Raw genomic sequence first — 144179 nt, 5'->3', positions numbered from 1 at the left:
AGCGAGATCGTATGGTGGCGACTTGCGTTCTGGTGGTAGCTCATGTGAGCACGATAAGTGATCTACAAGCGGCATTTTGCATAATTGTTGGCAGCAAAATTAAGATGCCGTCAAGAAATTAGATTGGGCTGTGCCGATAAAATCTTAATGTGGTTAATTTTATGGGGCCACTGATGCTGTCGGGTATCTGCATAGAGAGCGAACAGCAGAACTATCGACCGCATTGATGTTGATGATCATGATCATGATGATGCCGCTGACGATGATGGTGATGGTGGTGGTATTGATTGATCGGGTTTCTCCGATGCGCACGGTTACCGTTTGAATGCGATAGGTCCAGGTCATAAAACCATTCATCACCTTGTAAACTAACAAGGTAAAAGTTTTACGTGATATTTCAATCTGATGGAGAAAATGTTGTTTGGCTTGAAGAGGTAAACGCGAATCGGTTAATGGTTGGTTCGACGTGCCCTGCTATACAATTTATCTTAATCTATCCTATTGGCCAATTCAGTAGATTTAACGAGCTAGTTAATATGTGTTAATAAAATACGATAAGTTTATGATTTCGAAAGCATTGACTTGTTATATTCTGATTTTAGTATTAATACTGGTCAATTATTGGGGTTACATTCAACAGGCTTTAAAACGCCTCACGAAATTGCAGAAAAAAAATCAGGAATTTATTCACGATTGGTTTGTAGACATTTCCTAGTTAAAGTAATGCGTATCATACACTGTAAGCCGGGTGGGTTGAACTATAGGGCGCCACTGGTAGGGAAGTCTATTATTTGTATGCAAAACCAGTTTAGCATAATTTGTGATAGCCACTAAAACACCAACCGACACAAGTGACAATTGAGTAATAACATTATGGAATAAAGTAACGCCCACCGCCGTTTCGCAATGCCCTCCGAAGGATGTGCCTCCATCCAGTACGGCCAGTCACAGTCGTCAGCGCACCTGGCCACCCGCCAGGCTGTAACGTGCCTCGAGGCCAGACGCGACGCTTTTATGTGTGTCACTGAATGCGTGAGTTCTCCCCGTTAGTGTACACACCGTGGCACAATTTACGATGGCTGGTATGCAGATGCAGACGCTCGCACACGGTGGCTTGTCTGCTGGGCGCATTTCAACCGGGACGACTGCCCCCGAGTGTGAGTACCAACAATTTCAAATTACTGCCTATCAAACATCCTTCATTGCGCGAACTCACGGAGGTCGTTCTTTGATGTACCCCGGGAAACAGCAGGGCATTCTTTATTTAAATTATCTCCCCAAGACACACTGGCTGGCTGCATCGGATGCGGTACCCGTGCACGGGTACTCATCTAGTGTGAGGAAGCGAGCTGCAAAATGTTTTAAAATTGCGCATAAAATATGATAAATTATAATTTCATTTACAGGCGAGACGATATGCAAAAACAAAATCAGCGCGCGTGCTGTCTCGGCGTGGATCATCATCTAGATAACTTGACCGGTTAGCGGATCCAAAAGGTTGAATGTATCATCATCATCGGACGCTTCTGGATGGCACAGATAACGATCATGCTAATGCAAATGAATACTCTCGGGGCTATGCTGCTACGGTTCCGTAAGCGACATCGAGCCATGTTGGTAATGATAAATATCCAGTCTCTAGAGACTTTTTTCAGTGTTTTACAGATTCGTATGATGGTCAATACATGTTTGTCAGGAACTAAAACTAGCGATGTAAAACATCTAGCCAAACCCATTTCGGTTATTGAACTAATATTTTTAGCAGGGCATCGTTCTTGAGTTATGGCCGAAAAATAAACATTTAACGATGGCACATGGCCGATTCTTACATTTTTGGCCGTAACTCAGGAACAAAACATAACCACTAACGTGCCCCACCTTATTTATAAAATGTATTTCAAAACGAAAAGAAATTTAAATACTTTTTATTTTATTTCCTATCTTTTTAAGCCCATTTTAAACTGCAATTTCGAGCCCAATTTTAACTCTAATTTGATGCCCAATTTCGGTTCTAATTTCAAATAAATTCTCGTGTCTAATATCATGTACAATTCCAAGTTCAATTTTCAGCCCAATTTATGTCCATTTTCAAGTTCCAATTTATGTGCGATTTCAAATCCAATTGCAAGATTAATTTTATATCAGTTTCAAGCAAATTTCAATTTTCAAGCCCATTTTAAGGCCAATTTTATTTTTAATTTAAGGTACAATTTCCCACCCAATTTCAAGTCCGTTTCCAAATCTGTTTCAAATTCTATTTCAATTTCAAGTATGATTTAAGACCGATTTCATATCTAAATTCCAACCCGTTTCCAGTACCAAATCCGTTAAATTATTATCAAATTAAAGCAAAGCTTCCAGCTGAAATTAATCTAAATTGAAGTCCAACTTCAGTCTAATGTACAGTAGTGTTTCATGCTTAATTTTACGACCAAATTCAAATCCAATATTAAGTCTAATGTAAAGCCAATTTCAAGTAAAATTTCAAAGTCCGACTTCGTGTTTAATTTCATGCTGAATTTCAAGTCGAGTTTAAAGGTCAATTACAAGTCCAATAAAATTTTTAATTTTTAAACTCTGTCTTTTGACTTTTAAATATATAATTTTAATTGGACTTCTAATTTGTTTTGGCATTTTAGGTTAATTTTTTGAATTTTGATTTTTGACTATAGATTTTGATTTTTTTGTTTCTGCTTTTCAGAAATAAAATTGCTTATGACTCTTGGCTTTTGATGTTTCACCTTTCGCCTTTCGGGTTTTAATTTTTGAATTCCTATTTGATTTGTGCAATTTAATTTTTGAATTTTGACATACATCTTACTTTTTTAGCTATGATTTTTGACGTTTGAGTTAAATTCTAAATGGACTTTTTACTTCTGACTTTTCAGCATTTAATTTTTAATTTTGAACTTTTGACTTTTAAATTTGGCTTTCAATCTTCGACTCCTTGACTGTAACTGTCTATTGTTTTTTGACTTTTTACTCACTTCAAAATTCAGCTTTTCAACCTTCGATTTTAACTTTAATTCTAATTTCAGTTAAGTTTTTAGTCCTATTTTAAGTCCAACTACATGTCCCATTTCACGTTCTATTTCATCTCGAATTCTTAAGGCCTAGACACAATGCATACGCATTTTACTACGTTGCGACAATTTGACAGTTTTTCCATGGGTTTTCTGTCAAATTTCCGCAACGTAGTAAAATCCGTATGCATTGTGTCTGGGCCTTTAGTTTATGTCTAATGCGTCGATTTTCAGTTGAATTTTTAGTCATATAAGATAACTCATTCAAGTTCTCAGGAAGATCATAGCAAGCTACGGCCAGAGGCAGACGTGTAAAAATTTTCGCGTCTGCATTTTTATCGTATTTTACAATTTAACTGTATTATATTTAAGTGTGATTAATAATAAACTGGTCCTAAAGGTGAAAATTGAAGATGACTGCAGCTTTTTGTGTAATTTATAAGTGATGATGCTGTTCTGAAGAGTCGTTGTGAGGTGCGTCTGCTTGAAGGAATTCCGTGCTTTGGATCGCTACAGCAAGTAGTGTCTGTCAACTCATACGGTGGAATAACTATAGTATCGTATACGATTGAGTACCAGCATTACAATGTGAAGTAGGACCGATACAGCTAGTAATAGGCTAAGTATTTTTTTATCATTTTTGACGTCAAGTATGGGACTTCGATACATAGGCGGGATGGGATTCAGAGCCGCGTTTGTATCAAAACGCTATATCTCGAGAACGGGACGGAACACCTCGTGGTTTTGAGTGATTCTTATGTAAAAAAGTCTGAGGAACAGGATGGTGTTGAAATTTTTAAGATCAAATTGTACTAATTGAGAGAAAAATACAAATTTAGTTTTCAGATCGAAAATAAAACTACTTGGCAGCACTGCCGCAAAAAACTAATATTTTTGTCGGATTCCTCAGATGATTTCCCACGAAAATATAGAACAAAGTTTTCTAAATTGAATATTTACGAAGATATAAGCAAAAGAAAATAAGCGAATTTGACGAAAATGATGCTTTTTCTAATAAAAGGGGGGGTTCCCAAAAATCGAGGAAAAGTCCAATCGGCACCAAACTTGGGATTTTTGCTTCTTGACCCAAAACGAACAATCTGGCCGAGTTTGGTGAAAATCCGAGAAGGTCGATTACAGGTGACTCGGACACTTGACGTGGAATGACCCATATCTGTTAAGGTACTATTACACTTGCATACAAATATGACTAGTTTGCCATATAATTTTGTCATATAGGTGTAATAGCCAAATAAATATGGCATAATTATGGCGACATACATATGGCCGCGGCCCGTCATACAGTCTTATGTCATATATACAGAGATGCCAACATTTTTTCTCAGAACTCAGTATGCAAAGGAGATAAAAATCAGGATATTTCAGGATTTTTTTTAGGAAAGCCATATGTCCAAATTTTCATACTAAAAATTCTCTCACATTGCTGCTTATGCATTGACTACCCAAGTAACAATTTCAGGCTGATCAAACGCTTTTATAACTGATTTTATTCAACCTGTGGCTGATCTATGGTTTAGGTTTAGAAATGAAAACCTTTTTTCAGCTCTTAAACATCTAAATCTGGTGATTTTATCAAGCTTCAGGCTAATTAATAGCTGCTTTCGAAGCTGCAATGAAGCTTAGTAGATACTTTTTTGCGCTTTTAAATAGCCAATTTGCGCAATGCTGTCAATTCTATTTTTAGAACGAGAAATTGTTTTACAATCTGCTTTTCCAGTCGCTTAATCAACGCTTCATCAACCTTTATGCAGCCAAAAAAAATCTATCTTTAAATTTAAAAAATGAAACGCGGCCCTTTTTTTATTTGCTGTAAGTAAACATGTTTCGAACGCGATATTTTTAATTTCGAATAACTTTAATTCGTATAAGTAAGCTAGCTTTAAAAATGCATGTCTTTTTTCCGGGAATTGAACCCGCCATCTTTTGATCCATAAGCACTCACCGTATGATCCGCCCTATTTGCATCTGCAGAACAGACAGTGAGAATATCTGTACACCTGAAGCATAGCCCGCCTAGCGTGAAGCAGTCGATAATGTCGATAACGGATAAGCTTTTGCTGTCAGCCGAATTGCGAAATTCTATGATCTGACAGTAAGTGTGCTGTGAGCCGAAAAAAAAACTTGGTAGAAGTTTGTAAAGCCACTTTAACACCTTTAAGCAGTCCTAAAGTAGTTTGAAAGCTGTGAGCCTAATGAAAGCTTCCACTCTACATTTTAACACCTTTAAGCAGCCGTAAAACGGTTTGATGTTTATGGCTGTTGAGAAGCAGATTGTTTAGCAGAAAAATCCGCTATTAAGCTTTTTTATCAGCTTTTGGGAGCGAACTGGTTTGAAAAACTTAAAGTAGCTTAAAAATCGCTTATTTAAACACCATTTGAGTGCTTACTTTATGCAGCTTTGATCGCCTTAAACCAACCCGTAAACAGCCATTGCTCTTGCAATTCAGCTACCGTTGTTACTCGGGTATCTACCACAGTCGCAATTACACGAAATTTGGAATGAAAATGGACGTCCTTGACCTTTCGTTACTCGCGCCAACATCGATTCATAGACAAGGTAAAACAGAACGAAATTCACTTGAATACTAACACCACATGGCGAAAAACTTATGAAACCTTGTCTACCGATCGAAAGCTATTGGTCTGCAGGTGAACCTGGCTGAACAGTGATTTTCTGTATTGCCACAGTTCCGAGATATAGCGAGTTTAAGTTAACGTTCCACAGGTGTTGTACAAAATTTCAACATCGCGAGTAATCGTGGGGTAAGACGGCATTGACGTGTCTAGTTTCATCTTCGCAGGGTTCAATTTCAGCAGAGTAAGCGCTAAACGAAAGTGACCACAAAGTAATGAGCTATAGAAAAATAGAGATAGCCTCTTCTAGTGCATAACGCTGGAGAGTAGAAAAATGAGGGTTATATTTCTACAGGTTTAGTTCAAATATATAAAAATCAGGAGAAATCAGGATTTTTTTTCCAAAATCAGGATAAAAGAGCGACTTGTCAGGATATCAGGAAATAGACCAAAAAATCTGGATAACCCTGAAAAATCAGGAACATTGGCATCTCTGCATATATATGTCGCGGTGTAATAGCCATATTTATATGGCAATGAACAAATGACACCATATATATGATCAAGATTTGTCATACTATTCGGCGCCAGATGTCACAGTGTAATATCAAAATAAAGCCCTAGTCATATGCATTTGAATATATGGTGCCAGGCAGCCATATAAAAATTGCTGGTTTTTATATGCTACCCGTTTGTCATATTCAACGCGCGTATTTTATCTTCATAGCATGTTTATCTTCATAGCGACTCGTTTCATTGAATATATTTGTTAAAATATCTCGCAAATTCTTGTAATTCTGTTCTAAGAACATAAAGCTTGCAATGAAATTTTTATGTGGCTTGTTTGTTGTTGTTTAATTTGTAGCGAACCGATTACAAAAATGAGTGCAAAATTTTGTGACCCGTTTTAACATAGTGTTTTCAAATAAATGTTGCTCTTGAAGGATACGTTCTACTTTCTTTGTGTAACTTTAGTATTTTTTCTAGGATCTGAACATCGGATTGCAACAATTTGCTTTTGAATGTGTAAAAAGAGCAGTCAGATTTCATTTCAAAATTTTATCATGATTTTGAAAACTTTGCTTTTCCAGTGATTTTGACGTGACGTCATAAGTAATTTTCAAGATACGATTTTTTGAAAAAAAAATCTCATTCTTTTGAAGTCTCTTGACCAAAAAACTATGATGAATGAAAAATCGTGACAAAAATGGTTTATTTTGCAGCATATTGAGTTGGAAAATACCGGGGACTATAGCCCCCCTAGAAATGTGCGCTAGTTCCGCTAATGCCTTCCGGTCGAACACGGCAAGGAAGGGAATGTCCCGGTGAGTAGCGTCGCAGCTTGAAATCCATAAAGAACTACCGGTCTAATGAGGGCTATGTACATTGTCAGCTTCGTACCGCGGTGTATTACGTGTATTATTTTGAGCCTCACCCTTGTTAATGGCCACCCTATTCCCCCTTTCAGAAATCCAGCCGCTTATACAACTGCTATCGTTCCAAATTGCAAGAGAAACGCAACCCTTTACTCATTTAAACCTCCCCCCCTCCCCTTGTAAAAGACCATCTCCTTCTTTTGACAATACCCCTGCGTTGATTTTTTTATTTCAAAAATCATGTATTTGACGAACGACGTTTGATGAAGAATCGTCCAGACGTTCCGGAGTAATGGCAGAACATACATTCATATTCACGTTCCCCGTCCCCCCCTGTCGACTCATTTCCTGCCAGCCCCTCCTGTTCTGTCAACTATTTATGCATTGGTTTGCTCTATGAAAATTCCTATAAGGGAAACGAAACAAAAGTTTTTTTCATATATCCTTCTTCGGAGGACTCACTGTTTTCTCACAGCTACTTGCCAACTACAATCGGTCTAAAAGCAGGAGAAACTCAATTCTTTTTACTTATTTGAACCTCTCCTCCTTGTTGGAGATCACCTTCCTTTTGTCAACTTCCCTTCCCAGATTCTTTTGCTTCAAGAAGCATATGTACAAAGTTTGATGAGGGTTTTCGGAGTAATGCCTCTCCTCTCCTGTTAAGGACGTCCCCCTTGTAACTTATTATAACGGTAGTTTTTACAATTTACGAAGGTAGAAGAAATTAATGAAACAAAGAGTCAATAGGATCTAGAAGATTGAGACCAGGCGTGAAGGGGAAAGTGCGGAAGATGACGGGGTAAGGAAGGGTCTTTTGAAGTAACGCTTAAGAAGTTTTGTACTGTAACCTAATATCCAAGCTAGGGGATTCATGGATCGAACCAATACAACAGGATTCGAACCCACTACTCCTACCAAGATCACCCGTGGATAAAAGATTTCGGTACACAACTTCTTAAGCGTTGCTTCAATTGACGCTATCTTACCCCCTCATCTTCCGCTTTTTCCCCTTCACACCTGGTCTCAATCTGTTAGATCCTATCGACTCTTTGTTTCATCACTTTTTTCTACGGAATACCTACGAATGGCCCAATCCCGAATGGCCGAACTTCATATTTGGCCGAAAATATATACGGCCTTCAACCTGCACAAACGTTGGGTACATGCTGCCCTTACTCACTGCCGCTCGTTCGGACTTAACTAAGAGATAATCCCTACTAGTCAGTAAACCTACGAAAATGCATGTGCCTAAATAGTAGTGGTTTCTGTGGAGGGGGGGGGGGGGGGGGTTGCCTACCGTCTACAATTCCGTATGCAGTTTCGTGCAACTTCATTCCAGGTATCAACATAATCAAAGGCAAAAACGATACGTAATATTGAAGGTGAAATTGCAATGGAATTGAGAAAGTAGCTACCTGTTGCAATCTCATTAGCAACAAATAAATGCCATTCAAAAACAAATTCCACACAACATTATAAAGCCGACAAATGTCTTTCATCTCGTAATTGATCCTCTCACCCGGGTGTGACTGATTTGTACTTTCACACTTCATAGGTACTCCCCTTTCATTCTGCTGGCATTTGATCTAATTATGGCGATAATTTGAATCTCTGGTGAAATAACTTCCCTAATTAGAACTGTGATAGTATGTAACAAAGGTCCCTTTCGCCATTAGGTGGATTAAGTTGCTTTTTTAAACGAATACAATTGAACTGCATTGATGTTATTGTTTTTAATTTTACTACACAACACCTGAGCGGAGTATGACCTAAACTTCATTCAGCAATTTTTCAGTTTTACTGCTGATAGTCTAACATAAAACGACAATGAATGGGCAAATCAAACCTATAATTTACTCTCCTCATGCATATACAGCGGAATCGAACTAATTCGCCGACTACCTACCATAAGCATCAAAAGCCGATCGTTTGATCTTGAAATCGTAAAACATTATAATGATCAAAACTGCTTTCAGGTGTACGCAACGGGTCTTGTGTTACTTGGCGTTCAGAATACAAGTTGGTAGTCGGTAATTTGGGGCGATAACTATTTAAAAATTATTGCTCTAAAGATCTATAATTGAGATATAAAATAAAAAAATTTAACTAGACCTCCCGAAGTTCCGACAGCTTCGTCCATTTACATGGAGAAAACGATTTCACAACCTAGCAATCACTTCCAACACCATAAAAGCTAAACCTCAAAAGGGGATCAACCGCGTTGCTGGCTGAGCCGGGTAGGCCAACCAACAACGATTTGAAACTTATCACACCGCCCGTCAGCTCCTTTTCGGTAGCATGAAAAATGCAGCACAATCCGCGTGTCGAACGTAGGTATCGCCTGAATAGTCGCGGGTTTCTTTTCATTTCGGCTGTCATACGGCATCAATCGGATCAATGAAGCAAGCCTGACAGCGGGATGCTTCTGTGGTAAAAGTATAGATTTTTAATGTACCGCCCTCGATCCCTCCGATGCGATCGCTTCGACTCGGTTGACTTTACACGCTTTCCTTTCTGCTGCAGCTGCTGAATTGGTAGTAACAGTAGGTACTAAGGCCTAACGCACGGAACAACGCGAACAGTCAACCCCCGAAGCGATAGTTATTTTTACCAATTTTGGCTCTATATAGGCCTTACCGAATATACCGAACAATAGCGCACCTAAAATATTTGAAAAGTACCTTTGGCTCGGACCGCGAATATGAAGCAATCAACAGGGGAACAAACAGGTAGGTTAAATAATTTTACTGGCCCTTTCGCTTTGGGGGAACGATGGCAATATGGCCAACAATGGCCCGGGCCGAACAAAAGACCTGAACGAAGTGCAATAACCAAGCGATGAACCGGCCCGAGGCTGTGCAGTGTTGGATTATACATTGAACGCAATTTACGTGTTAAAACAAAATTCCACAAGTTTTTCTAATTTTTGTCATAATAAGAATAAGACAGAGATAAGCTGATTGATTTATTTAGACATAAAGATTATTTACAAATTTGTTTGCACAGTCGACGCGCAAACTTTCCAAATGATATTTGCACACATTTTGTATGAAAATATGTTTATCTTACGATGCTTGGATCAACAATTATCAATTTTTGAAAGAAGCGCGGGGAATTCGGAAAATTTTCCCTAGAGTATTTTGGCAAAATAGAGTACCTATAACTTTTATGAATATCGAATTTTTTGAAACGAGTAACAACGCTTCAATGAACTATTTTTCCCACAAATCGGCTTCGCAAAGCCTTTGAGAATATTTTATTTGATTTTTAGGACTTAACGATCCATAACTCTGGGTGGCTTCGGCACAGGTCCCCCCAAACATGGCGTCTATCAGACGTAAATTGGTGTAAAAATTATTCATCACCGGCAAGCTCCGCGGTTTCGCCACGCCCCAACCGCTATTAGCGTGTGTAGTCTGCAGTCTCTTTAGGTCGTGTGTTGAAAGCTTTTGACAGATACATTAACATTTATGAGACCACCAACCAACAAAACCAGGCAGCCAGCAGTATACCTACCACTCTGGGAGTCGATTGAGAAAAATGTTCTCTGCTGGTAGCGCGACAGTGCGGTGTAATGTCGCTCGTCTGACGACCATGCCTCTAGTGCGGATAGTAATAGAGTGGTTACAAATCGCGCATGGCACATGTAAATATATATTGGCAGAGGAAATTGTTAATTTCCCCATCATTAGCGGTAATTGCCACATCACTTAGTGCAGTTTCATGACTATCAATGGGCACCTCCGAATTATTACCATTCTTCCGCGCCATTATTTAGAAAGTATGCATTTTGATCAGTAAACTGTATTCTGTAGTCGTAAAGATCAAATGCACCAAACGATCGGCGATCCGCCTTCATGATTTATAGCACACCTCTCTCTCAGCCTCTCAACCTACAGTATCTTTGCATCAGAATGGATTCGTCCTTTCCGAAGCTATGTGTCGATATCGAAACCGAGCATTGGCACAGCATTGCGTAACCATGAAAAATAATCCAATTTTAATCAACTATAAAAATAAATTCACATCCATCGCAGCCTCAGCCGCAGCCGCAGCCGCAGCCGCCGCCGTCACAGTAGATATACAATGTTTCCCCTGGAGGTTCACGACTGGGGAGATTTCGCGATGGTGATTAGGAGGCCGGATTAGAACGACCGAGAGTGTTTAAATATGGAGGTACCCGAAGTGCAACTCTAGTTGGCTTTTTTCATGCGGGCCACCAACGAAAGATTAATGGAGAGCGGTTCGATTTCTTCGTATACGTTTAAATTGCAGATATAACAGCTGATATCGGTGCACCATGAATTGCGTCCCTGGAGGATAATTAGTTTGTTGACTCCGCATTTAGATCAAACAATGTAGAAATTACGGGCAGTGCTAATTTGCACTTTGCTAACCGGATGAAATAACACTACTGGCAACGCCTGGCACTGGGTGGGGGGTTGCTGGCTCGATGGCCAATAAACCAGACGCAGACAGCGGCGGACACCGTTATCGGTGGTGGTGGAAACCTTGTTGCCACGCTAAAGTTCAATGCTATGAATTAACCGTACTGTCTGTGGTGGAAGCAGGCTAAAGCGCAAAAAATGATTGAGTTTTCATCTGGGATAGAGAATATTATCCAATCTTGACGCTGTTGTGTTCCAGGTAATCTTTTCTAACGGTTATCTTTTTATGGGTTACAATTCATAACTTCCAGAGAAGTAAACCCAAGGTAGCTCATGGATGATACGTAAAGTTTGCTTTGATAGCGATATAAAGGTCAGGAAAATGAAAATGAACCACAATTATGCTTGAGTTCGCTAAAATGTGTTTCAGCGATTAACGCTGCGATAAGATTGAATATCCTAAACACGGCCAAAATGGGTGATAAATTCAACAGAATATTACCGAAAATATGTTTCGATCGACTCTGGCGAATGACTGAGAACGACTGAAAAAAGAATGCTGACTTTAAATAATCTTCCAGTCGACCTAAATTTATAAGATTAGAAAAGTTTTTTTTGACGTAAATGCCCAAGACCGCCTTTCGGTTGCTCTCTTTCAGCGTCCACATTTGCCAGTTCATTTAAAATACCGCAACCAGCTGCTTTGGTAATGTTTACTGGCAAGTTGTCAAAAAAAAATTTTTCAATTCAGGACCATAAAATACGGGATCTTTTTTTCCTGTATGGACTCATCATCTCTGCGACCAGCATCGTTGATCTATTGTGATATCGCCCGGATGTTTGCTGTATGACATGCACTGCATTTCTTTGCTATAATCGCTATTGAGTGAGCGATATGCTTATTGAATTTTATGCGTGTTTGTGTGTAGGTAATTGGGTTTTGCCCTTCCGTCAATGCTTTCTCTACTTTACCCACCTCGTTCCACACGACAGCATTGTGCTCAATTATAGCCATCCCTGTGTGTAAGGGTCATTTTTGCCCTGTCAATATGCTTTATCGGGATAATATAGAATTCCGCATGAAGGAAGAGTGATGAAGGGCCTGAGAATAAACCCATGCTAAAGTCACTTTGACATCGAATGACCTGGTTCTGCTAAGATTTGAACCCACGATCATTCGCTCGACCAAGCAAACTCGGTAACCTTGCGGCTACAGAGCCCCCTATACGGGATCTTGGTAGTTTTATAGCGTTTTACCGTAGCATCATTAACGCAGCAGCACCTTGCGACAAAATCGACCTCCTTGGTTGCACATTCAGCTAAAAGCATCCTCACTATGTCTATGCTCTATGGAAATCGCCCTATGCCCTTTATAATGACTTGAAAGTAGCATTTGATCGCGTCGACCATAAAGTCCTTTTAGCCAACGTTGGGACGAATTGCGTTTCGTCCGATTCGGATCCGTCTCGTGGGATTCGTTCGTTTTATCTAGTTTTATCTCTTATCTTCGCAAAAATAAAATTGCCGTTAATCTGGGTCCTGCTTAATAAAGGTGGTTTCAAAACAGTTCGGAAATACCTCCAGGAAGCATTTTAGGGTCTTTGTTGTTTTCCTAAGAATATCATTACCCAGACCACAAAAAATTCTGTCGGAATCGTATGATTGTACCGCCGCTTCAGTTGTTCGGTTTGTTCGGCTACCGCTGGCCTGTTCGGCTCCAGCGAAATCAAGTAAAAATTCTAAAACCACTTGGTTTTATTTGAATTTTATAAAGGTTTTATTGCGGTATTAATCATTACCTCTGGTTACATCATGATGTTGCGCAATACGAACGTTATACTACTCAAAGACTTGCTGTAGCTTACTATAAAGCCATAATAAAACTGTTAATAAAGCAAATTTATTGTGGTTGCTTATATTACCACGACAAAACTGGTTGGGTGCGACATATCGCTTATAAACTTACTATAAGTGGAGTATAGCATTATAATATAGCGCACCAATCAAAGTCTACTGCAGCAAGAGGTAGATTGTCAAACTGCGATAAAACTGTTAGTTTTATGGTGCTATTAATATAGTAACGCCCTTAGCAAATGGATGTGTTGCTGGTATTATAAAGAATATTAGGCCATTACAAATATTTAAAAAAAAAAATTGTCCCTCCGGTGTTGGGCCACTAAAGGGAGGGGGACGAAAAAAAACAAAGAGAATTTTTTAATCGAGCAAAAAAAAATATGAATTTCAGGCATTTTTACTTAAAATCGTGAAAATTTTACGTGAAAATCAAATCTTTTCTTGCTTTAAATATACACATTATTATTTTCCATGCAAAAATCTACGAAAAAAGACAAAAACGAAAGAAAATTTTTTTTGGTCGATTTTCGGAAATTCCACTATTTGAATTCCTATTTCTATTTCGTGCTAGAAGCGTTAAGTCAACTCGTACACTCATTTTTCGAGTTTTTCATGCTATAGAACTCACAGACAATTGATTTTATAAAAAAAATTTAACTTGTATCCTACAAATTATTTTTTTGCCCCCCGATTTTTCAAGCCAATTTCCAAGGAGGGAGAGGTATTGACAAAAACTTTAAAAATAATTTGCAATGGCCTTATTATTCAACATCAAATCATTTTTTAAGCGAGGCCTTAGTGCCATTTTCTAGCATTTTGTGGTCGCTAAACAACAAAACAACAAACATCATTCTAATATGCACGATAAAATTTAATGCGCATATGCTACGGCTACTACTAGAAATTTATAATATATTCTTTCGGATATTGTATTATAATCGCTGTAAGTCAAATCGATGAAAATGATCCGACAGTAAAACTGCCTGTTTTGCTCACGGCTTTATACAGCAGTCCCCCGAATAAGACGATGGGTGGTGGCGTACACCCACAGCCATTTCTTAGGTACCTATTAATCAATATAGTTGCTTTTTTGTACATTGTTTATTGCTGTTTTTAGCAGCATAATAAACCTACTTGAGCTTACGGTATCATTCTACAAGAGGTTATGAAGAGTTGCCCTCTGAGACGGGGCTACCCCATATGGCATAAAGACATTTGGCATAATGCTGTTTGGCATAACGCCATTTGGCATAAATCAAATTTGGCATAACGGTCTTTTGGCATAATGGTAATTTGGCATAATGGTCATTTGGCATAATGGCATAACAACTTTTTGGTATAATTGATAATTTAGTCAGATTTTGTTGTTTGGTGCTTAATCTTTATGTGTGCAACAATTTACCGGGTGCCTTTTCAGTTTTAAATTTTTAAGTTTTAATTCTATTTGGAAGATACGTTACGGAAATTTTGTGACATCGTAAAACTTGTTGGTTTTAGGCAATAGAATCTGTTCCTGTGGAATCATTGATAGTCAGTTGGGTACCCAAGGCAAAGTTAGAATTGCTTTAACTGATCCTTTTTGACATTTTGAAAGGACATGGTCACCATAGTACTGATTGATCATTCCGAAACTAATTCTTAACGAATAATCTATGCTTGTAGTGCTAAGCATTATTTCGAATCCTAAACTATAATCTGTGATTCTGTAGAAAACAGTTTCGCAATGACCATTCAAAACTCTTCGAAATGATAAAAAATCACATGTCGAACCAATCTTATTTGGATTTTTGCTTAATTCTGGCTTTAGTTTTCAGAAGGTCGCATTAAGGAAGGGCGCTTCATAGCTGTGTTATGACAATTGTTAAAGTTCGGTTTTGGGTAGTCGGATACGCTTGTCGCCCTGCAAAAGCTGTTTTTTGTTGTTGGTAAACCTACTGAAACGAATAAACCTAGACAAAAATGATTTCTGCAAAGGTTCGCTCGTTCGCCGACAAACACTCACAAATCTTATGACATTAAACTCGATACGTATAACACCGGTGGAAACCCCAGCGACAAGTATTAATTGATAAATAATCTTTGCTATAGAAAGAAATCTCGCATAACTTTTCGAAAAGAACTAAGAGTATCTTAGTTAAAAAAAAAAATGTACCGGTGCGTTACATATACCTATACAGCCTGAATTCGTTGAAACGATAGAACAACCCAAACAACGAGCTTTTTTATGAGCGAATCATTGCTGTATTTGAAAGTCTTATTTACACTTCATATAGCACATAGTCACCATCCACCATACACTAAATACAAAGTCAAGTTTTTAGTATATGTCCAGCCAGCAGGACAAAGCTTTTAGTCATTATAAAAAAATAATTTTTTTTTGTTATTTTTCAACGAAATCTTGACAACAAATATAACAAATAACACGAAAGAAAAAATAAAAGCTTTCTAAATATGTCATTCATCGTGCACAAAAATTTATTCACCGTTATGTCTATGTCTTACTGATAATATTTTTGGAAATAAGATTTGATTTGATTTGATTCTTGATTTGGAATAAACGTGATTTATGAATATTTCTGTGCAGGTAACCATTATTCAAGATCATTTTCCGTTGCTTATTAACGAGGACCACTCGTTAGTGACGGTAGCCACGAGGGTACTATTTTGCAGAAAACCAATTCGTAATTGGCCTAAAGCGGAACATACTGTTTCGCGAAAAGTACTGTTTGGTGGAAATTCATTTTGCGAAAAGTACCATTTTGCAGGGAAAATTAACGCGAAATGTACCATTTGGCGTAAAACTATTATGCAGAAAATTCCTTTCTTTGGAAACTATATTTCACAGTAGTTAAGCCCACTGCTAATTACGCCCACAACTAATAAAGCCCGTGGACTTCGATCGCCTCAAAAAGAAAGTGTGATCCGTCCTTACTCGCTGTCGCTCGTTCGGACCCAACTAAAGGAAAGAACTAGAGGTCAGTAAACCTAGGAAAACAAATAAACCTAGACAGATGTGATTTCTGTGGGCGGTGCTGCCCCCCCCCCCCCGCAGTGGCCGGTGCTTCCGGCGGCGGGTCACCGGCGAACACTCGCCGTTGGCTACGGCCGGCTCGCCCTGAATCATCTAGGAAAGCGACCATTAGTTTATAAAATAGGCATTATGCCAAATGGCCCTTTATGATTATGCCAATTGGCGTTTTGCCAAATAGCATTATGCCAAATGACTTTATGCCAAATGGGCGGCCCCCCTCTGAGACATGAGGTAGTTCTGTAGTGGTCACCAGAAGGTTTTAGTAGAACTCAAAGTTTTATTAGCGGTTTTCTGAAATTAGGCATGAAACTCACTAGAAGAACGTAACAAAACTTGAATCTTGGAAGCTGCTTGGAAGGTGACCCTGGAATGTGTGATTGTTAGTAACTTTTGTGAGTAATTTTGTATTTGTCTGTTATGTACAACGTTGTTTATTCTTTACGCATTGACTGGGTTTTCAAACCACTTTGAATTTTCCATAATATGGTGCTTAAACAAGGTGACTTCCCAGTTCAGTTATTTATCATTCAGGCACCTAGATGCTTCGACCCTCTTAGACTGACCGAGCAGGGTACGGTCGGCCGTTAACGACAAGGTCGTCAGAGTACATATATAGCAGTCAGTATGGCACCGAATATCACCCTTCTCTTCCCTTCTTCAGTGTAACAACATGCTCCCGGACAGACTCGGGAAACCATCACAAAAAAATAAAATTAGTTCAAGTTCAACTAACCTGCTAGCCGTAATAAGATCTTGCAACTCAAAGCACTAAACATTGCATTCTATAGGTTCTATTACTTTTTGTTTTTGAAGCATAAATTACACTAAATATTGAGATTTCTGCCCAATTAAAATTCATCACTATATTTTCACTTTTTCGCCGTCGATTTTCCATTAATTTTTATCGGCCGTTCCATTCGTCGCATCACTCGCGATCACTTAAATTGAGGCACAGAAAACTTTAATTTTCCACCCGAACAGTTATTTAGTAAGGTATTATAATGATTTTGTCCAAACTGTTCACTTAAATTGATAGGAAAAACTTCACTTCGTTTCGATTGCAATTCCGAATGCGCTACCGTCGTTGTTGTACGTTGTCAAGGGAACGGACGTTTATATGGAGTGATGCCAACGTAAACATTTGAGCATCAAATTGACCAATTATTTTCGCTATTATAAAAAATGAGATTAGAAAATTGCGAAATAAGGTGAGCACGATCCTAAGGAAGTAAAAGTGCCAGAAGGAGAACAGAGATCAGGAGGATCTAAAACAGAGGTGCCCAAGCATAGGCCTGGTGCGGGCCAAATCAGATCGCCCATGAATGCCGCAGGCCGCAACCATTTCTGACCATTCATGTGCATAACAAAGTTTGAAATATGCGACACCAGAAACCATTTTAGGAATCACTGCAAGATTTACATTTGAAAGCATTCAGATCCACAACATGCACGAAGCATTACGACTAAACTAAGTGACCCCTATGTCATTAAAAAAAATTCTCCTAAGTCCATCATCTTTCAAATTAGTCCGCGGGCCGCACGAACCATCTCGGAGGGCCGCATGCGGCCCGCGGGCCGGAGTTTGGTCATCACTGATCTAAAACAACTATACCGGACTTATGACACGTGCAAATTGTATCAGAAGTTGAATCAATCGTGATGGATACATAACGAGGCCTGATACGAGTAGGAAGGAAGAGAAACCTTACCAAAAACGACCTTAAGGCAGTCGAAAGGCGGATGCAATTCTTTGATAAGCATCTCATACGCGATAGAACAGAAGTAGAAGGAACGGGTGTTAACCTGGTAGTGTCCCCAAACGATAAGAGCGTCCCGGATCCCGATCTCGAGGCAAAAATAAGACAAGGGAAGATTAGTAAACCCAACGGAAAGTACTGAATCTCGGCAGAACTCTACAAAAATGGTAAGGAACCACTAGCAACGGCACTTCCGTGGATATTTTCCATGTTTGAGGAAGGGGAGAAACTACTGGAAGACTGGAAGAAGGTGCGGTTCTGTGGTAATTACCGCGACATTACGTTAATCAACGCCGCCTATAAGGTGCTCTCGCAAATTTTGGTACGTCATCTACCCCCAATAGCAAAACATTTCATACGGCAGTATCAGACGGGCTTTACGAACGTGCAACCGCGAATCAAATGTTCACACTCCGACAAATCCTCCAGAATTCTCGAAGTACAACGTGCCCGCGCATCTTACTTTCGTGGATTTCAGGGCAGCATATGATACAATCGAACACGAATAAAACTGATATTTCTCTGCTTTGCGAAAACTATCCATTTCATTGCAAGCAATAGTAAGACAAATGCATTTGTTAAAATTTCTTGTAGCAATAAAATCTTTCTCTTGATACTAGCAGTAATAGAATTGACGAGCGATTTCTGACAAATTAGATCAACCTCATATTTTGTTTTTGTTATATTTACCTCTTGTTATTTGAGTTCGAAAACAGACACTGATGAAGCCTGCAAGTCTTAGGCGAAATACGTATCGTTATCTTTAATTTCAGGTTTCGTGTTCCACTATGACGCTCCAAAAACTTCAATTAGAAGGACTGTTAAATGATATTTGTTTCACCCTTCGGTACGTCATTACTGTCGATAAACAGTTTTTATGCTGTTTGAATTAGGATCAACCCATGCGGTGCTCAACCGCTAGTAGTATTGTCTCTAGAAGCGGTTTCAGTCATTTACACAACAGTTTAGAGGTGCAGCCACGCTCTGCGGTATTTGTTTGCGATATAGATCCAGTACCTACTTTAAAGGCCTCGCCGATAAACGCTGCTGCTGCTGCTGGTGCCAGCAGCGGTAGGGGGAAACATTTGATCCTAAAAATTAAATTAATTGACCTTCTTCTGTGGAGCAGACTGCGAGGCAACGAGCTTCGGCTTAGCCTCTCAAGCAACTTGTGTAGGAGGGCCAGTTTGCCGAAAGCCTCGTAAGAAATTGCAGCGATATGAGCTGGCGGAAGGTTTAGTCACGATCTGAGCCCGCCTGCGAGGGTGCTGTACTGATGGTGCTGGAGTTTCGGTTCGGGCCGCTAATAACGTGAAGCTGTCGGGCGGATGCCTCAGCTACATTGTAGTGGAATGGAATCTAGTGACTATTTTAATATTTGTTTGAAACTTACCGATTTATGGGTTGTTAACATGTGATGCAGCGCTTGGTGTTTGAAATTACCTCTATTATGCGGACTGCAGTATATTTGATTCACTCTGTCATAAAATTGTTGAAATAATGGTCTACGACCTATTGGAATGCCAACACTACCCACTGGACTGCTGGGCATGTTCATTTAAGTTTGAACAGTGTTGTGGCTAACATCGGTAGAAGCAAGCACACACATTCCACGCGGAGCTAATTTATATGCTAACAAATCGCCAAACAACATAATAATTAAGCTCTAAAACAAGCACCACCGTGCTACACACTACGTGCTTGCTGCCACGGTACTTTGCTACAATCGTTGCCAAGTTTGTATCAAATTAGACCAACTGACTATTTGCAGATAGTTGTCGAACATTAGCATATTGTTGTTGCTGTAAAATATCCCATTTTGTGTAATAAACATGTTGTTGTCTTGCCGTTTGAAGTAGATCGTTTCGGCAGATTGCCAGTCTTTAGTTCGGCCAAAATGTTTCAGCAAACGCAGTTGACAGTAGTCAGATGTCCAGTTTAATCTGACGATCGTTTTCAAATCCTGTAGTGGTTGACTGAATAACAGTTGACAGCCAGTTCATGTCATGCAGCTTAATATCAACAGATGATGGTTATGTTTCGCAAGTAAATTATATACCCTGCTTAAATTTTGATGTCTTTTATGTACTTCTAGATAATACGACTCGGGCGTCTTAAATTTTCTAAAAGCTCAGGACAGTAATTCTATTATGTAATAATATTAATAACTTTTAAATTACCTTCTAAAGCTGTAAGTAAGTACCAACGGATATTTTATTTTCGCATTAAGAAACAATGTTGCCTTTGCCGTTGTTGGTGGTCGCCCATAAATTGGTTCAGCAGGAATTATAATACCTACCACGACTCGGCGGGGTCAAAAGGGACAAACGGCTTTTCAGAAATATATTATGTTCACACTTTAGTTACCTTTTTCCTCTCTTCAAGTACCTACCTCCACCCGGCATTTGCATCGCTATTCCATTTATCAAAACTATGGCGGCTACCGAGCTGGCAAACCTATCCCATAGTAACTGAACTCAAAACGATAAACAGACATTCTTGCTGTTCCGCTGAAAACTGCGGCCTGATGCCGCATTCCGGGCAGCGCGAGTCAAACCGCCCCGGCGCGGCGCGGTCGGCAGAAGTAATGATCCCGGACCGGTATAAATTCCGCTGACAACTGTCCATAGCAGATAAGCAACGGTCGTCTTATCCTGTTAGCCTGTGCCAGCCAGTTGACAATATCGCGTGTATCGACTTCGTTGATCGACACACGGGCACAAAAAAACATTCAATTTAATTAAGAAATAAATCTCCTTACAATCAAGGCAAAACGACAAGAGGTGAAGCAGAAAAGAAAACAACAAGAGCAAATCCTAACAACTAGGCGAACGAACGTAATCTCCGCGGTATCCGTAAATGTTCGCGAAATAATCGCGTGCCCGGTCGCGTGTTCGTCCGCGCGACGCGCTTGAAGCATAAGTCAATATGTCAATTTGGTCAATAAGTCTAGAGAAAGGAAAAACGGGACGCAACCGGCAGACGAAGTGGTCACCAGAATGGTATCGCGGGTCGGGAAAAGACATCGCTGTAAACAACTTAATTTTCTTTATTAGACACACAGCCAGTTGTCTCGGTTCGGTTGCATCCGAGACGCATCATTACGGGCCAGAGTTTTTCGCATTGGTCTTCTCGGTAGCAATTCATGCGGAGGTAGGTTATACCTAAGTACACGCTACTAGCTGCTAATCGTTGCAACAAGACAAAGTTGACAGTTGTACAAGGGTGAGGAAAAGTTTAGGTTTATCATTAACATTTTAATTTAATTGATGTTTCTGTCAATTGATTTCGGTCATGAACAAGGTGGATGACACATTTTATAAAAAGTAATTTGAGATTTCTAAGATTTTTTATAACGGTAGTCTGTTTTACAATCGACGGAAGAGATGGTAGAAGGAAGTAATGAAATAAAGGTGTTGATAGTATCCAAACAGAACGTGACGACGCGTGAAGGAGAAAGAGCGAAAATAAGGTAGGGGGCGGTGGGGGGTGTTTGAAGCAACGCTTGAGATTTGAAACAAGAATTTGAACCCACTTCCCCTCCCAGACACTGTAGGTGCGCTACCCACTGACTGGAAAGATGACCCCAGATTGGTCCCAGAATACTTCCTTGGGGCACGCCTGCCTGATTAGAGAAAATTAGCGAACAGATATTATTTAGAGATATCTGGAATAATCTGCCAAACAGATACAAAAAATAGCAAAACCTTCAGCTTAAACGTCTTTCTAAGACTTGACCCTTCTTTATCGACAGACTTCACAGCCGGCTGTTAGATTGCAGGTTAGTTACGGGGCTAGTGCAGAACATTTTGCTCCGCTAAATCGTTTTCCGGGAAATAATATTTGCCGCCGAATGGTTATCCACGAAATAACACTTTCCGGAATAGTACTTTCCGCGGAAATGTTTTCTGTGAAATGGAATTCCACGAAATGGTACTCCGCGATATGGTCTTCGGCTGGTCGCAGTGGTTCAAGTTCGCCAACAAGGAAAAAATTGGTCTTCGGCGAAATGTTATACAACCAACACATTCCATTTGCCAGTGTTTTTTACATTGCTGTTTATGCTTTGTAGTAGTTCTTTCAACTTCAAATTAGTTTTATTTGAATCACAGTATGTGAAGATTACAATAACGATTACAATAACATATAGCTCAAAAATGTTGTTTTACAGTATGTGAAGATTACACGTACGATTACAATAACATATAGCTCAAAAATGTTGTTTTACATAAAAAATTAACCTGAAATTTGAATGAATGAAATAAAAATTTGAATTTCGGCCATTCGTGATTCGGCCATTTCTGTTTCTGCCTTTCGGTACCAGCCCCTAAACTACTGTCGCCCGTTATATTAGGTAGTTTAATATCTAGTTTTGTTTTATTCTCGCAATTCTAACGTTCCCGTATTCGTACCACACACTCCTATGCGACAATATTATTTTTGTATGACTGCTCTTTGCTTCTACTGCCGAGAAAATAGACAATTATCTACTCGGTCGGTGCATCAGAAACAAGCAGTGCGTTGCCGGTTGTCGCTCCGACAGGTCTCATGATTAACTACCACCGTTCGCTGGATGCAATTTGAGTAAATCCGAAATGAGTGCTAAAGCCATATTCATGGCACAACATCTAGAAAATTGTGATATGTAGTACTATGTAATTGCAACGCTTCGTGATTTTTCGAATTATTGTGAAAAAATCAGGAACAGAACATGTTTAGAGAAAAATACATAACATAACTCATTTTTTGATGGGGGCTCCTGGAAACAGTCATCCTTTAATTCGTTAAGTATTGCCAACGGGTCTACAAACGAATTCCTCTTCTGTGGTATTTCGTTGAAAAAAATTATGTAATTGAGCAGTTATTTTCAGTACCTTCAGTCAACAGTTGAACAGCAATGAAGGCTTCTTGAGTTGTTTGTTTTTAATTGACCATGTAAAAATACCGAAATTGCATTTCCGGCTGATTATTTTTATGTAAAACCACATCTTAAGGCTAAATTATAATCATGAGATCTTCACATGTTGTGATTCAAATAAAACTAATATAAAGTTCAAAGAACTACTACAAAACATAAATAGCATTAAAAACACTGGCCAATGAAAATTATCAGCAGTTTTCTTGACTAATATTTATTCACCGAAAAGAATCAAGCAATCTCAAATCATAATATTGCGGTGATTTAACGTTCTAACTATTTATACAGGTTGTTAGGTAGCTTAGTGCAGATATTTCAGGGGTTGATAGAGGATCATATTTGACGAAAAAAATCTTTCCATGCATATAGTCAAATCAGAGTTATTGAACCTTTTTACCTTTGTTATACTATAACAAAGGTTTAAAAATTGGTCGAAAAACATGAAATTGTTCCGAGGCCCGGAGGGCCAAGTCACATATACCAATCGATAGGGTTCGACGATTTGAGCAATGTCTGTGTGTGTGTGTGTGTGTATGTATGTAATGATTTTTTCTATCGCCTATTTCTCAGAGATGGCTAAACCGAATCGTTCGCTATTACTTTTGTTTGAAAGGTATTAATGTCTAGTAGATCACTATTGAGTTGTTTCGTGACACGACGTTTCGTTTAAAAGTTATGAGCAAAAATGTGAAAAATACGTGACACAGGTTTCTCCAGAACTACATGGCCGATTTCAACGATCTTAGTATCAAATGAAAGCCCGTATTTAAGCTTAATTGTTCAGGAATTTTTAATTGAAAACAAACAAGTAGTTTAAAAGTTATGCTTAAAAAACCTGTTTTGACAAGGTAATAATTATCTCCTGTTTCTCAGAGATGGCCAGACCGAGTTATGCGCTAATAGTCTCATTTGAAAGATAATATATCCTAATAGATCACTATTGAATGATTTTTTGATTGGACGTTTAATTTGAAAGTTATAAGCAACCGTATACACCACACCAAAATTAACAATAATTTATAATGATTTTAACCAAGATAATTTACCTAATTTCAATTATTTTAATATCAAACGAGAGGTTTTGACACTACGAATATATATGCAAAATTTCATAAGAATTGGTTCTACCGGTCAAAAGATATTAACCCTCGAACACTCGCGCCAACTTTTGTAACACGGTTACTTGCGCGCTCAATAACCCCAAACCAAAGAAAACGTGCGCACTAGAGTTTTGACTGGGAAAACTTGGTTTTTGGTTTATCGAACCTTTAGAAGAGTTTCTTGAAATTAAAAGCTCTATCGTCTGGTGGAATCTAAATTTTGATTAATTTCCCCAAAAGTGAAATAAAAAAAATTATTTTTCTTCAGTGTCAATATAACACATTAATGTGTTCTGCAAAGTTATAGAGCATATTATTACAAGAAATTTTGCTAAAGGCAATAACCTTCTATCTCTACAGCTAAGATAGAAAAATCTTATTTATAGTATACGAATTTGTAAAACCAGTTTTTATATTTTCGCTCTTTTTGTAATTGTTATATGACTTTCTCATGTATTACAAAGTTGTACAAATGATAAAAATACACAACTTTGCTGAAAATAGTATACCTCTATGTTTGCTTGTTTAGAAACTGTAGAACTTTGATTATAAAAAATACCTTAATTTTGACTACGAATTACTCGACTACCAGCAGACGGATACATTTTAAACATTTTACATTTGCTGATGGTTTTGCTGCATACAGACACCATTTTTCCATATGAAGAAACGAGAGAAAATTCCAGTTGGGGTCAATTGCGGTACATCTCGCATACTGATTGCTTCGTTTCTGTGATGGCGGTTTATGCTGATCTATTTTCCCAACAATTTAAAGTATTAATGCATTGAATAATTATAACATTTTGCTCAGAATAAGTTTATTGAAGAATATACGTTAGTTAAACAACGATTTGTAACTTTATAACAATATGGCGTTGAAAAACCTGCACGTGTTGTACAAAATACTACAGCATGAGTAACAGAAGGTTAATAAGAATTGATGAAAATTATTCAAGAAAACTCTATTGATCAAATCAATATAGAATGGCATTACAGGAAATTATGCATAGTTCAAAAACTTATAAACTAGACCTTTACTAGGCAATGTATATGTTAAAGAATAAGATTTCCTCTTACAACTTACTTTTATTTGCACTTACTCATATTAATAACAACTTACTTATCCTTACTCAGCAATTTCATGAAAAAAGGATTTATCAAAATTTAAAAGTGTTCCTATTCTGTTCAAATTTTGTAAACTTATTCAATTTTCAAAATTTTTATGTAAACCAACGCATTACGCAACGTTAACCAATAGATGAATTATGTTCCGAAGACGTGTCGATTTCTATCTCAAAAAGCAAGTAAGACCGTATAACAAAGGTTCCTTTCACCACTAGGTGGATTAAATCGGGTTTTAATTTTCGGTTCTGCTTACTTTAAATTAGTTCTGCTACAAAAACTGTACCAGCTAGCTCAATTCTGTCACTTTCATTCGAAAGCTGAAAAAATTTTGTTCTGAAAATTGCTTTTAAACCTCCTACTTCATGAGATTTAGTAACTTAAAGAAGCAAAAAGCTCAGAAATAGGGGTTTCTCAAGATATTTCTATCGAAGTTTTCCTAAAAATGTGCGATAAAACTGATTGCTGTTATTCACTAGTTTAAAGCTCTGGTACCGTTCTACAAATCGTTCTTTGATGTAAAACGTCTACCTCTTTTAGTTTCGTTGCAATTTCATTTTAAATGTGTGGTTTTTGGTGTTGAATTAGTAACTGAAAACTGCTCGAACTCATACATCACGCATAGCACACTAGATCAACGCGTGCGACGGACACGGTTAGACGCATATGGAAAACAGTTTCGAAACTGACTTCCCGAGTCTCTCTGGGACGTTTCTGAAAACGTTTGCAGTATTAATATGTATTCTCCGGAAGCACTCGCGAACATTCAGCTCTGTTATGGCTTGGAGGGAAGGCTCAGCCTTATCAGCAAGTGGCGTCAGCGATTGACCGTAAAATTTTGCGAATCGTAGGAAATAATTTCAAGATCAATACACGCACAAGACAAATTGCGGCACAGTTCCTTGTCACCATGGAGGTGTGTAACGTGCTGAACCGAGTAAAAATGCATCCTTTCCACACTACAGGTTCAAGAGCTGCTGCCAGCGAATAAACCTAAGCGGCTTGAGTTTTGCAAGATCATGCTAGTAAAAGTGGAGGCGAACCTTCAATTCATGAAAAACATTGTTGTTGTTTTCATACGTGTCAGACTATGTTCATCGTACGCAGTAATCTAGTGTGCTATGCATGATGTATGAATTCCCGCACTTTTCAAATACTAATTCAACGATACGTTTAAAATGAAATTGCGTCGAAACTAAAAGAGATAGGCGTTTTACGTTAAATAACGAATTGGAGAACGGTACCAGAGCTTTAAATTGGTGAATAACAGCAATCAGTTTTACCACACATTTTTAGGAGAAATTTGTTAAAAACGCCTTGAGAAACACTAATTTCATAGCTTTTTGCTTCTAAAAAGTTACTAAATCTCATGAAGTAGGAGGTTTAAGACCAATTTTCAATAAAAAAAATTCCCAGCTTTCGAATGAAAGTAACCAAATTGAGCTAGCTACCATAGTTGTTATACCAGAGCTAATTTAAGGCAAACAGCGCCGAAAACTAAAAATGTTCAATAACTATATAACAGTTGAGATTTGATCATATGCGTAGGAGGATTTTTTTCGTCGAATATGGTCCCCTATCACCCCCTGAAATATCTGCACTAAGCTACCTAACACCCTGTATATTGCAGATCATAAGAATCGGGCTCAACTATTACATATTTAATATTGAGCTCACACACTCAAGCCACGGTTTATTGGCTTTTGTACCAAATATTGTTCAACAGAAGTTGAGATAGTTCCCTTCAATGTGAAAGTTAGACAAAGCAATCTTTCCAAGGGCTGTTGATCCATCAGTTTGCTTCTTGCCCTCTCCAAGCTATATAACACCCTCTGCCATGCATGTTGCGGAGTAACGTAAATTTATAGGGTTTTATACTGTGGGATCTTCACATTTGTACGGTTTCATACTCAACACTCGAAACAACACTCAAGTGCCGTGATGCATTTTAAACGACCTCCCGGCTCGTTGCCATTTATCTATGACTGAATCTGAAACGTCAAGAACACTGGGTGGGAAATCATTTCATACAAAATCAATGCGACGGCCATTGTTGTTTGGGGTACAATACTGAGGGATCTATCATAATGAAGGTAATGTTAAACTCTGTAGACCAAGATAGAGATGTCGAGGATGTGCTTTTTAAAAAAAGGTGAAACGGTGGCGAGTGGTCTGAAAATGTTTTGTCCCAAACTGAAAGACTACTTTAGCAACGCGTTTGCTTTTTTATTGGAAATGATCAATAGATTTCGTTCGAATATCTGGACGGGACAACATCAGGAATGGGTGTTTGACCCCCTTTTGAAGACCCTGGTTAGGGACCAGAATAGCTATTACAGCCAGAACGGGGTGGAATTTGATGGAGCTGTAGTCCCCATTCGAATCTCGACTGGGAAAGGCTGTTAGAGTCAATAGGATCGTAGCATCTGGCCCTGCAATTGTCCTGCACTCTAACAGCTGGCTGCGAAGTCTGTCGTATAAAAACAGAAGGTCAAGTTTCGATAACGGAATGTAGCACCTGGCTTTGCTTTTGCTTTTTGTTGTCCCCATTTCTCACCACCAACTTCGGACTATCCAAAGATTGTTCGGCACCTATGTTTACGTCAACGATACGCCGGAACTCGACCCAGTTGGTCCAGTGCGTGGTAGTTAGGCCAAAATTAACGGAGCACCATTTCGACAGAATCAGTCGGTTTGAACACCAGGAAGTGAACGAACGACAACTTCTTGAAGAACTCAAGGATTGCGGTCAACCCAGATGAGCTCCTTGACTTTTAGGTTGAAGCTCGCTAACGCTTGCATCTCGCACAAATGACCATATTTCTTCCTCCTACGTAGGTTCGTACGACTCTCAAGAGCCGAAAATCTAAAAAGTGGATGCTAACCTCCGGTTTCCGTGATGACTAGGGATGAGCGAAAAATTCACGAGCCGTTCAATTGAACTGGTTCACTAGAAAAAAGTTCAAACTAACGGCTCTTAAAAAAAGAACCACGGTTTTTCAAACTTACCCGAAGGTGACACGAAGTTTTGTTGGTGAATCCCAATTTACCGATCTGTCAGCTTGGGTTTATTTCTAACTCCCGTCGTAGTAAGTAAAGCCGTTCTAATTTTCATCATTTGTTGGATGGATTTAATGAATACTCCAAAAGTTCTTGTGCTGATCTGACTGAAACAAACTTGCCTTCCGATCCGTGAACTTTGAAATCACTGAAAAGCGAATATTAAAGCATATTATTGAAATTACGCAACTTACTTTATCTCTTAAATTCGTCGTACTGTTTTAAAATCCGTCCATCAAAATTTTTCATCGTCCGAACTAAAAATCACAACGATGTTTACGAAGCTAACGCGCATGTATTTGTGTAGGACGGCATGACAAATGTTATTCTGCAAAATTTCTGCAGGTCAGGCAAGTTTTCCTGGCTGTAGAATAACGACAATGCCTTGCGTGAGTTATTTTCATTTATGAATGACGGAAATTGAAACGATTAGTCGATAGGACTTCTTTAATGATAAAAAGCATTTAAATAGATCTCAGCACACTTTGATTAATCGCTTATGATAGACAACAAACTAAAATATTAGGAAATAACTAATTTTGCATTGTGTGTCATAAAAGTTCTGATATTTTTAATAATTTGTGTTGGATAGGACGGGAATAGGCAATTACGACGAAGCAGCAACATATCCTACGTATTGTACGCAACAAAAGCAATCCAAATCATGTCACACTGTGTCGGCAGTGGCAGTGTTTGGTAGTTACCAAAGTACCGTTGGTAACTTTAGTACGCCAGACTTTAGGTCAAAGCAAGCTAGCTTTAAGCTTTTTCTTAAAGTTTTTGCTGTTTGTCCCTTTTGTTGAAGTTGCTGATAAAGTATTGTATTTAACCAGCCAACTTGCGACAAAGACATATTTTATTGTATACTTGCACCACCAACAACAAGCGCCTGTGAGAGCGGGTGTGTATCAAAATATATTCTCACCGACAGTTGTCCTTCTCACTGCTGTGAAGGGACATTCATTTGTCCTATTATTTTGTTATCTTGATACATTCTGGTTGCTACGTATGTAGCAACGCTCTTCGTTTTTGTCGGTTATTTTTGTGTATGAACAATAATATTTTGATTTCCTAATAATAATGGATAGATAGTATACTAGAATTTATGTTCGAGGACACCCTAGTTTCCGCATCGTGTTACCATATCAATCAAACTCAACCACATAACGCTTAAAGACTGGTAGGATCGAGTATATTAGGATAAGCGCAACAGGCAAGCTTATAGGTTAATCGCAGCGATATACTGTAATCCCACAATTTAGGAGAAAAGCTTTCTGGAATTTTGTCAACCATTTCATCCGCAATAGTAATACTAAATTAAATGTTCCGCATATCGAAAATTGATAACAATCAACGAATTCCACAGCAATCACACTTGATACCGACCCAAAGGTCTCTCGTCTGCTCCTCCGGCTCACGACCGACTGTGGACGGCCGGATAAAGCTAATACCCAGTGGCACTAGGCAGCATCGATATAAATTGATCTTATCTGCCGATTGATTGATGATGCTCGTAAAAGGCAGATCAAGGTGGCTACTTATATTACATTTGTCGTGTGTACAGTAAGCCATCCATCGTCATCGCAATCGCCGTCGTATTCGTCCGCGTCGCGTCGCGTCGTCGTTGTCTTTCGCGCAGTTTTACAATCCTTCACTCAATCGTGGAAACCCTCATCGAACGCCGCGGTGCACAGCTCGGGAGAAATGGTAATGAATGACTGTATTTAAATCATTTCCTTTTCTGTATTTCGAAACTGGCCACCCACGAATAGCGCATACGAGAGCCGGTCGCTTTGATGACTTGATTAACGAGCTCGAATCGGCCATTACGTAAGAGCGTCATTTCACTGCACGAAGAATAATGTCTACGAGAACATAAAAAAATTATTATTATTGAAGCAAGCAGATCAGAACACGGTAACTAATTGCCTTTTGGCTTTGACTGAAATTAAATGTAGCAACATTTCTCAAACACTTCCAAGCAATTATATTTCTACAACTTGAACCGTTTGTTGAATGTCAACTAATTAGCATCCATAATATATTCGGACAGTAAAACTACAGTTGGTTTGCATATCTACAGCGAATAGAGATGCCGCGAGCAATGCAGCACCGCTCAACTGCATACACGCGCCAATCGACAATTAATGGCAAACCCCTGAAAAACAATTGAACACAAATCTCTAATAGCAAACTTAGCGCTTATTGTAACGCTTTTTGCCACAACTCGGATATTTGTTCAATTTTTATATTCTGCCCCTGAGGCAGACCTCACCTTTTGCCGCGTCCTACTACCGCTGACTGCCCTGACCGCTGCTGACAGTGCTTCCCGAGAGCTGCCATTTATAAATATCCAATGGGAGGCCGTACCGGGGAAAACGGGTTGAACATTGTTGGTAGTCGATAAAATCTGTCTGACTTGGTTTTTACTTTTTTTTTCCGATTCGCGTACCCCAAAGGCCGTCCGACCCATGATGAGGGAGTCCAGCACGAACAACCAAATGGCGTTAGATGCAATTTATTTCACGCTAATTGTTTTGACATCCATGACACCGCACTGCAGAGCGTAGTTCCTCTGAGAGACGTTAACCTAGGTGTATGGCAAATTGAGAATTCTACTGAACAATGCAATGGTTTTCATCACGCTTTTACATATTTAGAAGATGTTAAGAACGAACGTCCCCGTAGATCGTACGATAAACATAAACCAGCTAGCCTTCCGGAAGGTATAATTATCATAAACTCAAATTACGGGTCGTTATCATATGCTTATCGAGAAATGGTAGTCAGTGGTCGACCATTGCGCAGCCAATCTGCGGTGTTACCTATACAACATTGAAATGAGTTTGAAGCTTCCTGCCTACCAGTCGCCGTGATTAAGACATTATTGACTAATTAACGGACCATTAGGAATGAAAACTAGTTCCAATAAGCATACGATCCTAGCTAGCGATCGTACAGTTTCGATCAGTTCGGTTCGAAAAGAATAAATTATACCAATTCAGGGCGATAATATTCTATTTGTTTACAATTTGTATTTGAACTGATGGTTTACTAGGAAATTATGCAAATATTATTGCTTTTTTATGACAGTTAAATTAGACGACCGAAGCGACTGTGAATATGACCAACTGATTTTGTTTTTGCTGCATTTACCTACACGCATTTCCCCATATTTTTTTCTTGGCTTTATGACAAGAATTGCAGACTTACTATTAAATTGGCGAGTCGTTCCGATTTCCCGGCTCAAAGCGCGAAACGATGAGGTCAACTTGAGCTGCATTATAAGGTTCCGCAGCATCTTCATCGGGCGACCGGAACCTGGCTTCCGTTCGACGTTCTCGCCTTTGCCGCGTTTGGTTCTATCCGGCGAACACGAAGTGCATTACCGACTTCTTCGCTCTGGGGTGCACCTGGCAGTACGAACAAAGCATTGAGCGTAGTTGCTTGGCTTTTTTCGCCATGGCTGCTTGAAATCAACTGATTACGTTCTCAAATTTATTCTGTCCACAACAGGGTTACTACGATTAGCGATGCATTAGCGATCGCATAACCAATTATGCACCTGTTTGCTCTCTGGAAATCCCTATAATGGAAGGGGAACGAGGATCGGTGGAATCCCCTCTTTTCTCACAGTCACTTGCACAACTGCAATCGATCTAAATGCAAGAAAAACGCAACCCTTTTTATTTATTAAGACCTCTCCCCCATATTTGCGTCCACCTCCCTTTTGTCAACTTCCTTGCGCTGATTCTTTTATGTCAAGGAAAATGGTGCCAAGTTTGATGAAGAACGCCCCAGATGTTTCGGAGTCATGCCGGAACATAGATTCATATTTACGTTCCAAATTCCCCCTGATGTCGGGAACCTCGCAGTCAACACCCCCTAGGGGATGGAATTATTAAGTGCGTTACCTGTATCCGGTTGATTGCAGCCAAAATATTCAAATTAACTTTTTTCAATTTTTTCCCGATGGATTTTTTTAAAATTATCATTTTCTGAATCGTGAAGACCTATACTAATACGCTGTGAAAATTTTTTTTATGTACATCAAAGTTGCATAATCGCACACTTCAGACATAGCGTGCCCCTTCTGTCGCGTTGGCTATTATGCATCTGTTTACTCTCTGAAAATCCCTATAAAAGTAGGGTCAATTTTCAGCTTGAATGCGTCGTTGGATCTCCTTACTCGTATTATTGTCGGCGGTGAAGAGAGATCCCAGATGTACGAACTCATCAACCACTTCCAGTTCATCGCCGTCAATAGTCACTGTCCGTGGGAGGCAAACGTTGCTTTCTCTGGAGTCTCTTCCTACCATATATTTGATTTTCGACGCATTAATTTGTAACCCTATTCTACTAGCCTCCGTTTTCAGTCTAGCGTAGATTGCCTCCGCCGGCGCCGTCCCAAGGTTTCTAATAATGATGTCGAGGTCAGCTGCGAAGGCTAGGAGTTGGCTACTCTTGCTGAAGATCGTTCGTCTCGTTTCGATGCCCGCTCGCTGGATCACACCTTCAATAACGATATTGAATAACATACAAGGAAGTTCATCCCCTTGCCGCAACCCTCTGCGCGATTCGAAAGGACTCGAGAGTGTCCCCGAAACGCACACGTAGGACCTCACTCGCTCCAGAATAGCTTTGATCAACCGCGTCAGTTTATCCGGAAAACCGTACTGGGGCATTATCTACCATTGCTGTTCGCGGTCAACTGTATCATATGCTGCCCTGAAATCCATGGAAATATGATGCGTTCGCCCGTTGTACATTCGACATTTCTGGAGGATTTGTCGGAGAGTAAAAATTTGATCCATAGTAGCACGGGCCCCCATAAAGCCCGCCTGAAACTTCCCTACAATTTAATTGTTATTGGGAATAGACGACGCAGCAAAGTCTGGGAGAGCACCTTGTAGGCGGCGTTGACCGATGTGACCAACATGATGTAGCCGGTCGCCCTCTTTATAAATGGGACAGATTACACCTTCCATCCACCCCTCTGGTAGTTTCTCCTCCTACCGAATCCTAGAAATTATCCAATAAAGTGTCGTTTCTAACGGTTTTTGGTAATTTTTGTAGAACTCTGCCGCGAGTCGGTCCTTTCCGGCGGCTCTATTATTCTTCAGCTGACGAGTTTCTCGCCGGGTCACTTCGAAATCGGAAAACCGGCACGCTGCTTTCGTTTGTAGGCACTCCGAGGTTAACTGCCGTTGAGTCTCCTTCTGCTATATCGCCGTTGAGGTGCTCATCGAAATGAAATTTTCGTTTGTTATTAGGTCCCCTTCCCCGTCCCTACACATGGCAGGTTTAGGTGTCGAGGTGATACGAGGTGAACCATTCTCGTAAAAATTACGCGTGTCATTAGCCCGGAATAGTTGTTCCTGCTCCTCACGATCTCTGTCCTCCTTCTGGCGCTTTTTCCTCCTCAGGATCGTGGTCAACTCATTTTGCGCTCGTCGATACTTGGCCAGATTCTCTGTAAGATTTCTGTAATTTGTGTCATTTTAGTAAAATTTTTATGTTAATTGTTATGACGTGTTTGCATTGATTTTTGCATTTTTTCGGGACAATTGCATATCATTTTTATATTGTGTTATTTTTATGATCCTTTGCGCCATTTTTATCTTTTTTGTCTCATTTTTTATATATTTTATGCTCTTTTTTATAATGCTTTGTATATTTTTTTTGTAATTTTTTGTTGTTTTTATATTATTTTTGGACCATATTTGTATCTCTTTGTTTGATTTTCGTACCATATTTGTAAAAAAATGCTATTTTGGAATCATTGCTATTTTATTTTGTTTTTGTCATTTTCATACCATTGCACCGTGGTTTGATTGCTCGGAATCGTGAACTTTTTTAATAACTCTTTTCATAATTTTTTTTTAAGATAGCGTCTTCAGAAGTATTTCTGTATATCAATAGACGCTACTACTGGGGATTAGTATTAGTTCGAAACTCAAACACAGGTGGCGCTGCAAAATTTACCTTTCTAATTTGATGATATAAAGCTATAGTATGTTCTAGAAAGTTTTAGATAATCTTATTATGAAGCTTTTCACTGAAAACATTATTCTTCTAAGTATCACAGATTTTGAGATATTAGGCGTCTTTCATGACGGACCCCCGTAAATCGGAATTTTCACTGTAGCTTCAAAACTATGTTATTTAGGGAAAAATAATGTTCTGCAAACACTTTTTCAGAGGAAAGTGAACAGATATCTTCTATACAGAGCGAGTTAATGAACGATTTAGGTAAAAATTAGCCATCTTTCGTACTGCTGTACAATAGAAAGTTGGAAAAATTGGCGACCGAGATATAATTAAAGTGAAAGTACATTCAAAACTGATCTTTTAATATGCTAAGTCATTTGTCTCTTTAAGTAATTTCATCATTTGATTTGCATTTCCAAAAAGTGTTACTCAGTCTTTTAGAGACATATATATCATAATGTACTATATCCCATCGCCCTGGTAACAGCAAGGTACGATGCTAATCTAACAAGCCAGTCGTCGAATGTACTAATCTCGGCTGTGTGGTACTGCTAGAGTTTAATAGGATCCTTACATTAGCCCTGTAAGTCCTGTACTCTAATAACCGGCTACGAAGCCTGCCGATAAAGAAGGGTAATGGGCCAAAGACGGTTATACCCAAAACTTTGCTCTACTTGCATCGCAAGAGACTAGTAAGAAAAGCAAAAAAAATCCTTCCACAATTCAAAAAGCTTTCGTTTGTCGATTGCAGCTGAAATATCATGTTTATATTGTAACTTTATCTATACCTATAAAGAAGGATTTCTGTCTGTCTGTCTGTCTGTCCTGTGTTCCTTATAGAATCAAAAACTACTGAACCAATCGGCGTGAATATTTGCATGTAGAGGTTTTTGGGGCCAGGAAAGGTTTTAGTGATGGTTAGAGACCCCTCCCCCCACTAAGAGAGGGGGCTCCCATACAAATGAAACACAAATTTCTGCATAACTCGAGAACTAATCAAGCAAATAGAACCAAATTTGGCATGTGGGTGTTTTCGGTGACAAGAATTTATTCTAGGGTAATTTGAGACCCCTCCCCTCTTTATAAGGGGAATTATAACTCCTCTCCCCTTTAAGAGGGGGGGGTTTCCATACAAATTTCCTCATAACTCGAGAACTAATCAAGCAAATGGAACCAAATTTGGCATGTGTGTGTTTTTGAAGACAAAATTTTTTTCTATGATGAATTGGGACCCCTCCCCACTTTAAGAGGGGGGGGGCTCCTATACAAACGAAATACAAATTTCCTTATAACTCGAGAGCTAATCAAGCAAATGGAACCAAATTTGGCATGTAGGTGTTTTTGGAGGCAAGAATGTTTTCTATGATGAATAAGAACCTCTCCCCACTTTAGGAGGGGGGGCTCCTATACAAATGAAATACAAATTTCCTCATAACTCGAGAACTAATCAAGCAAATAGAACCAAATTTGGCATGTGGGTGTTTTCGGTGACAAGAATTTATTCTATGGTAATTTGAGACCCCTCCCTCTTTATAAGGGAAATTGTAACTCCTCTCCCCTTTAAGAGGGGGGGCTTCCATACAAATTTCCTCATAACTCGAGAACTAATCAAGCAAATGGAACCAACTTTGGCATGTGAAGGTTTTCGAGGGCAAGAAAATTTTCTACGGTGAATTAGGACCCCTCCCCACTCTAAGAGGGGGGGCTCCTGTACAAATGAAATACAAATTTCCTCCTAACTCGAGAACTAATCAAGCAAATAGAACAACATTTGGCATGTGGGTGTTTTTTTTGGTGACAAGAATTTATTCTTTGGTAAATTGAGACCCCTCCCTCTTTATAAGGGGAATTGTAACTCCTCTCCCCTTTAAGAGGGGGGGCTTCCATACAAATTTCCTCATAACTCGAGAACTAATCAAGCAAATGCAACCAAATTTGGCATGTGAAGGTTTTCGAGAGCAAGAAAATTTTCTATGGTAAATTAGGACCCCTCCCCACTTTAAGAGGAGGGGCTCCTGTACAAATGAAATACAAATTTCCTCATAACTCGAGAACTAATCAAGCGAATTGAACCAAATTTGGCATGTGTGTGTTTTTGGAGACAATTTTTTTTTCAATGATGAATTGGGACCCTCCCCACTTTAGGAGGGGTCCTATACAAACGAAATACAAATTTCCTCATAACTCGAGAACTAATCCAGCAAATGGAACCAAATTTGGCGTGTAGGTGTTTTTGGAGGCAAGAATTTTTTCTGTGATGAATTAGGACCTCTTCCCACATTAGGAGGGGGGCTCCAATACAAATGAAATACAAATTTCCCCATAACTCGAGAACTAATCAAGCAAATAGAACCAAATTCGGCATGTGGAGGTTTTTGGAGGCAAAAATATTTTCTACGGTGAATTAGGATCCTTCCACACTTCAAGAGGGGGGGGGGCTTCTACTCAAAAGAAATACAAATTTCCTCATAATTCGAGAACTAATCAAGCAAATGGAACCATATTTGGCATGTGGGTGTGTTTGGAGGCAACCATTTTTCCCATGATGATTTAGGACTTCTTACCTTTTTAGGAGGGGGGGGGGGCTCCCATTCAAACGAAATACAAATTTGCTCATAACTTTAGAACTAATCAAGCAAATGGAACCAAATTTGGCATGTGAGAGTTTTAGATGGCAGAATTTTTTTTCTGTGGTGTATTACGACCCCTTCCCCTTTTAAGAGGGGAGCTCCCATACAAATGAAATTCAAATTTCCTTATAACTTGAGAACTAATCAAGCAAATGGAACCAAATTTGGCATGTAGGAGATTTTGGAGTCTTGAATTTATTTTATGATAGTTAGAGACCTCTCACCCCTGTGGTAGGGGGATATGGACTCTCATACAAATAAAACAGAAATTTTTGCGAAACTCAAAAACTAATCGAACTCGAGAAATTCGAGACTCTTCCATAAAACATTAGTCAATACAAGACCACAAAAACTATCTATAGTAACACTAGATCATTCAGGACGAGACGGTTGCGAGTGTTGCCGGTGACCCGCCGTCGGAAGCGCCGCCCACTGGGTGCTTGCAAAACTCGAGATTGTGACAAAGATCATCCGAGATTCATGATTTATGTACAACACAGGTTAATTTGTGGCAATACGAAGTTTGTCGGGTCAGCTAGTTATAGATAAAGAAGGATTTCTGTCTGTCTGTCTGTCTGTCTGTCCGCATGTTCCTTATAGAATCGAAAACTACTGAACCAATCGGCATGAAAATATGCATGTAGAGGGGCCAGGAAAGGTTTTAGTGATGGTTAGAAACCCCTCCCCCCACTAAGAGGGGGGGCTCCCATACAAATGACACACAAATTTCTGCATAACTCGACAACAAATCAAGCAAATAGAACAAAATTTGGCATGTGGGTGTTTTCGGTGACAAGAATTTATTCTATGGTAAATTGAGACCCCTCCCCTCTTTATAAGGGGAATTATAACTCCTCTCCTCTTTAAAAGGGGGGGCTTCCATACAAATTTCCTCATAACTCGAGAACTAATCAAGCAAATGGAACCAAATTTGGCATGTGAAGGTTTTCGAGGGCAGAATTTTTTTTCTGTGGTGTATTACGACCCCTTCCCCTTTTAAGAGGGGAGCTCCCATACAAATGAAATTCAAATTTCCTTATAACTTGAGAACTAATCAAGCAAATGGAACCAAATTTGGCATGTAGGAGATTTTGGAGTCTTGAATTTATTTTATGATAGTTAGAGACCTCTCACCCCTGTGGTAGGGGGATATGGACTCTCATACAAATAAAACAGAAATTTTTGCGAAACTCAAAAACTAATCGAACTCGAGAAATTCGAGACTCTTCCATAAAACATTAGTCAATACAAGACCACAAAAACTGATCTAGTAACACTAGATCATTCAGGACGAGACGGTCGCGAGTGTTGCCGGTGACCCGCCGTCGGAAGCGCCGCCCACTGGGGGGCTTGCAAAACTCGAGATTGTGACAAAGATCATCCGAGATTCATGATTTATGTACAACACAGGTTAATTTGTGGCAATACGAAGTTTGTCGGGTCAGCTAGTATAATATAAGAAACACATGTCTTTCTATGGAATAAACCGACATTTTTATTTCATCGATTTTAAATTAACTGAAGCGCCATGGTCGTCGCATTACACTAACCTGCATTATTGAAGGACATGCTTCTGGTTCTTGGATCTGTTATGAAACTGTAACAATTACCTTATTATTGTTTTCCAATGGTACAAAAACTCACGATTATGAATTAGAAAAACCAACCACACATAGTGAAACGATTTTTTTCATTACATAGCTTACTATGATGTAGTTTTTCACATATGCGCATTGTCACTTAGACGACTAGATGGTTTTTTTAAATGGAAATTAAATGATGAAGATACTTAAAGAGACAAATGACTTAGCATGTTTTAAGATCAGTTTTGAATGTACTTTCACTTTAATTATATCTTGGTCGCCAGTTTTTCCAAATTTTTATTGTATAGCAGTACGAAATATGGCTAATTTTTACCCAAATGGTTCAGTAACTCGCTCTGTATAGAATATACGTGTTCACTTTTTTCTGCAAAAGTGTGTGATTTTAATAGATGCAAATGTTTGTAGAACACTATTTTTCCCTAAATCACATAGTTTTGAAACTACAGTGAAAAACCCGATTTGTGGGTGTCCGTCAGGAAAGACGCTTAATATCTCAAAAACTGTGATACTAAGAGGAAAAATGTTTTCAGCAAAAAGCTTCATAATAGGATTATCTAAAACTTTCTAGAACATACTATAGCTCTATATCATCAAATTAGAAAGTTAAATTTTGCAACGCCACCTGTGTTTGAGTTCCGAACTAATACTAACCACCAGTTGTTGCGTCTATTGATATACAAAAATTCTTCCGAAGATGCCATATTGAAAAAAACACTATGAAAAGAGTTATTAAAAAAGTTCACGATTCCAGAGCAATCAAACCACTGTGCACTGTGCACTGTGCAATGTTCGCTCTTCACAAAAAACTCATTAAATCCCTTTTAGAAACTTGTTTTATTTAGTTAATTCTTTTCATTTACGAAACATGACAAAGATTTGAAGCTTTTAGCATCTATTAACCTTTTCAGTTCGCAGTAAAGCAAATATATACTCACATTAGAAACATTTAATCTCTCATGGACATGACTCTGCCTCCATCAATACAAACGAGCGCGTTGTAAATGGTCCAACTTGAAACTTTAAACCGTGTGAAATAGAGTTATTTCCCCGTAGAACTATTTGATTTATTAAATCGTGTCCGGTCGTGTCCCCGAGCGACAATCCAACATATTTACCCGGGGATTGTAAAGGCGAAACGAAACTAGTTTTGAGGCGCTCGTCTCACATATCCGCTTTACATCTGTCCGAGCGGTAATTGCGTGTTGAAGAATGAGTAATGCATTTCACAACCCGTAAGGTTCACCGGCTAAAACAAACGCGGCCTGCCGACTCCTGGCAGCAGGAAGGAGCCTCGGCCTCAGTCTCAGTTTCTGGATGTTTGATAGACGCCTGTTGTTGGCTCGGAAGTTTCCTCTCGATGAGTACAAAAGCTCCACCCGAACGCAGCTGCGAGGCGACCGGTGCAGTTTAGTCTCGGTTTTCTGCGAATTGTTCGTTCCGTGTGATGTAAACCCATTTATCGGGAATCTATTACAGGGTGAACAAGTAAACTGTACCTCGAACCGCAGAATATTGAACATCGAGCATCGCAAAAGGGAGGAGGCTCGTGCTGCTTGTTTTTAGCCTCCACCGCGGAGCCAATATCCTGACCGTACGCCGACACTAAATTCACATAGATCAAGTACTGATGGGACCACGAAAGATCACGTTTTCAATCTTCTGGTGCCTCCGAAATGGAGGCTAAACACAAAATATTGCCACGACTCTTCGCTTCTGAAGCAGCACGGTTGCCGCCTAGGCAGGAGCCTTACCTACCTACCTACCTTCCTGGAGGATCGATCCGCCAGGTGGAAGCGACGGGGAAGGCTTGGCTCTATTCAGTTTATACGAGGCACGCGCTTAGAAGCCATCAAGCAGTGTTGTACTTGTTGCAGCGTTTTTCGCTACTTAAATGCCAAAGCATTATTGGTTGCACGTGGATCTCGTATTGTGCGGATGTTAGCGTTTTCTTTATCTCTCACAAAACCCTGTAAGCGAATTGTAACTGAATAGAAATTCACACTCGTTTACCGATCTAGCTTTCCAGTAATTAACTAAGTTTATGCTGTCTGTTCTTATCAATACATTCAGAAAATAAAATACTTCATCAAATGCAACCCCGAACGGAGGAGTCTTAGATTCATGATTAGGATTTATGATTTTTTCCTGAAACTGGGACGAGCATAACGGAACATACCTAACGGAGGTTTGATTTCGATGGCAAAAAGTTTACGCTCTGCTCGTGCAGTCAATCAAACGGCGAGATCGTAAATTATTCTGGACATAATTTTATTACCCTTGTTGTCGATTAACTGCGAAAAACTATCGATACCTGCCCCCATTCGGAAGCTATAAATCTGCAAGTGTAATTAACTTTCAACCGCAAGACAGACAACAATATCTGCATAATTAATGATTATTAGTCTTAATTGATGCTGATAGCTTAAGACCCAACTATCCTGTAGAGTGGGTATAGCATGCCAGTCTACAATGCGATTCTAGTGTGGTATTTTACATCAACCGTTTGGAAAACAATCTTAAGTAAAACCCATTTTTATAAATCAGAAATAATTTTGCATTACAATGTTAATCTCACATGTCAATAAGTTATTGAACTGCAAACTCGATTAAAACATGGCCAAATACCGTTGGAAAAAATAATTCAATTTTGCCACTATTGTGCAAACGTTCGGATCGACGCTGAAACAGGCCCCGTTTGCGCTCGTATTGTGCGTCCTGCTGCGCGGTATTACATGAACCAAATCAATTTATCTCAATTTAACAGAATGTGTTGCCTGACTATAGCAGCAAAACTGCCGTGAAATTTAACGACCGAAACCGTTTGCGATCGCAACGAAGCCAAAGGATAGTCATTGGTGGGTTCGGTTGCATTCGTGGTTCACTACGGTTTCGGAGCGATATCGCCGCCGCCGCCCCGCCGGTACGTACCGCTTCGCAGCGTCCCCAGGAGGAGCGTGGTTAGAGGCCGATAGAAAATTGATTTAATTCATCATGTTTGGGCTGCTATCCCGGTGGTTTGCGTGCTTTGGATATCAAATTATATCTAATTTTTTTGTGTTCTGCTTTGAACGCATCTGATGGGTCATTTTGAAACGGTTTTCAAGCTTTTCAAACATGAGCAGCCATCAAGGCACAAGAAATTATCTGTTTGATTGGAGCTTGTCAATAAATGGCTGCCGTTGCGTCGTCTTACTAGACTAATAAAAATATTAACATAAGTGTAAACTACCTAGACCTACAAAATATTTGGAACATTCTATACGAAGTGGCCAAGAAAAATTTCAGTCGATCGCTTCAGATTTAAACCAAATTTGAATGATTATTAAGGCCATTACAAATATTTTATAAAGTTTTTGTCCTTCCGGTGTTGGGCCACTGAAGGGGGGCGAAAAAAAGCAAAGCGATTTTTTCAATCGAGCAAAAAACATAGGTTTTAAACATTTTTATTTAAAGTTTAAGCGTGAAAACCAAATCTATTCGCGCTTTTAATATATACGTTATTTTTCATGCAAAAATCTACGAAAAAAACTGTTTATGAGCACATGCACTTCAAAATCATCTTAGCATAAAACATAAACCATAAAACACACACACAACACTAACCGCATCGCGTATCGCATTGTACTTGAATATTATAGACTTCACTTGAAATGTAGTACAGTACTGTTCCGCTTTTGTAAGCTCCCGATGTTGTCTACCCCCGATTTTATCAGCTTTTTATCCCGATTTTGTCAGCCTATAAATTTTGTTTAACTTTTGTGCTATTAAACGTGATTTATAAAACTTTTCAGTCTGCTTGAAAGTATTCTGATTCTCTAGCGAGAGTTTTTGAATAAAATGATGCCTTCTTGCGAGTAATTCGGTGTCAAAATTAGGGTATTTTTATAGTAAAAGTTCTACAGTTCGGGGTCAGTCCCGGCGTAGCGGTTAGCATTCACGCCTCTCTCGCCGAGGAGCCGGGTTCAAATCCCAACCCCGCAGAAGTCACGAATGACCCAAGCTGTTAAAGTGACTATAATCTAACAAAAAAAAGGTTCTACAGTTCCTAAACAAGCAAAAATAGAGCTATACTATATTCAGCAATGTTGTGTATTTTTACTATTTGTGCAACTGTGTTTTTCATCGACTGGATTCAATTGTAACTGTTATTATTTGGCAAGGCAGTCTTCGGAGAACGACGTTTCGACACTTTGTTGGAGTCTTTTTCAAGGGGTAATATCATTCAGTCTTTCGTTCTGTTTTAGTAGTGTACATATTACGGTCATGGAGGGTAGTACATGAGTTTGAATATTTAAAAGATTTAAAAAGTTTTTCCTACTTTGTAGCTGTACTGCGGAACACAGGTGGGTCGAGCAGTCGAGTCGAACAGTTGAGTCGAACAGTCAAATCGAGCAGTCTAGTTGAGCAGTTAAGTCGAGCCATTCAGTCAAGTAAGTCCAGTCGAGCAGTTCAGTCAAGCCGTCGACTCGAGCAGTTGAGTCGAGCAAGCGAGTCGCGCAGTTCCCAGCTAGCACCAACTCGTATATCAATGCACGAAAACTATCGTAAATATCTCCTAACAAACTCGAAATCGTAACTAAAGCTGGATAAAGTTGGATCAAGTTGATTTTTTGTCGTACATAATGATAATGACTGACATACATACGATTTTCAGCACAAAATCATAAAGTAGTACGGAGCGATATGCCAATTTTGCGCATGAAATACGATTTATTTAGCATGTATATCCGTACGTAATGCTGATTTTTACCTTTTTTATACATATGAAAATGCTAGCTGGGTTGAATCGAGCAGTTTAACCAAGTAGTCTAGTCGAGCAGTTGAATCAAGTAGTTGAGTCGAGCAGTGGAGTCGAGTAGTTGAATCCAACAATCCAGTCGAACAGTTTAATCGAGCAGTTGAGTCGAATAGTCCAGTCGAGCAGTTGAATCGAGTAGTCTAGTCGAGCAGTCCAATCGGAGAGTTTAGTCAAGTAGTCTAGTCGAGCATTCGGGTCAAGGGTTCAGTCGAGCAGTTGAATTGAGTAGTCCAGTCGAGCAGCCGATTCGAGTAGTCCAGTCGAGCAGCTGAATCGAGCAGTTGAGTCGAGTAGTCTAGTCGAGCAGTTGAATTAAGCTATCCAGTCGTCAGTTGAGTCGAGCTGTCAGGTCGAGCAGTTAAATCGAGTAGTCAAGTAGAGCAGTTGAATCGAGCAATCGGGCTGAGCAGTTGAGTCGAGCAGCTGATTCGAATAGCCCAATCAAATAGTTGAGTCAAGCATTTGTGCCGAGCAGTCGATTCGAGTCGTGCAGTTGAGTCGAGTAGTCCAGTCGAGCAGTTGAATCAAGCAGTTAAATCGAGCAGTTGAGTCGAGCAGTCGGGTCGAGAAACTTAAATAAGTCGAACAGTTGAATCGAGCAGTCTAGTCGAGCAGTTGAATCAAGCGGTCGAATCAAGCAGTCGAATCGAGCAGTTGTGTCAAACAGTTCAATGAATCAGTTGAGTCGACTTGTCCAGTCGAGCAGTTTAGTCGAGTAGTCTAGTCGAGAAGTTGAATCGAGCTGACCAGTTGAGCAGTCGAATCGACCAGTTCAGTCGAGCAGTTGAGTCGAGCAGTCAAATCGAGCAGTTGAATCAAGCTGTCCAGTCAAGCAGTCGAATCGAACAGTCCAGTCGAGCAGTTCAATAGTGCTTTTAAGTCGAGCAGTTGGGTCAAGTAGCAAGTCGATCAGTCGGGTCGAGTAGTAAATCGAGCAAATGCGTCAAGCAGTCAAATCGAGTAGTTAAGCCGAATAGTCTACTCGAGCAGTTAAATCGAGCTCTTCAGTCAAGCCGATCTATCCAATCAAGCAATTGAGTCGAGCAATCAAATCGAGCAGTCTTATCGACCAGTCCAGTCGAGCAGTCTAATCAACCAGTTGAGCAATCGATCAGTCCAGCAGTCGACCAGCGAGGTGACTGAAAATAGAGCCCATTGCTACGAATGCATGACGTCCTGTCATTGGCCTGTTTTGATTTACCGATAAGCCTCTTACGACGTCCTGTCAGAGACCTGGTTTTGGCTACAGACAAGGGAACCGGAGGATAATTTCAGCAGGTTTCTAAATTCTGCCTATTTGCCTCTTCTTTCGCCAATAAAAATACTTTGCCGACATACAATTTTAATATGTTATAACTATTTTCTCAAGACTGTAAGTAATCTACTTTTTTTTTTCGAAGAACATCAAAACCACCTATTCTTCCACGAAAGCATGACGTCCTGTCAGGGGCCTGTTTTGATTTACCGATAAGCCTCTTACGACGTCCTGTCAGAGACCTGGTTTTGGCTACAGACAAGGGAACGGGAGGGTAACTTCAGCAAGTTTCTAAATTCTGCCTATTTGCCTCTTCTTTCGCCAATAAAAATACTTTGCCGACATACAATTTTAATATGTTATAACTATTTTCTCAAGACTGTAAGTAATCTACTTTTTTTTTCGAAGAACATCAAAACCACCTATTCTTCCACTAGAACTAGGCCATAGGCTGAAAAACTATATGCCATCGCTTAATGGGCTGAAAATACCCTCCCGTGCCTTATATAAATAAAAGATAGAAGATAGAAGATAGAAGATAGAAGATAGAAGATAGAAGATAGAAGATAGAAGATAGAAGATAGAAGATAGAAGATAGAAGATAGAAGATAGAAGATAGAAGATAGAAGATAGAAGATAGAAGATAGAAGATAGAAGATAGAAGATAGAAGATAGAAGATAGAAGATAGAAGATAGAAGATAGAAGATAGAAGATAGAAGATAGAAGATAGAAGATAGAAGATAGAAGATAGAAGATAGAAGATAGAAGATAGAAGATAGAAGATAGAAGATAGAAGATAGAAGATAGAAGATAGAAGATAGAAGATAGAAGATAGAAGATAGAAGATAGAAGATAGAAGATAGAAGATAGAAGATAGAAGATAGAAGATAGAAGATAGAAGATAGAAGATAGAAGATAGAAGATAGAAGATAGAAGATAGAAGATAGAAGATAGAAGATAGAAGATAGAAGATAGAAGATAGAAGATAGAAGATAGAAGATAGAAGATAGAAGATAGAAGATAGAAGATAGAAGATAGAAGATAGAAGATAGAAGATAGAAGAATAGAAGATAGAAGATAGAAGATGCCAAATCGCTTGAACGCTTCCTCATGCAAACTAACGGGGCTACTTTTTAATTTGAACAACTGGCCACCCTAAATATGCTGAAACTTGTATGAACTGGCCGCCCTGCTCTTTGTAATTGTTTTGATGGTTTGATTCAGTTGGCAGATGCAAGCAGCGAATATTTCGTTCTCCGATCGGATATCTACCATAATCGTTGGGAAAACAGAATGCATTGTCTGCATAAGGAAATGATGTCATGTTGAGAATGACATTTGAACAATTTTTAATTTGCACGTCGTGCAAACCAACGGGGTTCAAAATAAAATAAAAAAGTGTTCAAATTAAAAACGGTCAAACGAACGGGGGTCCATGGTATATGGCACCTCAAATTTAAATAAAACCAAATATTTATTTCAATAAAAATCTTCTAAACATGCTTATCATTAAATAAGAGCAAAGCTGGCGAAGAAATGATTTAAAAATAAATGATCTTTTCAGCATATTTTATTCAATTGAAGTAACAAGAACTACTCAGTCTCATTAAGTAATAAATATTGAACGATAATTAATAACACTAGTTAACAAAATAAAACAAAAAGCGTGAACTCTGTAAGCTAAATGTGCTTTTTCATGTAAAATTGGCCGCTGTGTGAGAGAGGGGTATTTGTTGCATGTGGACAAGTAATAGGGTGTATGCATCAACATGATATTCAAATACGCAAACATTACTGCTTTAGTAAAATGGTGCTAACTTCTACAATTTTCAACCAATTGTTATCACTAACCGCCTGATTTCTTTGTTTTTTATCGGCCTTTAAAGTCCACATAAAAAAGAATTTTGAAATCCGTTAATCTTGTCCAAAATCTCTGATGAAGTTGAAATTATTCCAAAAAAATGCGTTCTTTTTTGTTGTGAACAAATTCACAAATATCTACAGTACTATTATTTTTACAAAAAAGTGAAGTTCCACTAATCGATAGCAAATTGTCTCAAAATTAATATGAAAAAAAGAGATTTAAAACTGAAGCACCGCAGCCGGAGGTATTTGTATTTATGTACATGTACTTTCTTTGTTTAAGCAAAATTTGAACTTTTATGCATATCTCAAGAACTATCCTACTTTAAACTTTTCTGACCTCATTTTCGGATTCAGCGGCTAATTTTACATGAAAAATCACCTTCAGTTTACTGAGTTCATAAACGCTGTTAAAATCAATCCGGGGTTGTCAAATTACTCATCCTGGAGTTTTAGATATTGACCGAAAATTTATATTTCTAGATTAAACCACGTGATTGTAAGCATTTGAGTTTGATGTATAAAAGCTCGTAGGAAACCAAACAATTATTTTCTGGCATGATAACATTTGAATGTAGGTAGCTGGCATTGTTATTAAAGATTTTACCGATAAGTACTATGAATTTACGCTTCTGAATTGTGTCATTTTTCTGTACGCTAATATTTTATTCCGGAATCATCCAAGTGAATTGCGTTTCTTCGGCTGCACAGCCAGAAACCGTCCTAACCGTGAACCAAGGCATTACGTGTAAGTAATTACTCTCATTAACGTCACGACTGCTTTCCAGTTGCTGCCGATTGAACATATTTCCGCAGGAGATAAGTATAATTCTTTGGGTTCAGGTTGCATTTTCTTCGCGCTCCAGCGTGATTATGATTGATTGTTGCGTTCTGGACCGACTGAACACACCGACGGGTAGGCCGCAGGTCGGTCCCGGGCACGGTTGAAAATCAAGTTGTTTGGTTTCCTCTTGTTTCACATCCCTGGACCACGCTCTCTGATCTTACAGAAGCTGCAAACGAACCGATCGCGTTTGCTTCAGCAACGAAACCGTCAAGCACACGAATAATTAGTTAGTGTCAGTCAAAACGGCTGTCCCCGAGCGTTGGACCTCGGGGGTAAATATTTACGCTAGCTCGGTACGGCCAGGGCAATGCTAACCATGCGGTGGTAATCTGACCGCACCGCGGAAAGCCTTTTAAGATTTATAATCACTGCGTTAGGAGCTGAACCGGCCGGGGCTAGTGCTACTGGTATAAAAGGTAGGGATGTCCCAAGTACCATATATTATCTCCGCTATCATGAGAGCCGTTTGAATGTGAACCATCACTATGTATACTAAACTAACTATGAAAGGTGTGACTTGGCTATGGGAAAACCTAGTTTCCACTGATCTTAGGTCTATGCCAACAGATATCAAACGGATTGAAAACGAAATCAACATAAACATGCCTAGAAAATGCTGGAAGTGCAGCGATTGAAATCGGGTCTCGTATTTGCCACAATTAATCAGAATACGATAATCATCAGGTGCTTGTGATGGTTTAGCGGACACTACAGTATTGGGTATCATCGAACTCACCTCAAGTAAACCTGTACTGCTACTTCCAGTTAAGTAAAAGTGTTCCCAGGATTTCAATCCAGCCAATCACACGGCATTGCAAACGTGACCTGACTAGCTCACCAGTTGTGTAATTGAGTAATTAGAACAACAATTAACGAGTGCTATTGCACCATAATGTCAACAAACGCTAATTGTTGTCACGTAATAATAAAAAAACAACTGCTTATGGAAAATTACGCACACCGGCAGTCTGTGCACCTGCAACATATAAATTTGCAATTTCACTCGCGGATGCGAGACACGTTTCTACTCACAGGTAATGGCACCATGCTCGGAAGGAAGCAATTTCGTTTGCCAGTTCCTCCGCTGTACAACGAAGGCATCATGGTGTTGAAAAGCAGTGTCATCAGGTATTGCACTGCTCGAGCATATTGCAGGATGCATACATGCATACACTAAGCACAATTTTTCCGTGGTGTTTTCAACATATTGCCATGAAAAACTTTAAGCTTAAATCTTTAAGCATTAATTTTAAGAATATTAGTTTACCAATTTGTCAATCAAACGAATTTTTATGGTGACCATTTACGCGATGTTTTGAGTTGAACAAATTTTTACACGATTCGGTATATTAACATACAAACAATTTTCTATTTGTTAGAACGTAACTGAAACCATAAACTAAGCCATAAATACAATTGGTTCGCTTACCAATTACTTGACTGATTTATGCTCTAAATGTTCTGACACATTTAGAAACATAAAACGTGTTTACGAGTGATATCAAAACCAACTCCAGCAAATGCAACAAGCACCTTTGGAAATGGGTAAAAGTGTTTTCGTCGTAAAGTTTAATGCGTTCCTCCTTTCTCTACTAGTTCACCATGTTGCTTACTACTATTCAATTAGAAATATCCATTCTTGCTTGCTATAGAGTAATTTGTTTTTTAATTGTATATTCAAGTTCATTACTTTAAAACTAAAAATAGGTCATACAAAAATTTTACCAGTTCAACAGCAACCATGTTGAATTGCTGTGCTTCAACTTCAACCGTATAGGGTTATGACCTTGGTGACGAATGAGTTTATTTACACACCAATTAGGGAAAGTTATCCAAAAGTTCCAGTTAGTAATTGGTTACTTCTCTTTAATAACTGTAGGGGCCTTAGCTGTCGTAGCGAGAAACCTATGATAGCCAACTTTAATTGGGAAGGTGAAAATTTCGTTAAGATCAGGATATCGCAAAGCTTAAAAGTTGTCCACGATAAAATTGCAACGCACAAAATTAATTCGCAAAACTCGAGTTTTTATTCAATTGCCATCAAACTTTCAGGGCATTAAATGAAACAATTATACTTAGTTTTGCCGTTTTTATTTTATTAAATTTCGCCCTCGTATCCTAATGCCCGTACCTTAGCTTTAACCCCACCCATGAAATTTTGAACAACCTCAAAATCGACAAGTTTTGCATATTTTCCCACGCTTTCTCCATTTCTTCACCTGCTTTGACTACTTTAGAATGTTTCACATGCATCACCGGTTTGAGAAATCGACATTAATTGTCTTAAGGTACCAGTACACTGTTTGCTTTATCGTCAAATTTTCTTCCTGTCAGAATTTGGGCAAATTTTGGTATTTGACAGACATATTTGTCTTGCCCAGTACACTGTTTGTCAAATTTGATGTCAAAAATTCGATCTGAGACGATACCCGTGTTACAAAATCAAATAAATTTTGACATATTTTGTGGGGCCAGTACACTGTTTGCAAAACAGCATGAAATTCGTGAGATTATCAAATACATTCGGCCCGAAAATGTTTGCGCCAGCAGATTTCTGTGCAGATCAAACAGATCAAATACGCAAAAAAAAGTACGCTCGGTAAGTGAGGCTATTCATTTAACAGGAAGCTGAAAGCCATTTTAATTTTTTTAAACACGTTTTAATACAGGCATTATTATTAATTCAAAATAATTAATAAAAATTACTGCGGTATGAAAAAATGCAATTTATATACACTGAAGTCGCTTTTTACGCGATTTTCTACGCGACTATGTTCACGCGGTTTCGGAATTTACGCGGTTTTTTTCGCGGTTTTCGGAATTTGCGCGGTTTTCGGAATTTACGCGGTTTTTTTTACGTGGTTTTTTTTACGCGGTTTTCGGAATTTACGCGGTTTTCGGAATTTAGGCGGTTTTCGGAATTTACGCGGATGTGCTCAAAACGTCTATTTTTACACGTAGTGTCGAAATCCACAGTTTTTTTACGCGAAATTTTGTTTTTTTACGCGGTTTTTTCGCGGAATTTACGCGGTTTTTTCCCGCGGTTTTCGGAATTTACGCGGTTTTCAGAATTTACGCGGTTTTCGGAATTTACGCGGTTTTGATTTACGCGGGACGTATCCTTCGCGTAAAAAGCGACTTGAGTGTAAATTAAATTTCTACATTGAGTGATGTCCGGTAATTTCTCGATTAATCGATTACAGCATGGAATAATCGAATAATTTGTAATCGAATACTGCCGGCACGAGCAATTCATTAATCGAATAGTTTAAATAAGATTAAAAAAATGAGAATAATCCCCATTAATCGTTCATAATCGTAAGATTAATCGAATAATTTAACGAAATATTCGAATATTTATAGTCGAATACTACTAGCTAGTCCGGGTTCCGGTCCGGTCCGGTTAAAAGGCGGCACGAACTTTGTTATTCCGACTATAAAGACTAATGATCCGGTCCGATTTGGCTCTGTTCAGGTTCCGGAACCGGAACAGAGCCAAATCGGACCGGAATAAAGTCGGAATAAGAAAATTCGTGCCGATTTTTGCCGGACCGGAATCCGGACCTCAATTTTCGTTCCGATGTCGAACACTACTACTAGCACGAATACTGAACTAATCGACCAGTGCCTACTCGATCGATTAATCGGCAATCGAATAATTAAAAATTTCGGACATCACTAATATCAATACCAATGTCAGCCGTGTCGCTGATATTGGTATTGGAATATCAGCCGAATTGACCATTTTACGAACCATAACAACATTGCTGATATTGATTTTGCTTCACAGCTGCCAGAAATACAGATATTTGTGCATTCATAAATTTGGGACCCTACCGTTTTCTCCGGAGTATTTAATTTTCTCAATCTAATCTTTTAAATAACATAAATAGTTTATGGACTACTTTAAAATTCAGGAACATTAGTAGCGCCAGAAATCACAGCAACTGAAATAATTGATGGGTCCCAAATTTATGTATGCACAAATATCTCTATTTGTGGCAGCTCTGTTTTGCTTTCCCGTGGGGCATCTGCGGATTGTCAAAGTACCAGCACAGCACAGGGAAAGCGCAACATTTATATCAGCAAGTCAGCATGTCACTTTGTCACGTAAAATGCTCTTTACATAAAGGCATTGCTTGGTATATAATAAGTTCGGCACCAAATTTTCAAAAGGTCGTAAGCAGATGCCAGATATATCCAACAAACATTTCTGTTGAATAACAGTTAATCAAGCGCTTATTACCCGGTAATCTATACCCCTACTATTCGAGAAAAATGAATACTGCGGAAAAATAATGTCCCAAATTTATGTGCATTTTTCCGCAGTATTTCATTTTTGCAGTCTAATTTTTGCTATAATGTACATAGTTTATGAAGTACTAGTACGTATTATAGAGATTGCTGACATTTACCGCACGCACAGTTCGCCGCGTATACGTATACGCGGTTTGTTTGCATTTCCAAATTTTTTTTCGCTGCGAACAATTTTTCACGATGCACACAAACCACTGTATTAGTCGCGCATTAGCAATCCTGATACCGTCCGTTATTATGGCAGATGGTGTAAAAAGCTGGATAGCGCATCACTGTGCGATTACAGCGCACTACTTGCGACACACAAAACCAGAATAAAATTTAATGTCACACAGCTATCCACCTATTCGCGTGCGTAATGACGGCTAGTGGATACAACTTTCGGAAAACGTTAGCATGCTTTTGGCAGCTTTGTTCACGTTAAGTTAATATTTCCAGCCTTAATTGTCGTTGTAGAACTTTCAAGCATACGTGAGCGGAGTTCCCAAAAGCAAATAAACATTGTCGAAAAACGTACCCACTAGCCGCCATTAAGCGCGCGAAAAGGTGGATATGCATACAATTATTGTTCATATTTTCTAGTAAATTATCCATGTTAACAGAAACAGAATGTAGCCTTTCGATCCTGAAATGAACGTTTACATGCTGACTATTTACTAGATTTACTAGAATAATGTTTCACATATGTAGTATTATATACGTGGTAGTGCCTAATTTTAGAGGGTATTTAAGGTGAAATTAGTCGTCATCGATTCTGCCAATTTCAAAAGCAGTTTTTTTGTTAATGAAAATATGAAATTCTGTTAATGAAAATATATTCGCTGTGTTCAGATTGGCAAGAAGAAGGCAGTATTTATATTTTTACAACCAGACCCCAGCTATTGGGTCCAAAAACTGCTTTCGAAATTGGGCTCTCCGACGAAAAGTTAAGACTGCTATTTTCCCGTTAAACAAATCATGTTCGAAAAACAGGTCTATTAAGTGATCTCCTCATTATTCATAATCTTTTTAACTTTTCACTATTGATTTAATAATGTCCTGATTTATTCCAGTGTCATTTCCTTTCCAAAACTTCCTTTCTGCACGATTTTTTCCTGTACCAAATTCGATTCTGACAGCAGTTCAAATAATAAACATTGTGAGCTTTTTTGATAAGTTTCAAGCAAACAAACCGGCGAACAGCGCAAAATGTTACGAAAACAAATTTAATTTGATTGGCATATTACACTGTTTTACAAACCGCCAAATTTTATTGGAAAAGCTCGGCGACATTTTGAAAAATAAAATTTGTTCGAATATATGGTTGGGTCAGTACACGGGTTTTCAAATTTATTTGATGAAATAGATCAAATATTGGATGATTCAGCAAACAGTGTACTGGTACCTTTATGCCACTCCAGCACGGCCTTTGCGTAATGGCATGAAGCCAAATCCTACCAGCAGATCATAGGACAGTTGTGAGACTTCAGAACAGGAACAAGTCGCTTTTGAAGGCACTCTTTCAAATACACCGGTTCATTCATGATATCTATGGCTACGAAAGGCGCACTCCGTTGTCCTCATGAACAAATTGCTTGCCAAATCAAGAATTTATTGGCAAAGTTCGACATTTTCTGTTTTCGGAGGTTCTCTGGAACATCAAACTTATCCTTTGCAGTGAAATACTGGTTCCCCTGAATCTAGTATCGTCACCCATAGCGTAGCAAATGAGGATTCGTCAGTTTTTAATCGTAAAACTTCTGGGCACGATTTTTGAGGCCTTTCGAACCTTGAACATACGCAATTCAGCTCGAGTTTTGACTTTCTGCACGAAACTTCGGTTGGTCAGTTTCAGTGCTCAGATTCAGTTGGTTATACTACCTCTAGACATTGATGTAGCTAGAGGGGGTGCCGGTGGGACCAGGCCCCCTCCAGAATCCTTCACCAACTGGATTTTAAAAACCGGACAAATATTCAGGGCAATTCCCACTGCCTAGATGTTTTTTTTTTTCACTAGGCATCGCAACCGTGTAGTTGTTGTCGTCGTCAGTAGCTGTCAGTAGCCTAGTAGCCACCCCTGCTCATCCTGTTTCAAACAGTCGTCTCTATTCAACTCTATCTTGGACCACTTGTCGGCAATTGCTCCCGTGTCAGAAGTTGTAGTTCACTTTCAACCTGGTCGAGCTATCTTGTACGTGGAGCCACCTATTTCTGGCGCCGGTGCAGTTGTTGAAGAGTTGTTTTCATCGCACTGTCGTCCGGCATCCTTACGACATACCCGGCCCACCGTACCCTACTGACTTTCGCCGGATGACGATAAGAATCTCTCTAAATAGTGCCTGTACCTCGTGATTCATACGTCTCCACCACTCTCCGCTTTCAGTTTGTACTCTGCCAAATATCATCCGCAGTACGTTCCGCTCAAACGCGGCAAGGGCACGTATATCCTCCGTGAGCAGTGTCACGGTTTCAAATCCATAAAGAACTAGGGTAAATTGGCAACAGGACACCGCTTCTACACTCTTAAATGATTCTACCTGTAAATAGGTCGGATTTAGTTAAAGCTAGGTTGAAACTACTCAAAATGCCCTTAAAGTGTACAAACTCAAACTTTGGGTAAAAATTTCAACCAATTTTGGCTACTTGCTACCGATAATTGAATTATTCTCTATGACAAATAACGCAATTTTAAGTTCCTACTACCAATTTTTTGGTTGAAAAACTACTCAAAATCTGAGTTTGTACACTTTAAGGGCATTCTGAGTAGTTTCAACCTAACTTTAACTAAATCCGACCAATTTACAGGTAGAATCATTTAAGAGTGTAGTATATGATAATAAATAACAGAAGTTGGCGCCATGCGTGAGAGTATGCTTGAAACTATCAATGTTTCCCTGTTGAATACAACAGATGTCGTTACTTTGTAACGCATATTGCACATTTCGGAAACAGCTCAATTTTGCGGGACAGTAAAGTTACTCAACACAGCAACATTACTCTCTCATGCAACTCAGTTTCTTTTGTCTTTATCGCTAATCGTAATATAACGTTTGACACCTGAACCAGTAAATAGTTGGTAAACATTGTTTTTATTTATTCCTTTTTTTTTTCTTTTTTCTAACGACGTATAGCAGTCGGTTTTACTTTTCTGTTGGGGAAGAATAAATGGTTAATGCGAAGAATGTAGATTCAGGCAAACTGAAAATTCTTGATATTAGGCCAAAAATATAGACTTAGCGAAGGTGAGAGTCGAACTCACAGCTCCCAATCTCTAGTTGAGCGTGTTGTTTAACCAATTACACCACTAAGCCGTCTATGCCCAGCTAGCATTTTTATATGTATATAAAAGTTAAAAATCAGCATTTCGTACATATATACATGCTAATAAATCGTATTTGATGCGCAAAATTGGCATATCCGTGGTATTTTGGAGGCGATATACGTGATGAGGAAAAAACATACGCATTGCGTCGATATAAGTAATTATATACGACAATATCCGATTAAGCCCGACCCACTCCGTACTGCTATACGATTCTGTGCTGAATATCGGATGAATGTCAGCTGTTATCATTATATACGACTGAAAATCAACTTGGGCGGACTTTATTCATCTTTAGTTACGATTCCGAATTTGTTAAGAGTTATTTACGATAATTTTCGGTTATTGATGTACGATTTGGTGCTTGCTGGGTACTCTGTGGTCTTATATCAAGGTTTTGTTATGACGCATGCCTGATTCTATCATGCATTCGCACATTTATCCAGCGCGAATATATTTTTGTTGACTGTATTTGTTGCAACTGCACAGATTGATAGACATATAGCTATTCGGTTTGTGCTTAGCAACCATCAGTCGGTAACCGTTCGTGCCAGCAATTTGAAAATGTTCATAATTTTAATTTGAACGTGGTGAGCTCAGTTGAAGACGATGTCTCCCAAAACTATGATCAAATTTCTACTAATAACGTCTCACCTAATGAAGTATTTGAAACTGACTTGGATGAGGTTCGTTCAATTATCAAAAAATTCAAGAATATGAAAGCACCTGGGACCTGGTGATGATGGGATAATTTACATTTTAATCAAAAAAGCTCCCTGAAATCACTTATCAATTTTTAGTTAAAATATTTAATAACTGTTTTAATTGGCAAGTATTTTCCTAACTTATGAAAAACTGCTAAGATTGAACCTATTTTGAAGCCAGATAAAAATCCCGCGGAGGCTTCAAGCTATAGGCCAATTAGTTTACTTCCTTTCATAAGTAAATTATTTAAGAGAACAATTCTCAACAGAATAATGTCACACGTTACTGAACATTCAATTTTTGCAGATGAACAATTTGGTTTTCGACATTGGCATTCCACTACTCATCAATTGCTCAGAGTTATTAATATGATACGAGCTAATAAAGCCGACGGTTATTTTACTGGAGTTGCTCTTTTAGATATAGAAAAAGCATTCGACAGTGTTTGGCATAAAGGTTTAATCACAAAATTGCTCAATCTTAAACCCAATCCTGTATAACATATACACATTTAATCTTCCTGAATTACCGGCTGGCTGCACTAAGTCGTTATTCTGCGACGACACAAGCATTTCCGAAAAAGGAAAAAGTCTTCATGCCATATGAAGTCGACTGCAGAAAAGCTTGGATATTTTCTCCAAATACTTGCAAAAGTGGAAAATTTCTCCCAATGCTTCTAAAACTCAATTAATTATTTTTTCTCATTCATAAGCCTAGAGCTTCTTCCCTCAAGCCAACTGACAATCACATTATCAAGATGAATAGAGTTGCTTTGAGTTGGTCTTACCAAGTTAAATATTTGGGATTAATTTATGATTAAAAACTTACTTTTAAAGACCACATTGAAAGTATACACGCAAAATGTAATAACTATATGAGATGTTTATATCCTTTCATTAACAGAAATTCTAGACTTTGTCTGAAAAATAAACTATTGATTTACAAACAAATTTTTAGACCGGCATTGTAATACGCCGATCCGATTTGGTCAAGTTGTTGTATTACGAGGAAGAAGAGTCTTCAGAGGTTTCAAAATAAAATTTTGAAAATGATCCTCCTTGGTATAGTACATTAGAATTGCATAGACTTACTGGCGTTGAAACCCTGTGTTGAAAGCTATGTCAAACAAAATTATTTCTAGTTTCCAACAAAAATCGTTGCAATCCTCTATTGCGATGATTATATCTCTTTATAGATCATAAGTTAGCTAGGTTAGATATTAGGTTAAGATTTTATTTTTTTTTCCTTACATGTAGGTTTTAATCCCTACTGTTAAATATTTATGTCCGGGCACGCTAGTGCATATTTCTCAAACAAAGTATGAGAAAGTTTTGCTACCGGAAAGTCCGTAAACGGTTCAAAAGTATCCGGATTTTGATTCAATTCTCATAGAGGTGTCCGGATTTATGATCACGACGAGTTGTTTTGTTTCGCTTATTTTAATGACTTTTGTTTTACTGCAACATAAACCTTTAAATTTGACTGCAGTACAAATCGATTATCATTATGTTGCGAAATTCTCATTTACGGATTTTTCATTTTTGATTCTAACCTGTCAGGATATTAAAATTAGAACAGATTATATAATTTTTCCAACGTTTCAACTCTACATTGTTAGTCTTCTTCAGGGATTTCTAAAATATTTTATGTTATGGCCCTGTTACAATTTTGTTTTTCAATTATACTTAGTTTGAAACTAACTAATTTAGTAGTTTGAAACTATTGTCTATCGTAAAATTTGATTTTTAAAACAATTTTACTTTTTCTTAATTTTTGAGTTTTGATTTTATTTTTATTTTATTCTTTTACACATTGCTTAAACAATTGAAAGATAGGAACAGATATATTTTGTACCTATTCAGCTCCGTTTCAGAAGCCAAGCAATAATTGGCTGTTGTTGTAGATGTTGTGAGTACATGCAACACATTCTTTTGCTTGTGCTTTCGAAATCATCTCTTTTCTGTGGTTCATTGCGGCAAGCGAAGTTAAAAACTGTATGAGTTGACGTACGAATTAAAACTCTATAATTGCACGTAACAATTGCTGCAATCCGTTGTGATATCGTCGCGTGTTTCAATAAAATAATTTTCAAAATCGATACCATATACTGCGGGAAGCACAAAGTTAGCAAACGAAAACAAAGCCCTCTGCAGCTCTTTGTTATCCAGCGTACGGCAGAATGCCGAGCGCCGGGATGTTCGGTGCTACTGCTGATAACGCTAATGATGCGGCTGAAGAAGAAAGCGGTCAAATAATGACGAGTGGTCACAGTGCCACAGCGGATACCGAAATGCCTTGCGCTGTGTCACACACGCCACCTGCGTCTATTTGTCATATTTGCTGCAATCCCGTGATGAATTCGAATGAATGCCTTGAGTGTTTTGGTAAATGCAGACAGCAAGTGCATACAAGTTGTCTGGATATTCCTAAGGAAGAAATTGAAGTATTGCAGAAAAACAAAAATGCTGTGTACGTTTGCGATGTCTGCTTTGCACTGCACGGCTATGACGATAGAGCAATATTTGAAAAAACTATGAATGATGTGGTATCAAAGATGAATAAACTACAGTGCGTGCTCGATTTTGTGGAGAATTTCGAAACAAAAGTCAGAAAAATTGTAAGAGAAGAATGTACCAAAATTGTCTCTGCGAAATTAAAGAGTGATATTAGTGAGAATGTGACACCTGGTCGAGTTCTACGGTCCGCGAAGAAACGCAAATTAGTTGAACCCTCGGAAGCTGCCGGAGTTGGAAGCAACGGCAAAAATCTTGAGGCTGTGGAGGAAACTCCTAAGTCAAGTTTGGTGGGTTCATTCGCGGAAGTTGTGAAGATGAATAAAAGACAAGATCAGTGTGGGACAACAAAGGCAGTTAGAAATAACAAACCAAATCCTAAACTCGTGATAAAAGCTAGAAATCAAGACGATGTGTCGAGTATAAATAAGGTTTTGAAGGAAAAAGTGGATCGTAAATCTCTGGATATTCAAGATGTGAAAACGCGACAAGACGGGGCTGTAGTTATTGAATTACTTAACGAACGATCTGTAAATGAGCTGAAAGGCAGAGTAGTTAAGAGCATGGGCGACTTATATGATGTGCAAAAATCTGAACCACCAAAACCTACAGTGAAATTGCTGGGCATGAGTGAGAAAATGGAAGAACAAAAGTTAAGAGAAACATTATTGCAAGACAACCACTTTTTATGTGATATGAGCCATTTTAAATTGCGTAAGTGCTATGCTGCAACTAAAGAAACGGCTTGCAAGTATAATGCAATTTTTGAGGTGGACGCAGTGACATACCATAAAATAATGGAGAAGGGGAAACTACTGTGCAACTGGGAGAGCTGTCGAGCGCTCGATGGTCTGGATGTTTTGAGGTGCTTCAAATGTTGCGGTTTTAACCATAAAGCATCGGAATGCAAAGAAAACACTGAAACTTGTCCACGGTGTGCTGGTGCCCACTCGGTAAAACAGTGCGTGTCAACGTCTCTCAAGTGCGCAAATTGCCATAAGCATAAAAATGAAGATTCTGCTTGCGCTGACCACGCAGTATGGAGTGAAAAATGTCCCGTGTATCAGAGTCTGAAAAATAAGAAGAAAGCCACTATTGATTATGGTGCATAGCAACCAGCAGTGGAACAGGAATTAAATGCAACTTTTTACTCAGACGACATCAAATCGAGACGCACCGTAGAAAGCATTTTGGAAGCCTCCATGAACCTCAACCCAGTCGCGCCTTTTGCAGCCAGCGCTCATCATAGTCGTCTCGGTCCTGTGGTTGTTGGTGGAATGGAGGTCTTCCATCATGCTTGCACAGGCAAGTATAATTGTAGTAACAGTTTGTCTCTGTGTGACCCTTTACACTGCACTCAGGTTGCTACGCGCTCTACTCTCCAACGTCAACATGGCTCTGTTCAACTTCCAACGGCACAAACAGATAGCTACAACCTGCCAAATATTACAACTGGTTCCGCTTCACCATACTCGAGTGTGAACATCGAAGCTCCTTCGACATGCGCAGAATCCCTCAGTATTTACTATCAAAATGTGAGAGGATTAAGAACGAAGATCGTCGATTTCGCCGTCGCGGTAATAGACAACGAGTATGACGTCATCATCTTAACAGAAACCTGGCTTAACGACGAAATTACTTCGATGCAACTATTCGGTCACAGCTACAACGTATACAGGAAAGACCGCAACCCGGAAGCGACTGGTAGAACACGAGGAGGCGGTGTTCTCATTGCGATCAAGAACTCATTCCATTCATCACCGTGTCAGGTTCAGATTGACCATGAACTTGAGCATCTATGGGTTAACATTCACTGCATCGAGCGGTTCGTATGCTTAGGTGTAGCTTATATTCCTCCCGATATGTCGAGGAACCATTCCGTCGTCGAGAAGCTCAGTAGTTCTATCTCCTCTGTATCTTTATCACTTAATGTGCATGACATACATCTAATTTTCGGCGACTTCAATCTTCCGGACCTCCGCTGGCGTGCTACTTCTTCCGGTTTTGCCGATCTAGAGCCCACAGATTCAACATCTGTTAGTCATACCCTTATCGACAATATGTCAGTGCTCAACATGAAACAGCTTAACCTAAAGAGGAATTGCATGAATCGAATACTTGATTTGTGCTTTGTAGACGAAGATGCGGTAACATTGTGTAAGCTTGAAGAACCTCCTGAAGCGCTTATTTCGGTTGATCCTCTGCATCCACCGCTTTTAGCGCGTCTACACTGCTCGGCTCCCACACGCTTTATCGACCCGCTTGACGACCAAACATTGGACTTCGCACGTGCTGACATTGATAGTTTGAAAATGGCTCTTTCATGTGTTGACTGGTCACCAGTGCACTGTGCGGTAAATGTTGATGATGCTTTGCGATTTTTTAATGATACCCTCACACAACTCTTCTCGAGATTTGTTCCGAACCGTCGACCACGAGTGTCACCACCTTGGTCTAATAGTCGTCTTCGATATTTGAAGCAAAACCGTGCCAGAGCCCTAAGGAAATATTCTAATAATCGCAACTCGTTTACCAAACAAAGGTTCAAAATCGCAAGCTCCAGGTATAAATCTTATCTTCGAACGCTCTACGGTCGGTATATACTGCGTACAGAAAATGCATTAAAAAACCACCCCAAACGTTTTTGGTCGTTTGTCAATGAGAAACGGAAAGAACGTGGTCTGCCGTCAACCATGTTTTTGGACACTGACTCTTCGAGTTCTACCCAAGAAATCTGCAACCTGTTTGCCAAACGCTTCAGCAGTGTGTTCGACGACGTAATGCCTAGCCAACAACAAATTGAAGACGCGTTAAGAGATGTCTCCACTGGAACAATGCCAATGAGAAGCTGTGTATTTGATGATGCAGATATTATTGCTGGTTTTAGGAAAATGAAGCCTTCAACCTCGCCCGGACCTGACGGAATTCCTGCAATTATTTTAATAAAGTGCGCTGATGTTCTCTGCGCGCCTTTAAGAATAATTTTTAATCTGTCCCTTACACAAGCAGTTTTCCCAGAATGCTGGAAGAAATCAGTGATGTTCCCGGTGCTGAAAACGGGTGATAAATGCAATATTTTTAACTACCGTGGAGTAACCTCTTTATGTGCCGCATCTAAACTTTTTGAAATATTGGTAAACAAAGAACTTTTTAAAGCTGCAATGTCTTACATTTCCCCGGAACAACACGGATTCTTTCCTGGTAGATCTACCGTTACCAACCTAGTTCAGTTCTCATCACTGTGCCTCACCTCCATGGATGAAGGACTTCAAGTCGACGCGATATACACCGACCTTAAAGCAGCCTTTGATAGAGTCAACCACCGTATTCTGCTTGCCAAACTCAATCGTCTGGGTGTGTCATCAAACCTAGTTCACTGGTTCGAGTCGTATCTGACTAATCGCCGACTGTACGTCAAATTGGGATCAACGGAATCAGATGAATTTCATAATCCCTCAGGTGTCCCACAAGGCAGCAATTTAGGACCATTGTTGTTTATCATATTCTATAATGACGTCTGCCAAGTGTTACCGAGAGATTGCAAACTTTTGTATGCTGACGATCTAAAAATCTTCTGGACAATCGGTGCTCTCACAGACTGTCAATTGTTGCAGGAAAGGGTTGACAAGTTTTACGACTGGTGCCAACGCAATTTTATGACTATCAGCGCGACGAAATGTTCGGTAATCACGTTGACGATGAAAAAGAACCCAATTCTCTGCAGTTATAGAATAGGAAACGATGAAATACAAAGATCAAATGTTGTACGTGATCTCGGGGTTCTGATAGACTCTGAACTAAGCTTCCGAGAGCATTATAGTCATATCGTTGGTAAATCTCGACGGAACCTCGGGTTCATCTTCCGTATCTCAGCTGAATTCCGCGACCCATACTGCCTGCGTGCCTTGTACTTCAGCTTAGTTCGATCAGTGTTGGAAACAGCAGCTATCGTTTGGAGTCCATTCCGTCGCATTTGGATCCACAGAATTGAAAAAGTTCAAGCGAGATTCATCAGATACGCTTTAAGACTTCTTCCTTGGCGAAATCCAAATGAGCTACCGCCGTACGAAGCAAGATGTAGACTTCTGGGAAAGGATACCCTCCAAAAGCGTAGAAACGCTCAGAGGACGGTCTTTGTCGGCAAACTGTTGTTGGGGGATATCGACGCGCCTTGGATTCTCTCCAGAATAAACATAAATGTAGTACCACGACCCCTTCGACGCTGGGATTTCACGAGACTTCAGCAGTACAGAACGGATTATGCACAAAATGAGCCCATACGATCGATGTGTTTTTTATTTAACCAGTGTTACCATTTGTTTGACTTCAATGTTAGTACTAGCGTTTTTCGTGACCGTGTAACAAACTATTATGTTATATCCTAGTTTATAAGTGTTCATGTAGACTGTTTGTCCGATGAATGTATACAAAATAAATAACAAATAACAAATAAATAATTCACCAACATTTCCAGTTTTGTGGGATTAGCGCGCGGAAGCGTGCATAATCGTCAATGATAATTCATTTGCTTCACCTTCCCGCCTGAAAGGCACACGATCCTTTTGATATATATCCCATTAGCAACTCAACTGAATCGGGGAAATGTAGCAGTAGCTTCCAAAGCGCCATATCAGCCCCATTACCTCATCAGAAATGATTACTCTTTTTGCAATTTATGCACTATCTATGTCCGCAGACATTCGTAGATGGTGGTCCCTCCTAGAGCAGCGAGAAGTTACATGCGGTTGACCGTATCCCGGCTTTTACTCAACTCTTTTCCTTAGACTGAAATAGTTTAATTTATGACCGCACGGAATGCCCTCGTAAAGTGCGAATACCAGCATCGCCGTGACCACTTTCTTCCATTGTGCAATCAGCACGATCAAAGGGGGTCCATTTATCTCGGTTAGCACCTCAAGCGAAAATTTTAATTTGTTCTGGTGTCGCGCTCAATATCACTACTTAGGGGCTACGTGTTTGGGTGGGAATTGATATGAATAATGATTCCAACATGTGAGCAGCGCCAGTTTAAGTCGAGCATGGAATCAAATATATGTGACCTGCAATTAGCAAGAGGTTTGTGATAAAATCGTACAACTTCTAGATAGCCAATCATATGTTGATCCCGAGTTGCATGATCAAAGCAATTCCATAAATTAAACCATATGTAACGGGTCCGAATGAGCCACGGACGGACGGAACAAACATGTACCCACTCAATAATCCATAATTCGTGTTCACGAATTGCTGAGGTTCTATACGAAAAAAAATAACATCGGAATCAGAGCATTACTATTAGTCATGAAATAAAACTTTATTGTTCGTTAAATAAATCATTGTAAAGCTTACTTACAAATGAGATAACCGTCTAGCGCACCACTCCGCCGCCGCTAGGCTTGGTGGCTCCACGAGACCACACAGGTGGATGGTTTCCGCGGGACTTGTTCGGTCACCACTGAGCCGGCACTGAACCAACCATTCATTCAGTGCGCATCGTTTGAAGTTTGAGAAGAAGGCTTCTTCGCTGGACGGATAGGCAAATCTAGTGGAAAGCCTTCGCCCGGTGTCGGTAGACTCTATTGATACGGAACGTGTTGTGTACTGTATTTCGGTCGGCTTGTAGGTCGAGAGTTCTGATTGCATCAGATTGGAAATGATTTTCTCTGATTCAGCTGGTTAGGCACCAATATAGATGCAACTGTTTTCAATTTTCAATAGTTTAATATATTCCAACTTTAACTCTGACAATTGAAAAAGCCGTGAATAATTTTGCGTCTAAAAATCCAAACCGCCTACAGCAAAGCCATTAGCATGAAACTAACTGTAGTTCACACACTCAAATAGAGCAGCGAGCAAATTCAAACCCTGCTTAATCCGGCATGATTAATGCCCGCCGACAATGTTTAATGAAACTCGGTGTACATACGCAGTAAAGCATCGAGATAATTGAAACAGCTAAACAGGTCCGGTGTGACCCAAAAACCACAAAAGCTGGGCTTACAACGCAAGAACGGCAGGGAATATTGATTAATGCAATCAAAACTGTCGCACCCCAATCGAACCGCTATTCGATAATCTCGGAAACCAGAGCCCGGCTTAGCGCTGGCTGACTGCAGGCCGCCTGAAAACGTTGGACACGTAACGTGAGATTTAAATTTGCTACCTGCCGTTTCGGCAAATTATCGAATCGATAACTCAATTCCACACATGTGCGCACTTGGCGCGACTCCCGTATGGGCACATAAATCCAGTATCGAGATCAGAAGACAGGTTTGTACACCGGAGAACATTGTCCCGGGTCTGCCGACCGCCGACCAACCGGCCGGCCGATGACTGTTGACAGTTCTTATGAAAACATTACTTGCTCCCGTGCCGAGGCGCGTCGTCCGTCGCACGGCTGCCGGCTGGGTCGGGGAAAGCGGCTTGTTTCAAAATATTTCATACCAGCTCTCATAATGGCAACCTATAATGATTGCGATCAGAAGCGGATTACAGCAAAAAAAATGAGCGCAGACATCGCAAAACGATATCCCTGCACGTGCATTCATGCCCCGATTGGCTTTGTTGGAGGATGAAGTACTGCAAGTTGTTAAACTTAATGCAGGAAGAAAAATGAAACTTGATCGAGCAGGGGCAGAAAAGCTAGCCGAAACGGTAGAGATCAACCGGCCATGCTGGCCGATTTTTGATGCTGCATTAACAATCCTTAACGTAATGTAAAACTCCCCCCCCCCCCTTCACAACAAAAAAATTAAATATACATTCCAATCTTTGTATTTCAAGCAATGTAATTCTTCAAATAACAAAAATGGACTTCAGCAAATAAAAAAGTGTAGAGACGAGGGAGAGAATCTAATCACAAACGATCGCGAGGTGGTCGACTGGTGGAAGCAATTCTTCGATGAACGTCTCAATAGTGATATAACAGAAGAAGACGAAACCGAAGTTAACCTAGGAGTGCCTCCAACGATCTCGAAGAAATTTGACAAAAAATCAATCAACCGAAGAATACTACAGTTGCCGCAAAGGAGTGACCCACCGCAGAACCCTACAAAATGCCCTAGAACCGCTAGCAACGGCACTTCACTGGTTAATTACAAGGGTTTGAGAAAAGGAAAAACTACTGAAGGAGTGGATGGAAGGTGTGGTTCTATAAAAAGGGCGATCGAGTAGATTGCTGGCGCTGGTCAACGTCCACTACAAGGTGCTTTCCCGGATTCTGTTACGTCTTCCACCCACAATAGAATTCAGAATTCATGGGAAAGAAAAATTCAAGAAGCCTGCCTGATACTGGACTTTATGAGGGGCCGTGCTATTACGGATCACGTTTTTATTCTCCGCCAAATCCTCCAGAACTGTCGGGAGTAAAACGTGCCCACGCAACATATTTTATTGGATTTCAGGGCAGCATACGATACAGTCGAGCGCGATCAGCTATGGTAGATAATGCACGAGTAAGGTTTTCCGGACAAACTGACGCGGCTGATCAAAGCTGCTCTGGAGCGAGTGATGTGCTACATGCGCGTTTCGGGGACACTCTCGAGTCCTTTCGAATCGCGCAGAGGGTTACGGCAAGGGGATGAACTGTCCTGTATGTTATTCAATACCGCTCTCGAAGGTGTGATCCGGCGAGCGGGCATCGTAACGAGAAGAACCACCTTCAGCAAGAGTAGCCAATTCCTAGCCTTCGCAGACGACCTCGACATCATTACTAGAAACCTTGGGACGGCGGAGGCAATCTACGCACAAAGCTGACAATACACAGTGGTCAAATTATGAAAAAACGCGGACATTAACAATTGGGTAAAAAATGCGTAATTTTTCAAGGGAGGTTTAATAATAAAATATAGCGCATCTTTCTGCACTACTAGGGTGACCGTGAATTCACCTATTAGGGTGATACAAACTTTTGTTTTTTTAAATAATTGCAAACAAAAAAATTTTTCTCCAAAAAGTTGCACAACATACTAAAATAAGCAACTTTGCTGAATGCATTAACTATTTATCTCTTACCGGTTGCGAAATATAATGATGCGTTAAAAAGGAGCGCTTAAAAATCAATTATGCTCAATAACTTTGCACACAATTTTTTTTATTGCTTTTGAGTGTTCTACAAAGTTATTCAGTATGCTAAAATACACATTTTCACTGAAGGCTATTTGTCGCTAGGACGCATATTTAATAAGTTATAAAATAAATGAAAAAAAAATTTGCAATGTTCAAAAAAAAATTTTCCATTTCGGGCAGCTTCGCACAAACCAGACAACCATTAGGTGAGAGTATTATATTTTATCTATAAAAAAAATATTTCCATGTGTGCAAAGTTATTGAACTTAATTGATTTTTAAGTGCTCCTTTTTGGTACATCATTATATTTCGCAACCGGTAAGAGATAGATAGTTACTATTTTCAGCAAAATTGCTTATTTTAGTATGCTCTCAACTTTTTGAAGAAATTTTTTTTTCTTCTGAAGTTAATTAAAAAAAACAAAAGTTCGTAACTCCCTAATAGGTGAATTCACGGCCACCCCAATAGTGCAGAAAGGTGCACTATATTTTATTATTAAACTTCTCCAAAGACACTATGCCTCAAAAATAACTAATTTTTGCGTAACAGAAAACTATTGTGATTTTGGTTGTTTCATTAGGATGATACAAATTTTCGTTTATTTAAATGCGTTCAAAAAGGTATGGTGTCTTCAGCAAAGTTGTAGAACACATTAAAATAAGCAACTTTGTTAAATACTGTAACTCTCTATCTCTTTGGCTTAATGAGCTATGAAAAATTTTATCAAAAAATAATACATTTTTCAATGGATTTTTCTGAGATTCTTTTGCAGATCTCCTGATGGAAATACTTTTTTATAGATAAAATATAGTACTTTCACCTAATAGTTGTCTGGTTCGTGCGAAGCTGCCCGAAATTGAAAAAAAAATTTTGTATATTGCAATTTTTTTTTCATTTATTTTATAACTTGTTAAATATGTAAATATGTGTTCTAGCGATAAACAGTCTTCAGTGAAAATGTGTATTTTAGCATATTAAATAACTTTGTAGAACACTCGAAAGCAGTAAAAAAATCGTGTGCAAAGTTATTGAGCATAATTGATTTTTAAGCACTCCTTTTTAACACAGCGTTATATGTCGCAACCGGTAAGAGATAAATAGTTAATGCATTCAGCAAAGTTGCTTATTTTAGTATGTTCTGCAACTTTTGGAAAAAAAATTATTTTTGAAATTATTTAAAAAAACAAAAGTTCATGTCTCCCTAATAGGTGAATTTATGGTCACCCTAATAGTGCAGAAAGATGCGCAATATTTTATTATTAAACTTCTCCGAAGACACCACTCAGGGATGATTCCTCCTTAGAATAAATAAAGAGAAGAGAAAAATTCACGCTTTACTCAGTCGTGATTTATGTTGCTCCGTTTTGTTTGAACTTTTCTCTTTTTTACTGATCGCGATTGCTCAGCAACCTGCTCATTGTTCTTCTCATTGAGGAATAAACTGAGCAACAAAGTGCAACTTTTTGGCTGCTCATGATATGGCACAAAAAACTATTTAGACTTCTCGCAGCGGTAACAGTGCAAAAAATGTTGTATATGACGATGGTGGATGATAGATATGGCAACAATGTAGTTCCTGTGCCGTTACTTGCTACAGTAAGAACGATCTCGGAAGTTTCTCATTTTTCGCACAATGAGAATCTAAAGTTTGTTTATATTTCTCTTTATTTTTGGTCTGTTTCTCATTGCGTGGATGTATTTCTCATTTGTGGCAGCAGTTCTACTCATTGTGTTGAATCACAAGCCTGACACCACCCTTGAAAAATTACGCATTTTTTACCCAATTGCTAATGTCCGCGTTTTTTTCTTAATTTGACCACTGTGTAATGTACTAAATGCATGTACTCAATCAGACCGGAACTCCTAACCGCTCAGTTAGCTTCGAGGTACGATGGTGGTCTAACAAGCTAGTCATCGTATGTTCGAATCTCGGCTAGGCGGTGCTTGCTAGATAGAGGCAGTAGGATCGTTGCACTGGCCCCGTAATTTTCCTGTACTCTAACAGCCGGCTGCGAAGTCTGTCGATAAAGAAGGGTAATGTCTAAAGACGGTATGAACCCATGGCTTTGCTTTTTTAGTCCTCTACGGACTTGAGAAAGTAACTTTGCTTACGGAAGACATACGTGCACTCGCAGTATTTGAACAAAATGTGAGTACAAACGGATAGCAGAGAGTGGCGGACGCCTATGAACCGCGAGCTGCAGGCGCTACTTGAAAAGATTCCCATCGTATACCTTGCCAAAGTTGGGAAACTACGGTTGGCCGGTCACATTGCATAGATGCCGGATGATTGTGCACTGAAATCCGTTCTTTTCAAGAACCCCACCGGAACCAGGAATAGAGGCGCTAGATGGCTCGACCAGAATAAAGCCGACTTGCGCGTGTCAAGACGCTCAACGAACTGGCGACGAGTAGCCCAGGGTGGACTACCTACAAATGACCAAATCACGAATTGCCGAAACACAAAGGGCCGAAATAATAAATGACGTAATATATCTAATGGCCGAATCACGAATAATCGAACGTCATATGCGGCCGAAAATATTCTCGGCCTTCAACCTGCACAAACGTTGGCTATACATGCTGTCCTTACTCGCTGTCGCTCGTTCGGACTTAACTAAGGGATTATCCCAACTAGTCAGTAAACCTAGGAAAATGCATGCATCTAAATAGAAATGGTTTCTGCGGGGGGCTGCCTCCCGCAGTGACCAGGGCTTCCGACGGCGGGTCATCAATGGAGAGGAATTCTTGATACTGTAAGAGCCACCAAATATATTAGACAAAATTTGCTAGGTATTACAACAACATCAAAACCTAAAACCTATTGCACAGTTTTCTTCAATATCGTATATCATTTGCTTTGGGTAGTAACAAGACTCGGTGACAAAGACGGATTATGCAATATGAATGGATCAGTCAATATGACCATTTCAAATTTGTATAACGTATAAATTTCTGAACTACATAATATTATCCGTTAGACTTTGTTAACGAACAACGATAAACCTAGCGCTGGTCATTGAAACCCACAATAAATAAAAATAATCCATTCAAAATCTTACAAGCGATGGACATTTATAGTGTGACCGATTCATTGCCATGCAGCAACTCTCCGCGTGCATTCCAGTAACGAGCACGAGGGTTGCACCCAGAGCTGATTCATTCAATGTTGTATTATAGCTGGAACCCTCAATTGATTGAAATTGCACGCTAATATTGCAAATCAATTGACGTATGATCATTGCCAATGGATGATCTGAAAATGGGCCTGCCATATCATTAGCGTATAAGAGCAACCATTACCAGTTGCCGGGATCTGATGGGACTCCGAGCTGCTCTCCAGGCAGCGCAGAGCGATCTGTATGCAGCGACCGGACCCCATCCCATGACGAATCAATACAAATCGTTGGCGCTCGCACAATGTTAGCGGATATTATTATTTGAATAAATGGATACAAAAGCAGGGGAAAGCTAGGTACGTCGCGAGTTGACCACGACGACCGGGTCGGGACCAAAGATTGGCAGACAGCGTGAAACGGAATTGTTGTACTACATTATGTGGAAGCGCGACCGCGTTCGGACTTCGCAATGCCGCACCACGATGCGATGGATGGGGCAGCTGTTGAGAGCTTAATGTCAATAAATGTTCTTGCTCTCTGACAGACAAGATGCTCCACTGGTTCGCCAATCAATTTGATCACCGACGGACGGGTCCTCGTACGGTAGACGAACGGCAAGAACGGAAAGGTGCGCAGCTAGCTAGCTAGCTAGCTGCGCAAATTGTATAAGCAAAAGGAAACTGGTGATCGTTTCAGGGCTCAAGAAGGACGGTGCCATAGCGACTTGCGACTAATGTGGGATTTCTTTTAACTTCTACTGCTGTATCGAACGGTGGGTAATGCGAGCACTTTATGGGAAACTGTGACAATTAATACCAAAGCGCAGATTAAATTGTTTTCTTTGCGAATGAAATGAATTTTATTTACTATTTTACGTGACGTGAGATCTTCCTCAGTATCAATACCTATCAATAGACAGGATTATTAGGTACACGAAAGGTATGTATTGACTGAAACAAAGTTGTCAAAGGTTTGAAAAATTCTCGTCATGGTCTTGGAAAACAACATGTTTCATCCACGATTGGTTGATCCATTGATTTCAGCCATTTTTAATATTCATACCTAAATTTATCAAAAGTGAAAGTTATAAACCACTTCACATTTTCTATAGCTGGAGAGAAATCTCTTTCAATCGACTGTGATTAGACTGTCGTAATATCAAACTTTCTTCTTTGATCAAGATATTTATAAACTACTTACAAGGCCTTCGGAAAAGATTACTTTTTATCATATAAAAATTGCATTGGAAAAAGCATGAAAGTACGCGGTATCTGGTACCAGAACTATTACCACTATCAGTTCATCGATTTCTGTTTATGTATTTCAATTCCGGTAGTAAAAATTATTAATTCCAGATAGCATCGATTACCAGCAATCGTTAAATCATAAGCAAACAATTATTGTCCCAGCTCTGCTTAAACCAGTATTTTCCGATGCTTGGTTTAAAAAGTAATAATATCACGACCATTTATTTACCGTTTCCTTTCTACATTTTATCGACGGTTATATAAATAAATCTATCGCGAAATATACACCCTGTTACTGATCCACGGCCGTCACACCCTTCCGCAAGCAATTTCCACGTGTGCGAACGAATTTCTCCGATTGCAGCAGAACGCTCCGAGGAATGATTCGGAGAAAAATACTAAAACTAGTAATGGAATGCAATAAAATGTGACCTAGTCTGCTGCACTGCTTCAGCCCGCTCTGCTCACCGCTGCTGCACTGCATTGAGAAAATAATCTGCTATCGATCGATCGTAAAGGTAATGCTTTTCGGTCATCGGCGCATGCCAGGCACCTTGCCGGCTTGCCCTTTGGTGAATTGCACCGCGCTCATCCGCTGGTGCTTATAAAGAATAAAACGCTTGAAGCTTGATTTATTAAGACAGTTTACAACCATTAGACTCACATTAACAAGTCGCTACAATTGCAGAACGCTTTGCAACAGGACCTCACAAAAACATCCAATCGATTGAGCCATAAATTATGAACTGAGCTTGCGTCTCGGTTTGGAATAGAAGAGAACATACTCAACCGGTGCAGCAGAACTGCATCCTAGCGCTGAGCTTTCACAGAAAAGAAAACTTCAAAACCAAATCATCACCCATGGATGGAATACACCGCAGTCAGTATGAGGCAAACCAGTTTTCCAGACACTTGAAGGTTGGTGATCTTCACCGGTAATTGATTCATTAATTTTCACTGATATGGACGAATTTTTCACTTTAATGACTGTTTTCAAACACTAAGTGTATCGCAATCGGTGCAGAATCAGTCTCCGATCGTTCGACCGTATCGAAGTTTATCGAGATTAGGCCACTGCAGCCGCGACCGGCTCGCATAAGTGATCACCGGCTATAATTGACCCATAGACTTTCCGCCGTGAAAAAGCGATCTGCCCGCATCTGCATTGAGCATATCTATATAAATAACTGTTACATGACTTCACATCATCAGTCGCAACGGCTGGCAGCAAATACAGAACTTAAAATCAAAAGCTGACCAGCTGAACCAAATTCGTGTTTCTGGGAGATTTATGGAATACTACGAACAGGTAATCGTTCCATGCAATCTCTTTTGCAAAGCAGGTTTCTCGCTTTACCGGGCGACGGCGCGGCGGTGGAGTTCATCGGTGTAACGACAGGTCAACGGACGCCTCGGGGGAAGAGCACTACTAGCCAATCGTTGTACTACTTCTCTATCGGATCGAAGCACGATATGCTGCGGCAAATCTTTTATCGCCCTGCCGAGATCGCTCTCGTGATCAATAATCCGGCGATGATGAGATCTAGTCTAGGATTATAACGCGGAAAACTTTCGCTGCCGAAAGCTGCCGGTTCAACTCCTTTCGGGCCCCTTCGTGTCGTGACCGAGGTTTCAGACTGATTGATTTGTATTGAGCTGCCGCTGACCTCAGGCACGATTTGGCGCGATGCAGATTGAGGTTGGTCCGTGGGCTAATTACCGAGACCTGCTGCCAGCCTGTGGCAGTGGTGTTCCGACATTTTACCGGTGGAGCTGATGATGATCGGTATGCTGCCGATCGATCGATGGAAACGGAAGGAATTTTTGAAGTATCAAGTTCGAGTCTCCCGACCAGAGAACGCTCGCATGTGAATGATATTATTTATGATCAACACAAATCAGAAGCATCGCATGATAAATTTAGCGATTGCATGTGTAGCGGAAAGCAACGGATTGAAGGTAAGACAAATTTTATTTTTGTTATTAGTTCACACGCAAAGCGCCAAGTAGATGGTTCTCGATTCTGAAATATTTCGAAAAGGGGGCTTCATCATAGTTAGAGGTCAAATAACAAATTCAATTTTATAGTCCATTTGAGAGGTTTTCGGTACTTGCTCCTTGAAATCGATCGTAAAACTTGTAATTTAACAAAGCTGCGATTTAAACCGTCATAAAACTCACACTAAAGTCGGTTTGAAAAATGTTTCCGAAGATCCATTTAAAACTTCTAGCTTTATATCTATTCATAGTGACTGTAATTAATAATTAACTGTAATTAAAACTATAATAAAACCACCACAAATATTGATGGTTTTAGAGTTCTCCTCTTATAGAACACCTGCAAGATATCACACACTTTTTTCCTGAACCAAATTATTTTAAACTTACTATGAGCTATAATAACAAACCTTTAGTACCACGCTCAGCTCAGTAAAGTTTTGTGACATAAAAATTAGAAAATGTTAACCCACCACTTTTTTTGCAAGATTGAAAGGTGTCCACGATAAAATCGCAACACACTAAAATTGCTCTAACTTTTGAAACGCTGGGTAAAATTAATTAAAACTTTGCATGGAGAAAGCTCAAAGTGCATTGCTTATACTGTGTGAGTCTTTTTAATCAGGTGCGCAAAGATACGAAAAATGGATTCGAAAGAACAGCTCGTTTGCGAAAAAATCTGCACAAGTACATCGAAAATAAGAATCTATCACATCGTGCCATCGGTAGAAGTTGGTAATCCCGAATTCCACAATTTCTCGAGTCATAAAATGTTGATCGTGAGTCAAGATGTGAAGAAAAAGGGCGTCTGTATACTGTTAAGGATCACATCCGTGTGGTGGGGCCTTCGACGGGAAAAAATTTCATTATGATCTTGTTACACCGGCTGTCACCGATAGCACAGGGTTTTAAGGGAATTATCAGGCGGGTTTCATGGGGGCCCGCACAACTACGGACCAGATGTTTACCATCCGACAGATCTTGCAAAATTATCGGGAGTACTACTTGCCCTCGCATCACATCTTTATTGATTTCAAAGCAGCATATGATACCGTCGCTCGAGACCAGCTATGGCAGATAATGCACAAACATGGTTTTCCGGATAAACTGACGCAACTGATCAGAGCCTACATTGGATCACGTGATGTATTTCGTCCGCATCTTGGGGATACTTTCAAGTCCCTTTGAGACACGGCAAGGGTTGAGACAAGGTGACTGCTTATCTTGCTTGTTATTCAACATCGTTCTTGAGGGGGTGATCCGACAAAAGCGGAGTCTAGGAGGATTGGGTTAAATATAAATGCGTCGAAGACAAAATTCATGAAAGAAAGAGGCTCATAGGAAACAAACACGTGCCTCCCACGGACGGTAATTGTTGACGGCAACGAACTAGAAGTGGCAGATGAGTTCGTGTATTTAGAATCGCTGCTAGCCGCGGACAACAACACTAGTAAGGTGATCCGGCGGCGCATTTAAACGGAAAATCGGGCCTTCATTTCGCAAAACGCTATTATTCTAGACGATGTTATAAGAAATTCTTTATAAAACACGTTTATTCGTTCGCTTCTCGAATGTCACCCGTATAGACCCGTATGTCACCCCCTTCTACTCTACGCTATGCCTACCCAGCATGCCTACCACAAATCATATAATAATATGTAAAAATCATCTTAAATATCGCTAAACAAACTCGAAATCGTACATAAAGCTTAATAAAGCGCATACTAGTTTACATTTATTCGTACAAAATGATAGTAACTGATTCACATGCGATTTTCGTCACAGAATTGTATAGCATTATGGAACTAATCATGTTGAGTCGGATTTCATCGTATACAAATACTTATGAATGTGAATTGTTTTCATATAATTTGCAGTACGTATATCGCCTCCAAAACAGTACGCATATGCTAGTTTCGTGCATCGAATGCGATTTTTCTAGATATATATCGGTACATATATCATATTTGTTACTTTGATATACGTACGAAAATGTTTGCTGGGTACTATATCTCCTACACTCAAAAAAATCGACACGTCGAATCCACGTGAAAAATCATGTAAACTTCTGTACAACAACTTACGTGAACTTCATGTACTAGTTAATGGGAAATTTCATCAAATTTACTGGTAACTGGTAAACTGGTTAGTATGAGTGCAAGTTACCAACAATTCACGTGAATGTTACATGAAAAGTGTGATGGATGAGAATTACCTATGTTTTCACGTAAACTTGACGTGCTGATTTTTTTGAGTGTACATTATCCATTGTCATAATTATTAAGAAAGGTAATTTACAAAATAAGCTTTCACCGAATGTTAGTCTTTATAATACAAAATGCCGATAAATTCGTAAGTTGAATAATTGGAACAATGAACGACACTCCTTCCCATTTTATTGCACACGTTCTAACCCTGTATTTCTGCATCGCGTATGTGATGTGATAGTTCACTTCTCTCTGGTGCTTTTTGTTTATCAACGCAAGCGGAAGAAACCAGAGATTTCCGTTTTGCGTTTCTCACCATTTGTTGCAAGGTTTTTAGCCCCATAATGAATGTGTAAGTAAACCTGAAGTATATGTAAGTGATTTTGTCCACAGATAAATAAACTTGGCAAATGAGATAATGAGGAAAAGCTAAAATAAAAGCTGTGCAACAATTGGCCGTGAGGTGAGCAATAATAAGATTTGAAGGTTATTTTGATGTGCAATAACGGGTGGCAACTAAAATTTTGGAATCTTTTCGCGGCGCTTATGCTCAACAACAAACGGGCTCAGAGAGAAATGAGAATATGAATGTGCTAGCTCTCTCTCTCTCTCTCCTCTTTTTGTAAATATTTTTTGTTTTGTTTATGCTTGCCTTGTTTTACTTAAAATGACGTCGAAACAAGAAGCATTTCGAGAGCGTGTTGTACACTTCTAGGAACTGCCGCAGAAATCTCGGCAAAAAGTATTCGGTACAACATTTAAAAAGCGAGTATGTTGCAGCTTCGACTGTTTACCATATCCTAAGATGCCCAACAACTATTCCCAAGCAAGGTAGTGGAAGACCAGCCAAAATTATGGACGCAGAGGGAATCGTTCTCTTTCTCGTTTCTTCAACAACAAGCCCTCTGGTTTGGCTATCAATTAACACGCACCAAACGAATGTTTGACGAAAATTTTAATCCTGTTTCTACATAATCGCATTACGCTATAAAAACACAATCGTTCCTGAATACCCATTCGATCCTATTTTTCCCCAAAAACCACGACCCGAAAAATCTGTCTCAGTGCGCCCAATCGTAAATTTTTTCGGGATTTTGAGTTCCTTGGTGTACAAAAATAACTGGAGAGCCACGAATTGCAAACAGTTGATTGGTAGAATCAAGAGATGCCGTACAACGCTCCTGTTTCAACGTCAAACGAAAGCTTCGCAGAACAGCCGATTACGGACCGTTTTCAAATGTACACCAATTTTTTTTCAACAATGGATAATGTATCTTTAATTTCGGTAGATCAGATCTTCTTCATGTATCTTTGTCTTTTTTTGACAGATTGAGAAAAAAATTCCAAAATTTTAGTTGCCACCCGTTAATTGGTGCAGAGTTGCTACGCAAAAAACGTATTTTACACGGTTTTTGTAAGGAATTCCATTCAGATGGCTATGGGAACTAATTTTACTAAAATGGCATAAAAATAATCTACACTCAAGTACTTTTTTTACATGATTTGTTTTTTCGAATATTAAGAACGGGGTAACTTAGGCACCATTAATTTATTTCTCAATACATTTGGGAGAGGCCTGACATTCATCACGTATTTTGTAAATGGTCCATAAGTTGCACCGTTCTTGAGTAATCGAAAAAACAATTCGTGTAAAAAAAGGCTTGAGTGTACTGTCATTAGTTCAAAATCATCAAATTGCTCTAAACGATAGGTTACCTATGTAACAATTGGCAATTTACTCTAGTTCTTTACGGATTTGAAGCCGTGGCACTGCTCACGGAGGATATAGGCGCGCTTGCCGCGTTTGAGCGGAAGGTACTGCGCATGATATTTGGCAAAGTACAAACGGAAAGCGAACACGGGTAGAAATTTGATCTCCAAAACGAGCAAAATGACTCATGATTCCCGGTTTCTAGCTCATCATTTATGAAAATACACCATGAATAAAAATCATGATATCACGAGCTCCTTGCAGTACAACACAACGCAAAATCATGAACTATTATTCATGATTTTGTGCTGTCTGATATGGCAGTTCAGTCATGATTTGACATGAACTCACATTTCATGATTTTATGATTTCATTCATGGCATCGGAATCAAATTTCTTTCCGTGAAGGGTGGTGGAGACGTATGAATCACGAGGTACATGTACTATTTAGAGAGATTCCCATCATCATCTGGCGAAAGTCCGTAGTGTACGGTGGGCCGGGCATGTCGTAAGGATGTCGGACGACAGTGCGATGAAAACAACTCTTCAACAACTGCACCGGTACCAGGAACAGGGGGGCTCCACGTACAAGATAGCTCGACCAGATTGAAAATGAGTTACTGAGAATTGAGACGGCAGAGAAATTGCCGACGGGTGTCGTGGGTTCAAATCCAGTTATAATCTCTGATTATAGCTTGGTTCGACCCATGCACCTTCCAGCATTGGACAAAAGATAGGAGTCACTCCATTCCCAAAAAAGTTTCATTACTTTCCCGGTTCCCCTACCATCCCTTGCTTTTTTACTGATTTCAGTACTTGTTGCCACTATCGTTTTGTTGAGAATAGAGTTGCTAGTAGTAGGTAATAATCTGTTATGAACAATTATTAAACGTAGGATCGCGTATCTATTTTTGCTGTTGAACTAGATCCGACAGTAATTCTGTCACATAAAATGTTGTTAACGGTGAATTTTATTATCAGTGAATTTTATAAGTATATTATCGACACTCTACGACCTTTAATTTAATAGCGAAAATAATTGGTCAATTTCATGCTCAAATGTTTACGTTGACATCACTCCATATAAACGTTCGTTCCCTTGGCAACGTACAACAACGACGGTCGCGCATTCGGAATTGCAATCGAAACTAAGTGACGTTTTTCCTATCAATTCAAGTGAACAGTTTGGGCAAAATTATTATAATATCTTACTAAATAACTGTTCGGGTGGTAAATTAAAGTTTTCTGTGCGTCAAATTAAGTTTCGCGAGTGATGTGACGAATGGAACGGCCGGAAAAAATTAAAGAAAAATCGATGGCGAAAAAGTAAAAATATAGTGATGAATTTTAATTGGGCAGAAATCTCAATATTTAGTGTAATTTATGCCTCAAGACAAAAAGTAATATAACCTATAGACTGCAATGTTTAGTGCTTTGAGTTGCAAGATCTTATTACGGCTAACAGGTTAGTTTTTATTTTTTTTTTGTTATGGTTTCCCGAGTCTATGGGAGCATGTTGGTACACTGAAGAAGGGAAGGGAAGGGTGATATTCGGTGCCATACTGACTACCATATATGTACTCTGACGACCTTGTCGTTAAACGTATCGTGTTGGATGTTGAATTAGTATCTGAAAACTGCTCGAATTTATACGCCGCGTGCGATGGACATTGGAATAACTGGGAAAAATGATATGATAACTGTGAAAAATAATTGACTGTTCAGATGGGATTTGAACCCACAACTCTCAATCTCGCGCCGAGTTCGTTTCCATTACACCACCGGCCAAATGCAATGCATTTATTACTAATCAATAGTACTTAGTTAACAACAATTAGTGAAGGTGCCCAGATATTGGTACCGTCCGGATTTTGATGCAGCATGGTGTAGGTTTTTAGTTTTCATGCATAACAACAACAACAACAACAAATCCAACAACAATCCAAATAGCTAACTCTAATTTTTACGCTAAAACATTGAAATGTTTAATGAAAACCAGCTACCATATCGTTGTTCGTTACGCTTCTTCTGATAAAATCCTGACGTTATGCTCTTTCCCACCCAAGACACCAACCGTTCGATTCAGACGTTTCAAGCTTTGCTACAGATAGGGATGCTCAAAATATACTGCATGTCATATATTTTTATTTGTAAGTTGGTTGAATCGTCTGAAACTAGATTGAATATACTAATAAACTTCCCGAAGTGTAAAAATTTAGGTTATGAGTAGAAAATGTTTGCCTATTTAATATGTTTTCTACCATATTGGGGTTACAAATTATGTACCTAACTTCTAATTCGTCCTGTCGATTTTTTGGTTAAATAAGCTAAATAAGGTGGGTAAGCTTAATTTAACTTGTAGTTTAAGACGAAAAAGTATAAATAAAAACATCGAGTTCGCCCAGAAACTTCTAACGAAACCGATTTTGTCGAACATCAATTATTTCAAAAAGTTTTCCACCACATTTATTACTGTAGTGGGAAATTCCAAATAAAAGTCGGTAAAACTGAATACGGTTAGAATCAAAATAAACTTATCCGGGCGATGTGTAACGTTTCTAATAATTTTTTGTGCTTTTTGTCTTGTATGCAATGGAGAAGTTAGCAACATTACTAACTATGTACAGACATCTATAGATTGATATCTTTTCCCAAAACACAACCATCTCAACCATAAAGGATACAGTCATACAGCGGTATTGGTATCTGAAATTTGTAAATTTGATGGGATTTTATTGCACCTTGAGTTAACATTTATAGAAGGCTTTTCAAACCGAATGATGATGAAACTGTGACATGCAGCAGGCAGTAATAAACAATTCCGCATTTCGTAATTTCCTTAAAAAGATTTATTTCCAACATCAAACATCTTGTAACATTCGACCTACCTATCTCTACATTATACAAAAAGTATGAAGTTTACGTCGCGGGTTTACAGCAGCGTTCTCAACAAAATGGTTTTCACATACAAAATTTTTATTTCCTTCCGGCAAAGTTCTGAATACTGACTAGTTAGTTTAAACATCGTAACTCTTGTTGGCATGTGACATCGCTACAAATCAAGTAAGGACCTCGTTAAACCAGTCAAACTCCGGTTGTACGATCTAAAGCTCCACGTTAACATCGAATAAGAATAATTGGAGGCGACGCCATATGTACAACTCTCATTTACATTACACTATTTACAGGAGAGAAGAGGTTCCCTTCATTCACGATCATGATGCTGGTTTGGCTGATAACTTTGCAGGATGGTAGATAAGTCTTTCGCGGTGGAGGAATCGTTCGCTGGTAGGAAGTACGTTTCGTGCTCGCTGTCCTCCACTAGGAGGCCGTGCTAATCACGCAGGTTAAAGCACTCGCTGAAGAACCGTCCCAGTGTATGGTAAAGATGGGGACGAACACCGGCCAGACTGTGATCCTCATCGGGGTAACTCTGAGAAAAACAAAATTGAATACGTGAATGGAAGAACTTATTGTACATTTATTTGTGGGATAATTACCACTTGTTTAAACATAATATCGTGGGTCTCCAACGTCCGCGAGAGTTGCATCGCCTGTTGGAAGTGAACATTATCGTCGTACGTTCCATGAATCAACATATACTTTCGGTTGCGGAACTTATTATACAGCGCTGTCAAACGAGACTGTTCGTACCCTGCAGCGTTATCCTTTGGAAGACCCATATATCTCTCGGTATAAATTGAATCTGAAATAGAATAATTTTCAATTACGATCAATTTTGGTCGAACATCGATTTCTCATACCGTAGAACGTCCAATCGGTCACCGGAGCTACCGAAACCGCGCATTTGAACACATGTTGGGCATCCTTTGCCAGAGCCATAGCCGATGCATACCCACCGTAACTCCAGCCCCAGATTGCTACACGTTCCGGATCGATAAAGCTCAAACGTTCCGTCAATGTTTTTGTCGTCGCAATTTGATCCTCAACCTCAACCGTGCCAAGTTTGCGATAGATTTGGAACAGCAGACGGTCTCCCCGTAGTCCCGAGCCACGTCCATCGATCTTCGCATATATCACCGAACGGTTCGAGCTCATGTGATGACCCCATCCGATGGACCACGAGCTAGTGACGGAGTACGAATTCGGACCACCGTACACGTCGACTAGCATCGGATACTTCACCTTGCCGCTGGTGTCAGCTCCCGGAGGTATCAACAGCATCACCTTGGAGGTGAATGCATTTCCGAGGTCGATTTCATGGTACTGCACGGTTGGGATGGATTTTCCCTCCAGACGCTCCCGCAGTTGGCTGTTTGTTTCCAGCGATTTAACCGGTTTCAAGCTGACCTCTGTAATTAGAGTATACGATTACACAGGAATAGATTAGAGCATTGAATTATTCCTAAAGCTGCAATTTAACATTTGAGACAGTTCTAATAATTCTGTAAACGTCTGTTCTCATATCAGGGGCGGCTCTTGATGGCTCTACATTCCTCAACCTAGTGAACGCCTACACTCCAGGTTAGGAACGGTTAACAACAGCGTCTGATCCGGAGCGGGCGGCAGAATTAAGAAACGTGGTGTCTTGGCCCTACAGCTGAACCGGTAACGCTATTACAAAACTCGGTAGCGTGACCATCGTAAGGCAACTAAGCTTAAACCCCGTAAACTCAGCATCGTAGCTCTGCAGAAAGTCTATCGTAAAGGAGAAGGTTTGGAAGATCCGCGACAGAAAGTCCCAGTTTTACCAGAGCGGTGGCACCATCAGTTGGGCAGAAGTAGACTCAACGATGGGAAGGAAGAATTCTACGCGAGGCTCAAGGCAATGTACGACAGCTCCTCATCACGGGACATCAAGATCATCATAGGCGATATGATAGGACCCCATAGTCTGCACACTGACATGAACGATATCGGCCAACGATGTATTAACTTCGCAGCTTCCCGAGGCCTGGTGATCCGAAGCACCTTTTACTTATGCAATGATATCTACAAAGCCATCTGAAGATCACATGACCAACGTACAACAATGTAGATTGACCTGGTCAATTTGACCACGTTCTCATAGATTCTTCATAGGTTCTTCTCTAACATCACGAGCATACGTACCCTACGAAATGCGGATATTGACACTGACCATCGCTTAGTAGCAGTATATATGCGCATAAAACTGTCAGCCGTATACCAGACACTTCAAAGTCATCCTCCTCGGCAGCTAGAGAATCCGCAATTTGCCGAGAACTTCGGAAAAGGCATTGCTTTCATCCGAGAAATTAGCTGCTTTAACCCTCGAAGAAGATGGAGGAAGAATATGCACGAGCTCGATCATCGGAGAGACCGCTACCGCCGTACTAGGTGAAGAGCGGTGGAGTGATTAAAAAGGGATTGGAAAAGTTATCTGAGCATTGCCATTAGGGAGAACTTGGCCAAATGCCGGCGAGCAAAGAACCAGTAGTAAGGTAGTAAAAGGAGGAGTAAAAAGCACAAGAAGAGGGGCAGAAGAGGCGAACAAAACACATAAGGGCTACACACTGAAACCTGACTTGTGTACAGTGGTCCAAAAGGGCGAAAAGTGGAACTTTTTTCCTAACATCTTTTGCTTTTATTTTTGCATTTCCTGACTTCTGCACTTTTATTCATATGAATGCCCCCCATAATCTGAAAGTGTCGCAAGTTAGTCACGGGTTACTATGATGAAAATAAAAAAAACGTTAGTGCGTAAGGAAATATAAACATGTTTTCTACGGTAAAAATTTAGTGACAAAATTACATTTCTATCTCTATGATAGAGACTCTATGGGGTGCAGAGCTATAGAGCATTTTCTTAGAAAGTTCTTTGAAAATTAGTGTTTCATACTTATCTTTTATTGGTTACATTATAGAAGAGTACATTGTTCCAGACAATTATCGAAGCAGTCAAAACACATGTTTTTGTAGAAGACCGCAAATCTCCGTGGCCTTTTGTTACAAAGTTATCGCTTATTTAAACCTTATTTTTGCGTAACTTCACGACCCAATAGAATGGAATGAGACGGGCCAATTTTGTCACACACGTATTCGTTCTAACAAACTGGCTAGCATGAGCACCTCTTTCGGGCTCTCTTTCTTATTGTTTCACGTCCTGCGCCGAATTTTTGCGAGTGCGTATTTAGCTATCAGCGATGGTCATCTATCTCGCTCGTCATTGCAACTCGAGCAGTTGATACCGACTGCTCACGATGGCCCGCACTCATACCCCCGGAGGTGAAGCAAGGGATGGCCCGCACTCATACGAGGGAATAAGATAATGAAAAAATGTTTATATTAAATACCAAAAATATTTAAATAGTTAAAATGACAATGTTTATAGCGATTCCTTAAAAGAGGTTTGAAAATGAAAACTTTAGTTTGACTACATAGGCCATTTCCCAAAAAATTCATAAAGAAAAGAAGTAATATAAATTTTGCAACCGTACATCCTACTCACGCTCGTGGGCTGTTGGTTTCATGAGTGGACTATGCAGAACGACGCTACAAGGTAGTGTGCTCGTGAGCAGGGCTGCGAATTTTCAAATTCAATATCAAAATTCTGATGAAAATGAATGCAACTATTAGTTAAAATCGGCATCATAGCATGACAATCAAAAAAGAAGAGCCGGCACCGTTAGCTTCTCGCTCGATTTGCAACATAGCGCACCTTTATTAGAGAACGGAATAGGAGTGTTTTTATAGTTTTTCCAATTGATTCAATCTTTATCAAACGTTCTGTGAATGTTTTGCTTATCTTTCGTTATCAAAGCTTATAATGCTCTAGAAGTTTATGGAAGCTCTAAGTTCACTTGTTTATGTGTGTTTTTTAAAATGGTTTAACAATGGGCGAGCATCAAGCTTAAGGCATACGCAAAACACATAAAACACATGCTTGCCGTACTCTAATATGGGTGAGTGGGGACAAGGTAAAGTACTGATTTCATATATCCACTTGCCCCATTCTTCCCCATTGGCTCATGAAGTTAAGGAAAAATAAAGCTTGAATATGCGATATCTTAGCAAGTAAATGTCCTAAAGATTGGCAGTCTTCTGTAAAAACGTGTGTTTGAGTGCTTCAATAATTGCCTAAAACAACGTGTTCTTGTAAAATTCTACCAAGAAAAGCTAAGTATGATAATCTAATTTTAAAGGCCTTCCACAGGAAGGTCTTTTTCTCTGCACCCAATAGTGATAGAAATATCATTTCTTCAGTAAATTTGTGTACCTTTACATTTTCTACAACTTTTCCGAAGAAACTATATCTGTGTATCCCAAAACAAAAAAGCATATGCCACAATTTTCTTTATTTTTATTGTAGCCATCAAGTCATAACTAACTTTTGATGCTTTCAAAATTAAATAAATTATTATTGTTCTACGAACATGAGTTGCGATAACACTATATTGCTAATATGAATACAAAAGACGCTAGGAAAAAAGTTCCGCTTGTCACCTTTTTGGACCACTGTGCTGTGAGGGACGCGCGAGCGAATCTGATCACAAATGAGCGCGAGGTCGTCGAAAGGTAAAAGCGGTTCTTCGATGAACACCTCAATAGCGAATGCCCACGCAAGATAATAATGTCCCAGCAGCTGATCTACAAGAAATTAAACGGGAAATCAGGTTGCTGAAGCCCAACAAAGCCTACCTGTAGAGAGCTTTATAAACATGCCTGAGAAATGCTGGCAACGCTTCCGACACTGGATTAGTTCCAAGATTTGGAAGGAGGGGAAGCTACCGGAGGAATGGACGGAAGGAGTTGTAAGTCCCATTTACAAAAAGAGTGATCGGTTGGACTGCTGAAACTATCGCACCACAACGCTGGTAAACGCCACATACAAGATATTCTCTTAGATCCTGTTACGTCGGCTGGCATCGATAGCATAAAAGGTTTCAAATGTATCCGTCAGGTCTTGCAGAAATGTCGGAAGTACAACATGCTCACGCATCACATCTTTATTGACTTCAAAGCAGCACTCGATACAGTCCATCGAGACCAGCTAAGGCAGATAATACACGAACATGGTTTCCGAACAAACTGACGCGACTGATCAGAGCTACATTGGATGGAGTGATGTGTTTCGTGTGCAATTCGGGGACACTCTCGAATCCCTTCGAGACGAAACGAGAGTTGAGACAAGGTGACAGCATATCCGACAAGCGGGCATCGAAACGTGAGGCACGATCTTCAGCAGTATTTCACCAACTAATGAAGACAAAACTTTAAAGTTATTGTCTATAAACACTATGCCATAGACCCGCGAACATCTGACATCTGATATTTGACGTTTGCGAGCCGCAGAAAGGCTTTCGAATCAGCGAGCCGAAACGGCGTTCATTTACTGGGTCCCTTTCCTGAGAATTCAACACAGAAAACATTACCTGAAATTAAATAAAAAGAAAACTTTCCAATTAAATTCTACTATGTATTGGAAAGTTTTCTTTTTATTCAATTTCAGGTTTCGTATTCTATTAAGACGCTCCATAAACTTCAGACAGAAAACATTGTAAATATTATCTATACCTACCGTTATTAGCATAACTCCATTGGAACAGTTCACTCCAGGGAACATTCGGTCCCTTAGCCTCCAGCACTAGGTAGTTGCCCTTCTTGCTCATCTGCGCATTGAAGTACAGCTGCTCCGGACTGGAAACGACCGCACAGCTCAAGCAGTGTGGCGTGGCTCCTTTCTGACCAAGAACCGCGTAAATGTGCATCACATGCGAGTCCCTGGCCGTGTTGGCAGTGTAGAAAATCAAATTACTCTCGGCATCCCACTTCAGGATGTCCTGAACGACGAACTTTCCGCTGGTGATGGGTTCGCTGCTGCCTTTAGCCTCCGTTGGCATCATTGTAACGTGCCGGTAGCCATCCACCGAGGAAATGAGTATGAAGTGTGAACCATCCTTGTTGAAAATTGGTGCACTGAACAGTTCCAACCATCCCTGGTCAGCTTGGATCTCTTGGACTTCCACACAGTTGTTGTTTGCATCGCAAGATTTTATGATGGCATGGTTTTGAATTCGATTTTTCCATATCGAAATCACACGATCGTTCGTGGCCCATCCTACGGATGTTATAATGTGGTCCTTTTCGGGCGTGACTAGTGTCGGTGGAGGAACGATTTCCGTTTTGACTGTCGGGTTCGTTAGGTCAACCTGATAGAGGAAAACTTGCGGGTTGGGTGTGCCGGATTTCGGGTAATGTAGGGCCAGTTCGTGCGGATATTGGTAGTCCGAATCACCGGCCGGGCCGTAAATAGGAATCTTCATCAGTCGTGTGCTAATGTCGTTAAACTTAATAAATGCGATTTTCTTGCCATCCGGTGACCACCACGTGGCAACGTTTGTCGAGAAGACTTCCTCTTCGTAGACCCAATCTGGGATACCGTTGTAAACACTGGGAGCACCGTCGTCGGTGATTTGCACTTCGTTTGCATCCGGTGATGTCTTGTAGTACAGGTTGTTAAGATGGACGAAAATTAGAGAATGTCCAACCGGACTCCATTCGACTAGGTTCAGTGCTCTCTAAAACAAAAAAATCTAATCAGTAATAGATCGTCGAAGCAAAATCAGAACAACTCACCCGTTCGCCATTAACATGAATCGGAATCACTTTTTTGTCCTGCAAATCCACAATGTCGTAGATCGCCAGGAAGCTATGCCGGAAGATCTTGCTGTAGCCTCGAGCCACCAGCAAGTACCGTTCATCAGCCGACAAATCAAACTTAAACCCTTCGAACAGCGGTTCGTTAGTTGAGTCAAGCAACACGCTGGTGACATTCGTAGCCGGATCGTACGACAGTACCTGCCCTATTTCATCTCGGGAAATAATTTTCCCGCTGGGCGACCACGCCCCGCTGAAGTCCCGTGCCGTCAGCCTTCCGGTAAGGAAATCTTCCAACGTAATCGGGTCGCCCGGTTGAACGATGGGACCGCTGTCGCCGTTATCGGTTGCATCTTCGCCACCGGTAAAGACGACAATCAACGTGATGACGACGGCAAGGACAATCGCTACTCCTCCACCTATCAGCAGGTACTTCTTGGTGTTACGCTTCTTGGACTCGACCAGTTCCTGACGATAGAAACAAAGAACAAGTTTTAAATTAGTATTTCCTTGTATTAGTACCTAGTCTGCTGTAATATCGCTAGGCATAAAATTTTTACAGGCACAGATAAAACAATCAAGATGGACGGACAGAAAACATTTGAACTTAGGGTTTTAATCTACTTGACGTGAATAGCTATTTAAGATTAGCGTTCGAATTGAATTGAAATACCGCGCTATCTATTTTCTATTGTATTATTGTTTTACGTTATATCACTGGATTGTACAGATCCAGTTATCAATATCATTGGCTCTTATCTGTAGAAATTAAGCTGCTATCGGCTTCATTTTAAAAAACTCTTGAGGAAATATTTTTAAATCCGAATAAAATTACCACTGACGAAAGTCGTAAATGCCTCAAATGACCTGATGATTTTCCCCTGTTTTCTTTGATCTAGCATTCGGTTGTCAGGCGCGAACAGCATCTACACGACGCCGTTGTTCAGCACAGTTTTTCGCGCCCCCAGGCAGGGGCTGGCCGGGTAACGAGCGAAAGCACGTGCAGGCCCAAAGGCAATTGCAGCGCAACGTAAGTAGGTACCAACTCACATATGAATGAGCGTACGAAGAGAAATGCAGGAAAATCCAGTTTGATCAGATGAACTTACACTCGACCACTGTGCATTTCCTGTCAAATAACATTCAATTCACTAATCGATGCACTAGGTAACTTCCCACTGCTTACGTTTGTGGAAAAGGCAACTGGTTGCGCAATACTATGCGCCCTAGTTTCCTGCTTTGTCTAAGTAGAATTGGGTTGAGTAACAAATTGAGGCATCATCTAGAGATGGAACTGGCAGCCACTCGCATATGCAACATATGGAAACTTAAAATAGGAAATATAATCTAACTAAACCTAATTCAAACGGTCTACCAATATTAGCGTTAAACCGAAACCAGGCAAACAAACAAAAGCTTAGGTAAATAATACAGTTATGTTATTTATTTTTCCAACCTTGATACGAACACCAACGGGAGCCGTTACGTGAACTATCGAAAACTTTAGCTATAGGTACTACTTACTCATGCGGGCCGATTAAGCGGAGTGCAGGCCTAGCCGGCTAAATAAGCTTCGTGAGTGGCATAGTAATTAACTCACGCGGTTTTTTTTCGCCGAATTAAGCAACTGGGAACTGCGAAAACAAATACAAATCAGTGAAAGCTACAGCAACATTGCAACATTCGACAGACACCAAGCCAAACCACACGGTTGCACATTGCGTGGTTGGTGTGAAACTGCGAACTGCTAATTCAGCCGTTCGTTGCATGTTTGCTCGATTTTAGTGACAGTAACAGCATCCGAATATCGTTCCACTATGAGTAGTTAATGTCTACTTAACTTAAAATGAAATTGCGGAAAAAGTGAAACGCAAGCTAGTCAAAAAGTACACCATCGGATTAAAATCATTTGACGGAAGACTACGTCTTTGTTTACCACGATGAGCACTTAGAAAAAGCAAATGAAAACTGTAATGTTCCAATAAAACTTTTTAAACACCCATAACCTTTAACCACAACTGCATGGTATTTAGCTGTTAATTAGTCAATTAGTTGAATAGTAAAAATATTCAGCTAGCAAATGCTGCACACTCTTACTCGTTTTAACGTAAATTTTGTAATTTATGCTGTTTTGAATTAAGCGAAATGTATCCTTCGTGTAAAAACCGATATCAGTGTACTTTCAAAATTCATAAAAATAAAAAATATACTTTTTATGACCCTAATATTTACACCAATTACATGTAATGACTCTTTTTATTTCCGTTGTAACGACAGAAAACGAGTGAACGCGTTTCCTTGTCCAAACAAATTAGAAATGGTTTGCTTCGTTTGATTAACAAAATGGGGCCGGAAAAGTTAGCCAGCACGAAAAAGAACGAATGAAAAGAGGGGGTTATTTGGCCTATCTACAAGAAAGGCGATAAGCTGCATTGGAAGAACTATCGAGTGATCACTATCTTGAATCCTGCCTACAAAGTGCTTTCACAAGTCATCTTTCATCGACTGTCGCTGCATGGAAAGTCGTTCTACTGTGGACCAAATCATCACCTTGCAGCAGATCCTTCAAAAGTGCCGCATATTCCGAGTTCCCAAGCGTCACCTATTCGTTGATTTCAAAACCGCATATGATAGTGTAAACCGACAAAACCTATGGAAAACCCTTTTTTGCTTTGGGGAGAAGCTTACTAGACTTATCATGACTGCGATGAATAGGATCCAGTGGCAGTGTTGAGTGAGAATTTCGGGTGGATTTCTGAACCCATTCGAATCTCGGAGGGGACTTTACCAAGAAGATGATCTTTCAACGTTGCAGTTAAAAGTGTTATCTAACGAGTAACGAGTGACCACTATAGACATGAAACGTGGACACTGCTAGAAGAGGACCTGCACTTAATCGGGTAGACGAAGGCGTGTTATTCAATCACAAAATTTGGTCAGGAGCGTTCCGAACACGGAGTTATAAAAAATTTGTTATTTAGAACTCATTCTGTTATAAATTTGTTATTTTCATTTGATCGGGTCTCTTCCTAATAAAATGAGGGCCTTTGCTCCTTAAAGAATTCATCCTCTACTGCCATTAGCAATAAGGTGAAATTAGTCGTCATCCATACAAAAGTAGTTTTTTTGTTTGAAACAAAAATTTTGTTTATGGAAATATATTCGCTGTGTTCAGATTGGCAAGAAAAATGCAGTGAATACATTTCTATAAACAGAACCCCGCTTTTGAGCCCAAAAACTGCTTCTGAAATTGGGCTCTCCGAAAAAAATTAATGACTGCTAGCTTCCCGTTAAACCTTCTACCTTCCTATGTAATAGACTCATTCCAAGGTCAAGACTAAAAACTTGAGATTAGTCTATTACATAGGAACGGGGCCTTCCCTCGAAAAACTGCGCTGAGAAACGCGGCTAACATACGCTGACAGACGAACAGCGTCACGTGCAGTACCTTGCAAGTCGTAAGGGCCGGCATAGTGTCGTCGTCCTGAAAGTAAATAGTAGTTAGATTAAAACTTCTCGCTCGGTGGTAATCTGCAATTGATGCAGGAAGCGGCACAATATGTGTCGATAACCCAACCAAAAACGCGTCGCTATCCTTGAGAAGTGGATTTTGCGGTCTCCTTTTGTCCAGCGCCTCTATGGTTCAAAGGTACAAGTACCAGCGAACCACATGCCCTGGAGGGTGTTGTGAGTTCGAATCCGGTTGTAATCTCAGATTACAGCTTGATTCGACTCATGCACCTTCCAGCATTGGACAAAAGGTAGGAGTCAAAATGACTACTTGTCAAGCATAGCTACCAATACCCCCCCCCCCCCCCTTCCTTTCCGCTCTTCCCCCTCCTCCTTCACCAAAAAAAATTTTCCATTTCTTTCCCCTACCGTCCCTTCATCAATTGTAGAACCATCGTTTCAAAAAAATATTAACATTGTAATGTTACAAAGTTAGTTGTGCTGCCTACAAATGCAGTAAAAAAAGTATTCGGACAGTTAAGTATTATTTTGAAATACATATCCTTACTACTACCTTGCAGGACCATCTACATTCTTGATGAACTGTTTCAATCTGTGCGGGATAAAATTAACAATTTCTCAAATATTCCTCTTTTGACTGCTGACTATTTTTTACCACAGCTCGGTTTAAGTCATTTTGATTAAAAATCGAATAGACTAATCTCAAGTTTTTAGTCTTGACCTTGAAATGCAGTCATACATATATATTAATGTTTTTTGAAACGATGGTTCTACATCCCTTCATCAATTGTAGAACCATCGTTTCAAAATACATTAATAAAAATCGAATGATTTACTATTATAGTTTTGAAATGACCTCAAAAGATATTCAATGGGGTTCAAAACTGGTCTGAATGCTAACGTTTTGATAACGCTAGAACAATTGTATGGTACCCACCGTTAACAATTATCGACAGTATGCTTATATTCAGCATCCCGATACAACGTAAAGGTACCAAACCATTACAAGTTTGCCTTAGTTTTGTCTAAGATTGTTCAGATAGTCGAGCTTACACATAGTTGTTATCCTAAAATATATAAATTTGCTACCTCAAAGCTTTCCATGCACCCCCACAAGGTATGTCACCAACCATGATTTTTGACTTTTCAGCTGCAAATGGTGCTTTGCCCTGGATGCTGATCTGTTCATTTTACTACCGGGACGTTAGTTTAGCCGAGCGGATTGTTGTACCGGTACACTCGTCACGCGAAGCCACTATTGCCAGATATTTGATACGCATAAATTTGGGATGCTATCGTTTTGTCCTGAATGTTTTAGGTTCTCAGTCTAATATTTTGCATATCAAAAATAGTTTATGGAGTTCTCTAAATTCCAGGAATATTAGTAGAACCAGAATTCACAGGAACTAAAATAATTGGTGAGTCCCAAATTTATGTGTGTCAAATATCTCGCAATAGTGGCATCCCAAGCAACAATGTGAGTTTTATTGTACTCTTATACCGGTTTTCATGACCAATTTTGGCCCTAAATGCCATCATAAGAGTGCTAAGCTGCTAGTAAACGGAAGAGAAGAAAGACGAAGAGAATCTTTCATTTGCACATAAGCCCTTTTAACATGTTGGTCTAGAGTTTTTCTTACTCGTGTGGGTGTTTTTTGTAACTCTGCTTGCATAAGCTTGGCAGCGTCTCCATGTCCCTCGCACGAGCATTCATTCGTGTAGCATATGCTAACTCTTTCGACGTCCCTTGTTGTCTCAACTGTGTCACTCTACGCTTTTTATTCCGTTCCAGCCAATTCGATCTTCCTATTTTCACATCATTATCAGTGAAATACATCAAAATTCAACCAGTTTTTTATGGCTTCATATACGCATTGTGTTCTATTTGCTTTGTTTCAGCGATTGTAAAATTCTGAGCACAATCTCGTAACGTCTTCTTTGAGCTGTTTCTTCGGCTTCTAGCAATTCGACTCTTTGAACAATGAATCCAAGAACATGTCGCATTCTATCGGTACTCGAAGCACCCGATTCTTGCAACCAAACTAAAATTTAAAAAAATCTTTTCTCATCATTCTTTACAATAACTCATTTTTATAGTGTCACTAACGACAATGTCTAATATGTGTTTTACTGACTGTCCCACTGTGCGACGAATCCAGCATTCAGAAAGTTGCCAAAGGTTACAATTCAAATATGACGTCCACCAAATTTCTGCTTTTTTAGACCCCCCCCCCCTCTCCCCTCTCTGTCCGATTGTGTCACAAAACTCAACCTACCCCCCCCCCCCCCCTCTTTGGACGTCGCATAAACTCAAAATAAAAATGAAAAGCGTGTTGAAAGTAAAAAGTTTATGAAAATAGCTTTACCTTTTAAGAGTTAGTGTATGATTAAAACAAATATAGAAAATAACAATTAATAACAAACAATAACTGCGAACAAGGGCTCTAATAGCATTCAATTGCAAATTGTTACAAATCAATCAAGAAATGAAGCTATGGTTTCAATTGAAGTAGCACGGCTCCGCTTCAAAACAAGCTTCAATCTGCGTCGTCGAAGCAGGTTTCACTACATCGGGACGATAGCTTTTAGAGTTCATTGTACTTTTCTATCCAATATTTAGTAAAAAACTAGAAACTTTGATTGCAAATGAACTGAAACTGAGTTACATATATCCTTCAATGTGGTCTATCTAGTTAACATTGACAAATTGTGCCTGACTTTCAAGTGCCGTCAGCTGGAACGATAAGTTCGAAAATCGGAATAAAACGATGAGTGATGAATGACTGAGAAACCGCGGGGTCGGTCACTCGGCAAAGCCGTTTTTATGTTTAAAACGAGCCGAACTGTGCCGATGCTGTACCGAAAGTGCCGAACTGCGAGATTTGTTAAATTCGTTATAATCTGATAGATCTGGCAACCATGCGAGATGATTTTGACAACTGGCAGTGCTCCCATTTCATATGTAAAATTAAACTGAAGTATTTTACTGGTTTCGACTGTGAACAGTGTTTGGTTTAAGTATACGGCTTTTGCAGTCCACGAAATCATTTAAAATCATTTCGTGGACTGCAAAAGCCGTATACCTAAACCAAATTAAACTGAAGGTGTGCCGCTTGATATCTTTGGAGTGCCGCGGCACAATGTGCTGAGTGTCCGACCCCTTACTGAGAAACATATTTTTGCTGCCTTTTGATGAAAATGCAATTTTTTTCGACGGCTGTTACATTTGCCTAGACCCCCTCCCCCCTTTGTCACAATCTGTCACAAAATTGACACCCCCCTCCCCCTCATAAGCAATGGAGGTCATTATTGAATGATCCCAAGCTGGAAGAATACGTGGGGCAGAACATATTGCTAGAATGCCGGACAACTGTCTTGCAAAAATGGTTTTCACTTTGTATCCGGAAGGAAGACCAGGTGCCCGCGGAACTGGAGACCAGCTGCCTCCGAACGAGTTAGATGTAAGAATAACGTTATGCAGGCCTTGACATAAAACTTAAGGTCAGCTAAATAAGTAAGTAACTTGCTCAGACTGTCGCAGTGGCCTTTTAACCCAATGTCCTTCTGACATACAAAAAAAAGTAACTTGCTTCCTCCGAACCTAGACTAGACTGATCAGACGTCTCAGATTTTACGTGATTGTCCCGGATTAGCAGATTGAATCATTCTGAGTAAAGTCGATTTATGTATTTATGTTTTTCTGCAGTAAACAAAATGCTACAGGTAAGATAGAATTTCTGCATATGATATACCGGGGTAAGCTGAAATGCGGGGTAAGTTGAAACGGGAGTGAAAATGTTCATCGGAAATAATAAATTGTTTCCTGATTTTTTTTCACTGAACAGGTCCCCTAAACGCACCTTCTGATTGTCATAAACGGAAGATCGAAGTGACTTTACGCACTACTTGCTTTTGTTTACTTTTTGCCATTCATAAATTTAACGCTTTCAAACACGATTTAGTGTTTTTGGTAATATTTGTCTTATAATTTTACATCAGGTAATTATTTGGTTCTCAGTGACAATAAACTAATCTATGTAGAATCCTTTTTTTTTTGTTTTGTATTTTAGCCATTTTAGCATATGAGAAGCAAATATTTTAACCTGCTACACGGGGTAAAATGAAACACCACACGTAAACGTTTAGAATTTAAATAAACGGTTTATTTGAAACATAAATTATTTTTTATTATCAATTTATATAAGAGGCTTATGTCTGTACCGAAAACCAGGTCTCTGACAGGACGTCATAAGAGGCTTATCGGTAACTAAAAACAGGTCCCTGACAGGACGCCATGCTTTTGTAGCAATGGGTTGTATTTTCAGTCACCTCACTGGTCGACTGCTGGACTGCTCGATTGCTCAACTGGTTGACTAGACTGCTCGACTGTACTGGTCGATTAGACTGCTCGATTTGATTGCTCGACTGGGCTACTCAACTGAACTGTTCGATTAGACTGTTCGACTCAACTGCTTGATTGGACAGATCGACTTGACTGCTTGACTGAACAGCTCGATTTAACTGCTCGAGTGGACTACTCGATTCGACTGTTTGACACAATTGCTTGACCCGACTGCTCGACTTAACTGCACGATTGAACTGCTCGACTGGACTGTTCGATTCGATTGCTCGACTGAACTACTCGACTCAACTGCTCTGCTGGACTACTCGACTCGACTGCTCGAATGAACTGCTCAACTCGACTGCACGAATGAACTGCTCGACTCAACTGTTCGACTTAACCGTTTGACCCGACTGCTCGACCAAACCATTTGATTCGACTGGTCGACTAGACTACTTGATTCAACTGCTCGACTAGACTACTCGACTTAGCTGCTCGATTTAATTGCTCGACTTGACTGCTCGACTCGATCACTCGATTCAACTGCTTGACTCGACTGCTCGGCTCAACTGCTCGACCGGACTGCTTGACTGAACAGCTTGATTTAACTGCTCGACTGACTGCTCGATTTGACTGCTCGACTTGACTGTTCGACTCGACTGCTCCACCCAACTGCTGGGCTCGATTGCTTGATTCGATTGCTCGACTCGCCTGCTCAACTCGATTGCTTGTCGCGATATCATATGGTCGGTGTTAAATCAGACCGGACCAAGTCGCAAAATTTTAAAAAATGAGTTAATAATAGCAAACGATCAAGAATTTTCTAAGCAGCATTTTGCTCTAATCAGACTACATAAATGTTGCAAACAGCCAGAAGTTTTTATTCAGTTAAATAAAATCCAATACGACCATAAAAACTATTTGTTTCAGTTTCCGGCTATGACTCTTTTATGTACAACATCTTAGAGCTATATTATGCAATATAAGAACTCAAAGAACTAATACAAACATTAAACACTGGCGAATGGAATGTATACGCAGTTTTCGGAATTCTGAACAGACATTTATATTTTCCGGATCGTAAGATTCGGGCTCAACTAGTCTAAAAATAATTACCGTCGGTGAGGAAGCGTGTGATACATATATGGGATCAATATAAACGGGTAACGGTAGCTTTACACAAAAAGTCTTCGGGTACCAACCGAAAGACTGTGGGTTGAGATCCCACCTGTCACCTGTCATTGCACTTTCGATATATTTTTGACGCATATGTCAAAATTTTCCAGTTCATCTAATTACCATTCCTCGCACCATACGCTTCTTTACTTCCCAACAAAGGCCTATTTCCATTTTCCCAAACCTCTTCTTGTCAGGGGCCACCTCCGTTCATCCTGTCAACCACCATGTACTGATTTTCTTCGATCCATGAATTCCATCTGATAGAATGCTAGTCTAACATGTTCGAATGTCTATTTTCGTGAAACTCTGGGACCCTTCAACCCATTTTGTACAACAATTTTAATAAATAGGTACCCACTTACAATTGCAGTTTTTGTCGGACGCGTAGTTTTAGTCCAATTTATTCGCATCAATATGCGTCATTCGCCTCTAGAGCGGGCTACCGGTGGCTTCAGCTTCTTGCGAAAAAAACACCGCATGTATTTTTATTCTGCATCAGAACACGAAAACGCTCAGAAAATACGTTTCACGAAGATTAATATTGTGTATTGATGTCTGTGTTGTCTGAGATTGCTCTCTATAATTTTTCATGTTGTTATATTACTCAACTCTTAGCTTTCTACTTTCAACTCTTCTTCCTACTGCTTTAAATAAGCGGAAATTGGAACATAAGTTGAAAGAAAAATAAAATTCAAACAAAGTAAAACAACTAAATTAAAAGGAAAGTCAAATATAAACATTGAAATGAGCGAATTTAAAGAACAGTTGCAAATCTGGCACCGAATTGAAAATAAAACAATGCACTGTATTATCGAGTCTATCGAGAAAGCCATCTAAAAGTTTCGTAGATTTGTCATTCAAATTTGTGTGAAATTATTGATAAAATTTCTACGAATACAGTCTAGTTTAACGCACCTCACATGCGTTCTTTGGAAATGCTTTATTGTCGAAACCTGTGCAGTGTGCAAGACTGTCTAAAATCTATTCAAATATTCACTTTGAGATTAATCAATATAAGAAGATATCTAAAAATCAATTGGTAAATTGAATTACATACACCTTACAACTCTTCGAGTACAATCACACTAAACAAAAACGCATTCGCAGATGGTCACATTTACAGCTTTCACTTTTAGCTCCTAAAAATAGCAACGTTTGAATGTTGCTCAGCATGTAAAACAAGTTACACCGTTTTGAAAATTATTGTTGGTGATAAAATCAAACATTAATTCTGAAAACTAATTGTCTAATTAATACCTTCAGCTCTCTAGCATTAATGGTCACAATGAAGTTATCCTCATTAAAACCAGATTACAACAGTGTTGATAATTACCTGCTCAGATTGTCCAATTTCTATAGAATTTCCGGTTGCTGCCATAATATCGATCGCTTAAACGGTCCCCGGTACAGAAAAATCTCGCGCCAAATGTCAGCACTTCTGCCACACGTGGCTAATTCAGACTAAACTACAGTTGTACTTTTCCGTATACTTGTCTTTTCTGCATGCAATTCTTCACTTCACATCTTCAAGGAATACCACTTAGAAAAAGAATATACATAGGTACTTAACGCGTTAAACTGCACTATCGTTGCTGTGAAGAAAAAAACTGGTTTGTACTATTGTGAGATTATGGTTACTTCATCCCACTATTATCAGAAGTTACTGAGACGTTTTAATAAAAAAAAATTCACTTCATTCGATGCACCACAACGCTGTTGCTATCGTGGCATACAGTCACCTTCATTCGCCATACTACTACTGGAACTGCCGCACCTGTCCAAGCTATAATACGGCGGACTCGCCGGAGAGCGACTGTATTTACAGAGTGTTATCCACGTTCCCCTCAACAAACCAGTAGTATAAGATGTACGTAATATTCTCGTACTTAAAGTCTAAATACACAGAAACGATGTCGATTTTGAAACATTCCGTTTACATTCCACTCATTCACTCGCTCATCGGATTTTTTTTCTTCTTACTTTGAAGAAAACATGACATGCACCGACAGACGTGTCTATCTTTAATCTCGCTGCCTGACGACGAATCGTTCGCTTTAAGCGCGTAAATTATGACGATTAACCATATCCGGCGTGTTGTCGATTTTTCCGACAGTCGGTGGAAGAAGTCGAAGTCGGCTGAACTATGCCGCTGTTGTCACTGAGTTGAAACATTCTGATAAAAATTTATCTCATTTCCTGAAATCTTCAACAATAAAATGATTTTCAAAATTGAAAGCATTTCCAGTTTGAAGTTCCTACTGTTTAAGCTCAGATTGTTTTTAATAAAATATGGTTCAACGATGTTTGACTAATAGACTTTCAATGATGAATCAACGAAGAATGCAAACGTACGTGTACACGGCATAGTTACAGCTATCACAACATCACTTGTAGGTCACGGAACCGACCGCACAAAGCCACCGAGCATCAGTTGCACTTCCTTGCTCAAGGCAACTGTCTCGGTAGGAAGTCAATTACGACGATTAGCTTTGAGTGCTGCCCGGTTCTGGCATAATAATCATGTCCCTTTTCCCCTTTGTCTCTCGCTATCGTTATCTCGCAAAGCGTCGGAAAAGCTTTTGAAGCGGAACTCCGTTCAATGAGGGTACTATGATGCTTACTGGCAAGCTTATCAGAAGTTTTTCACCAGCATCACTTCGTTGTTTGATCAGCGGGTGGGTATAATGTCTTGAAAGCTAGGTTAGATAACCCCATTTGTATCGAATAGAAAATACTACGAATCAGAAGAAGTTATCTTAATTGATGTGTTTATGGTTATTATATTTTACAATAGGTTACAAGTTAATTAATTAGGTAAAATGCTTCTTGTTTCTTTCATAAAAGTTATCTACCTAGTACTTCAAAGCAATTCGGAAAGATCACTGAACCGTGCACATTTTTATTAAATCTAAGGATAAGAGATACTCGTATATTCGAGTTAAGGGACTAACTGAGCCGCTCTAAATTAGAGTTCTATGGAGCAATGAAATACCCCGCTTTTCGCACAACAGTCCCATGTTCTACAGAGCAACCTATATACATGGAACTGTTATGCTAAAAGCGGAAGAATAGGTGAATGATCAAATTTGCATCTCCCCTATTTATGTTGAACTTAATATAAGTTTTTGGATACGAAGAAACGTACACCTTCCACCACCTTCCGCACATATTGATCCCATTTTGGCTCAAGACTAATTTTTGAGGAGATATAGAAGGCTAAAAATTTTGAAAAAAAAACTTATTTCTTTATTTCAGATTTTGATTCTAGTTTTCTGCTTATTTTGATATTAATTTTGTGATGACCTGACCACATATAGTGGATGAAAAACGATCATACACATGAGAACAGGATGTGTGACGTTAGGCATATGGACGATAGTCATACGGAGATTAGGCATAATGGACGTTAGGCTTAATTTACAAAATTTAACTTTTTTACGAATACTCCCTCGAGTCAATCATTGTTTCATCACAATACAATGAGAACCACGACCACCCATTTAACAAAAGTCACTTCGCATAATGCTGCTTGGCATAACGTCGTTTGCCATAGAAACAGTATAAACATAAGGGACAATTTGCAAAAAAAAAACATTTCGCATAGTGACCTGTTAGTATAATTCCGTGAAAAATATTTTATGACTTTTCATTGACGATTCAAGGAGAGATAAGCGCAAACCGCGAAGGGCCGGCCACTACGAGGGAGGGCAGCCCTCCCTGCAGAAATCACTTTCGGAGTGATTCGCGATAAGGGCGCAACTAACAATGTGTAAACAATGAGGAATATCACTGTGATAATTTGCCAGTACATTTTAAGTCATAATTTAAATAAAAGTTACAAAAACCAAGTTTGAAGACTGAAGTTTTTGGAGCGTCTTAGTAGAATACGAAACCTAAAAATAAAAAATAAGAAAACTTATCCAATTTAATTCTACTATGTGTATTTTATTCAATGACAGATACGTATTTCGCCTACGACTTGCAGGCTTCCTCAGTGTCAGTTCGAAAACAGACACTGAGGAAGCCTGCAAGTCGTAGGCGAAATACGTATCTGTCATTGAATAAAATACACATAGTAGAATTAAATTGGATAAGTTTTCTTATTTTTTATTTTTAGGCAAGTTTGAAGACATAAATTGGTGTAGAATAAATCAATCTTATAATTTCACAACAATACTGCATAAAATTTGTGCATTCAAGCTCAAAATCTAAGATTTATAGTTGAACCCTTGGAATGAGCCTCAGAGCATTTTGACAATGAGATTCGCCCAGCCCTGTTTTGATTTTTTATTTAGTTTCGCTTGTTTACAATGCGCCTGTGTTTTGAAAACAACGCAGTTTCGCTCTTTACTATCGTCTGTTTACAAAACGATTTGCAAATAAGCCTGTCACTTCATAACAATGCAAGGGGCTAAACTGCAAATTGTCTTTTGTTTTGATTAAACACTTCTATCGCCCATCACTAAAAACTTGTTTTAAATAATTCTAACGATTAAAACAGAAGAAAAGATTCTTGCCAAGGATATTATCAGTCTTTTTAAGGCTGATGGTGTAATAAAACGATTTGTTTACAATTTTCCAGTTGAGCCCCAATCGCGAATCACTCCGGACTTCTGTCTAGGTTTATACGCTTTTCTAGGTCTACCGACATTTGTTAGTTTTCCCTAATCGTTGCATCGACTTACCGAGCCAAATTTCAACAACTGTCACAGAAGGCCGAAATTGTATTTGGCCGTGTCACGAAAGGCCGAACCCTATTTGGCTGAACTATAAAGAACTGAAACGAAAGGCCAAGCATGTACTTGACTGAATTTCACCGAAAACTATTTTTTTCGAATAATATCGATAAAAATCATAATTTTAAGGTCAATGTTGAGCTGGTTAAGTTGTTATCAAAATGATTAAAAGATATTTTCATGCGAAAGCTCTCTTTCTCCTCTTTTTGTCAATATTTTTTGTTTTGATCATGCACACAGTTTTGCTTAAAATGGCGTTGAAACAAGAAGCATGCCGGGAGCACGTTGTAAACTTGCACAGAAATCTCGGTAAAAAGAATACGGTAAAACATTCAAAAAGCGAGTATGTTACGGCTTCGAATGTTTACCATATCCTAAGAAGCCAAGGAAGGTAGTTGAAGACTAGCCAAAATTATAGACGCAGAAGGACATCGTTCTTTTTCTCATGCCTTCAACAACAAGCCCTCTGGTTTGGCTATCAATTAATATGTGCACCAGACGTATGTTTAAAGAAAATTTTGTTCCCATTTCTACAAAAACAACATGCAGATGGACAATGCGTGTTTTGGCCGGATAGAGCATCATCGCATTACGCCAAAAAAATACAATCGTTCCTGAATATCCATTCGATCCCATTTTTACCCAAAAACCACGACCCGAAAAATCTGTCTCAGTGCGCCCAATCGAAGATTTCTTCGGGATTTTGAGTTCCTTGGTGTACAAAAATAACTGGAGAACAATGAATTGCAAACAGTTGATTGGTAGAATCAAGAGATGCATTCGCAAAGTTGACATGACGGCCGTACAACGCTCCTGTTCGGACATCAAACGGAAGCTTCGCCGAACAACCAATTACGGACCGTTTACAAATGTACACAAATTTTTTTCAACAATGCATAATGTATCTTTAATTTCGGTAAATCAGATCTTCTTCATGTATCTTTGTTCTTTTTTGACAGCTTGAGAAAAAAATCCAAAATTGATTTGCAACCCGTTAGAAAGGCACGACGGAGCATTCGGAAATATACCTGCAAAACACCCTAGTAGAGGGTCTTGCTCTCGAATCGACCACGTTTTTGGTTGATGGCCGACACTTTTCGGATGTCGCAGCCGTGCTGTCCTTCCGGGGACCAAACGTCGGCTCGGACCACTATCTCGTAGTAAGCAAGATTTGCACCCGGTTGTTCATCGAATTTAAATCGAGACCAACGAGAAAGATACGACTGAACATTCGGCGGTTAGGTATTAGTGAAAGGAGTTGCTGCAGAGTATTCTCGGAAAACTGCGGGGTGTAGCAGTGAACAACTTGGAGAGATCCTGAACGAGCAGTGGAAGTACATTCACGATGTGATTAATACTACAACTACTCCTGCTGCAGTGTGAGTGCTGGTCTAGTGAGTGGTTTAACGCCAACGAGTGACGTACCAGTGACGTGGAGAATCGTACCAACACTCACATATTGGCTGCAGCTGTGACACACCAGAGCAGAGTGATATAGCGAGATGCTAGAGCTGCTGAAAAGAGACTTCACCATCGTAAGAAACGCCCGCACCAAGATCACGTTCTTGGGGAGGTGCAGAATTGCTTCATACACTGAGACCGTTACAGGCAGCCAAATATAAGTTTGCGAATATCAGTGCGGTTTTCGAGACAGACGCTTCATGATTGACCAAATGTTCACGTGGCGACAAATCCTCGATAAATTTCGGAAATTCAACTTGCAGACTTACTATTTGTTTATAAACTTCAAAGCGGCGTACGATTCAGTTAAACGAAATGAGCTGTGGCAGGTTATGCTTGAACATGGTTTGTGAATAGCGTATGGTGATAGAAAATCGTAATGTTCAAAGCAATTTGAAAACTACCACGCGTCCTCATTTTTCTCGAAGTTGACGGAGGTGCGTTGTTAAGTACGGCTTTTTTGTGAGACTGGAAAACTAAAAGATTATAATTGGTTGGAAATTTAAAAAATGCGGTTTAAACGTTGATCACGTATTTTGTATGATCACGTTGAATCAGATTAGAGGATTAACAAAAAGTACTAATCAAACCGGCTGATTTTTAGTGTCTCGCAGCCACAGTCGCACAACAGAAGGTCGTTAAAATCCAAAAACGTACATGCTAGAATATTGTAATGTTTGTCTGAAACAGAGCCGGCATTTAAGCCGAAAAAAATTGAATGATTTTCATTGTTTCCTTTTCTCTTTTATTTAAATGCAGAATGTAAAGTATTGAGAAAAAATCAATGAAATTAGGCCTCGCTGCTCTGGAATGGATCATTACATAATGTGCCAAACGACTCGGCTCAGCTTGCACGCCGATTATTTACGGAGGTTTCGATCAAGTGGGTACTTAGCTCTCTTGAACCAATGAAATCTCCAGGTCCAGATGGTATTCCTCCCATTTATTTACAGAAAATGGACGACGTTATAATAGAGGTAGCGTTTATGCCTAAGGGAGATAAAACCAGAAATCCATGCCCAAGGCTTTCAGACAAATAAGTCTGACATCAACGCTTTTTAATTTGATGGAGAAAACCCCAGTTAATTATAGCCGCAATGAGTTTTTAAAGAGTTCCGTTGCATTGAAATCAACATACATACCAACATAACAAATCTACGGAAACCGCACTGCACTATGTAATGACATTAATTGAGAAATCACTCAAATATCAGGAATTAGCACTTTGTTCTTCTCTTGATATTGAAGGAGCTTTCGATTACACATCCATCGTTTCAATTATTACGGCTCTCTTTTGAAATGGAATCGACCACACTACAATGAGCTAGATTCAAGCAATGGCTTCGAGCAGAGAAATCAGAGAGATTCGTCGGTCACAATTTCGGTGATCAAAGAATGTCCACAAGGAGTTTTCTCCCCCTTGCTGTGGACACTGCTGGTTGACGCACTCCTACACAAGATGTGGCAGCTAGGTTATAAGATTATTGCTTAAGCTGAAATTAGTTATCATCGATTCTACAAATTTCAAAAGCAGTTTTTCGTTTCGTTTAGAAATTCAGTTCATGAAAATATATTCGTTGTGTTCAGATTGGCAATAAAAATGAAGTATTTACATGTTTATAAACAGAATCCCGCTTTTGGGCCCAAAAACTGCTTCCGAAATTGGTCTCTCCGACGAAAAGTTAATGACTGCTAATTTCCCGTTAAGCCGTCGACGTAGAACTAATCGTCAGATGAAAGCCCAAATTCCAATCGGATTGGGGCACAAGATATCACTATTTAGCTTAACTCCATCAAAGCGTATTAGCTTTCTGTAAAAACAATCGGAGCCTGCCTCAAAATATGATCATTAAGACTGCTACAGTGGCCTTTCAATTCAATGTCCTTGTGGCATACAAAAAAAACTCGCTGCTTGATCTGCATAGAGCCTCGCACATTGTAACGCCGGCTCAGTAGAAAGAGGCTATTTTTCACGAAAACACACGAATGCACACGAAAGCACATAGCAGCAAAAAGAAGCGAACGTTCTGCTCATACTGCTGTCATTGCTTTCTAAGTGGAAATAGCATAAGAAAGACATAATCAGGGCAAAATGGTATAATATGCTTCTTAAAGGAGGTCATATTATACCACTTTTCCCTACCACTTTTTAATCGCCACGCAGTTCGAATTTCCACTTCTGTTCTGTGTCTTAGGCGAATCAGCGCTTCAATGGCTTTGCCGATGATGTTTGAGACTCTTAACGGTGCGTTTTAAGCTTTTCGATTAATAAGTTTGTATTCTTTTCGTGAATGCACATGCACACGTTCACGAATTCAAAGACATTCACCATTGTCAGTCAACCTTACTGATATAAGGCTTGTTCGCGACAAAATTTGGACACCCCTAAACACACATAGCTTCGAAAATACATTAACAATGAGTGAAATATTTTGCAGAATGGTAGACGTATGTCTGTTCTTTCTGAAAATATAACACTTGTTTATATTACAAGCGCTCAGCGTAAAATGGCGTCGAAAGAAGAGCAGGTGCGAAAAGCAATTGTGTGCGGTCGCAATGAAAATCCGGATCTCTCGTTAAGAAAACTTGCCAAAAAGCTTGGATTTTCTCCAAGCACTGTTCACAGTGTTTTAACAGGGGAGCAGGGAAGTGGAACAAAAACGGATCTGAGGAACCACCACAAGGATGCGAAGGTGAAACAAATATTACGGAGGAGACCAGATCTTGCTGTACGTACCATTGCTCATAAAATAAAAATGTCACCAACATTCGTGCACACTTCTAAGCAACGACAAGGCATGAAGTCTTGCAAGGTGAGGACTGTGCCAAACCGTAATGATAAGCAAAATACGACGGCCAAAAAGCGCTCGTAAACTTTATCGCAAATATTTAACGAAGTTTCCATGCGTTATAAAGGACAATCAAACGTATGTCCTAGAAGACCTTAAACAGTTTCCTGGTATGTCTTTTCACACTGCCTTGAAACGGAATGGCGTTGCAGAGCATATTAGGACAAAGAAGAAAGCCAAGTTCCCCAAAAAATATTTAGTATGGCAGGCCATATGCAGCTGTGGTCGAGCAAGCAAAAGTTACATCACTACAGGAACGGTTAGCAACGAAATATACAGTGAAGAATGCCTGCAGAAACGATTGTTAGGGTAACTGGTGGTAAAATGCCCAGTCGGGGCAAAATGCGCCGTTGTCATATTTCACGAATTACTCACTTTTAAACTGTAATTAAGGTGCCAATCGCTTCTATTTTACATTACAAACTTGTGTTGAGCATATAAGCTTTCTAAATTACATAAATCCTATGAAAAACAAAAAAATTATTTGCCGTCTTATTTCTTACAATTTTCGTAAGACATTACGCCACCAATAAACAATATTACGTATCTGTAAATGGCTCTTGTTTTGAACAATGGTCTCGGTATCCAGCAGCCAATGTAAAATTGCTTAATTGAATTATTATTTATGTGATTTAAACGATTTTTTTAAACAAGTTCTAGCGGGGCAAAATGCGCCGTGAGAAGTATGAATTTACTTGCAGTGCAACCAAACGTTAATCGATCTAGTAGCCCATACACTTTTAGGCAAACGTCAAAACGTTGGTAAAAGCAAAAGGCAAAGTGTTGTTTTAATTCTGATTCGCTCCGAAAAACCCGGTTAAGATGTCGCGAAGCTACATAAAAAACCCACCGTCGGTCTTGGCCGGAGCCTGCCACTTGCGGCGGTAGTGAAAACCAGTGAAAAACAGTGAAAGACGCGTTGCCGGCAAGGTACCAAGAAAAACCCTTGTGTGATATCTTAGCATCGACCGCTCCAGCGAAGATGGACCTGGCGATTGCAAAACCGCTATCCGGTATAACAGATTTAACAAGTAGTTAGGTCCTCACGCTGTTCTGAGTCGTGTCGGGTTTGCATTAAAATAAAACAGACAGCGCATTTTGCCAATTTGTTGTGGTGCATTTCGACCCTTTGTTGTGGTTCGTTTTGTACACACCTATGCGCATTTTACCCCTAACGAATCTGAAAACAAATTTTCAAATGCCTTATATAATTTCACGATTCAAACGTGTTTTATTAATTTTTATGCTTCAGGACGAGCATGTTAGGTAGAAAACTGTTCTACTTTGGGGTTTATAGTCTAGTTTCTACAAATGCATTCCGCATTGATGAATAATATGCTATTCTTCTTAACGTGGGCATTATACCCCCAGTCCCCCTACCGGTCCTACACAGCCATGATGTACCCTCGCTGTTTTGTCCTGATTTGGCAACCAGTCACTACGCCAAAGATGTTTTGGAATGGTATGATGCTAATGGAGTCCATATTGTACCGAAGGAGGCGAATCCACCGAACTGTCCCGAGCTACGCCCCGAGCGGTATTGGGCTTTGATGAAGAGAGAGCTGTTCCAGCACAAACAACAAGCAACAACTATAGACAAAGTTCGAAAATCTTGGACAAACGCAGCTAAATTGGTTGCCAACAAGTCTGCACTGACCCTCATGGCAAGGGTAAACTCCAAAGTTCGCCAATTTTTCATTCAGACCAAATAAGTAATGTTAATTTGTTTGATAATTATTAACGATACACACATAAATGATATAAAATTGTTTCACGGATTAAACTTCTAGCAAATTTGTTTTGTTGCGAAATTGAGGTGTCCAGATTTTGTCGCGAACAAACCTTATGTGGAAATAGAGAAATTGCTGAGTCAAGAATGCCGGTTAATTTTCCGTGAATGCACCATCGCTGGCGTCTGCATGCTGACGGAGCGAATGATTCCAAGAAGCCGGATACTTTTAACGGTATCGGAAGGTTCATCTCTATGACCTTGTACTACTAAATGAAGATCATTCACTACACTTTCTATCGAAAAATGCTAACTTTGGGGTTTTATTGAATTTGCACTACTCAGCGGTCATAATAAAATACTGTGCATTTTTATTTATCCACAAATTTTTATAACAAAATTTTGTCGGTATTGTGGAAATTAATGGAAATCCAAAGCTACTATTTCTGAAATTCGCCAGCAAACTAATTTTGGTAAGTACCTATTGGAACTTGATATTGGTAGTCGCTGGCTACTAGCGACTATTCGTTATCACAGCGCTACTATAGCGTTGTTTAGGTTTTATTTAATGAAACACGTGTAAACCATATCGGAACGGTTCAAAAACAATTTTTTTTTGTTGATTACGTAGGTTAGCATAAGTAAGCATATTAAGGCTTACCGTTAAAATGACACATTAATAGTAGAAAATAACGTAGTTGGTCACAGTAATCCGGAGTAAATTCCGGAGTTTTTAAGTCATTTGGCGTTGAAAAAAGTTCACTTTTTTATTAGAAATTTCAAGTCGTCACCACGATGAAAACAAGCATAGCAAGCAAAATAACAATAGTAAGCATTATAGCAAGAAAAGGCATGTCTTATGCATTTGTAGATAGGACACGTTTAAACTTTTATTCCATTTTCGACAGACAATTTTTGACCGCGCTATAAGCACAATTGGGATAATAGTTTTCCTCCCTCCCATTTCGCGTGTGGAAAAAAGCTAAATTTCCCCAAAGCGCATGCAAATGAACCACAAAATCTCAATGACACTTGAATTGCATTTGCTCTTTTGTAGCATGGCTACGAACAACTTACCGGATGTATAATAGCTAAGGGATGAGTACAGAGCGGATGGATTCGCTACTTTGTCGTCACCGTAGATATAATAGTACCGATTGAATGTGTACAACACCGAAACGATCATTATGTGTACCATTCAGCATAGCTCTACAATTTTACTACCACGCTGACTGATAAACAGTGGAATTCATTCGACTATCGTGTACTTAAGCGAACTACTAAAGCATGCTAAAGTGTTAATCATGTTAATGAAATGATGAACAGTCACGCTAACCGCGCCTATCGTGTGCAGCTATGACAAAGCCGCTGGCTGGCTGGTTGGGTGGCTGCAGTGGAGTTGCTGGCTGTAGCGGGCCAATCATGGAGTGCAAACCATAGGAAAACTATAAACACACCAGCAGCGGCTCAGTGCGTGTGTTACCGGTTTAGTTGAGTGAGCAAATTGTTTTATGGGAATTTTACCCATGCATACCAAGGCGGGTTTTCAGTAATGGCGCAATTTAGTCTTCCTCATTAGCGCTTTATGCTCTGTTATTTTTGAGTTGCAAGTTGCAACCAACTTGAATAAGATGTATGAATCTACTAATCAGTTTTATTTTTAATGAAAAAATTTGTATTAACCAAAGTATTTAGCATTGGTTTACTACATTTTAAAATCAGCCAAATGTAAACAGCATACATTCCATTATTATAGAAAAAGCCGGCAAATCAGACGGTAGGAAACCGGTTTCTCGCTACTGCACCCATTATATCATACGTGGTATGCGTCAACAAAAGCTTGACCCATTCAAACATGTTGTATAGGCATATGTATATATCCATGGCATGAATGAAGTGGAAAGAAAAACATTCAGGTACGAACATTCGTCGAATCGACATCAGACAATTACTATCGGTTCAACATTCGGTGGGTGTTCATTGCGGGGCGAATGGATGATTTTTGACTCATTAAAAGTGGTTGAATAATATGGGTTAGTCGGTTAAATTCATTGTTTTTGATCATAAGAAACAATCTCCAGTGTTTGCTTCCCCTCTTGATGGTTCGGTAGTAAAGCAAAAAATAATGAGGAATAAAATTCCCCAACGCAACGCACTTCAGTGCGCTTGGTTGGAATTTGAAATTTCTTTCTACAACTAGGTCTTGCGAAAGAGCCCATGAAAAGTAAAAAGAGCTATGCATTTTAAAGCATATCAACAAGCCCTATAAAATGAGCCGGTAATTGGTGTGGGAAGTTCAGGCGGAAAGCCAAGTGGAGCACTTGCCGGTGCATACAAAATTTCATCGTACACGTACTTAGTCTACGGTGCCTTTAGTCACCAGCCAGAGCTACAAGAGTTGGCACGTTTTGAAGGACACTGTACAACTATACATATTCAAATCACTGTTTAGGCTTCGTTTGATGGGAGACTGAATCACAAGGAGAAAAAAAATCTGTGAGCACAGAGTTCAAGTCGTGATTCTATTCGCTTTTTTGTGTCAAATGCACGACAAGGTGTAACCGATAAGGTCCTTACAGGCAAGCCTTTAAAAGCGTTACTTGCTTTCATAATTTGATCACTTCTTTCTGTAGCCTCCGATACGTGCTGTTCGCTAGCCGCTCGTCTGCACCGACCTTCATGTAGCTGAGTTCCGGCACGAAGCAACTCCGTGCCGGTTTTGCTTGATGAACGCTTATAGAAATTTAAATACTCACTCCCCTAGGAGAAACTGGTTTTGATAGGATTCTGCTTGATGAGATTCGGGGAATTCCTCTATCAGGCATAAATTTGTCATAATTTCCCTTCGGGAGGGCAAGCTTGATGACCGGTGACTAGAATATAACCAACCAGAGATACTTTTGTAAAATAAAAATCATTGGATCATTTTTTACAATAGAATGATTCTAAAGTAAAGAATAAAAGACTGGAACAATTTTAACATTCGGGGTCATCAATCACGGTGTAGTGGTCAACATTCACGCCTTTCACGCCGCAGAAGTCACAAATGACCCAAGCTGTTAGAGTAACTATAATCAAATTAAAAAAAAAATAACATTCGCAAAACTGCGCTCAGCGTTCCTTCTTCTCTGTAAAATTTAATGTAAAACCAAATAATCTCTGCAACCCCGCAGCAGTTTGCACTTTTTGTTTTAATCAGCCACTATTTTTGCCACTATTAATTGTGTAAAAATAGTTCCAATTTCAAGTCCAGTTCCAGTTAAAGTTACAAATTAAATTTCAAGTTTAGTTTCCAGCCTAATTTAGGCTCAATTTCAAGACCAAATTTAAGTCTAGTTTCAAGTCCAATCACTGGCGTAACTACCTAGCCGCGAACAAGCGGTGGAGCACCGACCTTCCAGCTGCATGTTTTGAACTAGAAAAACCTTGTAATCAAGCCATCGCCAAGTAACAAGGATAGCGAATCTATTTTTATGCAAATAATTTACTTATTGCAATAGTATTGGTCGAGCAGACTTAAAACTCCAGACTACCGGGTTACACCATGGCGATTTTTTACATTAAATTAAAAAAAGTGGGGCACATACGACATATCTCAGTCAAAGCACATCCCAGTGGACTTGAAATGAGTCATAAAAATGGACTTGACATTAGATTAGAAGTTGGACTAAAATTTGAACGTGGACTCGGACTGAAACTTGAAATTGGAATTTCAAAATTGTTCAGATTTCAATTGCACCCACGTTTCTACTTGAAATTGGTATTAAATTGAACAGAAAATTAGCCTTAAATTTGAGCCACTGGACATGAGATCTAACCCTAAGTTATGTGAACTTAGATTTCAAATTCGAATTGAAATCAAACATGAAATATAACAGTCAGACAGAGGGAGAAAAAAATGGAAAAGAGTACGTAGAAAAACGTTCCATAGACTGGACAAACGTGTTAAAAAAGCATAAAAACTGACATGAATAAAAGATAAACGAAAAAAAACACCTGAGAGGGTGATGAGAGGGAAGACGGGACATGGAAAGAGAAAAAAAGTGAAAAAGAATGGGAAATGAAAAAGAGGTAAAACGAAAAATAACGCTAAGACTGAACAAAAGAAATATTAGAAAAAAGAAAGCTTTGGTTTATAAACGTCTTTAGGACTGGATAAACTGGACAGAAATGCAACGGGAGAAATACGGGATAGAGCAGGAGGAAAAGAAAAGAAGAAAATACGAGAAAATAGAGAAACTGAAAAAGAGGAAACAGGGGACAAAAAGAAAAAGCATGCAATGGAAAAATGGAAACGGCTAGACAAAAAAGGTTAAACGACAAAGAAGAACAGAACGTGACAGAGAAGGATGAAAAGTAGAAAATAATAAGAGGAAGAACAAAACAAACGAAAACAAAAAACGGGATGAAAAAGGAGTAATAATTGGCATGATTAATAGAAAAACGAAAGAAAAAAAACCTGACAGAATGAGAAAGAAAACAGTACATGAAAAGAGAAAGAAGAGAAAAAGAAGAAAAAAACGATGAAACTGACCGGAAAAGATGAAGTACGGAGGAGAAAAGGAGAAAAATTAGAAAAAAGAAAGACTTGGGTTATAAACGTCTTTAAAACCGGATGAACTGGACAGAAATGAAATAAAACGGAAGAAAACACGGGAGCTTGAAAATGGAGAAACAGAAAAGAGGAAAAAGGGGACAAAAAGAAAAGGTATGTAGAGAAAAAATGGGAACGGATAGACAAAAAGTTAAACGAAAAAAAAACTGAACGTGACAGAGAAGAAAGAAAAGCAGAATATAACAAGAGGAAGAACGAAACAGACGGAAACGAAAAACGAGATGAAAAAATAGTTTAAAAATAGACAAAAAACGAGGACGAAAAATAAGGGAAAAAATTGGACAGAAAATGACAAAAAACGAGAGAAAAAATTCGGAAAAACTAGTCTAAAAACGAGGAAAAATGAAAGAAAAAAAAGAAAAATTTAGGCTCACGAAAAGGGTAAAAAGGAACATAAAAGAGAAAAGAAAAAGAATAGAGAGGAAACAGGTGTCAGAACGAAACGAAAAACGAGCGATAAAAAGAGGGAAAAGAAGACAAAAAAGAAAAACGGAACAGAAAACAAAGGAAATTAAAAAGGAAAAGAAAAATAACGAGAGAAAAAAGATTGAAAGAGGGAACGAGGAAAATGTGAAAAGGAGATCAAACAGTGATATAAAAAGAGAAAGATGGGACATGAAATGAAAAGAAAAACATTAAAAAACGGAATAAAAAATAGCTAAAACTTCCGTTAGATGGAAAAAATGAAAGATGAAAAGGAAAACCTGAGAGGAAAGAGAGCCAAAAACAGAATAAACGTGGCAGAAAAGACAGAAAAATGTCTAGTCTGATATCTAGTTTCGATCATTCCAGTGTAACCATTCGTACGCACACACCATACGCGCCATTCGCCGACGGTAATTATATGATTGCTCTTTCGAATCTTATTCTGATTATCTAATATAGGGTGTCGTGTACTGATAGTTTAATTATCAAAACACTTGGGCGCAAACCGAGAGAGTGTGGGTTAAAGCCCCACTCACTACTTGAACTACGCAATATCTTTTTAGCTCCACATCGAAGTTGCGGAATATCATCTAGTCTACCATTCTTCTTCACCAAACGCTCCTCCACCTTTAATATGTTGGACCGCGACAGAGTCAAAGACAAGTAAAACAGAGAAAAAAGGAATAAAAATAACGAAAAACAAAGAAGTGAAAAACTGGACTGAAGATAAGTAAATATGGGACAGAAACCGAAGAAAAACGGAATAGAAACAGGAAACACGGCACAAAAAAAATGGAGAGCGAGAGAAAAAGAGCAAAATGGAAACTCCTGAGAGCAAAAATCAAAAAAACATTGCAGAAAATGTGAAAGAAAACGACACGACAAATGGAAAACCAGGACTAGAAAAGAGAAAAAACGGAACAGAACGGAGGTAAAACGTGTGAGACAATAAGACGAAAAATTAAAGAAAAGGTTCGTAGCCTGCTGGATGGTTAGACCAAGTGGAGCAAGACGTGGAAAAGGTGGGACGCTTGAAAAACTGGAGACGGACAGCCATGACATAGCCAGCAGAGAGAAACGGTAAGGCTGAGTGAAAGGGTTGTATAGAAAGAAAGGGGTATACACTCAAGTACTTTTTTACACGGTTTAGTTTTTTGAGGATTAAGAACGGTAACTTAAAGAGCATTCATTTATTTCTCAATACATTTGGGAGTAGCTCGACATTCCTCACGTAGATTGTAAATAGTTCCTTAGCTGCACCGTTTTCGAGTAATCGAAAAAAACAAACCGTGTAAAAAAAGACTTGAGTGTAAAGAAAGCAAAGCGTGTGAAAAGAGAAAGCGTTGTGAAATTTTGATTTTAATGCAAAAATAATTATCTGGATGTGCTCCAGATAAGAAATAGTCTATTTTTTTCATTTTTCATAATAGGTTTTCAAAAAAATATGTATTACAAAGTACAAATAAAACATGTAAACAACTCGTGACCGACAGATGGAAGCAGTTCTTCGATGAACACCTCAATTCAATGACGAAGTTGCAGAAGGAGGCGGAACGGAAGATAACCAAGGAGTGTCCATGGAAGATATTAATGTCCCAGCACCTAATCTCCAAGAAGTCAAACGAGAAATTCACAACTCCAGTCACCGATAGCAGAAGGTTTCGTAGCGCATTACCAGGCAGACTTCATTGAGATTCGCACAACTACGGACCAAATTTTTACCAACCGACAGATCTTGCAGGTATGTCGGAAGTACAACGTGCTCACGTATCACATCTTTATTGATTTCAAAGCAGCATACGATACAGTCTATCGAGAGAAGTTATGACAGATAATGCACGAACACTCGCACAAAGCGAATGCTGGTCAACATCACTCTTGATGGGGTAACTCGATGAGCGGCACGAAGCGAGATGCACGATTTTCACCAAAGGTAGCCAGTTGCTTTGCAGTTGACTTTGAGATCAACTGATCAAACGCGTGCCTCCTAAGGACGGAAACCGTTGACAGCGACGAACTAGAAGTATTAGATGAGTTCATGTATTTGGGATCGTTGATCAACGCGGACAACAACACTAGTAAGGAGATCAGCATTTAACACCGATATATAAGAAAGGTAATCGCACAGACACAGGCACAGACGTAGAAAATTATCGCGGAGTGGCAATTCAGTCGGCTATTCCCAAATTGTTTGAGGCAATCGTGTACGAAAGTCTATAAGATAAAGAGGATAGAGGATGTCAGGAAGACTGTATTTACTCCGACATGAGTAGAGCGTTTAATACAGTAGAAATTGATAGCGTACTGGATGCAGCTTATGATTTCGACATAAGAGGCTCACTGTTGAACTGGTTAAACTCATATTCTACATGCAGAAGGCAGTATGTGAAAATTCACGGTGAAGTTTCACAGCCGTTCATCGTAAACTCAGGTGTGCTACAAGGAAGTCATCTAGGTCCGTTACTTTTCGTACTAATGATGAACAATCTGCGGACGATATTTGGCGGAGTACAAACTGAAAGCGGAGAGTGGCGGAGGCGTATGAATCATGAGCTACAGGTATTGCTTGAACAGATTCCCATCGTACATCTGGCGAAAATTGGTAGGCTACGGTGGGCTGGACACATCGTAAGGATGCCGAAAATAGTTGTCTTTAACAGTCCCTCCGGCAACAGGAACAACGCTCAACGTACAAGACGGCTTGACCAGGTCCAAAGTGATTTGCGACTTCTAAGATGACTGGGAAATTAACGAGTGGCTCAACATCAATTTAAATGGAGACGACTGCGACTCAGTTTCATCGATAATTCTATAAAACCAGTTGTGTAAATCGCTCAAAAATTCCAGAATGTTACTTAGAATAATCACCAGACAAATAATTTTTGGTTGGCTGCCAACATCGAACCAAAACATTTGGATTGCACATCTAACTAAAACAAAGTATTTGGGTGTAAATAAGAAAAGCAAAAAATTGCATTTAAACCTATTGCTAGATTACCGTTTCTATTTAGGTAGAAACAAACAGGGCACATTATTGGTTTTGGGGCTCTATCATTAAACTTCCATAACAAACCGAGACTAATATATTCACAGCATGATTCTCACAACTTAGTGCAGTAAAACTGGCAAGATGAAGCTAAAAGCTACATTTTATCGCTCAAGTTTATAGCATGTGAACATTCAAATAAGCACGTGCAGGGCGTATCTAGCCATGATCTATGCATTAATATCTACATACCGTGACCGCTCCTAATTCTGCGCATTTTTCTACATATAAGTATTTTTTAACATTGTGCATAACTATGATCATTGCGTTATTTTTTTATAAATGTCTGTTCAATATTTCGTCATTATTCACAAACGGGCCATAATATTTGAGAGCGAAATAATCTATCGTGAAACTGAAAGTATTTTATATGGCAGAAAACATTGTCGATAGCACCAACGCAACGGTAAGATTGTCCTTCTAGAAAATTAACAAATTTATGATCGAAATTCTTTGCAATCATCAAATTACCCAGCATAATTAGAAAGAATAATTAATTTTAGTCATGTTTTAGACAAAAAGAGTGATTGCATGCATTGCTTTCCTTAGAAAAATGCAATGCAATAATGCGCAGATTTAGGCACAGATTTTTTATTCAAGTTCCAAATTCTGCGCAGTAATGTATCCTACGAAGAAATCGCGAAAGAATACGCAACCTCACCCAAATGGCTGAGGTATAGAGGCATGAAAATTCAAGTAGAATCTTTAACTTGCATTGATTGGAATCCTGTGCTGTGCCTCGGGGTCTGAACCTACGAGCGCCAATTCATGAAACCATGTCTTCTATAACATAAACAGCATAGCAAGAGTATTTATTTTCACTTTTTGGGTGCGCAGAATTAGGAGCAAGCATGCGCAGAATTAGGAACATGGACAAGATAGTGCGCAGAATTAGGCACCGTGGATAAGTTTACAAAACAAAAAATATACTCAATTGTTGGTCGACTTATAATTCCCATTTTTACCAGATTTTATAGACCGTAGCACTACACGTTGCTGCTATCCACGTTGTTAATTTAAATCTTGAATACTTATAGCGGAAGAATCTTAAAAATGTCTTAACTGCGCAGAATATGTTACGTTCACGTTATTTCCTCTTTAAACGAAATGCACTCTATGATAATCTCATTTAAACCGGGTATTTTTAATCAGCACTGCATTTTGTGGATCTTAAACTATTCGAGAAGTCCACTATATATTTATTATAAAGGACATTTATTCATTCACTATTGTGACACTGATAAAACACACAGGCGTCAGAGGTGAAACAGTTTTGATTGAGCCACTTATAGAAAGTTTTTACTACCGTCGATTATTCAGTTTATTCCATGTTTGTATACTTTCCCTGAGTAGTAAAGTTATGTAACTTGCAAGAAACGAATCAAAACTTTTCTGGATAAACATGAAGGCAGTGAAATTGGATTCAACCAAACCAACGAGCACCTTCAAGTAACCGTTCAGTACCTCTAGGCACACCGATTTGTTTCATCCACTGTGCCGCCCGTCAACGATACCTACGTATCAACAGGCCGAATGGGTCGTTCATAGCTCATAAAGTACATCACTCAATCACACATTTGACAAATGACCAATCCATCGTCACCACGCACGGTGAACCGACAGAAAAAGAGTGTGAATCTATTTTATTGCTAGTACATATATCATTCGTGCTAGGGTGATAGCGATGGACACTGCTTTTTCATGAAAATTGAGATGATGTCATATTCTACCTTTTAAATTACTTTAATCAAAAACAAATGTTTGGTCGATTTTTCCCAATTCGACTCCGTTCAGTTTTAACACAATAGTTTTATAATTTAACTATTGACCATTTTCTGTCACCCTAAAAGATGTAAATCGTTTGTCGAGGGTTATCCAAACATGAAGATCATCACACCTAGACAATGTTTAGTCGCATTCCGTGTGTTTGGGTGTATCAAATGTGTAGCCAACCGGTGGACACACTTTGGGGACCGACACTCACAGGTGGTCAGCAATGTTGACCCAGCGGAAGAGCGTATGCAAAACAACCAGGTTAAGGCAAAACGGTCTGGCTTAGGAGTGACACTGTGAAGAGCACCTAATCCCCGTCATAGCAGTGCTTTTTTCCAGGCAAAAAATACGACCAATTTCTATAAAATTTTCAATTCAACGGAGATCGAGCCGAAAAAGCTTAATAGCTTTCATGACGTAATGCAATCGGGAATGACAATCACGTTGATCCACTATTCTACTCAACACTACATTACTAATACGGTATTCAGCTCTGTACTCGCAAACCGTTTTATAGAAAACAGGCAGGAATGCAATGCAGTAGCATTCCAAAGTCTGCGCTTCTGATAAAAGTATCGACAACATTTCAACGCTATTGTTTGTTCAGTTGCTCTATACAACTGTAGACTCCTAAATCGTAAATAAACACTCTGTGAACAGGCAGATGAAAGCAATCCCATAGGCAGCACTAGTAGTCAGCATCCGTACGGCACGAAGTGATTTTTTTTCTTCTACTCTCAACCGTGGTTTCGACTGTCACCTGCACGAAGTTGTTATATAAACATTTCCAAGATACCATCAAAATCGAAAACGCGTTTTATGACGGCAGCACAAAGGGAAACGTGCAAATTGAACTCTGCGGTTATCCGCGCCACGACGATGCTACCGCGAATCACAACACTGAAATGATGGCGCAAAGGAAAATTGACCGCTCGACAGACACGCGAGCAGAGCACAACACAACCACTCGCGACCGGACTCAAAGCTAGACTACGTGTGTGAAGTTGTAAGCAAACCGGAGCGAGAGCCTATCGCAATCAGCCGCCGTTGGCGCTGGACCAAACCGTGGGGGTGATGGTTCCATTTTGAACCCAAACCTTTAAATAAACTACACGTTCATACTTAACAGTATGAATAGTGCTTTTCTCGTACATAGTAATTCAGAGAAAGAAGAGAGCACCGGAGAGCGCTGTTTGCTCTTTAAGTCAAGTTTGTTTTATGTTTTAAACCTTACCTTGCCGTACCCGTAGGAACCCGGTAAACCTACTGGCTGAGCAAATGACTGGCTAGCAGAGCATCGTTTAACGGTCAAGTGCTCCTCTGCTCCTCTGCACTATAATACAATATCGTAAACAATGCAACGACGGGAAAATCGCGTAACATGTGTACGCTGTAATGTGAGATATAAGTAGTGGAATCAACTTGTTGACTGTCCGAGCTTTACTCTCACTCGAAAGCGCGCGGGGTGTACATTTCACAGCACCACTGCACTGGTAGGTAAGTATCTAACAAATCCTAGACACACACGGATGGTGTCATATTTTCAATTGAAATGAAAAGCGAAGCGTGGCGGTGAATAAGTCGTTAAACTACACGTGATAGAACAGTAAAAAACATGCTTTATTGGTCAAATGATATTAATTTACGGACGGACATGTATCGAACATAATACAACAGTATAATAATTTAACGACAAATTGGTGGTTGGATGGCCTGATTTGCCCTATTTTCAGAAAAAGGACATCGACTCGAGTGAAAAACTACCAAGGCATTACATGGCTCAATTCTACTTATAAGGTGCCTGCATCAGTTACTAGACAAGTTCTGGGAGTACAGCTTCAAACAGACTCATCCGTTTGTGGACTTTAAGGCGGCGTACGACTCACAAGGAAACATCACTATCGGTCACAGGCTTAGAGCTTAACCACATACACCATAGTGTAGTCCTGTCGATCCAGAACATCACTGAACTGCTCATATAGGTGTAGCCTATGTAACTTTTTTGAGAAAGCTTAACTTGAAATTTGTATGGGAATGTGACTCAATGGAGGCGCATGGTACATGAATATCCTACATGCACCCTCAAGTAACAGAACAAAAAGAAAATTATATTGATTGCAAAAGGATGATTTTATTATGCAGCAAGCGTTTCTCGAATCATTTGTTTGTCCACCTGGAAGAGTTATTAAACTTTTCTCCTCGTTACGCTACACTTTCTATGTTATTTTATACCGCACTTTCCGCTAAACGGGACTCCGCAGTTTGAAAGTGAGACTGCACAGAACTGTGACCAAATTGCGACATACTGAAGTCACTGTCTTAAAAAAGAGAAAGAGTAACAATTGCAGCAATTGGTATTAGGGTAAATAATCCAAATTTGCCTGGCAGGCACAATATCAATTTAAATAATCTCTGACTTAAAGCATTAGTTGTATTTGTAATAAATCGGAGTTTATCTCCGCAATTTAAACTAGGAAGCTCACATTTTACAACACCTTTCTATCCCGATGTTAGAGCACATCATTGAAGCAATAGTGTAGCTCACATTGACAACGTCTCAAAAAGCAAAAAAATCGTACAAGATACTTTTCCCTAAACATCGAAAAATCTTGATCGGTATCTAGATGTTAAAATCGGAAGATCAATATCCAGCGAGATTATTGTTACATCCAGTATTCCACAAGGCTCATATTCGTGCTATACTTCAGCGAAGTAAACTTTCCACTACGAGGACTCAGGCTTTCCTTTGCCGATGATCTTAGGATTTATCTTGCGGTCAATAAAGTAGAAGACGCCGTTTTCCGAAAACGAAACGAAAATAGAATGGTGCTCAACATTAGCAAGTGTTCAGTTGTGTCGTTCTGCAGGAAAAACGGCATCCTTTTCAACTATCATCTAGGATCCAGGCGGCGAATTGATTAAAGGAGAGTCCTGCTTCAAGGACTTGGGAGTTCTCCTTGACTCACAGCTCACTTGCAAGCAGCACATCAGCTACATCGTTGCTAAAGCATCCCGTAGCCTTGACCTAATCATGAGAACTGCTTCAACGATATGCATTGCTTGAAGAATTCGTACTGCGCGCTTGTCCATTCCACGTTGGCTCGGCGGTCTAGAATCCCCATTATCTCAACGGCGTTGATCGGTTAGAGAAAATACAACGCAAATTCATTCGATTCGCCCTCCATCGCCTGCCATGAAAGCACCCGCTCCAGTATTAGTATTAGTCTACGAGCTTAACCACGATCTCTTCGTAGCAGAACGTTCCTCTAAGTATCGTTACGAAAGAAAAATTATACAGCAAATGGAGTCATCGTCGGGCTACAACGAGTTTCAGCCAAGTGTCAGCTGGGTTCGACTTTCACCTAACTCGTAGGACTATTCATTGGAACACCGAAAACCGTTCATAGTAATGGACTTATCTTGACAAATAATTAATACAACATAAACGAACTTTGTTTCTTGCTGTTTTATACAACATGATACGTAACAAATAAAGGTTGAAGAAGAAAGCTTTATTCAGTTATCTAGCAGCAAACGTATTGCAAACATTGTTGAAAGTTTGCCAACAGAGAAGCTTGTCCCAATTATGCCACAGTATCTACTTAAATAGAGAGAAAATTCCATCCTGTATCGAATAACTTGTAACGAATAACTTGTAACGCAATTAACAAATTATTAGTAAAATACAAGTTTAATAACACTTCCAGGTGGACAAAAAAGTGATTTTAGAAACGCTTGTTGCATAATAAAATCATCCTTTTTCAATCAATATAAATTTCTTTTTGTTCTGTTACTTGAGGGTGTATGTAGGATATTCATGTACCATGCGCCTCCATTGAGTCATATTCCCATACAAATTTCAAGTTAAGTTTTCTCAAAAAAGTTCCATAGGCTACACCTATACAAGCAGTGCAGTGATGTTCTGGATCGACAGGACTACGCTATGGTGTTTATGGTTAAGCTCTAAGCCTGTGATAGTGATGATAGTGATAGCGATAGTGATGTTTCCTTGTCAGTCAAACGAAATTAACTGTTACTTACTTACTTATGTGTCCATGTCCGCCGGTCCGGCGGAACAAAGGGATGAAATCAGAGATGTCCACTGCTGACGGTTACCGCCATGGCTTTTACCTGTCGCCAGGACAGGTTGTCGTCTACAGCCCGGATGTCGTTGGCTAAGCTCCGTCGCCATGAGCCTCCGATCCACTTCCAGCTACGTTCACGAATTTCTGTGGCTATCGGCCGTTGATGACACCGACGATGGAGTTCCTCATTGGATATCCAGTTATCAGGCCTCCAGGCACGAATGATGTATCGCAGGCACCGGTTAATGAATACCTGCAGTTTTTGCGTTGTCTCCGCTGAGACACACCACGTTTCGCAGGCATACAGCAGTACGGATTTAACGTTTGAATTAAAGATTCGGGTTTTCGTACGTAGAGTGATCTGGTTTGAGCGCCAAATGTTTCGCAGACCTGCAAAAGCACCCCTGGCCTTCCTGATCTGTGTGGCTATATCAGTCTTGGTACCACCATCGGGCGTTGTTTGGCTACCAAGATATTGAAAGGCGTCTACCTGCTCAACTTTTTGTCCCGCTACTGTGAAGTTGGTGGAATTGTCAGTGTTCACTATCATAGACTTAGTTTTCGCTACATTGACCTGCTGCCTGGGAGCTCTCGGAGAAGTCATCTAAATTGCTCTGCATATCGTTTCGGCGTTGTACGAGCAAGACAATGTCGTCGGTTAGGTCGAGGTCATTTAGCTGCTCCATCGTCGGGTCGGACAAGACGCCGTCGTGCAAAAGCTTGCACCTGAACGCCTCGTACTGAGCCTCGATGAGATGGACTAGCTTATCTGGAACTCCTCTACGCCTAAGTGCACCCCAGATGTTTTCGTGGTTGAATCGGTCGAACGTCAGCAGAAGAGAGTCCTGGAATTCGTTGATCTGCTCCAATATAATGCGGAGCGTTGTGATATGGTCTACACATGATCGGCCAGCACGGAATCCAGGTTGCTGCCGCCGGAGAGTTGCGCCGGGTCTCCTGGATCCGGTTGAGGATTACCTTATAGAGTACTTTGAGAATCATACAGAGCAACGTGATGCCACGCCAGTTACCGCATTCAGTTAGGTCTCCTTTCTTAGGGACTTTGACCAATATGCCCTGCATCCAGTCCACCTGAAAAGTTGCGGTTTCCCAAATATTGCTGAAAAGCTGATGCATCATCTGGGCTGACAAAGATGGGTCAGCTTTGAGCATTTCGGCTGAAATACGATCTATCCCTGGCGCTCTATTGGATTTCATACTCTTGATGGCTGCTACAATTTCATCCAGCGATGGCGCCTCCGAGTTCACGCGATTGATTCGACGAACTGTAGGCGTCATACGCTGCTGGTTTTGTTGGTCTCTGACATTTGAAACTCGGAAGAGTTGTTCAAAATGTTCAGTCCATCGCTTAAGCTGTTCTGTACGGTCAGTCAATAGCTGACCAGCTGTGTCCTTTAGCGGCATCTTTGTATTCATCCTGGCACCACTAAGGCGGCGAGAAATATCGTACAACAAACGGATATCACCATTGGCGGCGGCGGTTTCTCCTTGATCGGCTAGGGAGTTAGTCCAGGCTCTCTTGTCCCGCCTACAAGCACGTTTAACAGCCCTCTCCAGTTCGGCGTATCGTTGACGGGCAACTGTCTTAGCCGATCTGGTCCGCGCTCGCTCAATGCCGGCTTTCACCTCTCTCCGCTCGTCGATCTTCCTCCAAGTTTCATCCGAAATCCACTCCCTCCGCCCACTGCGCGCTTTGCCGAGGGTTTCATCACTGGTCGTGATGAAGGCGTTCTTGATGCCGATCCATTGCTCTTCGACGGTTCCACCAGGTGGCAACTCCGAGGCTCGAGATTCAAGTTGTTCAACAAAGGCCCTTTTCACCTCAGGATTCTCCAATCGGCGGACGTCGTAGCGCTGCGCTGCGCTGCGTTTGTTGCGTACATCAAGAAGGCTCCTTCTCCATTTCCGGCTGATGCAGATGTGGTCGATTTGGTTTTCTGTTCGGCCGTCGCGGGAAACCCATGTGACTTTATGTACTGGTCTATGGGGGAAGAGCGATCCACCAATGACCAAGTCGTTATTACCACAGAATTCTATAAACAGCTCCCCGTTTCGCTTATCTCTCCTAGGCCATGGCGTCCCATGACGCGTTCAAGGTCCGCGTTGTTTGAGCCAATCTTCGCGTTGAAGTCGCCCATGTGAATTTGGATGTCCCCCTTCGGGATATTCTCAACCACGCTGTTCAGCTGACTGTAAAAACTCTCTTTCTCCTGCAGGTCGGTAGCATCTGTTGGCGCATAGCACTGGATTGCCGTAAGGTTCCTAACCCATGCTCTGAATCTGGCAACGATTATTCGCTCATTTATTGGTTCCCACTTCATCAGGGCCGCGTGTGCCCCTGAGCTCAGTAGGAATCCAACTCCTCTTTCTCGAGTAGCATTTTCACCTCGTATGCCAGAGTAGAGCAAGACTTGCCCGGATGATGTCCTGTGTTCGCCAGTACCCGACCAGCGGACTTCGCTCAGCCCCAGGATTTCAAGCTTCAGGCGGCTAGCTTCCCTTGCAAGTTGAGCCAGCTTGCCCTGCTGGGCAAGGGTCAGTATATTCCATGTTCCGATTCGTGTCCGTGTTTTCATGCTAAAGGTCGTTGCCAATAATCCAGATAGATTTCTTCTTTCATTTTCGGTAACTTTTTTATGTTCTGGTACAGTAGGCTGTTAACCTAAGGTCCTTATCCCGCTGATGAGGCTGCCATCTTAATGTGGGCGGGAGCCACTGTGCCCCCTTTCCTGTTAGCATACAACAACCGAAGTTGCGTACCTCAGCCGGCACCTCGTGCAGGTAGGAATAGGAGTTAATGAACAGAGGTTATGGAATGCACATGTTCACCCTTTGCCAACCTGCTGCTGAACGGCTGGCTCCCTAAGATAACCTGCCAAACCAGGAAGTTTTTAGCAAATTTGTCATCTTCCTTAACTCCTTAGGAATGGCCAACAGTGATGACTCCTGTTGCGGTAACTGTTTTGGCTACCACGTTTTGACTGCCGCTTCGGGTCGGTGCCTTTGAAACCTTAAAGATACGGAATTTGGTATGTTTCTTCGTTTTTTGGACAAACAGATAGAAACCTCCGCCGAATCGCGAATCGAAAGTTTCGGCCGACGCTTGAATAGGCTCAGCACCTTCCTGGCCTTCACCAGGTCAACCTACCTAACCGCCCACCGAGTCGTGTGGATCTGCTTACATTAGTTCACCACTCAGAACACTGTCGACTGATGAATTCCCGATCCATCTGAGGGTCGAGTCGAGTTTGCCTAAATGGTGGCAATGATTTTTTGGTGTCTCTGCTCTTGCTTCCATGCCATGTCAGTAACCACTTTACTAATTGTGATAAAACTCTTCCAATTTAAATATTACATTCTTAGCTAATAAGAGCCAAAACTTCAACGCGCTAATAATTTACAATTTGATTAATGTGTCTCACTTTTTTAGAGCACAGTTTTAGTCGATTACGATAGACGATTTAATTTGGCAGAATGCATCAAATGCATTCAGACAAATTTAATAAGGACAGCAATCCTCGATGCAACGCAGCGTTAACTTGATTTTGTGATCAACAACAAACACCACTATACTGGCAGTAAGTTGCAAGATCAGAGGCAGCACCGTTGGAAAGTGAAATTAAGAATAGTGGATCCAATTGCTGTCTTGAGTAGGTACACCAGTTTTATTCAGAAATTTCAAAAAAGAGCGGTCAAACAAACTAATCCCCCGTACAAAGTGTACCCTGTACAAGACGCTTATTAGACCGGTTGTACTCTTCGGACATGAAACGTGAACAATACTCGAGGAGGACCTGCGAGTGCTCGGAGTTTTCCGAAGACGAGTGCTAAGAACGATCTTCGACGGCGTACAGGAGAACAGAGTATGGAGGCGGGGGTGAACCATGAACTCGCATAGCTCTATGGCGAACCCAGTATTCAAAAGGCGCTTGTTTCAATATGCATACCTCTTTTATCAAGAAGTGTTAATGATAACGATAATTGTAAGCAAATTTCCTCGGATGCCTATTGGGTAAAAATAGTATATGAAAAAACATTTCCACAGCTTTTTCCACGGTGAGGGAAAACTCTAAAGAAAACTGTTCTATCTACCATTCTCAAAAGAAAAATCTTTTTTCGTCATTTGCCAGCATTATTTTTCATTATTCAATTATGTAGTACAAATCTCTTAATCACAAAGTAGTAGGTAACACAGGAGCCACAGCAGAATTTATTGTTATACACAAGTAGTCGTTAGTTATTTGCAAGCTTCTAATAAAGTTAGCAGATGGAGTTTCCAGCCCGACAATTAATCGCGAGTAACATTGTTATTATAACATGTTATAAATCAAAAAGCTGTATAATCAAATGGTAGCAGCAGCTAATTAAAACCGTTTTGTATACTTGTTATCGCTGCTGATAGCTATATTATTACCATCAAGCCACGTCTCAAGAAACAGCAACAATAGGTAGTTAACGTTTATTCATCACTGCAGCAATGCAATGCAAGCGCATAGCTCATATACTGTACGTAGTTTTTACGTTAAACAAAAGCCACCTTCTGCAATTGAAAGAACATGAATGCACATGCATTCATGGTCACCTATCCATGCTCACTGAATGTAGCAGACTCTCTTGGCTTTTCGTATTTTCTAGCCAAGGTCACATCAGCTTTTGCCTGGATAATTGACACACATGGTTTATCCGACTTGCAGTTATACCAGCAGTAGGCAAACCGCGAACTTAAATTTAGCCTTGATAACAAATCTGAATAGACTCGACCAAAAAATGTGGAAACAATTATTAACGTTGCACCTTAATTAAATCAATGTAAATTTACTAAGGACTCTTTCGATGTTCCTGCATTAATGCTGAAAATTAACTATCGACTCAATTGACCATCCATCGGTTGGTTCAGTTTGAAAATAAAATATGTACTGATAAGCAGCAAAAATAATTCTCTAATCATCGGCTCAAAGCAAAAAACTTATCAAAATAACAAAAAAATATTCTTACCTCATACATTAGAATCCTCATCTTGGTGGGCCGCAAAAATGTATCCTCTTCCGGGGTCAGCGCAGGCTTCTTTTGTAGCAACAGTCGTTCCCGTCCGGGACCGTCCCGGACGCCTATACTCCACTCTTCGATATCGCTAGACGAAGCAGAACTGTTCTCTTCACCACTGTTGTACTCCGGATCGTCCCGTTGATTTAGTTTTCGATACTCGACGGAAGTAGTCCCAATGCTACTCATTTTACACGCCGTTCTCGTTCGTCGAAACTGCCATCTGAGCTAAGCTCACGCTCACCTTTCCATATTTCTGTGCGCTTTTTTGGTTTGTCATTTAAATCAGACTGAAAACACCTGAATGAAAGTAAACAACACACTCGTGTTTCAGCTTCGCACAAAAGAAAATTGAACATCGAAACCAGCGCGAAACACATCTGCGGATGATAGTGATGGTGCTGGCTTGGTACGCACCCGCGGAGTCTGCGATCTGAAAAAGCATCACCGAACTGTGCCAATGACCGACTGAAGTAGGTAGCTAACCCCTTCAGTGTCGAATCATTCAAACATGTATAATATGTTAATGTGCCACTAGGTTTGCACAACGCAAAGCACAGCCAGCACTAGCGTGCCGTACGTCGAACGGAAAGCATTAATGCAATTATAGTTCTAAGCGCGCAAATAGGTCATGGCACACAGTGAGTGCCGGAAGGCTCCTCCTGAAGCATCAGAATCTTGATCCACATTGGCAGCAGGGGGATTTTTCGTAAGATTATCGTACAAGTTTTGCATTGAAGGGACTCACTATTTTATGAAATATTTACTTTTTAAGACATTCAAGGCTTTTAATTGTCCCGCTTCTGAAGGAATTTTCCAACTTTTTCGCACATAACTTATTTAAAAGAAATCATGAAAATTGAACCAAGAATCGTACATTTTTAACGAACTGAAGGAGCGGGAGGAAAAAACAGTGTGATTTTTTTAAGCAATTTAAATATTTAAATTTTAAACAATTTAAAGAAGAACGCTACACATAGCGTTCATAAATGTTGGTTTAATGACCCTCCATTCCTCAATTTTCCCCTTTTCCCTTTCACGTCTTGTCACATTCTATTTGGATTTTTTTTTCGCTGTTGGGTACATTCTCCACTGCGACCAGTAATTTGATCTATTGTGGCGGGCCCCTATTTACGTCAAGGTGTCGTATCACTATTAATAGGAGTGATTTCCACTTGTTGACTAATGGCATTGTCCCAATAAGGTATAATGCAACGAATAAAGTTAATTGCCTTATTGGGAGAACTTGTCCACACAACTGAGGGTTTTATTAAACCCTCCCCATTTGGATACTATAAACATCTTTGTTTCATTACTTTCTTATACCGTCCCCTCTGTTGATTGTAAGCACTACCGTTAGAAAATCTTAATTTGTTTTGCCACCAAATTACACATTTGTTTTGCCACCAAGGTGACGCAGTATGATGAAGAACTGATACAATAACTACACATATATTAAGGTGGTGTTTATGGGGATACATTACTTTGTAGCACTGTTATAGTTCTTTCCCTTAAAAATAGAAATTAGCTTCTTTCGAAAAAAAAACTCCTTAAACAACATTTTGCACAACTTTTTCTAAAGCATTGTTTATTTTTGCCGGTTTGAGGTTTACGGTTTATATTATTACTAGCTGACCCGACAAACTTCGTATTGCCACAAATTAACCTGTGTTGTACATAAATCATGAATCTCGGATGATCTTTGTCACTTCTCGAGTTTTGCAAGCCCCCCAGTGGGCGGCGCTTCCGACGGCGGGTCACCGGCAACACTCGCGACCGGCTCGTCCTGAATGATCTAGTGTTACTATAGATAGTTTTTGTGGTCTTGTTATTGATTAATGTTTTATGGAAGAGTCTCGAATTTCTCGAGTTCGATTAGTTTTTGAGTTTCGCAAAAATTTCTGTTTTATTTGTATGAGAGTCCATATCCCCCTACCACAGGGGTGAGAGGTCTCTAACTATCATAAAATAAATTCAAGACTCAAAAATTTCCTACATGCTAAATTTGGTTCCATTTGCTTGATTAGTACTCAAATTATAAGGAAATTTGTATTTCATTTGTATGGGAGCCCCTCCTCTTAAAAGGGAAAGGGGTCGTAATACACCACAGAAAAAAAATTCTGCCATCTAAAACTCTCACATGCCAAATTTGGTTCCATTTGCTTGATTAGTTCTAAAGTTATGAGCAAATTTGTATTTCGTTTGAATGGGAGCCCCCCCCTCCTAAAAAGGTAAGAAGTCCTAATTCATCATGGGAAAAATGGTTGCCTCCAAAAACACCCACATGCCAAATATGGTTCCATTTGCTTGATTAGTTCTCGAATTATGAGGAAATTTGTATTTCATTTGTGTAGAATCCCCCCCTCTTGAAGTGTGGAAGGATCCTAATTCACCGTAGAAAATATTTTTGCCTCCAAAAACCTCCACATGCCGAATTTGGTTCTATTTGCTTGATTAGTTCTCGAGTTATGGGGAAATTTGTATTTCATTTGTATTGGAGCCCCCCCCTCCTAATGTGGGAAGAGGTCCTAATTCATCACAGAAAAAATTCTTGCCTCCAAAAACACCTACACGCCAAATTTGGTTCCATTTGCTGGATTAGTTCTCGAGTTATGAGGAAATTTGTATTTCGTTTGTATAGGACCCCCCCTCCTAAAGTGGGGAGGGGTCCCAATTCATCATTGAAAAAAAAATTGTCTCCAAAAACACACACATGCCAAATTTGGTTCAATTCGCTTGATTAGTTCTCGAGTTATGAGGAAATTTGTATTTCATTTGTACAGGAGCCCCTCCTCTTAAAGTGGGGAGCGGGCCAAATTCACCATAGAAAATTTTCTTGCTCTCGAAAACCTTCACATGCCAAATTTGGTTGCATTTGCTTGATTAGTTCTCGAGTTATGAGGAAATTTGTATGGAAGTCCCCCCTCTTAAAGGGGAGAGGAGTTATAATTCCTCTTATAAAGAGGGGAGGGGTCTCAATTCACCATAGAATAAATTCTTGTCACCAAAAAAAACACCCAAATGCCAAATGTTGTTCTATTTGCTTGATTAGTTCTCGAGTTAGGAGGAAATTTGTATTTCATTTGTACAGGAGCCCCCCCTCTTAGAGTGGGGAGGGGTCCTAATTCACCGTAGAAAATTTTCTTGCCCTCGAAAACCTTCACATGCCAAAGTTGGTTCCATTTGCTTGATTAGTTCTCGAGTTATGAGGAAATTTGTATGGAAGCCCCCCCTCTTAAAGGGGAGAGGAGTTACAATTCCCCTTATAAAGAGGGAGGGGTCTCAATTTACCATAGAATAAATTCTTGTCACCGAAAACACCCACATGCCAAATTTGGTTCTATTTGCTTGATTAGTTCTCGAGTTATGCAGAAATTTGTGTTTCATTTGTATGGGAGCCCCCCCCCCTCTTAGTGGGGGGAGGGGTCTCTAACCATCACTAAAACCTTTCCTGGCCCCAAAAACCTCTACATGCAAATTTTCACGCCGATTGGTTCAGTAGTTTTTGATTCTATAAGGAACACAGGACAGACAGACAGACAGACAGACAGACAGACAGAAATCCTTCTTTATAGGTATAGATAGAGAAATTGATTATTTATTGACAGCCTGCTAATGGTTTTTTTGGTATAACAAAAAAGTACTTTGGAAAGCAAGAAACTTTTGTGAAGATAAACATGCGGAAAACACACTAGTTTCTCCTTAAATGCTAGTGTCCGCCTTTTTTTAATCCGTCCCACTGCACAGTGGTCCAAAAGGGCGGAAAGTGGAACTGTTTTCCTAGTGTCTTTTGCTTTCATTTTATCATTTGTGGTCTTCAGCACTTTTATTCGTATGAATAGCCCCCTTAATCTAAAACTGTCAAAAGTTCGTCATTGCTTACTATAATGAAAATTAAAAAAATAACTTTTTTGTGTTGGGAAATATAGACATAGTTTCTTAGACAAAGTTGTAAATATTTTAAAAACTAGCAACTTTGCTGAAGAAATGAAACTTCTATCTTTATTAAGTGCTGAACTATAGGGAATATTCTTTAAAACTCCTTAAAAATTGATATTTCATCCTTAGATTTTATTAGTTTCATTTTACAAGAATTAACGTTTTAGACAATTATCGAAGCTCTCAAAATACACGTTTTCGCAGAAGACCGCAAATCTTTTGGACTCTTACTTGCTGAGTTATCGCATATTCAAGCTTTAAATTTCTATAGCTTCACGAGCCCATGGGGTAAAATGGGGCAAAGGGATTTATGAAACCAGCGCTTCATCTTAAAGCTTAAGTCGAGTACTGTAAACTTGTATAAGTTCCGCTTGTCCCCAACCATTCAAATGAGACCTAGAACTGCCGAAAAAACCATGTGTCTATCTACTAACACAAAAAAAATGGACGTGTATCGAGCATTTCTCGAACGCGAAACACTTAAAACATATGTTTGCCGTACTCTCATTTCGATGGTTGGGGACAAGCTGAACCCATACAAGTTTATATTACTCGACTTAAACGTTAAGATGATTTGATAAATCCGCTTGCCCCATTTTACCCCATGGGCTCGTGAAGCTAAGGAAAATTAAAGCATGAATATGCGATAACTCAGCAAGTAAAGGTCCAAGAGATTTGCGGTCTTCTGCAAAAACATGTATTTTGAGAGCTTCGATAATTGCCTAGAACATTGTATTCTTGTAAAAGGCAACTAACAAAAGCTAAGTATGAAAAACCAATTTTTAAAGAAATTTTATAGAATATGTCCTATAGTTCAGCACTCGATAAAGATAGAAATTTAATTTCTTCAGCAAAGTTGCTTGTTTTTACAATATTTACAACCTTGCCGAAGAAACTATGTCTATATTTCCTAACACAAAAAAAGTTATTTTTTTTATTTTCATTATAGTAAGCGATAACTAACTTTTGATAAAGGAATCAGTCCTGGCATAGTGGTTAGCATTCACGTCTCTCACGCCGAGGACCCGGGTGCAATCCCGCAGACAGAAATCACGAATGACCGAAAGCTGGTTAAAGTGACTATAATCTAAACAAAAAAAACTTTTGACAGTTTTAGATTAAGGAGGATATTCATACGAACATAAGTGCTGAAGACCATAAATGATAAAATGAAAACAAGAGACACTAGGAAAAAAGTTCCTCTTTTCGTCCTTTTGAATTACTGTGCAACGGTCTCACGGTTTTTACGCGGCTTTTAGACAGTTTCTGATTCCACGGCCTGACACGGAATTATTGGAATTATCACGGTTTTAAACAAGAATAAACGCTTGCAATATTCAGTTTGCCGGTTCCTATCGTTTCGCGCAAGTTTGTTATCAACTGCAACTCTTTAAACTTTCACAGAACGGATTGCGTAGCTCCATTAGTCAGATGGGATTCTGTTGCTATTCTCTCATGATGTTGACACCAGTGTTGATCAATTCATTCGGGCAGTTTGATCGCCAATTATGTTTCCATACGCCTTGCAAGCCTCCATCAGGAAACGTGCATTTCGTTGGATAAATTCAATCTCCTTGCAGCGCCATTTATGCAAGCTTTTAATCGTTTTCCTACTTTCTCAAAAAACATTGCCACTGCTGTTATATTACTCCTAGCGAAGTCATCAACCTCAATGTTTTCCGTATAACTATTGAGATTGACGAACCTCCCAACAGAAAACTGAAACATTCGTTAGTGGCTGAACCCAACGGTATTTCATTTTGCATCTCATGTGCTTTTTTAACCTGTTCCACTATTGTTTGGTGCTTCAATGCAGTAGTGCAAGTTTCCTGTCCTTATGATTAAGATTAAGAAGATGTAGTGTACGCAGACTTGAAAGCAGCGTTTGATCGGGTTGATCATGGTATCCTCCTTGCAAGGCTTGGTAAACTGGGAGTTCCCTAACCATTTTGTAATGTAGCTACGCTCGTACCTAACATCTAACATACCGTAGGCTAAAAGTGCATCGGGCTCGGTATTCCGACGTTTTCAGCGACATCTCTATCCTACCACAGAGAGGATTGGAGCACTGCTCTTTTCTCTATTTGAAAACGAGCTGCCAGTTCCCCTGCCACCTTGCTGCCAGTCTCTTTATAACGACGATATAAAAATCTTTAAGATAATTAAAACGATTCCAACTGCATTGTACTGCAACACCTAGTAGATTGATGCTAGAGTAACATGCTTACCATCAGTACCTTGAAGTGCTTCGCCACTAAGCCTACAACTAGGTACGAAATTGTGAGACACTTGTTACAATACATCTTTCATATTCGGAGATCTTGGTGTCATCCTGAAAAGCGCACTAACCTTTTATATGCACTGTAACGACATTAGCTCCAGAGCTAATAAGCAGCTTGTGTTTGCACCAACATCGTGTTTTTTGTCGTGACCTTTTAATGAGGTCAGGCATATAATTAATTTTTATAACCGTAGTTATTTTTTTAATCGACGAAGGGAGGGGCAGAACTATGGGCAGAAACGAGCAAAAAACGGACGCGTTAGTGGACTTACTTGCTTACTTAACTTCTTACTTAATTGGCCTTACGTCTCATGACAAGGCCTGCGTTGCATTATTTCTCCATCTATTTCGGTTAATGGTAGCTTGTCTCCGGCTCCGGGCACCAAGTGCTCGCCAGATCTCACTCCACCTGGTCTTGCCACCTTGCTCGCTGTGCCCCTCTTCATCTTGTTCCTAGCGGATTCGATGCGAAAATCATTTTTGCAGGATAGTTGTCCGGCATTCTAGCAACATGTCCTGCCCAGCGTATCCGTCCAGCTTTAATTACTTTCTGAATACTGGGCTCGCCGTAGAGACGCACGAGCTCGTGGTTCATTCTTCGCCTCCATACACCGTTCTTGTACACCGCCAAAAATGGTTCTCTACACCCACCGTTCGTGCTCGTAGGTCCTCTTCTAGCAGTGTTCACGTTCCGTGCCCGTCCGTAGAGGACAATCGGTCTAATTGGCGTTTTGTACAGTGTGCACTTTGTACGGGGGCTCAGATTGTTGTTCGACAGCAAGTGTTTGTGGAGTCCATAGTAGGCCCGACTTCCGCTGATAATACGCCTTTTAATCTCACAGCTGGTATTGTTGTCCCAATGTATACGAACTCGTCGACTACCTCAAACTCATCCCCGTCGATTACCACGGTACTGCTCAAGCGGGCCCTGTCGTGCTTGGTCCCGCCCGCCAGCGTATACTTCGTTTTAGACGTATTTATCTACAACCCAATCTTCTCTGCTTCGCGTTTTAGTCTGGTGTACTAATCTTCCACCGCCTCAAATGTTCTGCCAACCGCATCCACGTCATCAGCAAAGCAGATAAATTGACTCGATTTATTGAAAATCGTGCCCAGCATTTCGATCGCTGCTCGTCTTTAACACCTTTAAGCGCAATGTCGAATAGCAGGAGTAGGAAAGACCATCTCCTTGTCGAAGTCCCCTGCGAGATTCGTATGGGTCCGACAATCCACCCGAGATTCTCACACTGATAAGTTTAGGAAGCTTCCCGGGAAAGCCGTTTTCGTTCAAAATTTTCCTTAGCTCTTGTCGGTTTACACTATCATAAGCGGCTTTGAAATCGATGCGCGAGGACTCGGAAATCGCAGCACTTCTGGAAGGTTTGCCGCAGGGTGAAGATTTGGTCCGTTGTAGACCGACCCTCCATGAAGCCGACAACTTTGACTATTAGCGATAGTCGCTGGAAGATCATTTGGAGCAGTACTTTGTAGGCGGCATTCAGGATAGTGATCGCTCGGTAGTTCTCACAATCCCGCTTATCGCCTTTCTTGTAGATAGGGCAAATAACCCCGTCTTTCCACCCCTCCGGTAATCGTATCCCAAATCTTGACAATCAGTTGATACAGACAGCTGGCTGCTCCAATGCCAATTTCGACACCTTATAGCTGTCTTTTCGACGCCTTTTGTTATCTCTTGGTTGTTTTTTATTCGTATTTATCATCTCTTATCGTTTTTGTCATTTTTTCATTATCTTTTGACCCCTGTTTTGGGCATTCATTGTCTCCTTTTTCAGCGGCGGTTTGTTTTTGTGTCGACTTCTCTGCCGTTTTGGCGTCTTTACGTTGTCATTTTATCGTCTTCGTTTTTTCGTCATCTTTTTAACGCGATAGGCATTTTAGGAGCGGGGGCTCCTATAAAAATGAAATATATATTTATATTTATTTATATGTGGGGGTTTTTGGAGGAAAGAATTTTTTCTATGATGCATTAGGACCCCCTCCTTTTTTAGGAGGGGGGGGGACTCCCATATAAAAGAAATACAAATTTCCCCATTACTTCAGATCTAATCAAGCAAATGAAACTAAACTTAGCATGTGGGTGTTTTGGGAGGCAAATTCTCTTTTCTATGGTGCATTGAGACTCTTCCTCTCTTCAGGAGGGAACCAAATTTGGCATGTGGGGGGTTTTGGAGGTAGTTTTTTTTTAGTTTGAGTTTTAGTCGCCTCACCCCTGTGGTAGGGGGATAAGGACTCTCATACAAATAAAACAGAATTTTTGCGTAACTTAAAAACTAATCGACGCCGAGAAACTTTAGACTCTTCCATGAAACGTTAGTCAATAACAAAATCACCAAAAACTATCAATTAGGTTTATTTATTTTCCTAGGTCTACTGGCCTCTATTACACTCAAGTCGCTTTTTACGCGTAAAAAAACCGCGTAAATTCCGAAATTCGTGTAAATAAACCGCGTAAATTCCGAAATTCGCGTAAAAAAATCGCGTAAATTCCAAAATTCACGTAAAAAACCAAAATTTCGCGCAAAAAAACTGTGGATTTCAACACTACGCGAAAAAATAGACGTTTTGAGCACATCCGCGTAAATTCCGAAAATCGCGAAAAAAAGCCGCGTTGATTCCGAAATTCGCGTAAAAAACATTGCGTAAATTCCGAAATTCGCGTAAAAAAACAGCGTAAAAAGCGGCTTTAATGTACTTTCTTTAAGTTGGGTCCGAACGAGCGACAGCGAGTAAGGAGAGAATAACCCCTGCGAAATGGTACTTTCCACGAAAACATTTTCCGTGAAATGGTACATCCCGCGTAAGGTTTTCCTCGAAGTAGAATTCCGCGAAACTGAGAAATGGTGTTCCGCAAAACGGTATACGGCGAAATGTTATATAATCATGGCGAATATTTTAATGCTATCCGCTTTATTTTATCAGGCTAAGCAATGAGGGGAGTTGTTTTCTACTTTCCTGTGAGGAAATGTTGTACATTAAACCACCCGTGAGCTCCTCAGAAACTTGCAAAACTCGAGATTGTGACAAAGGTCATCCGAGATTCACGATTTATGAACATCACAGTTTAATTTGTGGCAATACGAAGTTTGTCGGGTCAGCTAGTTTACTATAAAACAAAAACCATACTTCGAGAATATATTTGTTTAGCACTTAACAAAAGTGCAACTGCGACTACAAATTTTTTATTGCTCATTTTTTGAGACCTTACACATTTTGTACAAATTTTTCCATCTATTTCCCTCCGCGAATTTGAAACATCCCCCTAAAAAACCTTTGAAATTTTCCCCACTATTGCCTTTTGTTCCACTCGCAGCTCTATGATGATCCGCGTCATTGATAGGTGAAGGAAAAGAGCATTTCGTAAAATTCTGTACCTTAGTTTCAGAAAAACAAGACTTACTCTGCACCTTATTTTTTATTTTAGTAGATATAGAGAATAGATGATTGATAGTTGTTTTCCCCTAAGCGCAAATGATTTACGTTTATTGTAGGGTGCGAGACCTATTGATCGTGTCAGTAGCAAATGTTTTCAAGATGATTCTGGGCGAGACGACCACAGGCAGCCCCCACGCAGAAACCATCACTATTTAGGGGCATGCATTTTCCTAGGTTTACTGACTAGTAGGGATTATCCCTTAGTTAAGTCCGAACGAACGGCAGCGAGTAAGGACAGCATATTCACAACACTTGTGCAGGCTGAAGACCGTGATTATTTTCGGCCGAATATGGCGTTCGGCCATTCGTGTTTCAGCCTATTGTGATTCGGCCATTCGTGATTCGGCCATTTGCGATTCGGCCATTTGTTTTTTGGCCATTTGTGTTTCGGCCATTCGTAGGTAATCTGTTTTTAGAGTATATGTAGAGTAAACCCTTTTTACTATACTATTTATTTCTTTTTCTCAGAATAACTCTGTTAGAAACTATCATATCAGTTATTAGAGAATAAATTTATGCTTTTCGGGATATTATTCACTGCGTGTAGCGTGCATGTGATTTTTGTAACTGAAAGAAATTTTCGACCGTTTCCATAAAGTTTCTGAAAATTCGTAAATACAAGCACTAGACTCGTAGAGTCGTAGGTCCGTAGAAAATTCGTAACTTCGTAAAACTACGGATAAATCTGGTAGATTTGGCATCACTGTATATGATCGGTCTTCAGTTTTCTGGTCATAACACAGAAACAAAACATAACGCTTTCATGAAATTTTTATCACTGAAAGGTTAGGTCTACTATACTAGAAAAAAAAATAGTAAAAATTTTCCAATAATTAGAGCTTAGTTTTTCCGACTCTTTTTGGAATTGACATCGTTTGCTCGGGACCAGTTAAGTAAAATAAATGTTGCAAAAACATTCTGGCATGGAAATCTTATAAATTATGATAATTTCAAATAAAATACAATTCAGAAAAACTAACTCACAAAATGGAGAAAATAAAAGTTTTAAATGGTAAGAAAACTGAGAAAAATAGTTTAAGAAATAAAATACTTCCAAATGAAATCTAATTTGAGGCTGCACTGTATCCCTATAATTAGCAAAGAGGTATTGCAATAGTTTAGATGAACTGATTCCACTCTACGGTACTCAGCACGTATTCGCTGGTGAGAGAACCAGGTTTGGTATTTGTCAGCGAACCCTCGAGCTATTCAATCAGTGCCGGTTTGTTTACTTACAAACACTTTACCAGCAAATGCAGGAAAGTCTTTAGTAGCGTAGCGTACTACTAATATCAAAGTAGAGACGTTCATAAAAGAACCAGCTTGTGTTTACATTGTGTTTTCTGCATAAAAAAATGCACATCCAGCAGACACATTGTCGCAAGTTGATAAGAATTCCGTGCGTACAAAGTATATGTACTGTCATCACAAACATTTTTGCAAACGCTGTTATTCATTCAGTACCTAATTTAGTAAACCAACAGATTGTGATGGGTTTGCATTTTATAGCCACCATCAACTTGATGGCATCAAGAAAGAAATAATTAGCGAAGACTTGCGGAAACGAAATTGTCTTATGTCTTATGTTCGTTGCTTCGCCACATTATCATCGCTAATTAATCTTGGACCAATGAACCTTTATTCAACGAGAAAGATCCTAAGGAATGATTTGCGCGAATCGCAAAATTCTTTTGATCTAATTAGGTTCCATCAGAGATGTTCGTATTTCTCTAACTGATTCTAACGCTTGCAACGATGCGTCGCCCACCAATAAAACACGGAGAAATCATTTGATCCAAATAGACACTAAAACACGACCACGATCACTACAAAGAACATTAGACATCGACAAAGACCGCGTAATCGCTCGCGAAGCAAGCTGATCATCTGGCATTTGCAGGTCATGAGAAGCAAAAAAAAAAGACTCCGCGAGATGCACCAATACATTCGCCATAATAAACCGGCGGCGCACAGCTGTGTTCATTTTACAAAAGTGTGAAAACGTTACCACAGCAAACGTGCAACCTTTCTACTACACTTTTCACTACAGACAACAGCATCACGATTTCATCTTTGGCTGAGTTTTTACCTGCCTTTTACTCCATCACTACATTCACGTAATCACATTTCCCATGCTTATGTCACAAATTCGGGCCCTAATAAACGAAACCGGTTATTCCACAAAATTGACAATTTCTACGAATCGTGCACATATTTCGGAACTACACCGTGTCGTCGTTGCTGTTGTTGCGATTCTACGGTCGCGAATGAACGGAAAAATTACACTAGAGCGGGCCCCAAGAAGAGTTCATAATTCGACGCGTCCAACGGGCCCTCTAGTGAGATACCTACTGGCGATCTGAGCGCTAAGCTTTGATTCATGCATGCATGCTTGCTTGCTTGCTTCCCTGCCTGATGGTGAATCGACGAGCGAGACACGCTGATGTCTCCTCGCAGTGAAGGTTATAGTGTAACAACTCTTGGGCGCCAGTTAGTTCACAATGCATAGCAGCACAATGCTGCGACGGAGGAGGTAAGAGCAACCTTGAAACTGCAATAAGTGCATCCGATAAGCGGTGTATAACGGTAGGTATATTCTGCCGCAATTGATGTGTTCTACACAATTTATGGCTATTAAATAGAACTGAACAGGATTTTATTCGGTAAAGAATCGAATAATAAAACTTTCTTTTTCGACTTTTTGCAAACAACTAATATATTTTTATACAATAGTTTAAAGCAGAGACTTTCCTTATGGCGAACACAATTATAAAACTTTGTTTTGGAGGGAGAGTTCCCTCAATGCTGTGCTGCACTCCTAAACACATTTGGACACGAATTCGGCGGACTTGAGTGCCAGGAGTGTTGCTTGGCTGTCCTTGAAGGTACCGATTTTCGCATGCCTGTACTTTCGTTTCAACTATATTGTTGCACAGATGTATATTGCATATACTTCTGCTTGAAAAATGGTGGGCCACTTTCCTAATGAGATAGTTTCCCTGATGCCGGGTTCATAGACTCCGGAGCCTGTGCAGGCTCCCATTTTTGAACCATCTGTAAAAAAGCAGATAGTTCCAGATGGAAGATCGGACCCTCCATTATTCCACATTGAGCGATCTGTTTCAATCACCTCATACGGAACATCCATATTGGGCCTGGCTTCCATGCAGTCAGAGACTGAAGTTACTAAGGGTGTCAGATTGAACTCCCGAAGTATGCGAAGTATCACCTTCGAGTATAGTTTTACTCCTGTGCAACCGTAGTGCGCCGAGCTCTGCTTCCTTCTTCACATGAAGATGCAAAGGCAGTAAGCATAGCATTGCCTCCATGGCTGCAGTAGGTGTTGTACGCATGGCACTGGTAACTGTAAGACATGCCACAAAAGACGATCATTAAGACTGTCGCAGTGGCCTTTTAACCCAATGCCCTTCTGGCATACAAAAAAAAAAAAAAAAAAACTGTAAGACAGGCCAGGCGCTGAACTTTGTTTAGTTTGGCTTGGGTTGTCACCTCATTCACCTTTGACCACCATACGACTGCAGCATAGGTTATCCTAGGCCGTGCAATAGTAGTATATGAACAAAAGGCTAATTAAGGTTTCAATCCGCAGGTTTTGCCAAACAGTGAGCTGCATGCGCAGATTGCCGAAGTTGCTCTCTTAACAGCATAATCTAGGTGGGCAGCCCAGTTCAGTTTTTTATAGAGAATTATTCCGAGGTGTTTGACTTACTAACTGAAGCCCAGTCTGACACCATTCAGTATATTCAGTATATCGAGAGCATTGCTTGAATCCAGCTCATTGTAGTGTGGTCGATTCTCTTTTGACAGAGAGCCGCATTAATTGACGCGAAGGACATGTTATCGAAAGAGCCTTCAATATCAAGAAAAGCACAAAGTGCTGTCTCTTGATATTTGAGCGATCATTAATTCACATCTCAATTAATTGCGGTTTCCGTAGATTTACCGTGTTGGTATACATGTTGACTTACATGTAACGGAGAGTTTTTTAAAAACTCATCGCGGATATAGTTATCCGTGATTTTCTCCATCAGCTTAAGAAGCGTTGAAGTCAGACTTACTTACTTACTTAATTGACCTAACGTCTTATGACAAGGCCTGCGCAGTATAATTTCTCCATCTGTTTCGGTCCATGGCGACTGATCTCCAATTCCGCGGGCACCCAGTGCTCGCCAGATCTCGCTCCACCTGGTCTTGCCACCTCGCTCGCTGTGCCCCTCTTCGTCTTGTTCCTACCGGATTTGATGCGAAAACCATTTTTGCAGGATAGTTGTCCGGCATTCTAGCAACATGTCCTGCCCAACGTATCCGTCCAGCTTTAACCACTTTCTGAATACTTGGTTCGCCGTAGAGACGCGCGAGCTCGTGGTTCATTCTTCGCCTCCATACACCGTTCTCTTGCACTCCGCCAAAGATGGTTCTTAGCACCCGCCGTTCGAAAGCTCCGAGTGCTCGTAGGTCCTCTTCTAGCAATGTCCACGTTTCATCCCCGTAGAGGACAACCGGTCTAATTAGCGTTTTGTACAGTGTGCACTTTGTACGGGGGCTCAAATTGTTTGACCGCAAGTGTTTGTGGAGTCCGTAGTAGGCCCGACTTCCGCTGATAATACGTCTTTTAATCTCACGGCTGGTATTGTTGTCCTCTGTTGCCAGCGAGCCAAGGTATACGAATTCGTCGACTACCTCGAACTCATCCTCGTCGATTACCACGGTACTGCCCAAGCGAGCCCTGGTCGCAGTGGTCTAGTCTCCTATAAACAAAAAAAAAGCGAGCCCTGTCGCGCTCGGTCCCGCCCGCCAGCATATACTTCGTTTTAGACGTATTTATCTGCAATCCAATCTTCTCTGCTTCGCGTTTCAGTCTGGTGTACCGATCTTCCACCGCCTCAAATGTTCTGCCGACAGCATCCACGTCGTCAGCAAAGCAGATAAATTGACTGGATTTATTGAAAATCGTGTCCCGCATTTCGATCGCCGCTCGCCTTATAACACCTTCAAGCGCAATGTTGAATAGCAGACAGGAAAGACCATCTCCTTGTCGAAGTCCCCTGCGAGATTCGAATGGGTCCGACAATCCACCCGAGATTCTCACACAGCACTGGATCCCATCCATCGTAGCCATGATAAGTCTAGTAAGCTTACCCGGAAAGCCGTTTTCGTCCAAAATTTTCCATAGCTCTTGTCGGTTTACGCTATCATATGCGGCTTTGAAATCGATGAACAGGTGGTGCGTGGGGACTCGGAATTCGCGGCACTTCTGGAGGATCTGCCGCAGGGTGAAGATTTGGTCTGTTGTAGACCGACCCTCCATGAAGCCGGCCTGGTAACTTCCCACAAATCTATTGGCTATTGGCGATAGTCGATGAAAGAGGACTTGGGACAGCACTTTGTAGGTGGCATTCAGGATAGTGATGGCTCGGTAGTTCTCACAATCCAGCTTATCACCTTTCTTGTAGATAGGGCAGATAACCCCGTCTTTCCACTCCTCCGGTAGTCGTTCCGTATCCCAAATCTTGACAATCAATTGATGCAGACAGCCGGCCAACTTGCCCGGGCCCATTTTAATAAGTTCCGCTCCAATGCCATCCTTTCCCGCTGCTTTGTTGTTCTTCAGCCGCAGGATGGATTCTTTAACTTCCCTTATCGATGGGGGTGGCACATCTTCGTCGCTTGCTGCACCAATGTGGTCACTTCCTCCGCTATCATGGTCTTCCGCCTGCACGCCATTCAGGTGTTCATCGTAGTGCTGCTTCCACCTTTCGATCACCACACGGTTATCAGTCAAGATACCTCCATCTTTATCTCTGCACATTTCGGCCCGCGGCACGAAGCCTTTGCGAGATCCGTTGAGTCTCTGAAGACAGACTTATCGGTCTGAAAGCCTTAGGCATGGTTTTGTCTTTTTTGCCAGCCTTAGGTATGAACACCACCCTTACTTTCCGCCAATTCTCTGGGATATACCCCAAAGTGAAACTGGCTCGAAAAAGGTTGATGAGCTCGGACATTATAACACCGTCCGTTTTTTGTAAGAAAATGGGTAGAATACCATCCGGACCTGGAGATTTCATTGGTTCAAAAGAGCTGAGTGCCCAATTGATCGAAGCCTCCGTAAACAATCGGCGTGCAAGTAGAACCGAGACATTTGGCACATTGTGTAATGACCGCTGCTGCCCGCCTATGTCTTGTCCAGTGGTTTCCCGGGTGGTAACAGTGAGACACCTATCCTCTTTTTTTTAATTGCCCTAGACCATTGCAGTGGTCGTTGGACATCGCTTTCTGCAGACACGTAGCCTCTAGTAGAGTTTGTATCCTTTCGCAAAATTTAACTCGTGATTTCCTTTTGGCTTGTCGTAGCTCAGCGTTGTATTTGGTGAGGGAAGCTCTGTAGTCTTTCCAGTTAGACCTGTTTCCTGTTGAGCAGACGCCTTGCCTTCCGTCGGAGATTGCTAAGCGTCTCATTCCACCAGGGCAGATCACGGCAAACTGTTCGCGTGTTTACGGGACAGTTTGTGTTATACGCGTCTGTGATCCTACATTGCAGGTCACTAGCGGCGATATCCAGCTCAACTGGAGTTCGTATATTATTGTGACAGGAGTTACGTGAGACAATCAGATGATCCCTAAATGGAACTCTAATTGGATTTCCTAATTCCTGAAATGTTCTCTCTTTAGAGGATTAGCCTCGATGTCGAAAATGAAAATGATATGTCTGTGGTCTGATAAACTTGGTTTATCAGAGACATGCCAATTTTTGACTTTCTCAGCTATAGAGGTGCTATATAGAGTAAGGTCTAGGACCTCTTGCCTGATAGTGTTTATAAAGGTGGGGTCATTCCCTGCATAGATTACATTGACATCGTTAGAAGTAAGATATTCAAGTAGGTACTCACTCCTGTTGTTTGTGTCCGAGCTGCCCCATATCGTGTGTCGCGCATTTGCGTCGCAGCCGCCGGGGCGCTTCCAGAACGGAGTTCCGCTCGTACCGTCCTCGACTTTGCAGCAGAGACTGTTGCGCCTGTGTTGAACAGACCTCTGCCAACCTGTCGCATGCGTGCTTTGCCAAACATAGAGTTTAGCATAAAGCGCTGCTCGGCGATCTGGCTTGCCGATTTTTGGTCAACCTCCATCAACAGTCCGACGGTCTATCCAAACACATTGCGACGGCGTATTTGCCACGGTTGTGTTGAAAAGCCGTCGTTCTGATTCTAGAGGAACCTCCAAATTCTCTCGTCCGTGATGCCGACACTGTCCTGAAAGTGCCCTATGAAGGAATGTGCCTTCGGCAGGTCCTTCGTGTCGTAGGCCCGTAGTTGTGCCCCTTTCCACGGGACGAGAGTAGATGCCGTTTGCTCCAGTCATTCGACCGTGTTCTGGCCAGAGCAAGCCAGTGTCAAGTAGCCGTTCTTGAACTGGCAGCTTCTGAACTTTGGCCTAATGTCTGGTCAGCAATGTGATCCAGAAGAACGACGCAGACAGTCTGGAGCTGATCTGTAGTGAGCATGGAAACGGGATAATCAGCCATAGCTATGGCTACGCTAAGTGCCTCCACTATTCCCCTGTATGTGCACTCGGCTAAGTAAGCTCGACTGCGTGGTCTCTTTTTAATGGGACCGTTGTTGGTGATATTCGGGGACGCTGTATCAGCAGATTGTGTTGACTTCAGGCAACGTCGCTGGATCGGGAAGGTTATCCGCGTCACTCTCCGCATTCCCTGTTGGTGAGTTTAGGATCAGGGATGGAGCCGAGAGTCCTCCTTCCAGCGACATGCTGTCGAGGTTAAAGTCCTCTTCCATCCCTGTGTCCATCACTCCACCAGTCTCGACTGTGCCGATCGGACTGCGCACTTCCGGTCTACCGTCGTGCGTCACCTCTACAACTACTACAGTGTTTGTCACCAGCTCTTGGGGGTCGTTGGTAGCCCCATCAATTGTTTTTGTAAGGTTTTCCATGGCGATGGTTGTACTCTGCTGGGGAGAAGATCAACTGTCCTTTACCAGCTTGAAACAGAGGGAGCAATTTACTGCACAGGGTGCTCTGGTACCATGCAGGCTCCGTTCGTCCTTGCGAAACTTTATTAGACCCCCCAAGCATTCATCCCTAAGCACGGGTCGCATTACACCGAGGATTTTGCTCAAAATGTAGCATGCTTCTGGACTACTTGCTACATTGAGAGCAAAAGATTTTTACAAGATTTGCCGCGGAAGAGACTCGATGTGAGGTTCCGGATGAATCCATCACAAATTTGCAATGGAGCCATACGGAGCCGCACGCCGAGCGACAAATCTTAACACTTCTGCTTTATCCTGGCTTGTGACAGACAGCTCGGGTCCCGATCCAATTTCCCCATCACTCCGTCACTAGCGGAGTTAAAAGTTTAGTAGTTATTGCCATTTGAAATCTTTCATTCAAACGTTACACTTCTATTTTCGTTTTCACAAAGTGCTACCCAGTCTCAGTATAGTAAACAAAGACCTAATCCTACGTCAAAAATGGAACGCGTCATATTTATTTTGCTATAGCGTCGTATGCTATATTTTTAATTTCGAATAACTTTATTTCGTAGACGACATGCATAACGTCTTCTTTCGGTAATTGAACCGCCATCTTCTGATCCATAAACACTCATTGTATGATCCGCCCCATCTGAATCTACAGAACATCAGACAGGGAAAATACCTTTACAGTTGAACCATTCGATAATGAACTGACACATATTTTTGCTGCTAGTCGAATTGCGAATTCTACAATCAGACAGTATGTGTGCTGTGAGCCGAATGAAAGCTTGTTATTAGTTTGTAAAGCCACTTTAACACCATTAAGCAGCTTTAAAGTAGTTTGAAAGCTGTGAGACTAAATGAAAGCCCCAACTGGTATATAAAACCACTTCAACACCACAAAACTTAAAGTAGCTTAAACATCGCACATTCAAACACCATTTAAGTGCTTACTTTAAGCTGCTTTGATCACCTTAAACCAACTCGCAAACAGCAATTGCTCTTGCAATTCAACTAACGTTGTTACTTGGGATACGTTATGCAGCAGGCGTTAAAGGGCTTTTTATTAAAATGACCAGTCGTTTATTCAGCTAGTATGGCACAATTATTGAGAATATTGACGGGTTGTGGAGAGGTTTAAGATGCGCTTGTGACACTATTATGTGAAGCAGCTGATTTATCAGGGCATTCGTTGGCTGCTTAAACACATATAGAATACAGAGGCCTTTGCTTAAATTTATTCAGCGTCTACCACGTGTATTCAGAGTTAAATCAGCTGAAATCAAATCAGTAGCAGTTTAATTCAGCTTCGGTGTTTGTTGAGATGTTCAAATTCGGCTGACATATTCACGATTTTCTGAAGGTGGAGCAAAACACATTTCTGCCATTTTTAAATTTCAAACATAATTCCAATGAAAATGAATGCGCCCTTTTTAAGGTAATTCCAGAGTGAAAATGGTGCCAATGTCTGTAGAAGGTGCATGTTTCCCCAATCTAAATCGAAGTTAAGGTTTAGTAACAGTTAAAATTTTGTCATTTACCTACTACAGGGATGGCACAATCACTTTCAGTCAATTCCCATTCATTTGACAGTACCGTCTCAGTCAAGCAGAATTTGAAAAAGTGGGGTAATTGAAGAACTAGTTATTACCTATAACTTTTCTGAATCAAGTTGGGTGCTACAATGCTAGTAGCTCATTAGTAGCCAAGTGAACATTCACTACTAAAGCTACGTAGAACA

The 144179-nt window shown here is 40.0% G+C and overlaps 1 protein-coding gene across 8 annotated transcripts; it reads right to left on the bottom strand.

Moving 5' to 3' along the window:
* Positions 1 to 79230: 79230 nt before the first annotated feature.
* LOC128738456 (venom dipeptidyl peptidase 4) lies at positions 79231 to 136702 on the bottom strand. Of its 8 annotated transcripts, none has more exons than XM_053833598.1 (7): positions 136516 to 136702; positions 124706 to 125053; positions 85957 to 86445; positions 84899 to 85898; positions 80163 to 80711; positions 79899 to 80104; positions 79231 to 79831 (listed from the first exon to the last, which is right to left on the bottom strand). In XM_053833598.1, exons 2-7 carry the CDS (start codon positions 124940 to 124942, stop codon positions 79733 to 79735), a joined length of 2580 nt encoding a protein of 859 aa, XP_053689573.1. In that variant the 5' UTR covers positions 124943 to 125053; positions 136516 to 136702; the 3' UTR covers positions 79231 to 79732. The 8 variants fall into 8 exon arrangements, with proteins under 8 accessions (XP_053689573.1, XP_053689575.1, XP_053689574.1 ...); XM_053833600.1 differs by lacking the exons at positions 124706 to 125053; positions 136516 to 136702 and adding exons at positions 96303 to 96576; positions 116365 to 116583; XM_053833599.1 differs by lacking the exons at positions 124706 to 125053; positions 136516 to 136702 and adding exons at positions 96303 to 96561; positions 116365 to 116583.
* Positions 136703 to 144179: the final 7477 nt, after the last annotated feature.

The sequence above is a fragment of the Sabethes cyaneus genome, chromosome 2 (assembly GCF_943734655.1).
Source record: "Sabethes cyaneus chromosome 2, idSabCyanKW18_F2, whole genome shotgun sequence".
NCBI lineage: Eukaryota > Metazoa > Arthropoda > Insecta > Diptera > Culicidae > Sabethes > Sabethes cyaneus.
Note: the sequence above shows the minus strand (reverse complement) of the source record. Positions and strands in the feature narration are given on the sequence as shown.

Coding starts and splice junctions, on each gene's coding strand:
- LOC128738456 (XM_053833598.1), bottom strand. CDS start 124,942: ATGAGTAGCATTGGGACTACTTCCGTCGAGTATCGAAAACTAAATCAA. Junction 85,899..85,956: donor TTCATGTTAATGGCGAACGG/GTGAGTTGTTCT, acceptor TTTTTGTTTTAG/AGAGCACTGAACCTAGTCGA. Junction 79,832..79,898: donor ATATTATGTTTAAACAAGTG/GTAATTATCCCA, acceptor TGTTTTTCTCAG/AGTTACCCCGATGAGGATCA.